The sequence below is a fragment of the Mastigoproctus giganteus genome, chromosome 9 (assembly GCF_048544385.1).
Source record: "Mastigoproctus giganteus isolate SK-2022 chromosome 9, ASM4854438v1, whole genome shotgun sequence".
In the NCBI taxonomy this organism is placed as follows: domain Eukaryota; kingdom Metazoa; phylum Arthropoda; class Arachnida; order Uropygi; family Thelyphonidae; genus Mastigoproctus; species Mastigoproctus giganteus.
In genome coordinates this window covers 145888594-146032772 of record NC_143583.1, presented here as the reverse complement: position 1 = coordinate 146032772, position 144179 = coordinate 145888594, and the positions used below count along the sequence as shown (strand labels likewise).

General features: G+C 38.4%; 1 protein-coding gene across 1 annotated transcript; it reads right to left on the bottom strand.

The window, feature by feature from the left end:
• Positions 1 to 36589: 36589 nt before the first annotated feature.
• On the bottom strand, positions 36590 to 143278 carry LOC150080800 (QRFP-like peptide receptor). Its single transcript, XM_090380607.1, has 7 exons — positions 143097 to 143278; positions 62507 to 62827; positions 61950 to 62071; positions 60850 to 60973; positions 60491 to 60696; positions 45446 to 45566; positions 36590 to 37292 (listed from the first exon to the last, which is right to left on the bottom strand). Exons 2-7 carry the CDS (start codon positions 62807 to 62809, stop codon positions 36960 to 36962), a joined length of 1209 nt encoding a protein of 402 aa, XP_090236733.1. The 5' UTR covers positions 62810 to 62827; positions 143097 to 143278; the 3' UTR covers positions 36590 to 36959.
• Between the last annotated feature and the right edge of the window lie 901 nt (positions 143279 to 144179).

Genomic DNA, 144179 nt, shown 5'->3' with positions numbered 1-144179 from the left:
GAAATTTGATTAAAAACTTGCAAAAACACCATAAGTAAAAAAATAGCGATGTCATTAAAAAGTTTCGAAATTTTTAAGTTGTTCAGCAGAACGAAAAACCCGGGGCCCTCACTGAAGCATATTCAACACCAATAATTTAAAAGCCTGTACATGCTATTAATACCGGACAATGAAGGTTACACTTTTCTCTATTATGTTGAAATATTGTAATGTGTCGCTGATTTCTTTCAGTACAACTCTACCGAAATAACTTTTATTAAAAAGGGTCTTTATTAAATTCCAGGGACGTCTTCAACAGCACGCATGCACTAAATGGAACCAGAGTAAATTTAATAAAGTTTCTCCATCGTTTGTATCATCTCTGGTAAAAAGAAATTTCTTTCTTCGCGATTCATCCGCCGAAGTGCAGTATCAGAATGGTGGAAGAAATAGAAAAAGGTTTTAGCATTGTAGGGATGGATATGCACCATCTGGATGATTAGGAATACTTTCCACAGGAAGACGACATCCATTAAAAGACATTAAAGTTTGTTCTTATTTACTACCTCATACGAAACAAAGAATCAAAAATCCTCGTACATTTTGTACTCAGTTCTTGAATAATGAGCCTAATGAAGGCTTAGGGAACCGAAAACATCACTTTAACTTCATCAACTTTTCTCCGAGTCTGCTCGATTATATAAGACATTTTATGTAGGCTTACGAAGAATATTGCGACAGAAGACCGGAAGTCAGTAATAACGGTCTCGTCCTTCCACGATCTTTCGGATTTCAGAGAAAAGTCTTTTGGAGTCTCTCTCTTACCATTATATTTTTTCTGTACAAACTTATTATAATATTCGGGCGATTCATATTTTTTTAAATCTCAGATTAATACCATAACTCTTACCTCCAGAGAGATTTTACATCAGTAGGAGCTACCAATTAACTAGAGAAAATGACAAGAGCCACATAAAAATTAACGTAACTTTGTAGGATAAAACGTTCACCAAATAAGTAAACATTTAGTTCTGAGTTGGACAAGTTCAGGTTCGTGATATTGTGAAAATAAATTGGTACATAATAGACTTGTAATGAAGTCCAACCAGATCAGAGAAAGGATCTCGGCTATCAGAGGTACGATCCGGAGAGACACAATTAAGCCAGCATTTTTCATCTTGCCTCAGCTTACTGATGCGCATTTTGCAAATTTTTACACAGGCATGGCAAACATCCATCTAATGCGAGGTTGAAGTATGCAGTATAGAAACTAGTACTTGGGGTACGACCAGAGTTGGCTGAGAGTAACGATATTACCAGAGGTAATTTGTTGTCTGCAAGGGATGAATTGTGATGAAAAGAATACTACGTTTGATGCCCAGGGAAAAGGATTGTATAAGGCGGTCGGAATGATGAACTTTCTGGGGAGGGATATACTGCATAGTGAGTCTTGGATAAAAGATATCTAAGATATTCTATTTGATTCTTTAGATAGCAACACAGTATTAAGATTTAAGACGCAATTCAAGAGTGCTATATCTGGTGATACTAATGTTATGACATTAAATAAGGCAAAAACCTTGTGTTTTTTTTTAACTTTTTGAGTAGGTAAATCCATTAATGAAGAGTGAGATGTTAATTCTTTCCTTCTTAGTAAAAGGTTGCTGCCATCTGATATTTGTATAATTTAGAGTCTGGCTGATTGTTGGTAACTTGTTGAAGCTCCCTATTCTCTTCAGTTGAGTCCAATTTATTTGAAATAAGCAACAGCTGTAGGGTCTAAGATAGAAAATTGAGAATAACTGACGAATGGTTAGAGATTCGCTGCAAATAGAGTGGAGAACCCCGCTTATTGGGCAGTCCAAGTAACGATGAGACAGCAAGAGTTATCTTGGAGATGTCTACATTGAAGTGTCAATATGCTGGAGTAGAATTGAAGAATATAAATAAACCCACAGTTGGATAGTGGTGTGAAACTCGAGTTCCGATAGAATTATCAGTTTGCAAGTTTAAACTGTCATTTGACATGTGATGGTGTTCACCGAAAATTTCATTATCAGTTTTAAGAATATCGCAAAGGTTTGTCAAAAGAAGACTCATTACGATTGATCAGATTTCAGAGAAAAATCTTTTGGAGTCTCTCTCTTACCATTATATTTTTTCAATATAATTGAAATCAATATAATTTTTTCAACAAATATAGAGAATGTCCACAATACAAAAAAAATTGGAAAAAAAAATTGTTTCTCTTTGTAGCAAAAGTACAAAGGAAATGACTTTTTATTGATTTTGATGTTAACAATGCATTTGGCTGAGGGAAACTCTTTCCCTCAGCCAAATGCCTAAGGCCATGAGGTGTTGGTGGTATGGTAGCTTAGTAAACTGGTGAGCCACACAAGATAACCTCCAAGGGTGTGGGAGTCCCACTTACGATTTTTAAGAGGGAGACTACAATTAGTGATTCTGATGGACATTGTACGCTGTTTCCTGTCATATCAACAGACAATGCAACGTATTTTGAGGTACCGGTAATTACTTTTGCTAATGCTCCCCTTTCATTATAAAGAATTGCTAAGTTTTCTTTTTTATGTGATTACCTTAAGGCAGGGATTCTCAAATAGTGTGCTCCCACACTTTTGGTGTGCCGTGAGCTTCAATTTATTTCAAGATTAGGAAAACTCCATTGAGTTCAGTGGCAACCACGAATACAGCGCCTTTCAACGTCTAGTGTGACAAAAGTTTAAGGATCAAACTGAGAATCAATCAGACTGATTTAAGAGTCGCTGGTAGAAAACTGTACACTATTTTATTTTACGTTCTTTTGTACGTATCTGCATATGTAGCAAAAGTTAAAAAAAAGAGGAAATTTTAAAATCTAATAATAAAGCTTCCAAGCTAAACCGAGAATTATATCACTGTGGAATTTGTGCACATTTTGGGCACTTTGCCAAATGTGTTAATTACGTTTTAAGAATTTCTTAGTATTTTCTTAACACTGAGTTCTGATATCTCTCTGAAATATGGCAATAAAGATTTAAAAGATATATCGTGTCCATTTACTGTTGGTGGCTTCAACAGGAAGCCATAATAATGATTTGTTTTTCCATAAAGTTTATCGTTTAATCCGCGATTTCAGAGAAGTGTTAAGTATGATTACTTTTCATAGTAATGGGACAGTAAAGAAGAAACGAGTTGGTGGCTGACACACACGCTAATTTCAGTTAATAAAATTGTAAAATAGGACAGAAAATAAAATACGTACTAATGAGTCCCTTTTCACGCAATCAGCGAACTACATTAGTGTTCCTAACTCCCTTTTTCGTCTCGTTCTTATTTTGTTTAGGATATCACACTAAAATACAGTAGCGTTACTGTTAAATACAGTTTAATCTTTATTTAAAAAACTTTTAAAGTTGGAGTTATGCTCAAGCGCACAAATTGCAGTGATTATTGAAATTGTCCTCTAAAACTTTCTGTTGTTCATCGTGGTTTGATTTCGATGTGACTTCTCGTCAGTTAGGCTACCTGTTGTCTCCTCTTCTTGTTTTCACTCTTCTGGAATTTTAACGAAGAGATTAAGTAATGTTCTTTCTTTCTTTCTTTCTTTCTCTACCATATTGAGTCTAGATATTGACGATGAACATCCATCCTAAGGAGTATCTGCCACTAATTATCCGCCGAATCCAACTCTTATTCTCGTTAGATAAAACTGCCATTTAAAGATACAGTTATGCTGCTTGTCTTACTATTATTTGATAATATTCAACTTTCTGTTTGGTTTGTTAGTTATGTCCGATCTGATAATATTCATCTTTCTATTTGATATTTTATGTCTGAGCGGCTGTTCTCTCTCTCTCTGTATTCATAAATTATAGCGATAATTTCGATATTAGAGGAATTGGAGCAGTGTTGCTGGAAAAAAAACGCAATTTCTTTTTAAAATATTATGACTTAGTACAAAGAAGTGACGACTTTCTTCCAGTAATTAGCATCTTTTTACAAGAATGACACCGAGATAAGATGTAAAACTTAAACTTCCTTTATAAATGTAATACGTTTAAATTAGTTATCAGCGTCTAAAAAAAGTTCCTGACTGAAAAAAAGAAACCTTCGAGGCATAATTACAAAACTGCACCGAGGGAAGTTAGGAGCATTTATTATCGTTTCGTATTATTATTCTTGTCTGTTGTTAGTTTTATTTTTTTAAAGCCACAAGGAGACGTTAGAAGATAATTCTCAATGGCAAATAAAAACATATCGCCTGTCTCACTTTATGCATATAATTAAGGTAGTTATTCTTATGTATTTTTGGTTGGATTTTTTATTGATTCTTCGCACTCAGTTTCGTCCATTTAATAACTTGACCAATCAACTTCTATATTTTTTTTTCCCTTGGAACTTGGGCATTAATTTTACCGATCCTGCCTACAAACCGTCTTTCATTACCTGTTAAGACTTTATAAAGCAAACGTAGGATCGCCAGCAGAAATGTCTCTGGTGGACAAAGTTATCAGAGATGCGTCTTACCATGAAAGAGTTATTATGGTAAAAATTGTTTCCCAAGCGCACGATAGACGTTCACTTCTTTTAGCTGTGTAATAGCCACTCGTCTATTTTCGTTGACCACCCCACGAGAAGTTCTTGACCTTAACGGAGCAGTTACCGTCTCAGTTTAAGATTTAATCCTAGCATTTAAACTATTTTCAGAAAGGAGATGCGCCTTACCCAAATACGGTAATGTATAGTAGTTGATACAACTAGCATATCTTTCAACTTGATACTAGTTGGGTATATAAGTTGTGGAAATAATCTAACCCACCCTGCATATATCTGTTTAGTACTGTGCGTAATGTCTTAGATTTCCTGTTTTTCAGGTGAAAAATCAGAATCCCAAAAGAAGCCTGTATTGCAGTTTGAGACTTAAAAGTATTAATCTGTATAGAAAATTTCAGTTTGTCAAATAAAGGAGTCGAGTAGGAGACTTCTCAGAGGAAAAATCCTGATCGATTATTGGCTTGACTGTATGAAGGCCGTGAATTATACATTTAATGTAATACATGCGTGTAACTACATATCCAAACAAGTTGCAACAAAAAATTCCTCTTCTGGAATCTAAATTTTATATCTGAAATACAGATCAGGTACTGCAGAACATGACACATGATTCCGTTCGGCCAGAGAAATTGGAAAAATATTACAAATTATGTTTTTGCATGAATTAGCAAATGGCAATAAGGGTCACCAAGAACGTCGTAAAATTAGAACCGGGTGAAGGGGATGTGAAACGAGAATGGGCAGACGAGTGTAATCTGAGACAAAAATAAGTCTCATACAGCATCTTATTCTTCTTCGCCTACTCATAAAAGAGCGCAAACTTAGAAAAGGTAAACACGGAAATAACAAAAGCTTTCGCCGAAATACTTTTAGACTAGTTGAGTTTGCTTTTCTCATGTCTTCGTCTGGCCATCCCGAGTGATTGCCCCTGCGAAGGATACTCCATTGGATGTACAAAATGCCATTAGTCCTTTAGAGATAAGAATAGTATCGCCTCCGGCATTTTTTCTGTACGTTGGCGGAAGTTAATCTTTAATTTTGGTTAATGTATGTAGGGTGGTAAATAAACTATTCTGATGAAACCCTCTGGAGACGCGGCAGAAATTTAATATGAAACACCTACACCTTGTTGGTGGACTTTACAACAACGATATGCGAGGACCTGTCTTAGGGTCGTGTAAATACCACAAAAGTTTTAATAGTTATAATATTTTAACTCGTTTAAAAATAAATAAATATATTTCGTACAAGGACGGCTAGGATCCAGTACGACTAAAATATGGTATTCGGAGAGAAAAAGTAGTGCGTCACGGTTTTAGAATACAATTCAGCCCAACATGCTGATAGCAACTTTAAAACAAACAAATGGATCATGTCCTCCATAACGATACTTTACTTCGATTTCTTTTGATATCTCGCAACCCAAATGGCTTGCATTGGTCACGATGTCAACCCATGATGATTGAGTACCTTAATGGCAGATTTCAACATCGGTCATTTAAAAAATAAAAAGTTACATACAATAAACATTTATGTTGCTTTGAAATCCGTTAAGAAAAGATGAAATATTGGTACTATCCAAGAAGAATTTAAATAAATAAAAAAAAACATCGGAACATCTTTCAGAAATTAAATAAAAAAAAAAAGGTTAGCTGCCAGCGTTTGAAATTTCGCCCGCTTAATGGCTTTTTAAACTGAAAAACAAAAGGCTAATAGACTCGTGGTGCGAATGCGATCATATTCGCAACATGATTCGATCGAAGTTTCGAAACCACACTTCTGAAAAAATGCTTAATGTTTTGTTTGAGAATACGGGCATCACGTTTTTTGGGCTACTAAATAAGTAGAAGGCCATGCTCCGTGGATAACTGATGACCTCCTAATTTCAGTTGACAAATAGTTTATTGTGGAGCAATCTCTCAATATTCCGGATTATCAGAAACATAAATTAACATTAACGGGAACAACTTACGTTCATTATTGGCGTGAAGATGATTATTGATAAGCTTTTAAAGGCTGAATTCGAACCAAGAGTTAAATCATAAAAAGCGAATTGCGCGCAACTTAAATCTTCAGATCAGATTTCTCGAGGAATTTGAGTACCGCTTGCAATAACCGAATAAAAAAGGGATCAAATCTCCTGATTAAAAAGAAAACAATTGACCAATATCCCATCAACACCGAAATTTTTTTAGTTGCTGTTTTCCTTCTTGGGTAAGCTTAACTTTTAGCTTGTTTTCTAGCGGCCAAATATTGACAGCAAAAGCACACCGTTCATCTTGATTCCGTTTCGTTTTTTCTAAGTTTCGTCTTAAGCTCACCGGGTCTGTTTCTTAATTGCTCGCAATCTGTCCGAAAAGGAGTATATTTTTATTTCATTTCCGATCTTTATAGTTTTCCGAGTTCTTTCATTCTCTGCAGTAACGCCCACTTTCATCCTATTGGAAGGGATTAGTAAATTGATTTCCTATACTTTTGTTATTAATGTGAAATATTTTCTTCAGATGATTTAAGATAAAGGAGGTCCTTAAAAACCGACTGGTCACAGTTTTTCGTTCGCCTGCGGTTAATTAAGAAGATAAACGTGACAAACTATTTCATTAAGAAACAACGTGGCATTAAGATCTGGTAATGAAAGTTACGGGGCTCACCACGGATGCCAGGTAAAATCCTTACGCCTCCACACTGTAGGGCTTTCAAAAGAACTGAATTGATTCAAATTTGTAATAAAAATAACTACTAATGTAGCCAGATGGCATGAGATACAGTCAGATATAGAACTCTAATAATGGTCATAATGCTGGGAATTCACCATGGATTCTTCTTAAGCAGCAGAAATGTATTCACTGGCAGTATCTTTGCGAACTGCCCGTAAATATAAGGTGGTGCTTGAATCTTCTCTCTCTCTCTCTCTCTCTCTCTCAGTAACAGTTCAATTTGTGGACTGTTCATCTATATTTCACAATTTTAAAATAAAAGAACGAGCATTCAAAAATAGAAATTAAAACCAGACAGATTAATAAGCCTATTTCCATCTGTATGTTAAATTTTTAACAAACAGGTGGAAATGGGTGAATATTAATGTTGTGGAATATTAATGCAGTTTTTAATTACGAGTTATATACCTTCTTGAGTTTCCAAAATCGATTGAGAGTTGTACTTTCACCGTTTACTTTTTTTGCTCGCATCGTTTCTTTCTTTCTCTAGCTCTAACACTTCTGTCCAATTATCAAAAAGTGTGGATGGGTCTCACTAGTCGCTTGATGTCTACTATCAGAAATGTAGGAGTCTAGTTAACAAAATCTATAAATTTTAGAATCTCGCTGTGTTCTCTGGAGTTTGATGTTTAATTTCTTAATGAAACGTGGCTACTCAATGAGATTCGGAAGTAGCTAGTTTTGACTACTGTTCTCAGAAGAGACAGAGCTCAAGGGAAGGTGGTGTCGCAATCGTTATTTCAAACCAGTATGTGATGATAATGCACATGGACTTCCACAATTTGAAAGAGATATTTTTATCTCATTTTTCGATCTCATTCAAGCGTTTCAGAAATTGTCAAAAGACTTCTCTGCTGGCGCAGATAAGATTCCGCTTATATTCTGGGAGCAATGTTTGTCCCAACTGAAATAGGCTACATAATGTTGCATATATGCACTCTTTCGGGTACCTACCCTACTCATTCCAAAATAGTTAATATTATTCCAATCACTAAAAGTAGCAACATTATAAAATATCCGCCGTTATTCATAGCCAACTGATGGGCTATTTTCACCACTTCATCTGTAGTGGTCAACATGACTTTATCGTGGGTCGCTCACCTACTACTAATTTTCTCACTACCTAGCAGCAGGTTTTAGATATCGTCGAAATAGGTGGATAAAAATGAGTGAAAAGTCAGTATAACTAGTATAGGGCAAGTACTAATTCAGTACTAGCCCTATACTAGTACTAATTCAGTACTAGCCCTATACTAGTACTAATTCAGTACTAGCCCTATACTAGTACTAATTCAGTACTAGCCCTATACTAGTACTAATCCTCTACTACCTGGTTGATTAAATATATTTCCTATTGCAAACACGATGATAACAATCGGACAGAAAATCTCAAGCGTTCTTTTGGTCTAAAAGAGTTCCACAAGAATCAGCTCTTGGGCCTTTTTTATTCACGATTTTTGTCAACTATCTGTCGCATTTTGTAGAGAGAGAAAGATGTTATCAAAATATTAATGTTCTCTGATGATGTGAAACTTTATTCTCCTATCAATAATCAAATCAATGAGAAATAGTCTTCAGGCTGCCATAAATTCTTTTGCTAATTGGGTTGTCTTAAATAGTCCTGACGTCAACCCTAAAGGTATTGTACCCAGGATCTAGAAGAGGTATGTTTTTTGGAAAACCAATACTACCTGAATAGCATTCCGGTTTCCAGAGTTGCTGATGCTAAAGATCTGAGAGTGACATTTACGTCAGGATACGATTTTGGTAAACATATCTGGAATATGTTGACCCAAGCAAAAAACAAATTGGCTTCATCAAACGTTAGACATACAGATTCAAAGGTCCTCGGTTCTCTGTGCTTCTCTTTAAAGCAATTGTCCTTCCCATATTGGAGTTTGCTGCCACAGATTCAAAGGTCCTCGGTTCTCCGTGCTTCTCTTTAAAGCAATTGTCCTTCCCATATTGGAGTTTGCTGCCCCGATATGGAACTCTCACCCTACAACTTGGATACAGCAAATAGAATCACTGAAAATGTAATTAATCCACTGCCTTTTAGACGCAATCCTATATTCTATCACCGAATCTTCTGTCCTAATCTCTGCTCCTACTTCAAATTGCAATCTCTGGAAGCACGGTGAACTGCCGAACTGTCCCTAAGCTGCTGTATCATATATTTTCTAGATCAAGAAAAAATATGATACAGCACCTTGTGTACCAAATCGCATATGCCATCTTAACTTTCATACACTGGCAGCAGCTATGAGACAGAAAATTACCTTACACATCAGTAGATCAAGATTACACATATCCAATAACTCCTTTTTCGAAATAACTATGGCACACTTATAAACTAGCATGACTTTGATCTTTCTTTGGACAGAAAAGTTTTTTACAGGACTATCTGGAACCGCTTATCTGGTTGATAGATTGCATTTTTGCGATGTTTCATATTACTTTTCCATGATATGTAAGTATATGAAAGCGATGAATATTGTATATTCTTTTCCAAGCCTTTGAATAATCTGATAAAACTATACTAAGTTGTATACATTACAGGCATGTGCCCACTTTAACTGGGCACTTGCCTTTAATGTATATTAGATGTATTAATAATAATAATACACAGTATTAGATCTTTGGATACTCGTAATAACTAGAATGTTGAAAGCGATCATACGTAAGACAATACTTCTTTGTATTATTTTTTTTTACATTGCATGACACGTTTAGAAACTGTAGAAGTTAAGTAAGGTAGTAAACTAAGATAAAAATTATATAAAAAGACTTATTCGAATCACGAGAGCTCAATTTCCTGAAATCATTACTGTGAAGCCCATCCTCAGATATCTCGGTAGTCCTTTTAAATTGGACTCTCCGATTCCATTATGATTTTGAGGAATGTGACATGTTCGTATATTAGGCTTCCAAGGCCGTACTCCGCGAATCGCGATGCAAGTGAGAAACTGCTTGTCGACTCGACACACTGAGTGTCTTTTGACAAGTTTAACATGTGGCGCCGAGCATAATAAGAAGGTTTTCCAATCGATATCGCTGATAATTTGGACGTATTCAGAGGATAAGAAACGAATAAGGTGGACCACTACAAGTGAAAGGGAACAAAACGAACACTAGACATGGGACGCTCTCACATTTCAAAGATGTCCCCGCAATAGAGAAAATTAGACATTTTCATATTAAGCTCCAATGACGTGAATTCATTATCAAGATAAAGATGCACGATTCCTTCTTATTACGCTTCTTTTATTTCTGGGTTTCCCTGACAAGTTGGATTTCCTGCTACAGGAAATCTAAAGTGGATGGCCAAATGTTATTTCTCACCGTCAAAATAAGCTGCATATTTAACAAAGAGAATCGAGAGGCAAACTTTGAAATCTCTTCCCCTCCAGCTCAAGAAAATGGCATTTCATTCAAGGCACATGAAAAATTGATCTTATTCCTGCTGTTCAACAAGACGCTCTTTGTCAAGCAACCGTGGCACGCTGATCGAAATATCTGCTAACAGGTTAATCCATTTTCCTGAGAATTTACGTAAACTCGAAAGTAACTCGATGAATTAAGTCAAAACTTAACCGAATTCATTATTAAAGGACTAAACTCACTCCTGCTGCGAAAGGGAAGTCGTCTCTCCTTGTGCATAATTTCATAATGACATCGACACACGAACATTAAATTTTGCTTCTTCAAGCTGGTAAAAGTTCAACCGAAATTATATTCTGTTTTTCAGCATCATTTGAATTGTACAATCATTTTGCCCTCGCAGTGCCTGAGTTAGTCGAGAGATGGGTTTCTTCCGGAAATTCTGGTCCAGCAAACAAACAAACAAACCGACTAGAGGATGTGCTTTTTAGCGATATAACACATCACAGGAGTATAGGCGTACTTGCTTGCTAGCTTTGTTACGGTGAAATGATCCCAAATACTATTTCGGACTCTTAAACAATTCTTTTTACGAAAACAAAGCACCGTTGTATCACTTGCCCATATTATCATTTGCCACTTTTTGTTATTATTATTTTTTTTCGTGGGAACTTAAATGATCTCAAAATGGAACTTTGAATCATTCGAATGTCTGCAATAGAGCCGGTGACATGTATTCTCGAGAATTACTTTTAGACCTAATTCAGTGATTAGGTCACTGAATTAGGTCTAAAATTAGATTTAGAATTGGGTCTAAAAATTAGATCATGCTGGGGTGGAGTACAGTGGACTTAGATACTTTGAAGGCAAAAAATGTCAGTAGTTAAATGTTCTTGAACCATTTTGTCCCTATTCAGTCGATTCTTGGACACGTTACGTATCTTCTTCGAGGCACCTTCTTTGATTGTTAGAAATATTTATCTTGTGGTGTTTGTCTTAAAGACGAGACAAGAGGTCGAGAACTGCTATTGAGTCCTGATAGCGTACATTATCTTCTTTGTTCTTTCATAAATTCACAAAGGCAAATAGCTTACATCGAAAATTAATCCTTTAAAGACAAAATAATGTATTCTTGTATTCATTAAATATTATAATAATTTAAACATTATAATAATAATACATTAATAAATTTATTAATGTATTCAATAGATTTTTTGAAAACTAGACGCTGATATACTGAATGGTACAACATTCCTCTACTCATTTGGAGAGTTCTGGATTTCATTTCTGTTTACGAATGGAGCAATTTCTAAAGACTTCTTCAATTGGGCTAAGTTAGCTGATCTTGGGCGAAGATAGTCAGCTTGCCCCGTGAAGGATTTTTCAAAGTTCTTTTTTATTTTATATATACAGCAACATGCAAATCACCCTGAGAACACTCCTCTAGAAAAATAAGATGCACGGAAGCTAAAGTCCCATTTTTAATAGCCACAACAGCGATTGTGTATTCACTTCAAGTATTGTAAGTACTCTCTCAAAGAAAACGTTTAAAAAAAAGATACCGCACGTATTTTAAATTGTTTTCGCTAAAAAAACAGAAAATAAAAAATCGATTAACACATCAGATTTGTATTGATGTTTATAGAGATTTTTTTTGAGAAAATTTCCTTCTCCAAAACAAGAGATGGCTGGTCGGTACTCTGAATGACTGATTTGAACTATCTAATGACATTCAATTGTGTACAGAAGAAATATCTCCGAATTCTGTCCAAATTAATATTTCATTCGCATCCGAAGAGCTCTCCAGGACCTTTTATTCTGAAAACAGTAAAAAAAGTCATTAAAATGTCCCTACGCTGTGCTCAAATCTTAAATTATGGATGTCTTAATGGAAACGTAAAATTATAAAGTACGCCATTAAACTGAATGGTGTTATCTCAAGAAACTCTACAAATAAGCTGCGAAATCGCCATTGTCTATTTAATTTAGGGACATAAATTGACGCTAAAATATTGAAAAATTAATCGTTATCCTGTAGAACTTGTTTTATTCATTCAGGCATAATAAAATTTACACATTTGCGATTATTTATGGACAGTTTTAGGAATTAATTCTTTAGCTTTGATTGAAAGATGCAATTGTTGGTATGTACAAATCTATGCTTTTACGAATTTTTATTGCACTTTGGAACTTTTTTTCCTTTGTCCAAACCATTTGATAAAAGTGGATTGTCTTGTCATTTCTCTCACAAAAAATTGGACAAACATTGGGAAGTTAGGAAAGCGCATTAATAACAGTTGGACTTAATTCCTTCTTTTTAAATTCTTCACCGTTCTTGCTCACATAGGTTCACTTCCTTCTAATAACTTATTCCTGTAGATGAAATATTGGGCTTCGTGGGTAGCACAGTTGGTAGGATCGCCGTCCTCCCCACACCGGGTGGAAAAGACCCGAGTTTGGATGACGTGAGGAATTTTTATGGGCTTTTTTCAAAACGTGGCTGAGTTAGTCGATCTCAGGTGAACGTAGCATGGTTTTTCGTCTTGCCATCAATGTTTCTTTTATTATTTTTCATTTTTCCAGGTGCTACAACGACACAGGGTTCTTACTGCCAGTGGTATACATGCGGCAAGTTGGAAACTTCTGGTATGTACAATGGTTAAGGAAGGCTTGGCAATAGAGTTGAATATTTATTTGGTTATATCTGATTACACTCAAACGAAAAATAATCTAATGCTTAGGAGGATGCTAAAGGGGATAAAAGAAATTCATCAAAGTACAATCGGCAGTGACACTTAACATTTTATATTTTTAACAATTTTATATTATAAATAACGAAAAAATAGTCAAGAAATAAAACAAAATGGTTTTGTACATTTACAGTAGAATGTGAGCATAAATCTGCTATTGTAAAAGAGAGCGTTGAATTTAATAGATGATGGTAACTAATATGATGATTAACAAGCTAGTGAATGAAAAGTAACCCTTGGTATAAAATAAATTTTCTGTGTATATTTTGGGACGGTCAGAGGAATTTACAAGATGAGCATGTGTACCGCGTGTTTTTGAACATGGTCCTGAGAGTATGCAATAATGGTTTCTCCATTTTTCACTCGTTTGGGTCCGATTTCCGTCTATAACTGGAGGACCTTCTAAAGACTTTCAAGGGAGTTTGGGGTAGGGTTCGGCCTCTGAGTTTCTGGGTTTTACGGCCCGTGATCACGCATATGATCTGAGTCGCTGTACGCCTAAAAAACAACCATTTTTCGAACATGCTGCTTGTGTAACTGTGTGCTTATCACATTGTCCCCACTGCTACGATCGTGCCTAGAGAAAAGAGACCAGGAGACCGAATCTGCAGCAAAAGCTGTAAAATTTCTCCGGTGAAAAGCACTACTTCAGAAAGCGAACAGATTAGAAGTACTATCTTTGAATCTCTGATGCAGCATAAGTATCTTCGACGAATCTTAGAAATAAGTATCTTAGAAGAATCCACGCTTTTACAGTTTCAGTAAGGTATGATATCAGAAGGAAGCGCAGAAGTTTACTTATTTGAGCAAGTTTAAAGATTTAAGAAAAGAGATGGAATAGAGGCATGAAATGCGTAATAGGAGTGATAAGTTCAAAACCTATTGGCATCTCATCAAGAGAGAATATGGACTCGATAAGCGATTTCCTTTATGCCTTGACCTGTGAGTCTGCAGAATTTACTCGTATATTGATTAATGCTTAGTCTTATTGTTATGTTGACCCACCCCCTAAAGGATCAAACAATCAGAAGGTGACGAATATTTTCTAAATAGTTTAATACCTGCAATTCATAAAATGTTCCGTTTTTTTAACATCGAAGAAGCGAAGTCATTAAAAGGATAAAATTGATTGTATTTCATTAAGCGGTGCTGCACTGATATTCACATTCAGTTGATCAACAGTTCGAGGATTCTTCCGTGGATGAAAGCAAGGTAATTTTCCCGCTATCAAATATTGATCGTTTCTGTTTCATTAAGGCAGCAACAGACATTGGGAAGGTTATCATTCTCTTAAAGAAATATCCTTTTCCAAATGTCATAGATATCGACTATTCGTGTTTCATTAAAGTAGCAACTGATATTGGCAAGGAGTTCCTATAGAAACTGTCGCTTACGTTTTATTAACGCCTGTGGCTGTGTTTGTGGTGTTTATTGAAGTGTCAGATAACATTTATTATTGCAGAATTTGCTGTACATGGTCGCAGTGCTGGTCAGGCTGAAATAATTTGCAGTCATCAGAAAAATGTAGGTTGAACAAAGTTTTAAAATTTTAGGTTTTAACAATGACACACTCAGATTGTTTACCGTGTCCTGTTTAAATAAATGATCGTCCTTTTACCGATAGTTCTGTTGCTGTGTTTAGAATTTTAAGTGCTAATCCCAGTATCAACCCATCGGGACTGTGCGAACACAATTATAAAGTTAATCCGTACACAGAGCCAAGTATTAATCGCTACGTCTCTCTGTAATTACGGGTGTCCAAGTTCGTTAAGACCTACTAATGAAACTGAATTCATGTGCCGCCATCCGAATTTATTTGTTGATCCCGAATATAATTATTAAAATAAATGGATGAACGCTTTTAAAGAGAGCCGAATTAGTTAAGTGGAATATGAATTAAAAGAAGCCGAATGGGCATTCTGTGCGATTCGAAATGGGGTCATTTAATTGAATTCGAAGTACGTACATTTTTCACTGAGAACAAAACGAGTTGGGACTTCCATTACTTGGATTCGATATCTATCTTGGGCCGAAGTTTAAATATATCTTGTAAAGACAAAGACTTTTTATAAGCTTTTCTTCGAGTTAGTCAAATACGACTGAGGGTTGCACAGTTTACCTCAGAAACATGGGCTTTTCATCCAGAACAAGGAAATAATGACCATTGTAGACGCACAATTTATTCCCTTCTGTTTTTTTGTATGTTCCCATTTCTGAATAATAAAACCATCTGTAGGAATTCTTAAAGAAGTATAGTGGGCAGTAGCCATTAAATTATAAATTGGTGTTTGTAACAAGAGCAGTAGCACGCTGGTATTTCGAAACCCAGTGACAGAACTGCTTTTAAAATATTGTAGTCCTGGAGGTGATATTGAAAGAGAAATTCTGTTCATAATCAGCAAAGACTATACACAATTCTGAATAATTAGTGTTATAAAGAGATCAGATTAAAACGAAGAAGAGGAATTTTTAGGGAGGGAGGTTTCGAGTTATACGGGGATTCATGCTTTCATTGCTAAATATTTGGCATTGAACAGCATAATGGTTTCAGTCAATTGTTAAAGTGTTAATTTTGTTTTCTATAAGGAAATAATCGTTATATAGTCCATCAGCAGTTTTCTTAGTTTTAACGGTCGCGAGGGAACTGCTTTGACTTTCCTGTAAGAACACGCCAGGCCATATCCTGTGGAAGCTGAAGAATTGATTAAATACCGCAGTAAGGAATTTCCATTTCGGAAAAGCCGAGATCGACTTCGACGTGTTGGGAAACTTTTAGCCCAAAATACACACGATGTCGCAAGCTTTTAACTAAACGTCAGTGTTTGATTGTGGAATCAATGGAGATCGCTTCCTCCCCGCATTACTGGAGTTATGGCAAACGCAATCTAATTTCCTGTTCCTCAGATATGAAGAAGACATTTTAGCAGGCTTAAGAAAGTTGAAGCTTTTTTTCTTAAATCTTGTAACCCGATTACAGAGATTTTTGCGGGCTTCTTTTGCCCAACGACACTGATCTCCGCTTCGAAAATGTGTTTGAAGGCTTTCACATCTTTCTTTATTTTTAGCTCAATCTCTCTCTTTTATCTTTTGTGCGTGCGCTCAGTATAAATATAGTCATAGCAAAAATTTCTGATTGCATGTTCTTTTGAATACGAGTATTTTTCAACCTCCTGTAACTTCTGTAATTTTTATCGATTATAATGTAGTTATTCATGATGATTTACGCAAGATATGTTTTCAGATTTTTTGTGCCTCAAACATTTCTTTACATATGATGCAAAACAGCGCGTTGAGAGAAACACAAATTCACCAAAGAAGTGAACAAATACTTCTTTTGACGAATTGGGTGTCCTACTAGACAGTATATTGGTTTCGACACTTGTCACTCGTTTAAATCCGTTGGAAAGTGGAGGAATTCTTAAAAGCCTCTTCAAACAGGGTTGTAATTAGCGAAGTCGGGGGAAGGGAGTAGAGAGCTTCCAACTACACTGAAGAGGAGTGTGTTTAGAAGCTTTACTATTAGGGATCTTGGAACCAAAGCTCTTCTATCTTAACAAAGCAGTCTTTGTTGTTGTTGTTGACGAATTTGCTTTCAGTAGTGAGACCTGTTATATGCTATTGTGAGGGATACTGTCTGTTCTATAGAATTTCATCACAAAATATGACAATTTTAACTTAAGAAGAGAGGAAAGAATCACAGAAGCAGCACCGGCTGAGAAAGAATTTCAGAGCAAAGGGATATATAAATATATATTTATTTATTATACTAGGCGTTCCCTGCCAAAAACTGGCATCCCCGCCATATCATACAGTACCGTATTTAGGGACATAGATACATAAATCCACTTATACATAAATACTATATTTAAAACACAGCTCCAGTTAGTCCAGTCCAGTAATGATGTCCAGGAACGACAACCCCATTAGTTAGAAAGCTCACTAAAAGGCCATCAGTCTACCTTCATCAACTTCTAATATATGCTATTCACCAAGTTCCATCTCTTCTGTTGAGTGTGCTGCGAAAAGTTTCAGCTTCGGCTATATTCTGATTTAGTGATCATACAAACTGCTGACGATAGGTGGACTTAATTTGGTTTATCTGGACTTGCTGCTAACAGTGTTTGCAGTCTGCCGACGTGTACCTCACGTGGAGAGTGCATCTTTCGTGGACCCATAACTTCTTTTACGCTTCATTGAATTAAGACAGCTAACGTTCCTGATAAACCAGATTAAGTCCACCCATCACCATCGGCAGTCCATCACGGATGTATGATCACTAAATGAGATCCAAACTCTTGGAAACACAACTCAACAGAGGAATTCTGTGTTTTCAACAACTCTGCTAGGTGAATAGCAGAAAATAGGAATTCAGAAAGGTAGAGCAGAGCAGACTCCCATCAGTAATCAGGAACAGTACCCACATCCTACATCTGACCTAAAAAAAAAAAATGGCCTCTCACAAAAAGAGAGAATTTCCTTTCACTGAGTCTTGGGGAAGACTAGGCGCCAAGACTTTCTCTAATTGATAAGACCCGGTTCAATTTACCACCAGCAACACTGAGGTATTAAGCTAGCAAACTAAAGATTATATAGACAGTGTTTATTATAAATCAGTGTGTGGGCAATCAAGGATTTGATGCAAGTTCTTTTGAACCACTCATCAAATAAATTTAATACATCTGACATACAATTTCGAAATAATTTTTATTTAAGTGTCAAAAGACGGGCACACGTGCTTGAAAGAAACCAGTTTATGATTTTCATTACCACCGTAGCTTCTCATACCGCATCAGCCCTGAATACAGAGGTTTAGAACATTGTCTTTAAACCGTTACTGTTCAATTGATGGTTCATCAACTCCCGCTCACTAACATGGGATAAATGGCTGTCACTACCGTTTTTATTGGCCGTTTGATTGGGATTGACATTTATTAACAAATAACGATGTCGAAGGCAGCAATTTCAACACGAAGTCAATGTGAGTGCAGTGTGAAGTGCTTCTGAAACTTATTAATCTGATTTTAATTTTGAGACTTCTTATGTGAAAGACACATCATTAACTCTTTTTTTCCCTTTGGTGTTCTATCGTTCATCTCTTTCCGCCTTTTTTCTTTCCTTTTTCTTTTTTTACATAGCCAGCTGTCGGTCTAGACCTGTAGCCTAATAACATCCGTCTATCTTCTTTCACAGGAGATACGATTTTTTTCTTACTACTTCTCTTCTTCACAGAGTTATCTTGTAACTGGTTTTTATCTTATTTAAACATCGGAAGAAGTTTGAAAATGTTCTTGTTAAAAAGTGATCTTTAAAAACTACGCAAATGAACGCCTCTAAGCTTCGGCTCCTTACCAGTATTCCTGCAGACGGGTGAGGAGGTGAGATCGTTTTTCGTGTCTCATAATTGATTGAAGGCAATTTTGTGTCGGGCGTATTTTGTTACCGGAGGCTTAAAACACGCGATCCAGAATCGTTGAACAAATGAAATTGGAGAATATCAACGTGCTCATCTAATTCTTTGTACACGACTAATACGAATGAACGTTTCTTTTCATTCCGAACGATTCGTCTTCTTGCAGAATAATCAGAAGCACTGACCTGCTGATTGAAACGATAAATTCATAAAAATTTGGAGATCGTATTGTGATTTCCACTACTGTACCTACAAAATAACTATTTTTATTCCTAGAACATATACACATAAAGCAAGCCCAAATTAGCAGGCCTCATTAATAAGGACATGCTTATTAATGAATCCTGACAATTGTAATTAATGCCCACTGTTCATCAAATACGCTACATTTTGCGAATTTAAACATTAACAGAATTTAATTAGTTCAATTTAACTCAAATGGAGCAATTGGAACTCGTTTATCTGCGATAAGAGTGGAAATCCTCCTTGGCATCGGTTCTATAAGGCACTCACAGATATCCGTGGGGCATTCGCCTAATTCTCTATGCAATGGAGATCATCTACTTCTCTATGCCGTTTTGTCAGTAACTGATGTTGTTTTGGATGAATATTTCCAAATAATTCTACGGGTTCTCGATTGCATTCAAATCCAGAGACTGTGAGGACAACGAAGGTGATGTTGCCCTCACAGTCATTCGGAGTATTATCATCATCATCACGATCTCTTCTCCTTATTGTTTTTCATCCCGAGACGGATGCTGTTACCAGGCGCCTAGGGTGGTTATTATGTCCAAATTATTATTACTGGTCGAGGAAGAACTCTCTGATTATGTTGCTCGGTTCAGAATCGTGGCTTTCTGGAGTTCCTTGTAGGTGTTCTCTAGGAAGCCTATTGCTGCCAATTTCTTATGTAGGTTCTTTGGCACAATGCCGGTGATTGACACGGCAATCGGGATGATCAGTACTTGTTCCATGTGCTGCATCTCTTTGACTTCCTGATCTTTTCCTCGTAGGTCTGTTAAAAGTTTCTGCTGTTGGGCACATCTGTGTAAAATAGCAGCAACTCTTTTCTTTCTTGTTAGTGGCGGTTAAATCCGGGATAATGTGTGGGTAGGGGTCTTTAGTATTGCCTGCGGTTCATACTTGTAATGCGGTATACTTTCTTTAATCAACTGATATTTATTTTTTCGCTAGCTTCTGTTGTTTTAGTAGCAGGGTTTAAGAAGCATCAGGGACTAAAGCCACATTGCTCTGTAATGCCATCTGTAAAATTGCATGTTTTCTGAGGTCGATTTTCTGTTTTTTCAATGAAAAATCAGAGTTTCCTAGAGAAAAAAAAAGTGGTGCGTGTTCCGAGCACGCGTGGTAGATGGTTTTATGTGAAACATCCTTTGCGTTTCTTTTAGGTATTTTGATTTGATTGATTACGAAATAAAAGAGCTTTTGTATTATAAATATTTTATCGATCATTCACAAATTTCCATAATTTCAGCTGGAAGACAAGATACAATGGATTTATGATAACTAAAATAAGAGACTTATTCTTGCGATTGCAACGTATCTAAGTGTCTCTCGAAAACAACGTCGATTGAGGTACCCGACCTTGTAGTTGAAACGATATACGCAGCTGTTACATTCCATTGGTAGGTGGGGCACCTGCCAATGAAATGTAACGAAATGCGAGACGAAAAAATAAATTGTTGACAAATATTTGTATTGTTGCAATTATACTACTCAAAAATTCTAAAAAGTCAGAACTCGAGATATCGGACGGTTCACACTTTTGAAACTTCAATGTTATATCATGCAGCTTATTGTAAATACAATGTGTGTTCATATATTTTTTAAACTCAATGTGTTTATATATAATTTGAATATTTATTATGTACACCCCTCTAGCCGAATCAGGCCGTTCCGGGGGTGCCCACTGATGTGGAAATAAAAAGACGTTAATAATAATAACCTGGACCGTTCAGAGATGCGTGTAGACGTGCTAGAGGTCCCAATGTGTGCCAGCTGAACACGTTACAGACCATTACCGACCGTCCATCTGACTGAACAGTTCCTTGTTGACATGATGGGTGCATAGGTTCGTGCGGTTTCCGCCAGATACACACCCTTCCATCCGTTCGAAATAATTGGAAATCGAACTCATCGGACCAGGAGACCCTTCTCCAATCATCCAAGGTCCGGTACCGATGTTCTTTCGCCCAGCTGAAGCGTAGAGTGTCGTAATGTTAGCAATGGGACTCTGGTCGGTCGGCGGCTCCCACAACTATTGCGGCTAATGATCTCCTGATGGTGTTGGTGGAGACGTTTCTGGCACCTCCTTCGTTGAAGTGCGGTGATTTGTGCAGCTGTCGCTATCCGGTTAGCTGAAACAGTGCGAGACAGTCGTCGATGGCCACGTTCATCCACCACCTTTCTCCACCCACAGCGCTGTCCACGATGAGATATTATTCGGGAAATGGCGTATTCCCGAAACACTCTCAGTACTGTCGAACGGGGATAGTGCAATTTCTGAACCACTTCCGCGATAGAGTGACCCATGCATCGGGCACCCATTATCATCCCTCTTTCAAAGTCTAACTCACGACGTTTGTCCATACTGACATCGAATTATCGTCTACGTGGATACGTGGATGCAGTGTACTTATATATCTGCCAAGCAGTGGGTTCGTCCACTAGCGAGAGGGGGTGACAGAGTCGCGTTGCCCAGGAACTAGGTATCCCATGAATTCTGTCCTTTCAGTGTACGTGTATAGTTGTAGTACTCCTCCTCGTGGCATGGACAGGTACTAGGAAGCAGTCTCCTAGTGATGATGGCTTCCCAGTAGCAAGGTTGCCAGAAACAACTAAAAAACTACATAAACAAAGCACTACACTCATTTCTGGCCATTTTACAGATCTGTGTATTTTCATAGTGTACATGGCGGAGTTTAAATTGTTTAAAAACCGTTCCACACAAGACAATCCACATGTCTAGATGATAAGACACCCTGACACAATCTCAGAGTCTCTGATTCAAAGAATCATCTGTCTTGTGTGGCTAAGGACAAAAATGGGGCTGTTCTTTACAAATTCGATGAAGAACAGACCGATCAAAGTTTCTGTAACAATGTACAAGTTCCTAACCAGGCATATAACCAAGAAGATAGTGCACCACTTGAAGAGCCAGAACATCATGACCGAGCTGCAGAAGGGATTTAAGCATATGGGCTAAGGATTCAAGGTGCAATTAACCATTGATGCGGCAGTTATGGAGCGAGCTTACAAGACTACGCGCAAAAAAATACCAGTTCATCAAAGAAAGTGTACCGTATTACAACCTCTGGCTGTAATAAAGACCTCCCTACGAGTTTTTCTGGGACTGCGCCATAATAACGGAAAAAATCATCTCGCATAATAGACCAGAATAGCTGTCATTTACAAGAAGGAAAATGGCTTCCTACTTGATGGACATAGCAGTGCCCAACACCAGCAACTTCTAGAAAACCTACGATGAAAAGATCAGCAAGAACACAGACCTTTGACAGGAAGTCAATGAAATGTGGCATATGGAACAAGTAATGACCAACCCGATCACAGCTCGAATGCTGTCTAAGACTTAAAGATCCTCCATAAGAATCCAGGTGCAATAGGCGCTCCCAGAGAACACTTACATTGAACTCCCAGAAAGCCACAATCCTGGACACCTGTTGGATAGTCAGAGACTTCCTCGACCAACGGTAATGATAATAATAGTAACCGGACACAACCACCACCACCACCACCTGGTACCAGTGTTCGTCACAGGGTGGAAAAATTCCCATAAGGAGAAAAAATATTAATAATAAAAAGAATGAAAATAAATCAAATGACAAAAGACTAAATAAATTTAAAATAAGGAGAAATAATATGAGCTCATTTTTCGACACCAAAGATTAGTAATAAATCCCTTCTGTAATTTGCCACCCATGAAATATTGAATTTCTCCAGGAAGCACAAGTGCTTCAGCTAGAAATATTATCACCATCAGATTGATTAAATTTCTTTAATTAAAACAACCCTCCGATACGTATTTTTTTTAAAATGAACATTTTGATTTCGGTTAAATCAAACTCTGGTGGCAAGAAGAATGCTAACAACTTCATTTTTATGGTAGTCGCATACAAAACTCCATTATCAGTGAGCCGTGCGTTTTCGTGCTTTAATAATTATGATATATACTATTACTTTAGTAGTATTATATGTTGAAAATGCATCGGGGGTGGGGGGAGAAGAAGAAGAAGAAGAAGAAGAGTTTGCACACTGACGTATCGTATTCAGTATTTAGAAACCAATAAAATCCTATCACAGCTATTTCTCCCAACTCATTCTGGAGATTTATAGAGCGAAAGAGCACGTGGTGTCATAAAACTTTCTTGGTTATGGTAAGGCTCGACACTATATACGACAGGGGGATATACTTAATGGAGTGCATGAAGCTATTCCACACTTCCCCTACAAATGAGCGAAAACAGCACCTTTAAGGGTGATGGATGCGAATTTGCGCACGCTCTTGCTGTTCTGATTGCAAATAACTGATTCGAAAGAATTATTTGGTTATGCACGTGCCTAACATTGAAACAACTTGAGGAAAGTCAACGGAAGCAGCGCATTTAGGAAAGATATTCTTAATTAATCTAATATCTTTTGTAATAAAAATCGAAGGAATAAATGTTTTGTATGAATCTTTACTCAGTGATCTTCGGTGGAAGCCAATCAACTTCAAAGACATCCCAATTACTAATAGATTATTAGACTGGTGGTTAGTTTGGTTCCAGAGAGAGAGAGAGAGAGAGAGAGAGAGAGAGAGCGCCTTGCCTTTGATGAGATGTTCCCGATATGTTTTCGAAATGACACGTCCTGAAGAAATCCAATCCACTTCCATCCGGCTATTAGAACCTTTTCTTCTAGACAGCTGTAAGCCTCTCAGCTTACAGTTGTCTCCTATTCGGTCTAGCGCCGACATCAAAGCATTGTGTGACGTGTAACGTGATAGTACTCAAGCGACAGAATAAGACTTGGTGTGATAAATAAGGTTTGTTTGTTTTTTTCCATCTGCTCTTGGCCATTAGATCTCACAAACGACTGGCAATGGAAAGTATGCTGTTTTCTGCAATTTCCTGGAGAGAGAGAGAGAGAGAGAGAGAGAGAGAGAGAGAGAGAGAGAGAGAGAGAGAGAGAGAGAGAGAGAGAGAGAGAGAGAGAGAGAGATGTTCACCAGAATAAGCATTAACTAGACCTGTTTACTGGTTCTTCTGTTCATATTGTTTTTCCTTTTTTTTTAGCAAGGGTTTGATCTTAAAGTCTTGAATAATATTTCGTGCTTCCTACTGTATTTAAAGTTATCGCCTTTCATTTTCTTTCTCATATCTGAAACTATCAAAAGTTAATGAAATTGCAGAAGAAAATTCCTTTTTTAGCTAATGATGGTTTATTTAATAAAATCACCGAGGAAATCAGTGGAATGCTGTAAAATTTCTTTCCCTATATCGAATGTGAAATCATCGTTAGACGAATCAGTTTATTTCGGATTAATCCTGGTACTTTGTGAGATCTCTTATCTGTATATGATTATTCGTTCACTCAAACATTCTGTTATACACAACAGAATGAGTTTTGTTTCTGTGTTTCTTTGACCCTTGGTTATATTTGAGAAGTGGTAGACGAATTGTAATAGAGCATTTGAAAGTGAATAGTAAAGATACGTGAAATGGCAAACGCTCTTTCATTTCCACGAGGTTCTCAGTTGTGGTCTATAATTTTATTTTCCATTCCTGTTATCAACAACTGTTGGGATAACCGGGTTTTTTATGCACAATTAAAACTTTCAAAAGACCTTAGCATATTTTCTCGAATTCTGAAGTTCTTTCTTTCGGTATCCTTAACCGCTCATATACAGATTCTGCAGTTATACAGCTTGCATAAAAATTTTTGTTATCCAGTGAGTTATTTGGCTAATCCGTTGGGCTATTATTGATGTAGTATCGTAATGCATTGTTCAACGCCATTTTCACTTCCATGATAGATAGTGACTTTGCTACTTGCAACCCATTTGATTTTGACCTAAAGAAAATTACTCGGGGGTTTTGTTTTTTGTTTTTTTCGATTGAGTTTCTTTATGGATTCGAATCCCGGAATCTTCCCCCATTCCGGATGCGCCCCCCTAACGAACTTATTTAAAGTCTTTCTAGTGGAACTGAGTTAGTTGGTCTCGGGCGTGGTGCAGTATTTTCTTTTTTTTTTCATAAATAAATAAGAAGACTTGCTTTAAACGCATATAATTCACTCACTGCAGTGTCTTCGTAAATTTCCTTGGCATTAGTATGGAAACTTTGTAGTACTGTTTAAAAAATAAAAGATTAAACCCTTGGAATCCAACGGAATAGTAATATTTTATATTATTATTTAATTTTATTTAATTGGGTGGTGCAGTAAAACCCTGTGTGGCTTCTTTGCACTACATGGGTCCTCCGTGACAATATAGTGACTTCACCACTTGTCACTCGTTTGGAGATTTGTGAGCTCGAATGCTGTCAATGACTGGAGGAATTTCCAAAGCTTTATTCAATCGGGGATGTAGTTAACCGATTTCAGACTTCGGAAGTGGGGGTGCCCCTGTGAGTTATTCCGGTTTTTTCAGCCGGTACACCATGCAAATGGCTCTTAAGCACACACACACTGGTGCAAACATAATACACAAAGGAGCAGTACAGTCTAAGTCGCTGATGCTCTTAAAAACCAGTAACAGCAGCATCACTAGATGGCCAATACTGGACTGCGCTATTCGTTATCATCGTGGACGAAGCGGCTTTTAGTAATCTCATACTCCTAGAAAGGTACATAAGTCCGAAACTCGGTTGGTTCACGTATTCTGTGTGAACAGGGGCATGAACCACTGTACTGTCAAGGAGGACAACAGGTACCTAGCAATCGTATATTGGCCTGCCAACGAAGTAAACATCCCTTTCATGCATGTTTTTGTCTACAACAACAACAACATGCATCTTAGTAGAACTTTGTCGATCTTTTTGGTCAACCACAAGACTACACCACCTCTTTACACAAGTTCCAGGTTATTACGCTGCGTTCCTTTTTTTCTTTTTCATCTCCCTAACTTGGGAAACGCTATAACTAGTACGTGAACTAGTATCAATTCCACGTAAAAGTTATATTTGTATAGAACTCTTGGACCTGGCATATTAGGACACGTCTCCCAAACACGACTGAAGGACCTTGTACTGAGTTGCGCAATTTACGTATCACGAAACAGAATTGCAGCGCGAATAAAGCAGTTTAGAACCCATCAAAAGGTTTGTACATCCGCGTGCTGTAATAAAATGTACACTTAGTAGTAGACTTTGGCCTTTATTGTATAAAGGACAGCGTTTATTACTTAAAAGATGGTGTCGCTCTTTTAGTTAAAAGAAAGAAAGCGGTAGCTACCGAAAGATACGTTGACGCACACATGACAAGAGCTAAAAATGGAATTCAGATCCAAACCATACACCGAAAATATAATGAAATTAGCTTATTTGCTAGCAAGTCTGCTTTGTTGTTCTCTTTTATAGCAATAAGAAATATAAATTTGAAATACTGACATTATTCAATGGAAAATTTTGTACGTAATTATTCTTCTCAAATTTTCGATTGAACATTTTCAGTTAAGCTGGAAAGAATAACGCGCTGTGTCCATTCAAAACGCAGTCCAGCACGAGCTAACACAATCAAATCCTTGCTTTTATTATCTGATACCAATTTTTCGTTTTGATTTACGAGGATTTTTTTTTTTTATTAAAACAAAAATTGATCGTTCACGAACTTATTGTTTATTTAAATTGTTTATTGAATATAAACTTATAGTTTATTTAATTATAAATATTCTTACTCAACAAAAGCAAAGTTGAGGAGTCATTGCCGCTTTTAAATATTGTTTACAGGTAGAACACGCCCGATGTTCATTTTATTCTGCCAGTGCACTGCGCACAAAACAAGGCCAGAGTGATTGGGATCTCCTGGAAGGGTGCATCGATACGCTTCGGTGCTAATGCTCAGTTACGGAAGAGTGAAAAGGCTCCGAACACCGGCTCACTCATTTGTCACAAAGCAACACAATCTCGGATACTGTACTCCGGGGACCTTTAATGGCACAGCGGAAAAAGAAAACAGAAAGTGCGAGTTAGACAAAATTGAAGATTTATAAACTATTTTTTGGGAGCTCTAAGAATTATAATTTTGATTCTCTTTCGAATACTGCTCCTATAATCACCGTTTATTCAAAAAATAATAATAAAATGGTGCATTCTTGAAAAAAAATGTATAAAACATTTAATGGTTTTTTCCTTTATCTGAAAATGCGTGGCTAAATTCATCCAGCAAGATGGCGTTGCACCGTACACTTCAATTTTATCCTTAAAATCGAAATGCGACTAATTTAAGATCAATTATGGCCTTGATTTTGAATGTAGAAAGAAACTTAAATGATTGATCGTTGTTGAAACAATTCCATTTGTAGATGCTAATTTACTTAAGATAGGCTGCTTCCAAGCGCGAGTCCCATCTACCAGATAGTTTTACTAAATAATCGTCGGAGCGAATTCAATTTTAATTTGCCATACTAGTTTTTGTCAGAAACTCATTCCGATTTAGAATTACAGCAGGCTGTTGTCACAGAAGAGGCAATTTTCCTGCTGCGTTGGACGAAACAATCCATCTTCGGATACTTCAGCGATCTTTAAGGAAGGGTTGGAGCCATCAGTCCTCCCTTCAGACAGACTGACTGACTGACTCGTAATGAGATGCAACGGAACTAATCGAGATCATGCTGCAAGTGTCAGCTATTTGTTCACGGATCCACCGTCAAAGCAGCCATTTATTGGTAATAGATCAGTAGACTTGACAACGTAATTATAACTCTTAGCTTTTTCACCACGTTACCTAGCAACGAGATGATCATATGTTGTGTTTGGTAATTGATGTTGTAAACTTTGTTTTCACAGCTGCTGGAAGGTCTCCAGCGATCGGAATTCCACTTAAGAGTATCTCAAATCATACGGCAGCCCGCCTACGTGGAATATTAACTCGATCACGAACGACTCCATGTTTAGTATTTTTGAATCACGAGAATTTTTTTCTTATGTTTTCTCCATTAAGAGGGCAGATTCGTTTAATCAGATTTAATGTACGAGTAGCAGTTTTAATTAATTCTTAATCTGGATTATAGGCAAGAAACGAACCGTCTCCTTTAATCACTTCAATATAACCACGGTTGGTAACTGTAACGGGCCATGCAAATGGAATAATGGAGGCACACCAGAAATAAGACAGGCTTCCTTAACAGGTCCAAGATGGCTAACGTTTCTAGTGAGATCGGCAGAAGGACACCATCATGAAAAACTGTTTCGAATATGTGGACTGCAGAGCTTGGTAACTATGCACCTTGGAGGGGGATCCCAGTGAAGTTTGCACCGTCTGTCACAGCATTGTGTCTCTAGAACCATTCAACCTATTGACTCGAAATTTTGCATGGGTTTGTACGTCATGTGGGCCAACATAACGCCATATTGATCGTTGTTGACAAAAATTTGTCTGAGAAATGGGAAGGGGGTAAAATGTGGGGGGACAAAAATGTTGTCGACAACCTGTGGCTTATTATACAGAGTTGGAAAGAGCTCAATGAGTAGGTTTAAAATATTTTTAAAAATATTGACGCCACCATTTTTAAAAACGGCAGCACCAGACAGGAAAATGTGAGTAATTTTCGTGTCCCTCCCTCTATTTCCGTGGCTAATGGAGCTAAAGATTTAAAAATCGCATGCGTTATTCGATACCTACCAAGGGAAAACTATTCCGATTGAAATCTATCATTTACTTTTTGTGTTGAAATTAAAAAAACAATTTTTATTGCACTTCGATATTTCTACTAAGTAACTCTCCTTTTGGTGGCAGAAAGGTTGCTAAATAGCTAGTTAATAATTCGATAAAGGCCATTTATAAATTTTGCGACGAGAAGTATTTTTAACAATTTTCAAAGCTGGAGGTGTCTCAGCAAGGAGGTCCTCAGAAAGTCACTATTGAGGCGGCGGTGGTGGGGAGACGCCTGAGCAGAGTCTTGCACGGCCCTCACCTGCCAGTCGCTTCCCCCCCAAGACTTAAATCACTTCTCCCACCCTTGTCATTCACAACAACTGGAAAGACTCAAATAGACAACGTTTTCGCTAGTTCCTCAGTTTTAGGCCAAGCCAGGGTACTAGAAACGTTTTTCAGTTACCATAAAGCTCTCTATTTGAGATATTACACTAACGACCATTCGTGACTATGGACTCTTCATCCTGAGTGCCCGGCACTCAGTAGTTGACCGATTTTTTTTATTATAGAGAGAGAGAGAGAGAGAGAGAGAGAGAGCAGTCTCTCTGGACAAATTGTTAAAGGAAGAAACGTATGATCAAGGGCGAATTGCTTGTTTTTCGGATTTACATTGTCTTCTTTGGAATAGCAGTGAGAGTTGAGAAATTAGCACGATTCACTGAAAATGGCTAAATTTAAACGTGTTTGTTTTTCAGATTTGAACGTCTTGGGGTTCTTCGAGCTGAAATAAAGGAGAAGCCCACGTTTTGGAGATCGATAGCAACGCTGAAGTTAAGCTGCCTGGAGTTTGCTGTCTTTGATAGCCGAGTCTTTTTTTTATTCCCAAATTAACGTAAAAATAAGCAAAAAGATGAATTACGAATGATCGATGTAGCTAAACGCAGCTTAAATCACATATATTTTTTACTTTTATTTTCTAACTGCGAGGTTTATTTGCTAATGGGGAGTAAATTACGCGCGTATATCCTTTCCATCACGTGTATCGCTTTGCATTTTAATGAAAAAGAATTACGTCACTCTTACTTTCTTGTACTAATCCTGAAAACGGAGAAGGTTGTTTCTAACTGTGTTGGTTCATTCATTAATTGACTTTATGATTCGTTTCTCTGTTATTTGAATCCCTCATCTGTTTTAAAACTTTGAAACTTTTTACTTTTTTTCTTATCCTTTTGCGCAAGATACTTCCCCCCCATAAAACACTGCTTTCGGTTGACTGTAAATGCTTAATTCTTTTAATTACGCTCTAATTACCTTCATTTATTTATCACTCGTGTTACGATAATTCTCGGTGAAATAAAAAGAACCGCACGCAGAAATACTCGGATGTGAGCATTCGGGTCTGTCATCGTACCAAAGGTGACTGATAACTTCCTGGTCACGCACTCGCTTGTTTTTCCACGAGGACCCAGAAATGTCGATTTTTATTTTCTTCCTAAAAGTGTCTTCCTCAAAGCGGAGGCGAAAAGTCCGCCTCGCAATTCCCCGCTGACTTAAGATAAATTCCTGACGATACTGTAAATATTGTAGGATATGTGTGTACACGTATGTGCGCGTGTTTGCTGTTGGAGCGTGTGTGTGTGTGTGTGTATCTGTGTGCGTGCGGTTCAGAAGTCGAAGATTGACGTAAAGAGAATCACTTGCAATGGTCCAAGAGGTTTATCCTCAACCCCCGTGTTTGATTTCTTGCGATTTCTCTCTCTCTCTCTCTCTCTCTCTCTCTCTCTCTCTCTCTCTCTCTCTCTCTCTCTCTCTCTCGCTTTGTTGCGTATTAGTTTGTAAAAGTTTGAAATGAGCTTTGAGCCTTTGGCTATCGGTCTCTCTCTCTGTAAGGAACAGGAACTTCGCGGACTTGTATACTTAGACTTCTATTTCATTACAGCGGTATATCGAATATGCGTACACAGCTGAAACGCTTTACTCGAATGTAAACACAGCGTAAACCGCATCACGAGCTATGGCAAACTTCCACAGCATCTTAATAGCAATGCGCCTTTTTCTGAAGCATTTCCTGTCTTGTCATGCGGTTTCTCTTTAGCAACCACAGCAAAGAAGAATGTTGGTCAGCTGAAATAATTAACCTCCCTGCGCCTTCTCTGATCCTCCCCGATACATTTTACCTCGTTCGTTACTTCTTTGAAGATAGGGCTGAGATATTCTTGGTGTAAACCCCGGATAGCGATAAAGGCCACGTTCAATGATGTGCAAATATGCGGGTGTAATTAAAAGACTGCATGCACTTTTGTTTCTCGGCAATAAAATGTTGCCGGGGGCGTGAATTCCGTGTGGGAGTAATGAGAACATCATCCACTTCCAGCTGAAATTTAACCACTTGTCCTCAGTCAGCTAGTGTGATCATCGCACCTCTGTTAGAATGTGTTCGTGAACTATCCTCGCTCCTTCCCCCGATTGGCCAACTGAAAACTGCGTCTCCTGTCATATTGTAAGATGTGTGGTTTTTGAACTACACCTTTGTCTCCAGAATTTCCAACGTAGACTGCAGCAAAAATAGGACTTTATAAAAAGCACTTTCCTTCCTAACGACGTCGCTTGGTTCACTTTTACAACTTCCTTTAGGGATCGGCAATTCTGACCTCGAGGGTTCATGTGTAATGACAAAATGGCATGGGAGGATTAAGTTGTTTTGAAACTACATTAGCGACTTTCTGAAATGTCTGCACTTTTAAACCTGTTCTTGCTTCCATTTACCTCTAGGCCCTCATGGGTAGCGCAGTTGGTAGAATCCCGATCCTTTCGCCAAAGGGTGGAAAAGACTCGAGTTTGAATCCCGTCAATACTCGAGGAATTTTTGTGGGTCTTTTTTATAATGCGGTTGAGTTAGTCTGCCTCAGGCAAGGGTAGTATGGCTTTTCCTTCCGGAAACTCGGATTTTTCGTCAAGGAGAGAACACGAAATTTACAGACGTACTATATGCACCGCAATATGGCCTAAATTGCTGATGCGCTTAAAAACCCTACACCAACCTACTTGGAAGTTGGTTAGTGTAGGGTTTTGGAATACTTCTGGTACAGTAATGTAGTAAAGGTCCACCTATTATTTAATATTAACAAGCTGCTATTTTTAATCTCTGGGATATCACTGAGTTACATAAAAAAAAAATCTTTATTTCGCAAACAAGATCCAATTCCATGCTGTCTTCCCCGTTTCCCATTTATTCCCTCAATTAAAAAAAAAAAGGTATTTTCCATGCCGAATATATATTATTTCGTTGTATTAATCAAAATCCACAGCTCTGTTAAATGATTTATCTACAAATGACACTAAGATATTCCACCATAAAAAAGCACAAAGGCTTTTTATTTCTTTGGGGGAAGACTGGCTCATGTTGTCGGACGGCGACCGCCGCCATCAGCAAATTTGAGTTATCGACTAATGGTCATTAGTTGCTAAGCGATTTAGATGGGCTCAAAATTATTGGGAACATTCCGCCAAAACCTGACCTGGCCCTGCATGATATGGCAACTGTGCAGCGCAAAACCAAGGATGCAACCCATCGGGCCAATCGAAGGCCCCATGCTTCATTCATCAGCATTCACGTTGCTTGAAAAATGTAATCCAACCATAGCAGTCTGCATTCAAGCAACCGCTCTTTGGCCAGAGCCCTGCAATTTAGATCCAATGGGACAGTAAGACACTCTGAGGAGAATCACCAGTGGAATAAAATTGTCGCTTTCAAATAGTGTAATTTTTCTTTCTTGCTATTAACGCCTAGAAGTGATAAACGAGGAAAAAGCCAGCTCTGTGAGTTTGAAGTTGAGAACCGTGATTGAATGTCGAGGAGCGTATTCGAACTGTTCTGGAAAGAAGTGGAATAACAAAATGAACCTCTGTGCGATAGTAAGTGGAATCAATTTTTAAGAAAGTGATCATTAATTCAATTACTTCCCTCTTTTGAATAGTCTAGGTGTTTAAGGGTTTTCTGGGGGAGGAGAACAGCACCCCTTGACGTACCGTTTCATTAAACTTTTACCACTCACTTCATTCTCTCTTATAATGCAATTAAGACACAGAGACTTTACTATTCAGTTAAAACTTTGTATTTCGAAGCTACCCATCTTACAAAGAGGAACTGATTATAAAAGATGAAATTCTTTAAAATATTATCAAGGTTGAAAAACATGTAATGAGGTCACCCATATCATACCAATTTTCCCATACCATTTTTTTTTAATCGTTTCACAACGTGTAAAACAATAAGAAAAATCTCACGATATAAAAATCCAACCTTAAGAAATAAATCGTAAAAAAATTCATAATACGTAAACGGCCAAGAAAACAAACTTTTGTTACAAACTACAATCGATAAAGTCTGACTGGTGAACAAAGCCTGGAAGAGAACTGAAAAAAAGCGAAAATATAAAAATGACAAGTTTAGCGACAAACTCCCATAAATGTCAACTCAACGACCCGAAAATGCCGTCAAGAGGGAAATAAATTTAACAGAGCGGACCGAAGCATTATAATTACTCAAAGGGAGGTATAATGATTGTACGTGTACTTCTATTTTGCACGCTCAAAATTCCAGACATCGGACTCTGGTATTCGATTTAAACAGCCATGTCGTTGAGCGCCAATTGGAGATCAGTTTTCATAGTAGCGCCAGATTTTTTAATAATATTCTTTCACATTTTCAGAGCGTGCTGAACACAGAGCAGCTGGATACGAAGTGTTGGACTTTGTCTGGTAAACCCAGTACGTGGGCTTCTCAAACTTGATAAATTTTAACGCTGTTTTATAATCAATTGCACAATACGAAGTTTTAGAGCAGAATCTTTAGAGTTTCAGCAAGTTAAACGGCAACAAGTCTATCTTTAATATTATAGGGATTTACTTTAAACCCTCAAGAAGCGAAATGCCCAAGTTTAAAATCGAGGAGAAAATAAAATTTCATTACAAAAGTGTTCTACAGTCTAAGGTGTGTTATTATTTGTTTATTTTATTAAATAACAGAATATTCGAAAATAAAGTATTACAACACGATGAGTGAGTATTATATTGTGAGGTATGTGCAGTGACGTGAAAATAATTACCTTTATATATTATTAGTTAATCGATTAATAACTAATTAATTGAAAACAAGATAATCGGTTATTTACTTTCCTTCCTATTAATCACAGAAAAAAGTAAACTATGAAATGCAACGCACTGTGCATATGGAGTAACCCGTCCACTGATTCATTTTCGTGCAATCTCTGTTGATTAGGATGAAAAACCTGATTTTGTAGCCTTTCTTATACACAAACTTGCAGTGGCAGTGAGGATGCCAATCAATCCGATCGTTTTGAAAATCTCCCGCGGACAGTGAACAGTGTTATTCTTCTGTAGCTCACTGCTAAAAGATATTTTTGGCCATTTTATTAATCAGAAAGCTTGGAGTTCTTGCCGAGAGTTTAAGCAGATAGATTGATTGTTCCATTCTACAAAGCAATGGTTAGGCCAAACGGTGTTGTCCCCAGATATAACTTGAAACCGTCTGGGAATTCGGTTGTCTATGCAGTGATTATAGACTTAACATTTAAGTAAACTAAATGCTTGGTTGCATTTTCTTTTTCTCAAGTGACTCAAATGAAATTACATAAAGTAAAGATAGGATAATTGTGGAATAAAAGTAAGACTTTCCTTTTAACCAAACAGTGATTAGTAAAGATAAAACAATCTCCCACCTACTTTTGCGTAGCTGAAAAGCTTTTTTGTAAATTAATAAACAAAAGGATTCCATAATTACTTAGATGAAGAGATAAAAGAGACAATTGAGAGACTCGTGAATGACAATAATTAGCATTTTTAAAGATCATTTTAATTACAGTACTAAGAATATTAATGTAACAGGGTAAAGTTCGATGTACATTCTTCTAATTCATATCTCGAGACAGATAAAGATTTTTTAATAATTGTAGTACGAAACAGTATCAGTAAGAGGATTAGGAATTCGTTTTAAACTCCGAATGTATTGTAACTTTTTACCTTAAATCATCCATATTTGCGTTCTCAGTATGTGATAATAGATTTAAATCCGTTTTTCCAAGGTAAGCGGGATGAGAAATGTTTCCAGAGACTGCAAATATTATACGGAAATTTTGTAATCAATCGATTTTCACAGAAAAAAAACTCCTCCCCTTTCCGACAGATATTTAAATTTATTGTAAAATTCTCCACCGCAAGGATTACAGTCAGCATCTTTGATCCAATCAATGCAGTATCGAGAACTGTTGTGCATTTCGCAACGGTGGGTAAGAAAGGTTAGAAAAAAAACATGATTTGTGCGATGATTCACTGCGTGCAGATACCTTTTCTTTAATGTGCTCTTCAGTCACACGAACACCCCATGCATACAACAATTCCCTCAAAAGTATCAGGAGTGAGCGTGAGAAGGAATATAAGGTATTCCATCTCACTAATTGGCGACTAATTCAATTTAATTAATTGGCGTCTGACTTCATTCAGAGTAATCTCCCACTTCCACATTGGTACACCGTTGCCAGCGTTTAGAGTGTCATCGAGCAGCTTCGAAAAGTGTTTTATGGAATACCCGTCACGTCTCTTCTAACAGGTTGAACGTCAACGTAGCGATGACCTTCGTTGCTCAAATGAGCTGCGGAAACAAAGCTCGATGGAGTCAAGTCTGGAGTGAATACTGAGAATGCAGTAAAAACTGATTTGTTTTTCTGTCACAAACTATTTCATGGGTACTCCTTCCTTTGCGCAGTGGAACATCATTTTGCAAGGCGAACTACGTTTTGGTACTCAGGACGCGACGCATGTTTATACATATCAAAACACTTTTGTAGAAAATGGATTTAACAGTTTGTCGATATAGTTTTCAGATGACACCTTTCTGTTCGAAAAATGCTGACTGCATTTTTCGAATGGAAACCAGGAGAGATACCCTAACGAGGGAACCGTCAAACGCTTGAGTCTCGCTTGCGCTGAGAAATGAAGGTGCACTGTATGCCCCTTTTTCATAGAAAATAAAAAGCAAAAGTTTGTCCGGTTAAGATAAAAGGCACAAATATGACAATCTCTTTTATATTTTGAGGCTATTACAAATTGATTCTGTGCTATACAACAAATAAGTATTAGTTCTACGAAGAATATAAAGACAGCCCTTGTTTGTAGTATGGTAGTATGAGAGACCAGGCACTAGAGGTGGGTTGGGACAACGGAAAGTTTTCTAGCGATCCCCCTGGTAAACATCAAAATCTATTGAATATATTATCTCGAAAACTTTAAACTTCGTATGTTTCTTTTAAATTTATGAAGAAATGCTGATGAAAAAAAGATTTATTACCGTTGTTTATGTTATAGGGTTTTTGGAGCGTTTACTGTTTTGGTCATAGCGTGATAATTCACATGATTTATGTGTCCTTAAACACCTGTGTGTGTGAGTAATGAAGTTGGAGGTTGAAATATGCTAGTATGAAGACTTGTCTTAATCAGCTTTCACTTGTTCTTGTCAATCCTTATGAGAAGCGCATGAAAGTATAGTTTTATTTATGTATATACTCCTCAGAGATAGAAATGAGGCTTAATATCCTCAGTCATCAATGCTGGGTATGTGATATGCACGCACAAACGGCAATAACTATCCTCTTCTCTCTCTCTCTCTCTCGCGTGCATGGAGGTTGAAAAATGATTTCCTATTAATGAATTCCGTTGAATTCGCATGAACGCAAAAAATATTTGAAACGTCTGAGTCAGTGTTGCATTCTTAATAGGGTTGCTTTGTATGCGCATGCCTGGTTAAGCAGCCGGGTTTGCGAGTTTCGCTCCAAGAGAGCGAGAAACTTTCACTAGTGTATGGCATGGAAATGGAAGAAAAACAACAGTGCAGCCTGTAAGTTATATTAAAGCATTCACAGAAACAAAGGATATATTTTACAGAAGTCCACCAATACTGATTACATTCGCGACCACCTTTTCTGTAGACATGTGCAGGTGTGGCACAACATAAGAAAACAGGGTGGTAGTGGTCCCGAATGCCACGTCATTTGTCGATTAAAAAACGACTCATTTCCCAAGGAGACTTCCTAGTTGTTGAAAGTCTCAATGGGATGTCTTGGGCTCTTAGAGATATGTGGGTAGACGATGTCCTCTGGAGCTACCACCCTACATCTTACGACACAAATACGCTTCAATACGATGCCATTAGTCATAGCCATGATACGTATTTTGACACATTATTTTTTGGCCAATTAACCCTCGTTCTTCAGTTCAGTGTTAGTGCGTGGCGAACGTATCAACTCCTGCTCCTTCGAAACATCAGGTTACAAATGTCGACCGGGCGTAGCTAATCGAAGTGGTTCGAGTGCGGCTTAGGGAAGTTTGTCCCTGGATTCGCTGCCTTCCCACGCACAGACAGGTTCTGAGTGCCGTGCGAAAGCTACTGCGGAAGTTTTGGGACATGAAGCCGTAGAGACAGGGGTTGATACAACTGTTGAAATACGACATCAAGTGGAAGGCCGTTCTCATGGGTTTCAAGTAGCCATAGTTGAGCTCGTGAAGATAGCCGAAGGCCGTGAGCACGTTCGTTATCAGGATCGGGGCCCAACAGCAGATGAACAGCAACACGACTGCCACCAGCATCTTGATCACCTGAAGAAAAAAAAAAAAAAAAAAAAGAAGAGATTAGTTCCACGAAACACACGCACGAAAACTGCAGCTTATTTCCTCAATGAAATTAATATTTATGGACTTTACTGAGCTCGTACCAGCGAATTCTATAAACTTATCGTCAATATATTCTTCGGAACACGAGGATTTCTCAATGTCTCGTGAGGGTTGCATGGTATTATTCCACGTGCCGTTGTCGTTTCTACAGTTTCATCTGAAGATCTAAAGGTTGTTAAATGTATTTTTATGGGTAATAGCTACGTGTAAAAACAGTTATAACAGCTAAATTACAGGATCCTACTAAATATAGGACATCTCTCCTTGTTAAAGAAAACTGTGCGCCTAAGAAATATGCAAATATTTTGGACCAAAAAGGTAATTGGTGGATAGTGCGTAATTCAGTTCAAGTGTGCGCGGAACAATTGTGCTGAGGGAAAGAGGTAATAGAGTTTCAGAAGGGAATTATTGGTGGATGCCATGAAGGGAAAACGGTGCTTTTACTGGGAATTAAACGTCATCAAAATTCTGAAGAAATGGAAGTTCAAAAGTGACAAAGAACCCAAAGAAACGACCAGATGGGCGTAAAATACTTGACTGGGGCTCGTAGCACCAATCGGAGTTTGGTGCTACGAGTGGCCATGGCTGACCTGCAAGTGTTTATACGGCACATATAGAGCTGCTGCAGGCCATGAATTTTCATGGAAGAGCTGCAGCCTTTGATGACACTGAACAACAAATTTTGCGCAATATCTTGTTACGGGTAAGTTTACTTTATAGATTTTGGGGTGCTAAACATGAAAATAGCGCTGAAAATGGCAGATTGGCTCTTGTTTTCGGAAAAAGTATTTTTTTTATATTTATATTTTTTATTTATATGACAGTAAGGTCAACGAACATACCTGTTCAAAACACGGGATCTTTTCGCCTTTCGCTTGTATTCAGCTTCGGGAGCATCCCTTTTCACCATCCAAAAATAATCGGCTAACATGGCGGCACTCCATTTGCTTTTGTGTCTTTGTACCATCGTGAGTGCAAGAAATGCATCTTCAATGACATGCTGTACCCCAGTTTTTCGTAAGAATTAAAGAGATCTTCCACAAGCTCCCTGTAGTTGTCAGCTTTAACATCTCCTAGAAAACCAGTCGGAATATTTCGAAAGATTTTCCACGATGATTTCTTGCTATCACTAAGAGCACATTCGAACTGTATGTCTTTGAAAAGTTGCCTTATTTGTGGACCAATGAAAACGCCTGTCTTAATCTTCTGTGTACTAAGCCTTGGGGATTTCTCTTGCAAGTATGTGAACGCAAGACCGTTCACTTCCAAAGCCTTCACGAAATTTTTCATGACCCCCACTTTGATGTGGAGTGGTGGAAGCAAAACTTTTTATTTGGAGCTACCAGAGGTTCAGATGCTACGTTCTGCATTCCAGGTGTTAATGATTTTTTATGAGGCCAACTCCTCTTCTCGTAGTGCATATCCTTGGCACGACCATCCCACTCGCAAAGAAAGCAACAATACTTTAGTGTAACCCTTTTGTAGTCCTAATAAAATGGGGATTACCTTTAAATCACAACATATCTGCCACTCATACTTCTGATAACGTACATCTAAGAGGGTGTTCTCCATGTTTGCGTATATTTCTTTTTTTGTAGATGGCATACGCAAGAGGTCCTGAAAGGCAGCACATTTCCATTGTGGAATAACACAGCCTTAAGGCTAATCTTATAAATAGTCGCCTTTCTTTGGGAACATGCCTCATGTTCATTGCTGTCATTAGGCCATCAGCATCCTTACGAACAGTAAGTGAGTTCACCTTCTGTTTGATAGAATTTATCATAGTCTTTATTTCGAGTACGAAATATTGTCACTTTAACAAAATGAAACTCTGCCTTATTCTTCGGCAGTTTGAGATCCCTAATGAGGTCATTAAGTTCACTATCTGTGATCTTATGTGGTTCAGAAGGATAAAGGCTTGGACAAAATGGTGGATCCCTGGACGTAGACGGGTTCTGTACTTCTTCGTGTATATCAAGTTGATATTCATCAGGTTCTTCATCAAAGTATACAGAAAAACGGTCGGGTAGTTCAAAAATATGTAGTACTTCACTGCGAGTCAGAGGACGAATTGTAGATGGTGTGTATATATATATATATATGTGTGTATACAGTATATATATATGTATGTATATATATATATATTTATTTATTATTATTATTTTTTTTTAATGAAAACCCCAAACACGAGAGGTATTAGAACCTATAGTACTTAGTACCGTGCTTGAGTTGGAGGTTGAGAAGATATTTATTGACATTAGACTTGAACTTCTGTAGAGTGTAATTTTCAGGAAATACGTATGAAGGAAGGTTGTTCCAGAAAACGGCGGTTGAATGAATAAACGAAGAAATGATGAAAAGTTGGTTCTGTGAGTTTGAAGTTGGACAGTAAATGGATGTTGGCTGGTGGCTGCACGTGTTCGGACTGTTTTGAAAAAGAGAGGAGGAATTATAGAAGCCAATTCAGAAGAACAGTGCCCATGGAAGTATCTGTAGAAAAGGCATGCAGCAGAAACAGTATGTTTATGAGACAGCGTGTGGAGAGACTTTGTTAGAAATGAATCATTAATTAACCTAACTGCCCTCTTCTGAATGGAATCAAGAAACCTGAGAGAGGTTTTGGGGCACCGTCCCAGATGTGGGAACAATATTCCATGGCAGGGCGGATTTGCGATTTATACAGAGTGAGCAGCTGTTTAGATGAAAAGTAACGCGAAGAGTGAAAGAGAAAACCAAGTTTTTTAGATGCAGAGGAAGCAATATTTGTAATGTGCTTGTGCCAAGAGAGATTAGAAGCCAGGATAATCCCCAAAAGAGATATTTCATCTTGCCTAGAAATCTGAGTTTCACCAAAGATAAGCATAGGAGCAGAAGAATCCTTTTTGTGAGATATAAAACAAGACTGAGTTTTAAAAGGATTGAAATCAACTAAGTTGTCTTTGCACACTGGAGAATTACCTGAAGATCGGCATTTAAAGAATTGGTAGGGGATATTCGAGAAGTTGAAGCTGATTGAGCAGGGCAAGGTTTTTCAAAATGGAAAGTGGAATGCAATGTGCTATCATCGGCAAAACTATGGATAGGATTTCCAGTCAATGGAAGAAAGGTCATTAATATACAAGAGGAAAAGAGTGGGGGAAAGAACTGAACCTTGGGGGCACCAACATTAGTGGAAAATTAGAAGACAGAGAGCCATCTACCATCACCCTCAGTGAGCGATCAGACAGAAAACTGGATAACCAATTACAAAAAACAGTTGGCAAACCATAAGATCGAAGCTTGTTTAGAAGACCTTTATGCCAAACACGATCGAAAGCCTTTGAAATGTCAAAAGCAATTACTTGTGTTTCCCCGAACCTTTCCATTGAATTAGTCCATAAATGGGTAACATAAGCCAGAATATTACCAGTGGATCGACACTGACGGAATAATTACTGGCGATCGTTGATCAGACGGAAGGTTTCTGGGTAGTTTAAGAGTAGGCGATTAATTGATTTCTCCATTACTTTAGAAAGAGTAGAAGTAATTGCAAAGGGAGGAATTTGTCACCCTTTTTAGGAACTGGCTGGATATGAGCAAATTTCCAAGCAGAAGGAAAAATACCTTTGGAATAAGTAAGTAAAAAATGTGGCAAAGAACAGGAATATGTTCAAGATTGGTCAAAATCCTTTTGACACCCTTTTGACGGAAGACCACAGGAGGCATCGAATGGAGCGTGTTGAGAATGGTAAGAGTTGTTTTATCAAGATCATTAATACATGAGTTAGAAAAAAATGGAATTCTAGCAGGTCAGCTTTTTCCTTAGCTGAAGTGACTACAGAACCATTTGGTTTTGACAGAAGTGGGAGCAGAGATGGGCAAAAGTATGGCCAATGGCTTTGGCAAGAGACCAGAATGCTCGGCTACCATTAGGGCAAGAAGCACGTTTTCTACTCTTAGCCTGTTCAAAATCTAGTTTGGATTGATTAATAACTGCTTTACAATTGTTGCCAGCTTTGGTGTAGGCAGAAAATGAAACTGAAGAATTGGAAACAAGCCAATTACGATATGCAACATTCTTCCCTTGAACAGCCTTAGCACATTTATTGGAAAACCAAGGTGGAATTAAGATTTTCATTCCTACAAGAATAATTTCAATGACACGATGTGAGCAAACATTGACATGAGAAGTTTTGAAACAATAATCCGACCAAGGAAAAGAAGAAAAGAAATCTCGCAGGTCATCCCATTTTGCATTCTTGTAATGCCAAACAATACGAGGTTGGGCCGACCGGGCTAGCCGTGTGGATAAAGTGCCTGCCTAGCAATCCAAAGGTTGCGGGTTCGAATCCCGCCTCGGGTTTAGATCAAAGTACTGCAAAAACCTTGGGAAGTGCATTATGGCCACAGAAGCCGATGCGCCAACAACTACAAAAAAAAAAAAAAAAAAAAAAAAAACAAGGTTGGGAACAGTCATGAGATAAAGGCTCCATTGGAGAAGAGACAATTACCAAGTTGTGATCTGAGGTGCCTAAAGGACCACTCGCTTCGACAGTGTACTTAGAAGGGTTGTTTGTGAGAAAAAGATCAAGCGTGTTGGCTGTCTGTTTAGGATTGTCAGTTATTCTTGTAGGTAAACGAACAATCTGTGCAAGGTCAATTGGTAATTGGAAAAGCCTTGGCATCTCGACCAGATGGGTTGGTGTGACTAGAAAACGGAAGCCAGCTGGAATTGTGAACATTAAAATCACCAAGGAAAATTACCTCACTGTTAGGAATGTTGGACTGGAGAAAGTCAAGTTGTAAAGAGAGGAAGTCAAAGAGCTCCAAGTGATTAATGGAGTTGGGAGAACGGTAGAGACAACCAATGAATTTGATACAATGATATAGAGAGATTTTAAGCCAGTGAAGATCGAAAAGAGGAGATTCCAAATTACCAAAGGTCTGATAAGGAATATCGGGAAGGAGATATGCACAAGTACCACCTTTGAGGCGAAAGGAATCATACAGCGAATAATTTGGGCATCTAAGATGAGCAGTAGTTGAATCAACCGATCACTGAGATTCTGTCAGAAAAAGTACATGGGGTTTGGCAGACTGCAAGTGTAGTCTGCGCAGTAGCACAGTGGTATCGTCACCGTCCTCCCCACACCGGGTGGAAAAGGCCTGGGTTCGAATCCCGTCGATGACGCGAGGAACTTTAATGGGCTTTTTTTACTCCGTGGCTGAGTTAATTGGTCTCAGGCGTAGATAGCAAGGTTTTTCTCCCCAGTAACTGGGGTTTTTTCGTCCAGCAAAACAGGCAAATCAGCCATAGAACATATGCAATTTACAGACATAAATACGAGTTAATGTATTTAATTACGGGCAACCCTAAAAATAATAATAATAATAGACTGCAAGTGGAAATGGACATCGTTAGGATTAGAATTGATATATTTGTGAAATTTAATTAGGAAGTTCTTGGGAGGTTTAGATCTGTTCGAAGATAAGCTTACTCTATTAGTTTTACAATTCATGGTGTATTCAACGGTAAGAAAAAGTGAGTGGGACATGCTGTATGAAGTAATGAAATTTTTGGATATGGCGTACACATGGTAAGAATATACCCAGATCCTTGGCATAACGTGGCCTCGAAAATTCCCCCCGCATATACACTACTCGGATTATACACTAGCTGATCCGGAAGCCTCCTAGAGATTTACCAATAGGTTCGGTCTGGTGTACTAACTAGCGGCCGGTCTGCGAACACCGTTTTAGAGCTGCACCCTCGAAATGTAAGGAAGATTGGATCTTGCCATGATGTTCATCATTTCCTCAAAAGCCATCAGTCATACTGCATGGTGGAAAAAATGGGGAAGGGTTGACCGGAACTTAGCTCTTGAAGTGGTGGAACATGGTATAAGCAAAGTAGTAGTATTGCACTCGTTGATGAGAGTCATCTACCACCTACTATTGCCTGGTAACAGAGGGGCGGCATCCTCCATGTGGTTTAGGCGCCACACCTCGACCCCTGCTTACGTTGGTTGACACCTGGGTGGTAACCCACAGTGTGCTTGTGTATTGAGGTTATACCCAGGATTACTAACATTCCCACCATCGTGAAGGTGCAAGCAGAGGATGTCCGGACAGATCGTCCGGACATCGCCGAAATTGGGTCCACTTGACTTGAATATCACCCCAATATCAATTCCATCAGCGTTTTAGACTCCCAGGTAGCAAGTACACATTGTCTGGCATATCTGAGAGAATGTCTATGACAACCTCAAGGACCAATTGGGGTAAGTCACTTTCCACTTTTTTCTTCATTTTCATCCCTTTTCTAATTGGAGGCACCATACAGAAGTAACAGCCTGCGACGTGATTTGGTGGCTCCCTTCATAACGTGGGCAATGTTATGAAGGGACATAACATGGCTTACAACGTCCCTTTCGATTCACCTACGCGTTCAGTTTTGATGAACAGGTAGTGCAGCATATGTTGTGTGGAGCTCAGTTCTTATCCTGGTCACCTACTTTAAACCCAAAGTACAAGAAGTAGGACTTTTTCATGGCTAGAGTTCAGGGATGCTTTCTTGAAGCTAACGTGACTTTTCCGCATATGTAACAGAAGTCATCCAGACTATTCACGCAGTTACGGGTATATTAATGTGACACGGCAGAAATACTGTGTGAAAAATAGGAATCTCACAGAGAACAACTGTTAATTGAGAACAAGTCACCCAGTACCATATTTGAGGATTACTGCAACAGAGTTGAAGACGCATTTGAGACGCCAACAACTTATCTTGAGATGCAGAGCGAGGCGAAAGTTGCCGATCACGTGATAAGAGCGCGTTAGTACTGAAACTGCGGCGTTGCATGCGTTTTGCCCAGACCCGTAGTTGATAATGCAGAGTAACTCGCCAATATGAGATCCCAACTGTAATTCAAAAACTAGAGCCAATAGACAAATTTTAATGTGATTTTCGTGTTCAGCGGTATTTTCGTTTTCACAACATTTTACGTGTTGACTAAAATAAAAATATATGCACAGCGCCGATTTTCATGATCGGTCCGATGTCGCGATGGTCACGCTACACGTTCACTCTGATAGGCATGTTTGGAGAATGTCTGTAGAATGCTTACTTCTTGAATGTGTTCCATGTCGTGCATCGTGGTAATATTATGGAAGGGGGAGCGCCCCTTATGCCTTCCAACACAACGTTGTATAAGACAAAGTAAAGATGATCTGAAGAGAATGGCATCAAATGGCTGGAAAGCGACCAATCGATCAACAGACTCGATCTTGTAACACAGAAAAGAGTGCGCATCTAACTATTATTTGTCACGATTTCCTTACTGGCTGAGCATTTCTATGCATTTATAGCAGAGTGATTCAAATGAAAACTGCAAAAGTTATGCAAAAACTTTTTAAGTTTCACAGTAAATGAGATAAATTTCAGTCCATCGTAGTCCTCATTACTTTTTATGCCCATCGTGAAGGACAAAACGAAGGAAGGTATTCCTAAAGAGAAGAATATATTTGGTTTGTCATCTATACACCGCTGTACCATCTATAAATCATCTATACGTTCTCTTCATTCCAGGAGGTGGCCTTTTTCGGTAGCCTCAAAAGGTGGCAATCCCTTGATGCGAAATCTAGCGAGTATGGACGATACCATAATGCTTCAAATTGATTAATTATCATGCACTCCGTAAAATGAGAGGCATGAGATTGGCTTTTGATGTTGGTTGAAATTTATTCACCGTCAGAACTCGCCTTTGACTTATACGAGTATATGTTTTGCTTTAGAACGTCAGTCTACGATAAACATATAAAAAAAAAACCTCAGCCTGCATCTTGGCCTACATGCATGTGACTGCAATGAATCCATCGTCTTTGACAGTATCTGTTTACGGATGAAGCCAGTGGATGGAGCTGAGCATTGGCAGTAAATTGGCAGAAGGAAACAGTGCACCACAAGGGTTTCATTAATTTCTGCATGTGCTTTAAATTATAGCGACTTCGCATTTTCATTTGAATCATCTAATTGAATCCACTCGTGTTATTCGTGAACAAGTTCGCATTAAACTTATTCGCTTCTGGCACAAACTGACCTGTTTCACAGTGGCATTGTCACTCTCCACTTTCTGAGCACAAATCTTGGACTTTGGAATGTTGTGAGTTGAGTGCTGGTTCTTGGGATGGGATTCCTTCAAGGCAATCTCTGTTCCAGGCCTGAAAAAATAGTTAATTTTGTTTAGCAAAAAATAATTTCTGAACAGGAACATACTTCATTCTTAAATTTTCAGACTTTGGGGCACATAATCGACTCGCATATATCGAATGATCTTATTGGGAGTTTTCACTTTTGTGATATAAGGACAAGATCAGAAACAGAGTTAAATAGCGAGGAAAAAATGAGTTAATCATTTCAGATAGGTTTGGAGTTAACTGAATAATTTGAATACGACTGACACAGGGAGAAGGTAATTGATATTACAATCCAAATACATTGAACAGTTTGTTACCATTGTATACAGCACGTGTGAAAATTATGTAACTTACGGTTTAAATTTATATTATAAGTAACTTTTCTGCGGTACATTATTAATTAAAATGTCATCTGAATTGATAAATATTACGTACTTTGTTATAATATTAAAGTATTTTTCTCTGAAGCAAACACTTTGATAATTTCTCTCTCCCTCCCACATTCCCCTACACCTTTTCACTATTTTATTTTACATACGCTTTATTTTAAAATGAGCCAAATAATTTACGTAGAGATTGAACAACAAGGCGTCCATAAAAGATACAGAGGAACGTCCATTTCAATGCAAACAAATGTAGATGGTGCTTCCCGTTCTAACAGAGGATCTCTTACTTCCCAAGCGTATAATTTAAGTGCTAAATCGTGATTAGCAGAGTTGAATATTTATCACATTTATCTATAAAACAGCAGTCGTTTCGAGAATGACCCTATTGCATCCATCGTTGTGCATTCTTCACGAAACGTTTGTGGATGGCTACTCATCCCTAGAAGGGACTGGTGGAAGCAACGCTATGCGTACAGTGATAATTGGACAAACGATTGTATTTATGTTTATTGGCAAAGGGCTACTAAGGCCTTATGTGCCTATTCGTGCATTGCCTGCGGAAGCAAGCCTTACAAACCAGTGTGTGTGTGCATGTCTAAAGCGTCAAGGCAACTACAGCTATGAGATACCAGTATATTCTGTATTTTCCATTTGTCTGTTTACTGGACGAAAAACACGAGTTCCAGGATAGTAAAACCATGTGACCGACTAACCTTGACAATTTGTAGAAAAAAAAGCCCATAAAAATTCCTCTCGTCATTGACCTGATTCAAATCCTGGCATTTTCCACCCAGTGGGGTGGAGGACAGTGATTATATCTACTGTGCTATTCGCGAGGGCGATAATTGTAAGTTACCAAACTTGTTGGTTGAATTTTGACAACTCTTGGGACAGTTTTCCCAATACAGTATGATCACCTATTTGAAGATCTTTATCAAATACGTGGTCTTCCTGGCTTTTTCATAAGACTCAATGATTTGAGGAATTTTTACGGACCTTTTTCACAACGTGGCTGAGTCGGTCGATCTCAGGATAACTAAGATTTCTCTCAAGCAAACTAAGATTTATCGACCACAGAACACACGCAATTAAGAGATATTATATGTATATATATATTATGTAATATGGCCTTAGTTGCTGATGCTCCTAAAGCTCTACTACAATAGCACAAAATGTTCCAGACAGAGATCTCTGGAAAGCTGAAGCTGCGAAATTTGCCTTATCTTCTATGACGTCTTCAAATTGACCGAACTCGTTTCATGGGTGAACCTCGAGTTCACCCAAGAAACGAGTTAGATAAGAAATCGAGAGGAACCTGTTTTCTTATCTAACATTAACGTGTGTCCAGCGAAATTTTTTTTAAGTTCCTTTGCCTTAAAATGAAGTAAATTTATGACATATTTGAAAAGTGGTGTAGTTCTTTCGGATTAAGATCATTGGAGAGCAGAAAGAAAATGGCGACAGACCAGCTTTGGGCCAATTAGATAATTACTGATTTTTTTTTTTTTTTTTTTTTTTTGAGAGCGTTTAATCGATCTTTGCGATGCTTGCAGATTTTTATCTTCCGGTCTGCTAAAGAAATGACGTAAATTAGTCTTCAGTTTTTTTGACAGTTTAAGAAAAAATCAATCGATTTTAACTTTGATCCCGTGAAATTATTTAAGAATTATTTAACAGCAGTCTCGGGTGGTGTTTCTGTTTCTTACGACATTCACACGATCGCTATATTACTGTTTTCAAATTGTATATTTGCCTCATTTGATGAAATTAAAGATTCTCATTCGCTCTCGGAGACAGCCGCGCATGATAAAGAGGAACAACCAACCACAGGATGCTCGCACATTTAGCAACAGACCGTTTTTTTTTTATTGTAGGTATGTGGATTCTAATGCTCAATTTGTTTTGGAACGAGCACGCAGCTCAGCATATCCCATTTGGAAAGGTCACGGTTGGAATCTCGTTGATGGTGTGGGGAACTTTCCAGGCCTATTTAGGCTGAGGCGGTTAGCCAGTCTCAGACTGTGGTGTATAGCTCGTAATCATCGTGTCATTTTATTTCCACAAACAAAAAGACCGATCTCAGAACACACATAATCTGTAAGGTGATGAGTGAAATCCTTATCAAGAGAAATATTTCGGTTTGCAGAAATGGCAGGCTATGAGATTATCAGGTTTAATATAACTAAAGCCAGAAATGTTGGCAAGTTAATGACTCCATTGCTTGAATTAATACATTATTATTAACTTCATAGATATATGTAAACGTATCACAGAAAGATACGAGAGGAGATTTAATTAAAAAAAGAGGAAACAAATCCAAAGAATGTGTCTATCCTATCCCCCACGAACACTTTACTACCGACTAAATCCCATTAGTGCGAATTATGCGATTCTCCAACTTATGCAGAGTCAAAGTTTATATACTCTTCCGTTGACTCTATGACAATTCTGCCCTCGTGAGTAGCACAGTTAATAGAACACCTTCTTCCCCCAACGGGTGGAAAAGACCCGAGTTAGAACTCCGTGCATGATTCGAGGAATTTATGTGCCATTTTTCACAACGTAGTTGAGTTAATCGGTCTCAGGCGAGAGTAGCACGGTTTTTTTCTCCAGGAAATCTGGTTTTTCGTCCAACAAATAAAAAATCGACCACAGAACACACAATTTACAGACATATCGACCATATATATATAGGGCGCAATATGGACTAGGTTCTAATACGTCTAATAAAGACCCCTAGCTATACCATTTCAGTTTGATGCTGCAGATTCTAACCAATGCTGAATCTCAAATCCCGTGCATAATCAATTTGTGCATAACTAGGCAGAAAGTTATTTTCCTCCATACAATCACTAATTATAAAAAATCGCCTTTCTCAAGGGACTTAGTGGTCCTTCCCGACAGAGGATAACAAATGTTGCTCATGTGACAGTCCTGCCACGGTATGGAATGGATGTCTTTAAAAGAGAGATGTATTGTTTGTATGCTACGATTGTTATGAATTTGTAATATCCCCCCTATTCTCTGTGACACCCGAAGACAAAAAAGGAACACGGTACAGTACAGATCTCGAGACAAAAAAAAAAAAAAGAAGATACATATCATAATTACCAGGCCATCTGGAGCAAAAGCAAATCCCAATGATCTGAAACTTGGTTTGGGAAGCGGAATCTCTATTTTGCCATGCCCATAAAAGCACATACAATGCTCTGTCGATGCGACAGGTGTACAACACGAATTATAATTATTAATTTATCTGGTTACATAGATTAGGGGTAAAAAGAAATTGTTAGCGAAAGCCAACTCTTTTCACTTTCTAGAGTCAACTTTAAAAAAAAAAAAAAAAATTGTGTGTGCCGAACAAGCATAGCGGAAGTTAAGTGAAACTTCTTTTGAAACTTTTACTATTTCAATGTTACAGTGATTTTATATTTTATAACTGTTTTACAAGTTTATTACAAAGTTTTTACAGATCTCTCCTTTGATCTGTAAAAACTTTGTTCTCCTTCAGATCTCTATTATTGCTAAATTACAGTTTGTATATTGTGCCTTTGAAATTGGAAATGTAGACATAATTTCTTATATTTAAAATCTAGAAGAATTTACAACATAAACATTTTGGTTAAGTATCAGCGCAACAAACATAATATCCAGCGCTTCAACTACGCTTAATTTTGTATACTCTTTCCACTGCATGAAAAACTTAGCAGCAACATTACATTTAAATCTGACCACAAAAGTATAGAACTGTAAACACCAATTTGCTGCGGGAATCCTCGCCCACCTTTGAAAAACACTAAAAAAATATCATCAATTAAATTCCTTCAGAAAGAAAAGTTTTTACAGCTCTTAAAATACTACCCATGGGATTCCCTTAAAAATATTTCTATACAGGACGCCACCTTTCTTCTTATAAAATGGCTGAATCAACTGAAAACAGAGTCGGCATCCAAACTTGTTAGAATATCTTCTCACTCCAAACCTTGGTTCAAATCCCACCTTAAACCATACTTTAAAAGTAAGCAAAAATACCACAAAAAGTGGAAGAAATACTGCACTTCATCAGCACACATGAAATATAAAAAGAGCAGAGCTTTATTTCAACTAAAAAAAAATTCAGTCATACAAAAATTGTTATGTCAACGCTAAAGCACAATAAAAGAGCACTTTCTACAAAAACAACAGCTACCTTACAGCATGAACTAGTTTTTGAATGGATAAGCTGCAATATGGAAACAAGCAATTCTGACATTTGCATTGAAGGTATACAAAACAGATTTAGAGAATTTAATTCCTATGAACAAGAAGACAGCGTGCAACGTTATATGTCTCCCGGTCAAGCCCTGCTAATTAACCAACTTGTGAACAAGAATACAGTTCAGCGTGCAGTTAACTAATTACGCCCTGATAGTAGTGCAGGCCCTGACTGCATCCTGGTTTTATTATTAGATTGTCCAGCGCAATACATCATTGATTCGTTAGTGCATATCATTTCCAGGTGCCTTTCCCAGCCATTCCTTCCAAGAGAATGGAAAACCTTCGGGATTAAGTTGATTCCTAAAAAAAGCTTGCAGAAATAACCATCCCGGCCATCAACCAATTGCTATTTCGTCAATACTAAACTTATTGAAAAAAATCATGCTCCCATATCTTCAACATGCAATCTTTGCTAATGTACCTCTCAATATGCATTTTGGTCCTAGAGGGCGCTCCACAACAACTAGCCTAGCTGACACCATTGTACGCATCCAAACTGCGTTTCAAGATAAGGCACAATGCGATGTATTTTACTTAGATATCCAAGGTGCTTTTGAAAACATAGATCTCAAAAAAGCTTTTGAAACACTAAAAAATCATTTTCTCGTTGACACAATGATTATTTCCTATCTTTAATACAGCCTAAATCGCAGACTTCTCCTCTTCCCCACTAGTACTGACAATATTCTCGTCACAACCTCAACAGGCATTCCTCAAGGAGCCGTTCTCTCCAGTACTATATTTTCAGCATCTCTTCAACCACTTCTACAAGAAAATCCAAATCTACTGGCATATGCCGATGATTTAAAGTTATTTATAATCTCCAAAGCCAGTGAGGATATTCGCAAAGTTATCAATGATGCGAATTCACAGATTTGTGAAATCATCAAGTACCTGAAAGATCTCAATCTGAATATAAATGCGAGCAAATCTGCTCAAATTACTTATTCCCTTCAGAAACAACCCAACCACAGAAATAAAACTTGCAGTTGTCTCAATCCCAAATGTTTACGCTCACAAAGACCTTGGAGTTGTTTTTGATAAAAATCTCTCCTTAAATGCCTCAAATGTTAATCAAGCCATTAATCATTCAAGACAGAAAAACAGTCATTAAGAAAGTTCAAAGATGCATCTTCCCCATTCTGTCCTATGCTTCCGAAATCTGGTATGGTGCTCCTCAAGTAACCGTCAAGAAATTCCTTGCCCTAGAATATTGGGTTCTTAGATGGCTCAATAGTAAGCTTCGTTTTCCCCATGCAATATCCAGGCAACAGCTTTATGAAAACTTAAAAACAAAACCTCTGCGACAGATGATCAACGAGTCTGGAGTGATGCTTCTTGCAAAGCTAATTACTTCTGCATGCAATTCACCAAACTTAGCCAATATAATAGCTGCCCCCAACAGGGAAAATTCAAGAACCCAACGATTCAAATCCAACCTCTCCAGGCTCAAAAAAAATGGACAGAATGTTCCCCAATGCATCCCTTCACCTTATAAATCATCACAACATTGATTGCAACAGGTTACCCAACTCTCCAGCCTACAGGAGTCAGATCTCAGATAAAATGAAGAGAAATAAAAACAGCAGCCTGCACCCAACCCAGTAACTGCAAATGAAAGCCAAATGTCCTGTTCTGCGAATTCTTTTTAAATTCATATTCCTAATCATTGTCAATGTTTATCTGCCCCTAACCATGCGCTGTGATGGGCTTGCTATACTTGCAATAAATGAATATTTATTTATTTATTTAATGTACGGTGTTTGGGTACCCTACATGATATATATGAAAAAAAGGTAATAATTTCCAAATTTCTATTGGTCCGATTTTAATGAAATTGGGGTGGGTCGACAAATCATTCTGAAAGGCCTAAATATAAAATTTCGTGAAAATTCGTTTTAGATGCAGACAGGGACGTACTTACTGAAAGCAATAACCATATTACGCTTACTGCTAACACGCCAACGAGAGAAATGTTCTATACACAGGTTAGGAATAACAATATTAAAATTTATGAAGGAAATTCACAAATCTAAACTAAATTCACGGAAACGTTGGTGGGGAGTTTACTAACAAGACAGTCCTCTGCTTGAGAACTCGTTGCAACCATTTCGGATATTTTTGTAAGTGAAAGGCCTCAATAACACTTTTAAGCAGGTCCAGATTTACACGTAGGCAATCGGCCTACAGCACCAGTTTTTGAAGGTATTAAAAAACTCACGCCTTTTTTACATTTGACTGTGCGGATTAGCCTGCTGTTTAATGATCTTAAAACATATATAATTTAAATCTGTGGTGTTAAACTGTGGTCGCGTCTTAGTTTAGTGCAAAACATACTTTGCATGAAAGGTACGAAACATTCTTGTAAATAAATAATACTACAAAAGTTGCTCGAAGCGCGAGATATATTTCATCTTGACGAAAATTCTTCTTGGGGGGGGAGGAGGCTTCAATACTTATAAATTCTCTCTGATGCACGTGTTTCTCACGTGCATCCCAAGGGACTTGTAACAAAAAAGAACGGATTTCTTGCGTTGTTACACCAACACATTTCTCTTACTCTCTGTCACTTGTACATTCTGATAATACACCGCTCGACAAAATTAGCAGAACAATGTTTTTTTGTGAACAGTGCCGCCGAAGGCAAATATTTGATATAATAGGCATCCTGACATGCAAATTCCGAGAATCAAATAGAAATAGATCTGCCATCTTACAGAGCCTGACGTTATAAAATAAATAAATAAATTTTCTGTTTTCATCCCGGGACAACCACACGGTCAGAGCAAATTATTCATGCCTATAAAAACACTACTTGCGACCAATCACTTCATTCCCATTTTTGGGGTCAGCAGTGGCACAGCCACATCTTCAGTACTCAGGTTGGAAAATGATCGTCCATTAGATGATTCTTTGAGAGACGGGCCGTTGGACGACTTGAAGCCGAGCAGTCGCAGGTGGTACGTTGGCTTAATGTGCCACGCAGTGTCGTCTCGGCAATATGGAAGCAGTTTCAGCAGACATGAATCATTAAAAGAAGAGCTGGCCAAGGTCGTCCGAGGGCCACATCAACCAGAACATACCGCTATCTGGCCTAATAGCAAAACAAAACCCTACGCTATTCTGTCTTCAACTGTCTTTTGAGATTGCTGCGGTCACAAGTAAAAGCATTTTAAACCGGACTATGTTGAGAAGGCTCAATTCAAGTGGACTCTACGTAAGGAAGCGAGTTGTTTGTATCCCATTAACCGAGGAGGCTAGGTTTAAAGGTCTTCAGGAACCATTTAAGGAGCTTGAAAATATCTTGGAACAATAGTTTCCTAATCTTGTATCAGCCCAGGATAGATTAGATACTTCTGGTAATGACCAAAATGGCCTTTCCGGCTTGTTGAATGATGATGCCACTCTTGATTTTGTTTTTACTGTTAAAAATAATTTGTTTGTTGTACTCAAAAGCGAAACTAAGGTTTCCTCCTCAATGATTGCAGAGGTGGGTAAAGCTTGGAACATTATGGATAGGTTGTTTGAATTAATTATTGAGAATGGCAAACTTAAAACAGAACTCAAATGCAAATCTTTACCTGCCCCTTCTTCTGCTGCCACATATGCTTCCGTGGCAGCTTCAGGTGTACGCATACAAAGTAATTTGGACGCGATCCCCTCTGGGATCCAATCAAAACACGTGATAATTGTGCGTACAGATGAGGATAGTTTGCATAAAGCTAGTGACGAAATAAAACAGGCAGTGACAAAAGATTTTAAACAAGACTTAAAGAAAATAAAAATTAAAGCCATAAGGAAAGTACGTGACAAAGGTATTGTGATTAAAACAGCTACAAGTAGTGATTTGGAAAAATTAAAGAACATGAGCTAAAGGTTGATCTTCCTAAAAAGTTACATCCAACATTAATAGTTTATAACGTAAATAAGGATGTAATGGATAATGAATTTCTTGAAGATCTTTAGGACAAAAATTTAAGTGAACAAGGTATTTTAGAGGATCACTTTAAGAAAATCTGTAAAAGTTAGATTTAAAATTAAGTCTAGAGTTAAGAAGAATTCACACTGGGTTGTTGAGATGCCTGCAAAAATCAGAAAGATTTTGTTAAATAGTGGAGGCCGAGTATACATTGGTTGGACTTCGCATGGGGGTCAAAGACTTTATAATTGCGTCCAGATGTTTTAATAGCCTTAACTACTTGCATTCGGCCCGCAATTGTTTGCAGAGTGATTTCACTTGCGGGCATTGTGGCAAATTGGGGCATCAAATTGATGATTTCCCTGATAGGGATTCCCCTGCTGCATGTCCAAATTGCAGGCAGCGGAAAAAGAGGGCAGATCATTCTTACCGCGACAACAGTTGTTCGGAGTTCCCAAGAGCACAGGAGTTGACAAAATCCCGAACAAACTACTTTTAATTCCATAAATAGGGATATCATGTTTGTGAATGTATAAATGTGTTTCAATTAAATTGTCAGCCGTCAATTTCGATCTCAAATGATCTGACCAAATTAATAAGTGAACATAATATTGATATCTTTGCCCTTCAAGAGGTTTATTCGTATAGAGGTATATTAAAGGATTTCCCACTTGCTTCGAAAGTTGTTCAATCTGATTCTGATATTTCTGGTGCTGGTGGTAGTGTGGCGGCCTTGGTTGTGACTGAACCCCGCCTAATAGTCACTGAAAGGCCGAGTGCTTAGGACTTTGTTCTAAGCACTCGGCCTGCGCATGTATTGAGGGTGCTTTTGGAGAGTGATCACCAGAAAATAGAACCATTTCTGAGATGCCAAAGGTGAATTGTTGGCGGAGTTTATTATCACCAAAAACCTTACTTTTTGGAATACAATTGGCCATTCCCCAACCTTCAACTCAATCAATGGACAGTCTTTTATAGACTTGACTGTTACAAATTTAACGTTTGGGCAAAATATCAGGCGCTGGCAGGTCCGTCCTGAGTGGTCTGCTAGTGATCATTGTTCAATAACTTTTCAGGTTGTTACATGTTTGAATTGTTCTGCCGTGAGTATTCTTTTGATTTTCTGTGCTATAGGACCCGGAGTGCTGATTGGTCGGCGTTTGATGCCGGACTTCCGGATTGAAATAATTGGACGGTTGCCGGCCTCATTACAGGTTCACGAATTAATCAAAAATGTCTGTGATGCGTCGTTTAAGAAGAAACAGAGGAGGAAGAATCATGTACCTTGGTGGTGTGAGGAATTGACAAACTTAAGAAAAGACTTATGTGTTGCAAGGAGAAACTTCCAGTGAGCTAAAAGGAGAAATTGTTCCCAGAGATGAGGTAGAACGTCTGAATGATATCTATAGAATGGCAAGACGTTTTTACTTCAACTAGATATATAGAAATAAAAAAATCTTCATGGGAACAATTAGCTGAACAAACTCTGCAGGAGCCTTGGGCTTATAAGATTGCTGTTGATAAATTACATCCTGGTGAAATTTTCTCAATCATAATGGTTAATGACTGTAAGACTTTGTCATGGACTGAGTCCATGAATGTGATCCTGGACGAGATTATTTGTGAAGATGTTACCATTCCAGAAAATTCGGAACAGTTTAAGATGAAAATGGATCACCTTATATACGAGGGTCTTGTGGAAGAAGAGGAATTTTTTAATCAGGAAATTGGCAAGGTTGTTGCTTCTTTGAAGGACAATAAATGTCCGAGTCTGGACCTTCTTGAGGTGGTGGTAATAAAGAGAGTTTGGTCTGTCGTTCCAAAATTAAATTTTAATCTGTTAAATTACTGCTTGATTGACGGTCTGTTCCCCAACCCTTGGAAACAGGCGAATCTCAAAATTTTGTTGAAAAACCTCCGATTTTACCATCTTATCGCTCCATAGCGTTGTTGCATGTTTTGGGAAAAGTTTTGGAGAAACTAATAGTTTATAGATTCATGAATTATTATACTGACAAAAACTTACAAGCAGCTAATCAATTTGGGTTCTGCAAAGGAAGATCAACTGTTGACGCTATTGGGCCAGTCATTGATTCTTTATTGACTGAGTCATTGATGGACTTCAAAGGGGCCTTTGATATCATGTGGTGGCAAAGTGTCCTGTCGAGGTTCCGAGAGGCCGGGGTCTTTGTGCCCATTTATTGTTTAATCTCTAGTTATTTCGAGATGTGCCGCCAAATCGTCAGCATGTGCTGACGATTTAGCGGTTTTAATTTATAGAGAGTCACGGCCTCAATTAGAACAACGTGCAAACAATGTTTTACAGGATTTGGACAACGGGTGTGTGTTCATAAGTTAAAAATGTCAATTGATAAAACAAAGCTTCTTAAGGGAAATTTAAATTTAAATAGGCCTCCTACCTTAAAATTGAATAAACAAACCATTAAATTAGTCAGGAATTATAAGTATCTTGGTATTATCATGGACGATCGGTTCGGCTTCATTTCATGTCCGGTATCTTGTTCAAAAAATTTAAAGTACTGACTGGAAAGATCATGAGAATCACTAAGAATGTATGGGGTATAAAACCTGTCACTTTAAAGTTGTATTAAAAATGTCTTCTTATCCATTATTTGCTATGCTGCTGGCGCTTGGGGTTTCCGGATAAATAATAACTCAGAAAATATCTTACTCAGGCTCAGCGCTTTTTTATTCTGATCATAACTAGGAACTGCAGAACTGTGTCTAGCTCTACAGGTACTTGAATGGAAGGCGTCCTATTCAGTCTGAGGTCATTTCTCATTATTTACAGTATTTTCGTAGGAAGGCTATTCCTGCAAGGTTAGGAGAGTATGCTATAGATTTGGATATGCCTGTCAAGGAAGATAATGAAAGAATTAGGAGAAAACATATAAATAGTTGGCAGTCTTCTTTGATGGCTGCTGATTTAGGTAGAGCGACATTTAAATTTTTTCCAAATGTGTCAGAGTTTCCTAAGCAAAAAGGTGTCCTGATTTCTACTTTCAGGGCATGGCAATCTGAACTCCAAACTGTTTGCTTTGGGGTTTGCTGCCTCGCCGCTTTGTATGTGTGGTGTCCCAGAAACAATAGAACATTTAGTTTTTAATTGTAACTTGTACGTAGATCTAAGACAGGTCCTGAATTACAAGTCCTGACTGATGTTTACCTGGCCGATGAATTACCTCGTTTGGAGGAGACAAAGGAAAATTATGTGGTCTTCTCTAGTTTTGCAGATAAGGTGTTTAAAAGATGTAAAAGACCTTTGGGTAGAAATCACTAGAGTTTATTAATTTAGTGTGGTTTTCGTTTTCACCTTGTTCTGGAATGGGTAAGAGTTTGCTTTTCCTAACTGATCTTTTGAAGCTCTGTTCCTTGTTGAACAGGCTGGAATTAGGTTATTGTACTTAGGCTTAAAGATAGACATAATAAACTGACAGTTTTGTTAATGGTTTTTATTTGGTTTGAAGACAAAGTATGCGTGAACATATTTGGGTTGCCTTGATATAGGTCAACTGATTAGGACTGGGAAATATTGGAATGAATGAATTTCATCCGTACAATTTGTGGTTACTTGAAGTTCTCGAATTGACTATATTATAACACAGCTGTCTGGTTGTTCTTAGGAAGTTACCATGTAAGCGTAGAGTTAACTTTGTATGGTAATTTGCCAATGTAGTTAGTACAGTTATGATGCTGTTGTGTCGAGGAGTTTAATGGCAAGGGAACTGTGTTGGTAGTATGTGTTAAGTTGGCGGTAGAGACCAAGGTTACATGACGGTTCTACATCCAAATGCAAAAGCGTAATTTTATTGTATATAGTTATCCTTTAATTGAAGTTAAAATGTAAATGAGTGCAAATTTCAATTAATTGGTATATAGCCATACAAAAGAAGTGTTTTTTGCTAAGCTCCCTGATTGAGATGAGCTATTTAACTTTGACGTATAAGTATAATGGGTATGATGCTGTTGTGTAAATGTGTTTAATGGTAAGGGAATTGTGTTGGTAGTGTAGTGGTCTGTGTTATGTTGGATCTAGACCAAGATTACATGATGGTTCTACTTCCAAATGTAAAAGAGTAATTTCATTGTATATAATTATTCTTTAATTGAAGTTAAGATGTAAATGAGTGCAAAATTTTAATTATTTTGTATATAACCATACAAAAGATGCATTTTTTTTGGCTTACCTCTAATTCAAATGAGCTGCTTAACTCTCTATATAAGTATAATGGGTAGAAATTGCTGTTTTAGCTCCATGATAGTGTTGGCCATTCCAGTGTGGTTCGTATCTGGTTGGAAAGATGTTTATTTGAATTTGCTCTGGTCTGACCTCTGTTTTGTTGTGGCAATGATTGGTTTGCCTTTTAGTTATAAGATAACTAAAAGACAAACTTTGGGGTGATTTCCAGAGACTAAACTGGTAGACAGGAGGTTTGTCTACCAGTCACTCTTTTTTTTTTTTTTTTTCGGGGATGTCTCCTTCTTCCCCCACTGTCAGTCCTCTTTCCTTCCCCTCCCTTTCCCATACTTCTCTATTTCCCTTTCTCCACTCATTCAATCTTTGAGATTTCAAGTTATCTTGACATCTTAATAAGAGTCTCCACTTGGTTGTAGAACCTGGCTGCCTCCATGTGGCTTGGGATGGGAGTCAGGAATGCCAGGCCAAGTGCCTTCAGAAGCTACAGCGGCGTATAGGGTGAACCCTGGAGGCCGGAACAAAGTACAAAAAAAAAAAAAATAAATAAATAAAAAATAAAAAAATAAAATAAATAAAATCCCATTAACCACAAATCACCGTAGAGCTCGTCGAAACTGGTGCCATGGACATGTGATTTCGAGCCCTCACAAATGGCGTACAATTCTGTTTTCTAATGAGTCCTGGTTTAGTCTACAAACAGATCCTAAACGTTATTTCATCTGGAGAGAACGAGGAATGCGGTACCATCCCTCCAACATCAGAGAAAAGGACACGTACGGTGGAGGCGGTGTTCTCGTGTGGGGCGGAGTAATGATCAAAGGCTGCGCTCTTCTTCATATTTTTGACAAGAGTACCGTAATTGCGCAAAGGTACCGAGAACAGATCTTCGAATTCTATGTGTGACTTTTTAAGGGTGAGGTTGGCCCAGATTTTCTTTTCATGCATAGAAACGCCACTGAACGTAGAGCTCAAGTGGCGGCGGAATATATTCAGCCACTACTTGAGCCCTACGCGCTTTTCAAGATATCCAACGGTTGCCTTGGCCAGCACGATTAATAGACTTAAATCAGAACATGTGTAGGAGACGCCCTTGAACATCGCATTGCACTCCGGCAGCCATCCCCTCGGCCACTTAGTTAGCTAAGATCTGCGATGGTGAAAGAATGGGATTTGTTGCCACAGAATCTTATAGACACCATATAAGATTCTGTCATGCTTGTTTAGCCGTTGGAGGGGATCATACGCCGTTGTAATGTCATGTTATCATATTTTTGAGCATCTTGTATTGACTTCTGTAATGTGACCTTTTTGGTCATTCTTATGCAACCCCTATAAATGTCCCTTATACCTCTCCGAAGCGTCTCGCTGTCTCCTCATTCCATCGTTATTCTATAGTACACCACCATATCAAAGCTTGTTCCTCTTCATCGCAAGCTGCACGAGTTAAACCTAGTTTTCTACGCGTTCTGCTAATTTTGTCGAGCAGTGTACTAAAGGACAGTATACAGCAGAATATCTCAGATATTAGACACAGCAATCAATATATCCGATAGTAGCAAAGTTATGAGTTACTGAAAAGTGAACGTTTGGATAACTAATTTTTTTTTTCTGTATTCAAATAAGAAAACTGAAAAGCAACCCTAACTAGAGAAGAATGAGAAGTGGAAATAAACATGAGAAGAAATTAAATGAAATCAGTATTGTGGTATGTTAACTTGAGAAGAAAAAAAAACATCGTTTTTGCTACTTATGGGTTAAAATATGTTAACTATTTACATTGTTATTATTATTTGGCTAGATAAGACAGAATCTGATAATAGAGGTTCGTCAGTTCCTCTGGATAGCCATGACTCTAGATACGACATGTTTGTATTTTCGTTTATTACCACACAAAAATTGATTTGTACTTATTGGACTCCGCGAGACCATGCTCACCGTTTTTTGGAGATTTCTATTTTATTGGAAAGTTTGGATTTATCGACCTGTACATATGTAATTTGAATGGAAAGAGACACGAGTAAAACTCCGATAAAGATACACAAAAGTTAAGACAAGAAAAAGGCCGTACCTTCTGTTATTTTTCTATAATTATTAGACGACGACAGAGCAGGTGATGCTATTTTTATGATATTTGAATTAAATATTTTCCCACTGAAATCGCACTTACATTTCTCCCGATGTCATGCTGGCCCGTTCCTTGACTACAATCCATAGCTGGTGACAAATGCGAGTGTAGGTGTAAGCCATCACAATAGAGGGCGCTATCAGTACTAGCACTAGCATATAAACTTCGTAGACCTTCCACAGAACTGGTCGAAACCAGTTTCTGACGCACCAGTAACCGGTGTACTTCACCCCGACTTCTAAGTGGATCTGAAAGAGAAGTCAACGATCGTTCATTCCTTGATTATTTCTACACTCACTTATTTTTATGGTTTCTTTTGCCACACTATTGCTTTTCACGATGCTTGTCACCATTAGGTGTTACACACACATGCACATAGTACAAAAGCAGATGCTATTTACCTGGGTAAATACAATGGGTACAGAGGCTACGAGGGAAGCACTCCAGATGGTGATAATCACCCTTCGAGCTTGGCTTACGGTGCACAAATAACGGGATTTTACAGGATGAATGATGGCATAATATCTGTAAAAAAAGGAAAAAACGCATATGCAAATTATAGAAGTATTGCTAAATTCAAGAATATCTACTAAAATTTGGGTTTAGAATGAAAAGTATTCAATAGATGGTGTTAAAGATCTAACTAATACACGGTGGAAATGATTTAGGAGTTAACGCCCCCATTTTCTGCCCTGTTCACCCTTCTATTTAAACAGCTGTGAAAGCTTAAAAAATGCTATTACACGAAGCAAGTCTAGGTAGCCACTTCGGACGTTAATTACCGAAAAGAACGAAGAAAAGGAATTTCCTGTTCATTGTGCACTTTGGCTAAAGTTACCATCTCATTAGAAGCTTGAATGCTTGTCGTTGAACAGAGTACTTGTTTAGTACTTTGGCAAACACTCTCGCTTGCACTCAAGATGCTTTTCACGTTTCGGTAACGCTTTTAATATAAAAGTTAAACAGTAAATGGTCTCCCACCCCTTCCACAATAACGATTTCCAAGAGGCTTCATTTTTGTAACCAATAGCAAACTTCCCATATAATTCTACGCGGACAACTTATTTGTTAAAATTTAAATAATGATCAAATCAGGGTACACTCTCAGCTACGCATTCGATATTATTTTCAATATGGATAACATTTCCAAGAAGTGGAACTTGAAAAGTGGGGTTTAAAGGAAGCTGGTTCAAAATTTCCAAAAGGGTTTTTATGGCTTGATCATTTGGAAGAATCGTGAATTTTAATGAGGGATTTTTAAAAATTTGCCTGTCAAGGCGTTCTTCTTGAAAACCCCTGAACTTGGTTTTAAAATTCCAGACAAAAATAGATTTAAATTACTCAATATTTAGTTAAAATATTGATTTTTCTTGGTTTCTGAAGAAATCATTTAATAGATGACGTTAAAGATCTAACTAATACACGGTGGATTTGTCTGCATCGAAATTATCACTGAAAAATATTTAAAAGAATAACTTAAACATCAAATAAATAACTTCACCTTTCGACGCTCATAGAGGTCAATGTCAGAACAGAGCATATGGTCGACACATTCTGGACGTAATAAACAAACTTGCAGCAAAATTCACCCAGGGTCCACGTGAAAGAAAAGAGCTCTGCGAACTGAGATACGAAAAAAGCAAAACTATTATGACAGAAGATACACATTTTAATTTGAAACTTAAATATAAGAATACTCAATAAGAAATAAAGTATATAGATATATATATATATTATAATATAAATATTAATATACATGTATTAATATTTAATACTTCTCGTTCGATATACCATTATATGGATCCATTTTAATATGTTAAGATATGATCCACGTGGTTCAAAGTTCACTGCAATACAATAGCAAAGAAAAAAAAAAGGCTCAGGGTCATTCAACTCTAACTCCACAATGGAGTATATGGGACTAGCGAATAACCTTGAGCAGCCATTTATTTTTCTCTTTATTATAGAACCCTTGTGAAGCATTTAGTCGATGTAATGCGTGGGTATTAAGAAGGTATAGAGAAATAAGTAAACATTATTGAAAAGCCCAACACTTACCTTCACTGGTACACATATCAAAATAACCAGGAGATCCGCAGAAGCCAGACTGGCGAGGAAAATGTTACTTATCGTGTGCATGTGTCGATAACTGATAACTGTATAGATTATGAGTGTGTTCCCTAGCAATCCAATGATCAGGGTGACGCCATAGATGACTGTGGTTGGAATCAAATCTTCCAAGAAGAAAGTATTAATGGCTTCATCTAAATCGTACTCGTATATGGGAGTCGAATTATTACTGTTCAAGTCTGCGCTAGTGGAGTTATCCACGGAAGACTCGTTGAAAATGGCGTTCTTCATCTTAGAGATTTGGAACAGCTGGAACAGGAAAAAAAAAAACATGGTATGGTTCGAACAAGATATTGCTTTTGATTAGCAAACTATGGTTTCATAATTTCTATGATAGGTAATTTGCTAGCAGAAACTGTCCACCGAATAGAAAAGTGAAAATTCAAAATAGTCCTGAAACCTTTTAAAATTTCAAATGGTGAACAATTTTCTGTTTGATTTTTCCATTAATATTCGGCAAAGAAGCAATTTTTGAAGACTTTAAATAAGTACACATTACAATTACTGAATACAATAAATAATGCCGAAAAAAAAAGTGTTTTTAAGCACATAACTTAATTTTTCAATTTTGGTTTCATCGGCTATTTGATTTTGAAATTTCCATGTCGCTTGTCCCAATTCAAATTATTTGAAATATTGAAGCTTTGTGCAGTATAATTTATAATTTATTTAATTGTCAGTTAAAGTGCTTTGCTTTGCACGTGTTTCAATAATCAGAATTATGTGCAGGTTTATAGTTATTACTTTCATAGCTCTGAATTACACAGGTAAATACTGATCAAGCCTGAAAAATAAATGTATTAAAAAAAGTAAACTGGAAGCGAAGTATTTAGTACATCACATTTTATTATGGTGTTTGACAATATGTATGTTGATCTTCTTTGGGGGACAACGCTGCATGTTTTGCCATTTGAAGGCAAGATCCGAAAAGGTTTTTATATTACCAATTCTACAGTAGCTAGCGTAAACTTGGTCATGAAAAATTCACGGGCTTTGCAGGCTAAGGACAACAACTTTGAAAGTCTTGTCCTCTGCGTGGTTGATGCCCGTGGTGAAACAGAGAACTGGACTCTTAAATTCAAATAGAAAACCACAGAGAATGATTGTAATGAGTGGAATGAATTCATTCTGACCTGCAGCATGGCCACTCACGAATGGAACTGTGAGTGGCCATTCAATGGTCTAGCGTAGTTCTCATTTTAACTTGAATCGAATTCGTTTTCCAGATGCAAGAGAATAGAAGCATCCTCTTGGGTTCTGTTGCAGACACTGAATTACCACCCTGATTTTTAAGATGTTTGCAGTGTAGATTTACCTTCGCACCCTAATAATATTAACAGCAAGATCTACCGAAATAATTATTCCCTGTGCATTTTGGCAGGAAATCAAGTAAAGCATCCTCTATCCTTGGTGTCTAAAGCCAGACATTATGGCCAATTTGTAATGAGGTTTCTTTTTCTAGGATTGAGTTAGGGCTGCGGAAGATTGCTCGGTCTACCCAACGAATTCATTGCTTACACCAGATCGGTGCATGCAAACGAACTGGTATTGAAAAATATTCAGAATTATGTGCATAATGTAATTATTCAGTTTCTAACTGTAAATCTGGTTAAAATTCTCGTGTTTTACTAATAAAGGCCACCGTACAGGGTGGTTATTTTACTTACCGACTGGTGTCGCCCAATAGAGCGCTCACATTATGACGTTGTGCATCGATTTTATGTCACAGAATGATGTATTCCCAGGAGGCATCGAAATGTTATAAATATTCGTGTATTTTTCTTTTTTTCATTTTGCCCCAGATTCGAAATTGAAGGCTGTCTTTATACATGTTTAACTTACATTAAATTGAGGCTGAAAATGCCTAACTAATAATTTAATGGATAACCTAATTAATATATCGTTCACGATTTAATTTTTGCATTACATTTTGGGAAAGTTTATCGTGATAAGATGTATTGAAGATAACATTGTTCTCGAAGTCAAAATTTATAAGGTATTAAAATTTCGAAAGTTAAAGCAACTCGAAAAAGAATTCGTAGGAGACTTTTTTTCAAATTATAAAATAAGTAGAATCATCACTTTTTATTCCCAAAAAGGTTGTTGTTCATAAGAAAAACTTGCATAACCAGAACTAGCAACATTTCTCAACGAACTTAATAGATAATAATTATGAATAGTACTTGATATGTACGTATTAAATTCACTGTTCTCTAAGAAACTGAAAATGCTTCGGAAAATAATTATTTTTTTCTTTGATTTGTGATAGAACTATTGGACATTTGTGCAATTATTTGGAGATTGAATCGATTCAGAAAGCTGTAATTTTGTTTATCTGGCAATCCATTGCAATTGTAATAGTAAAGGGGAAATTATTTAATTAAAACTGTTTTAAACTCGCAAGCAGCATCTTTATTCCTTCTTTCATTTGAAGCAGGCACAGGAAGTTTTACGACCTGTGATAATTTCACCGATGGTTCAGAAACTGTTACAATGAGCTATTAAAGCTAGTTATATAAACTTTAATGACCACATTTAATTCAGAACGACTATGGTTTCTATAATGATATCTTACTCGCTGAATATAACTCAAAGACGAAATACACGAGTTTCAATTGACTGTGATTCTGTTCCACTGCCAAATACGGTCCTGTTTTTGCATTCTTTCTGTCTTGTAAACTCCAATGATCAGGTGTGGCAATCCCGGAGTATAATCAGAAAATGTGTTGTTTTTATTTTAAATATTGAGAAGAGAAATTTCTCGAGGAGGCGCTTTGTTTATTCCTCCTCTCTGGATAGTAGAAAAAGAGAGTGGGACGTGCACCTTGTAAGCCTGGATGCTACTACAAGTGTGTGTTTATCTATTGAATATTTCAACAGAAATACGAGCCCACTGAAGTGGAATTGGAGGGGGCTTGGCGATTATTAAAAAAATATTACAATCACCGTGCATTGGATATAACACGGTGTGTGCTGCTTGCATTGAGTTATCGTGCAATACATTGGTCGAGGTAACGAGGTAGAAGAGTGACAATTTATTATTATTATTATTTTATTTATTGATTTTTTTTTTTCGGAAAGGCCAGTGATACGTGTTTCGAAACTATACCTCGTTGTTTGGTCTCTGGGTCAAATTGATGAACCCAAGTTTCACACATTGGTGACTCGCGAGAAAAAGTCCTCAGAATTTCGTCTGAGTTTAGTCTAGTCTACTTTTCAGTCCTCTGCTGGCATATTTCACGTTCCATTTGGGGCCTCTGGTAGAAATGGTGATAATCTTACTAAGAAGGCATAAAACTTGATACACGACCCAATTGAGATTTGTATTAATTACCCATAAATTTTAAAGCAAATCGCTTAATTCCTTAAAGGTGGAATACGAGTTTTCTGAATGCCTGGTGTAATTAGAGCGTCATCTCTCACGCACACGTTTCAACCAGTCCACGAATGATGACTTTTTCTGCCCTTTTCTGTAATGCTAACGCCGCTACAGACCACTACAAGAGAATATTTAACGAGTGGACTTTCCTTCTTATTGCCAATGTCAGCAAAATGGGATACGTATTCTAACTTCAGCTAAACTCTCGACTGTAGGGATGAGTAGTCTGAAAAGATTACGTCTCTCGAAGCGGCATTTTGCCGACCGGCCAGTAGAATTGATGTGACAGACAGAGCAGCACGAGAAGTAGTCTCATCACCTTCTCTCAGCCCTGTTGTCATATTAACGACTCTCCTGGGCCCCCACAGATCATCATTCTGCCTCGCAGATTCATTGGTTATCCGCTGCGCAGGCAGTTGAAATGGAATAGTTCATAACTTGTTCTGTATCTCTGCTCTGGAGCTTACATTAACATTAAGAAAATGGATGACGTCCGTCATCCAAGGGGGAAAAAACGTCTTGTTTTGGATGACCTTATGGTTTGTTGCTTTTTTTCGTTTCTTTACCTCTGAACGTTTCTTTTATTGATTACCGCACACCATAAAAAAAGAAAGAAAAACGTGTGCTTTGAGTCGACAGTGTGTGCGTTTCTACGAAGTCATCAACGACTTCGTAGAAACACACACACATATCTCCCTCCTGTAAGTATAACTAAGTCTATGTAAATTAATTCGTGTCTAGTGACACGACAGAAAAATGATAATGAACATCAGGTTTCTTAATATTTTTGTAAGGTGGTGTAAGCTCCTTTATATTCTCGGAATTAATGAAATCAATTAATGACCGGGTTGATTTTTTTCTTGCACCAACAAAATGTGGCTTGTAATTATTAATAAATGGTGTGTTTCCATCGTATTGATCTGTATGCATCAGATGCCCCATGGTTATTGCATGTCCTGGACTGAACATGCGGTGGCGGTTGCTAATAATCGGATCATCAATTCCAGCAGTGGTCTCTCAGACTATAAGCGAACATACGTTAATACTGGATTTACTGTTGATACGAGGCTACAGATAACGATTGTTTATGGAGTTGGGAATTGCCGTAAGAATAATGGGAAACTGGACGGAAAAGAACACCTTTTTATATTTAAAATTTTTCTCCAGAACACCGAAAATAGTGTGGGTACCAAAAGTCAGTTGAGTAATCAAGAAGAAATTAAAATGCTTTTAATTCAAAAAGAAATTAGCATTAGCAGAGACATATAAGGCTCAATATAGCCAAAGCTGCTCTTGCGCCATTAAACCCCAAACAACAACAACAACAGAGACATGATGCAATAAAACAAGCTTATACAGCATTAGCTAAAAGTAAAAAAAAAAACAAAACAAAAAAACTTCCCATTTCACCCATCTATTCGCTTCAAAAGTTGGATCACTTCTTCCTTGAATTTATTGAAGCTGTAAACTTGAACAACGACAGATGGAAGTTGTTTGTTCCAGCAATCAACCACCCGCTGGCTAAAGGCAAATTTCCACACATTTTTCTTTATATTCTCAACATCTGTTCTTCAACTGTCTTTCCTCAATTTGAATTTATGCCCCCTCAGGTTTGTAAACTGAGCAAGAGGAAGAATCCCATTAGCATTGAGCCTGCTCAACCCATTCAAGGCCTTATACAACTCAATCAGATCACCTCGCAGGTGCCTAGTCTCCAGACGCTGCAATTTTCAGAACTTAAGCCTTTCTTGGTAAGAGGATAACTTCGTTCCCCTCACCAATCTTGTTGCCCTTCTCTCTACTCGTTCTAGCAAATCGACATCCTTCCTAAAATGAGGCCTCCAGACCTGTATGCAGTACTCAAGGTGTGGCACGACCATTGCCTTATACAAAGGGATAATCACCTCCTTATGGCAGCTAAAAATTTCTGTATATCATTAACATGGCTCCATGGCCTGTTCTGGCAACCTGTCTGCACTGCTCAGAAAACTTCGTATCTGACTGCACAATTATCCCCAGGTCTTTTTCATTCTCTCTCTACCACCCTGAGTGTATTACCACACAGTTGATACATTTCAAATTAGTAAAGTTATTAGTTAATAAGTGAGAACTGATACAAGTAGGATGTTACGTTTGTAGAGTTTGATTGGTTAGCACTTAGTTTTAGTTGAGAAAATCAAAGTACTTAGATATGTGCGCAAATAGCCGAACAAAATTAATAACCCAGAACTCGATTTCTCTCCATCGCGATTCTACGTTTCGGGTCAGTGTTTATAATTCGGGTTTTGAAAACGACGCATTAAAGAACTCCAGAAACAGAAATTGAAAGTCACGTCAGGCAAACCAGGACATAGCATTGCATCACCGTATGCAATCTACCGTTCCAGAAAATGATTATTGAGACAATCACGCAATGGAAATCCAATACAAAGTGTGAACGTTTGGTTCATCACGTTGAATTCGACTTTCCCCTAAACATGAGGGGTGGTTTTGTAGGTGAACAGGAAGTCTGTCCTCATCTACCTATCTTGGTAATAGTGCCTATTATCACTTATTTGGAAAGACTTGGGGAGGCATTAGGGTTCCTCCGTAAGTCAAATCATCAAAATCTGACCCTGAACACACACACACACACACACACACACACACACACACACACACACACACACACACACACACACACACACACACAGATGCATTTTTATTTAAAGTAATCACCACCTGATTTAATGCATTCATTTCACCCTTAAAATTTTTGAAAAAAGTCATTGAAGGCGCCCAAAGAGATGTTCGGTTGTTAATTTTTCTTTATATTCTCAACATCCTGAAATCTCTTTCCTTTGAGTGTAGTTTTCTTAAATAATTCCGCTGGTGCTAGATCGGAAGAGTAGACTGGGTGGATGGACGGTTAATGGATAATGCCATGTTTCATCAGAAAGTGTGGAGCGGGGAAGGAAGCATTGTCAGGCAACGAGAACCAGCTGCCTTTCTTTTGAAATTGCGGCCTCACCTGGGAAATGCATTTCAATAGTCTTTGAAGCATCTGTACCCAGAACGCTGCATTGACTCTTCCATTCAGGTAAACATTTCTTATGAATCGCACCCTGTTTCTCGATAAAATATAATCATCATTGTCTTGATCCCGGACTTCTCTAAACGAAACTTTCTGCGCCTTGGTGATGGTTTTGAAGTCCACTGCATGCTCTGACGCTTCGGCTCTGGGTCTTACTTAAATACCCAACATTTCAGTTCCCCAGTGACAATACAATCGATCCCCTGTTGGTACCACAGTTAGTAGAATCACTGTCCTCCCCACACCTGGTGGAAAAAGACCCGAGTTCGAATTCAGTCGATGATGCGATAATTTAGCCGGACGATTTCGTTAAGGGAAGCTGACCTTGTGACTATTTTTCTTTTATTATGCAAAGTTTTTCAAAAATCATGTAGTAAGAACGTGGGTAGTTATAATTACGCGCTCGGCAGTATTCATTTGAACGAAGAAGAGGCTGCAACAAGTAGGTTTGTGAGTAGTTAACAAAGAGAAGTTGGAGAAATCTTAAATACATTACTAGCGATGATTACTTTCCGCTCTTTTCCAGAGTACAAATCGTATAATCACCAAGGATTCAACCACTATAATGTAACCAGAATGGATCGTATTAAACGTGGATGATGAAATTAGCTGAATAGAGTAGAAGAATACTAATGGAAGTCTACTTAGAATACCATCACCATTAATCTTGAGGTTTAATTACTGCACTCAGCATTCGGCACAGAATCTTAATGCATCTGAGAGAGAGAGAGAGAGAGAGAGAGAGAGAGAGAGAGAGAGAGAGAGAGAGAGAGATGTATTATTGATTGCATTATAGATGCAATTAAGAGAACAGTGACATGCGTTATAAATGTACGTCCAAGTTCCTTCCATCCTAGATAGGAGATGATGATGGTGTATTGGCGACATTGATCTGTGTGGGAAATAACGGAAATGAACACATCTAAAATGGGTGTAAGTTAAGAGATAATTATTCGCATTGGGAGGTTCGCAATGAATTTCGTAAATGCATTGCCGTTACCATCTGCACAGATGATTAAGGAAATGGCATTTATGGATTAAAAATATAAGCGACGTGCGAGATTCAGATTAAATTTACTTTGAATAACGCGCTATGGGCGGCCACTGGTTCAATTATTTCAGCAAAGTTCTTTTGGAGAAATTGGGCTTAAAAATTAAAGAGAAATTGCGGAGGTCTGTTCGCGTTGTCTACTATGGCTGTGTGGATAATCTGGCAGCAGACATTTGCGCTGTCGTTAGTAGTGCCTGGCCCTTGCCGGTGGCAAGTGGATATAACCTCGTTCTTCCGCAGAACACTATAAGAGAAGGGAGTACCAGAATGGGCTTGTAGCCGAGAAGACTATTCAATGTCAAGCAGTATTGCTGGAAATAAGTGCGTTGAAGAAATATCTAACTTGAGCAACAAAGCCGGAAAGCTTAAAAGACTGCGAAGTTTTACCTGAAATAAAACACAGGTAGCTGCATCTGGCCATCGGTGTTTTTTAAAACAAACAAAAACACGTTTCCTGGAAGAGTTGTTTCTCTCTTTACAACCTTTTCGTGTTATTAGGATGTATTGTTGAGAGGGGAGTGGATTACTCGAGTCACCTTTAGCTCGTCGTGATAACGGGTGCAATTTATTAACCGAATTTTATGGTGCGATTCGCTGCTGGTAACAATGACGCTGCAACCCGCGCATCAGATAATATCTTGGACATTGAATGGAACCTTTAAGAGAGGATAAATGGAACAATTGACGATCTCTGTGTTTTGCGTGAGTGGAGCATTGTCTGGACAGCGAGTGATGAATACGCCAAGGCTACACGTGCCGTGTCCGACTGCACCGACAGAAAGTGCCGCGGAGCAGTCATTGTCAAATTTTAGACTGAGCACGAACTCGTGCGCAACTGACAGCACGCGACAACGAAATGCACGTATGGACGAAGGATCGTTATCAGTGAGGACGACTTCAAAGGTTGTTATCGAAACTTGAAGGGTTTCTTTGCGAACACCTAATTTTTCAGACGTCACCATCAGTCAAGGAAACGCAACTTCTCCATGTGTCCTTAAGATACTTTCAATTTCTGCGCTCCTTCTTTCTGTCTTCTTCATTCTGAAGAACTGTCTCTAAGTGCAGAAACCTATATTTTTCTAGGCCATTTTATTATTTTTTTTCAAATTATCGGTCTGCAAACCTTTCTTCAAATACTGCACTTAATGCGAACTACTTGAACCATGGTTGGTGTTCAGCTATTATTGCGATTGAAAATTAATACCCTTCGAAATTAATAGTTACGAACCATTTTATGCTGCTCAGCTTGCGGTTTTTTGCTATGGCAAAGAGCATCTCTCGGATTTTTTTTGTTTGTTTTTGCCTTGACAACTTTTGCATGGATTCCCTTCATTTCTCTTTGGATTTCGACTTATATTCGAATTGACAGAAGGAAGGAGCTGATATAAAAGCATATTGGAAGGGCATTTTTCCGAGTATGAAAACTGAGGAAAATTCCCATAAGCGTCCATCCCCTCCCTGCTACGATTAAAAGCCCCCTTCGAAAGGGCCGTGTCTTATTGGAAACTTTCCTTGGCCGAAAAGAGGAGACCTTGGACAGTGGCATAGCAGAAGACCAAGAGATCCTCACGAAATCATCTGAGGGGAAAATTTAAGCGAAGCCCATTATATTTCTATTCTGACACCATTACTTTCAACAGTTGATGTTTTATGTTCCATAATATTACGAAACTATTTTGGGACTTCTATAGATAAATTAGAATGGCAGGGGTTTCTGCTATATCGCTGGTTCCAATATGCGTTATGACATTTTACTTTACATAACTGACCTTCGAGTTAAAAAGGGCACGTGCGTTCTTAGAGCGTGCATCACATTCATCAGGCACGCAGATACGCCCGTTGATATAGGTCAATGCATCGCTATTTTTCGGATGAGTTTTGCTTTTAACTCACTTGATAACCATACGTTTTTCATTTATATTATTTTTTATTTCTGAAATGGCCCTTTAGATTGAAAAAGAATTTCTTAATTCTTTCAAATTTCTTAAATTTAAAGAAGTTAAGAAAAATTATATTGAGAATTCAAATTAATTTAACGTTTAAGAAATTTTAAATATATATATATATATATTGGTAAATTTCTTAAATAGTTCTTACATTAGAGTAGTAAAGCTGTCCAATAGCATATTCCAAGACATCATAATCGCAACAACAACAAACAAGCCCACTTACAAAATAAAATAAAAATACAATTTTCAGCATTGATACAAGCTTATGATACTTTTTATAAGCCACACTTGCTTTTATAACCATTCTGCATCTCTTTGAACTGAATGCACAAAGTTTAGAAGCAACTCATCAGCAATATGGCTAAAAGAAGTCAAATGGGTTTATGAAAAAGGGCCTTGCTCTACGAGATCTGTACGGAGTCACTGTACAAAAGGCATTCATTAGAAAACAGGCCTTGTGCGTCGGGTTGCATATCATCCAAGTTTCCTGCTACGACCGACTAACTGGTTAAAATAAATAAATGATATATACATAAGATAAAACAGAGATAAAATAAGATAAAAGTTGTTCCTTCCACAATTTTTAGTCTTCTAACGCCATGACTTAAAGTGTCCACATCATGATTTTGAAACGTTATTCAACAATGGCTTTCAGACACTGGGTGGATTCTTCGTTAAGCTGTTCCCTTACTGAGCATTACTCTGATTCATAGCAATGTGAATCAGAGCAGGACTTTGTAATGGGACTTCACCCAATCTTGATCAATGCACAGTGAATCACCAACCCTTTGCCAATGCAGTCTCATTTTGCGTTGCAAATCTGCCACAAGTGGCAGTAAGGTCAAATCTGTCGCAATTCAATTTCTTTTCATTACAGTTCTAGGATACTTATCTACTTTTGTTACTAGCTTTTTAAAGATGGGAAGAATTCTCTTTTTGTTAGAAATAAAAAGCGATGCAGTCTCTGTCACTCCTTGAAGATGGTTTCTTTGGTCGCCCACTTCTTATTCTGTCTGGATCTAAACCAGCTTCATCATAGCTTTTCAGTATCTCGTCACAGAAGAAAGCCCACATGACACGTTGGCAGCAATTTGACGTGAGGAATAACTTTTTTTTTTTCAAACGTATTATTTCGAAACTTTTATTATAAAGGAAAAAATGAAGACTCTGATATTATTACTGAATACAAGGCACTCTATAACTTCTTAACTTTTTTCTCCTTGTCAACAAGTGCCTAAGTATGTTAGTTTACAATGTATAAGTAAATCAAATTTTTGATCTACTTTTCTGACATTCATCCTGGCATCTGATTGGTTGAAAGTAGTTCTTCCCTTTATTGGTTGCCAGAAGAGTTTGTTCAATCCGTTAACAAGTTTGTATTTCTTGATGCATAGTTTTTGTATTATATCTGAATCCCTTTATATAATATCTAATATCCCTTTAGAATATTAAATATCCTAAAGGATATTAATTATCCTAAAGAAATATTAAATCTGAATATTAAGTTCCGAAATATTCAATATCCTTTTAGGTTATTAATGTATTATTAGGATAATAATATTAGCGTTTTGTATCGAAGCTGTAACATAAATTTGCAAACTGAGTTCTATGGAAACTTGTTGGGGTTCCACGAGATTTTTAAATGAGATCATTTTACAATGTTTGTTATGTTCGTTTTGCTTTTAAAAGTCTGGAAAGAGGGGGTTTTTGAGATGATTTTAAGAAATTAAAGGATCTTAGATTCAAAAAACTTCCAAGAGCAGTATTTTTCAAAGGGTGCTGTTTCACTGAATCTCTTTAAATTTTTGTCACGGATTTTTTTTTTTTTATTAATTTGAATACACGCATCACTATTTTAAATTTATATTTATTGTTAATTATTACTATTTTTAAAGATATTAGGGATCTGCTGAAGATTTAGATCTGCAAATGTATTCTGTATTATTGAAAAGCGCTGGTTGTGGCACAAATTGCAAACTTGATTCTAGTGAAAACAGCAAGAGGATAGGAATGCGGTAAAAGAATGAAGGACAAAATTAAAACTGCGCAGCATTCACTGGGAGATTCACAGGTCAACACGACACAGCATATTTAACCTCTTCTCACAATGCTTGGGAATTAACTCTGGTGGGGGTGGAGTACCAAGGCAGAAAGGTAGTGGTGGAAGTCATGAAAGTTCTATAAAATATATTTGCCCACGTCTGGTCCAATGGTACGTGCACTGTACAATTTAAAGATCTCTTCAGAAACATGATGGGTCTATTGGATGTAGGAGAATTGCTTAGATAGTCCTCAGCTGTATGTGATTATTGCACTTGTGCAATCAAAGGGCTGAAGGACCCAACGAGAATTCTCCAATACTATGATGACTCTTCTCCTGAGTGTGTAATACCTGGACTATGACATTCGAATCATGTTCATTGTGTCATGTTATTTTCTCCTCATGCTATCTACTGTCTGAAAAATTGCGCTGGTCGTGGACAGAGTGATTCTTCGGGCCACAATACGCTTTCCATTTGCACGTCATTTGCGATGTTCCTGCCAAAAAGAAAAGTCAAGTTGTCGGTCATCTAGATCTAGTTTGGAGATTCGATCTGTAGAAGGTACGTTGTTTATTCGCATTCTTCTGGGTGGGGGGGAGAGGGGCACCAATGATCATCCCCTCTTTCTCCACTTGTATATGAAAGAGTGAAAAGGGTAGTGGAGTCATTTTCATATTTAACGGCATGACTGCATGTAGGTGTTATTACTATCGTAAAATTTGAAAGTTTCAACAATATTTTTTCACCCCTCCTCAGGGACTTGCAATCACAACAGCTGCTGAACTTAATTTAGAAAGATTTTTAGTTCCCACCGAAATGTCTGTGAGAACGCTGCTCACTACCTATATCACTACTTATATCCAGTATACTAGTAATTTTTCTATAATCCTAAAGATGTCGCTTTCTTTACAATTTTGTGTAAAAGCGTGTGGACATCGTATGAAGTTCTGGTGCATGTTGATGAACTGCATCGTGGCAAACAAGCCTGATCTTACGTACCGAACATATGAGGCGGTCCTCGAGTTCTGTTCTGCGGTCGGAAAGTTTCGTTCTCCGTCAACATTGTAAGGAGAGGAGGAAGCAGTTTCAAGATTTTATGACCGTGGAAGATAAAACATTCCAGTAACGTTGCTTGTTTGCCTCGGGCTGCATCCATTCACGCCAGAGTAAGGTGTCGCAACGTCATTATTTCCTCGCTGTTTTGCCAATTTTTCGGAATCGTTTTTCTCTTCCAGTAATTCTGGTCGCATTCTCATCTTCTTCTAAACACTTATTCTCATTCAGCTGCTTCTGTTCTTTGGTATTTCCTTATCGGTTTTTCATTTCATTGAGTTATTTGGCGCGAATAATTTTTTTCCCCACTGTTTCATCAACTTCTTTCTCGGCACGCACCTGTGAGTGGCAGGGACCGCCTTAGGAAAGGCATCCGGAATAATGATTCTATGGTTGAATAGTTCGAAGTCTTCATAAAAAGAAACGAGAAAGAACCCTTAAAGATTGCTATTTTTAGCAAATAGCTGCTCGCTATTTATTTTAAACTTTATTTAAAATATAAATGCATACATGTATTTGTAAATAAAAATGAACTTGAAATAAATGGTCTAAAAAGAGATGCTTCCCACTAAAGTAATAGACTAACCCATTGCAACAAAGTGCGTTTGTCGTTTGAAGGGAATTCCAATGAATTTGTTTCTTCACATCTCAATGAGAATCAGTTATTTTAGCTTATCGTAAATAAACTGTTCTTTTCACTGAGACACGGCAACCAGGTCAGATTTACGATCAAATCACGAATACGTTAATCGTATTTAGCCGTCACACGAGCTTGAACCCCGGTCCATTCGGCCACATGAATCCCTTCAAAGTTTGCATTTTTCACCTTGTTGTATCCACAGATTTAAATCGTCACTGGGTTGTTAGGGGCTACACCGACTGGATGGGTGGCAACCCACCGATGAGAAGGAAATAACTGTCGAAATACCCACCCGTATGGTGACATTTCATTGCCAACAAGTGGAAATTATATTTCTAAAATTTTTTCCTGCTTTGTTGGATGATAGCAGGGAAACTCGCTATGGTATTTTCTCCTACAGGTAATCCCACAATAATGCTAATAGACATCCACGATTAAGATAAATTTTCTAAGAAAAATTGTTTTATTTTAGCGTATTAATAAATTATTTATAATACTCGCTAGTTTGTTTATTTTCATTTAAGTATGTTATTATTAACAGTGCACTGGTCAAGAACGAGGATACAGAAGTACACGCGCTTTGAGTGACCTCTTCACTGCCAAATAGGGTAATGTTCTTGTATTCTGTCTATTTATGAAATCCCCGGTGTCCGTTTAAGAATATAAACAGTAAAGTTGTTTTTTTTTTTAAATTTTTCTTAGACTATACATCCTCTAGGCTGTGCCAATAATTTTCTTTCTCCCAAAGATCGCTTGCCAACATATCCCATCATTGTGACCTCTCTGGTGAAGTTACTAAACTATGCCAGTAAATGGAACAGTGCAAATGCCAGACGCTGTTGAAAAACTGAAGTTTTCACCTAAGTATTGATCGGGGCGAATTTGCTGAAGTTTAGGAGAACTGACGTTATGTATAATGCTGTAGATGCACGATATCTCCATTAGCTGGACTTAAGACCCCTCTCTCTTTCATGCAACCACACATACACACACAGTCTAGCAACAGATACCAAAAAGATTGCGCTCAGTGGAGATTTTACTGAAGAACGACCTTCATAATGGAAGTGCTAATATCCTGTTATCGTTTATCGCAACTTGTAAATTGCCATTAGCACTACAACTGCAGTCTTGGTGGTAAGCAGATGGCTCAGAAGTATGTACGGTAAGGGGGGGGATAAGGAGGACAGGCAAACTGCAGGTCACGTCTCAGTGTTATCCGTATAACTTGTTCTATTTCCCTCCCCCACAATCTTGCAATTTAAACACAAAACTAGATGACAAATGAGCTCCAACGTTCTGTACCCGTGTTAGATCTGTTTCAATTTTCCAATGCGGACAATGGGCAACGTGGACCAGTCCAAAGATGTCTACTGGAAAACTTGGCGTTCGGTTATGAATCGCTGGCTATTTAAACCTTCTAGAGTAAAGCATTGGACTGTTGCCCACTAGCGATCCGCAAGTCTGTTCGAAAGGCTCGACAGTTCACACATAAACTGAACTATGAACAGGAGGGCAACCGATTAATGGAATTTTTCAATGAGGTTAAGCTTTATCGACTGAATACATCGAATTTGCTCACCGGATGAAAGAGCAGACTTATCGTGAACAGCGACTGCTCTGAAACACACACAAGCACGCACAAGGTGTAAAACTCTTCACAGAACCTTTATGTGCATGAGACATAAATATGAATAATTACAAAGGTTTCTGTGAATTTAATTTTCCAAGGAAAAATGTACTATAAAGCTTGATATGAGTATGATAAAATGGACTAAAAGCATTCTTCCTATACGATTTAATATATTCTTCCATAGTTTTCAGATTTGCATGATCTGATTTTTCAAAATTAAAAGCTTATAATACTGTAGTAATTTTTCGTTTATTGTAATATAAGAGTCCATCAGTATTTATAGCATACATCCACTTAATGTCTTGGAAGTCATGGGTCTCCAATATCAAGTTTTTCTCCAGATATTTTCGTTGGGTGAAGTTTGTAGTAATATTTGGTCAGTGGATGATCGAAGCATTAAAGTGAGTGTGGTGCTTGCTTTCTTTCTTTTATTTTTTCCAATTATTCCCCACGTCATACTTTCCTGTCAATCCCACAGGACTAGTAAGTGCGCGCGTGTGTGTAGCCACTCCAATTTCATGGTACGTTGGAGTCATAAGTTTTCAATTAGCAATTTAATTTTCCATTTTCCGAGAAATGCTGCCTGTTCTAAATTCATGCTGCTTGGCTCGAAGTTTCATTGAAATGAAAGCGGAATCAATTTGCTTGGATCAACAATCGCTTCCCCCTCGACCTGTGGGAGATATTAATTAAGGTTTTTAAATGAAAATAATTTTATTTCCGATGTTCATTAAACATTTCCCATATTTGCAAACTCAGGTGTTGTCATATCTGAGTTTGCAAATATGGGCTAAGTTTGCATTATGAGCTAAACGCAGTTGCGCAATAAAGCAGATCTATTTGCATGGTTCTGCACGTACGCGAATAACCTAAAAATAAATGACAAATAGAATATAACGAATAACTTTTATACTCCTCCACATGATTATTTGTCAAACAGCTGTAACATTTATACGGTGTAAGAAAATATAAATATTATTCAGTGTATTGCTGTCGTTATCCATGTTCTTCTCAAAATATTATAAACAAATACCATTAGGCAGTTTCAAATAATTGCCCAGTTTTAAGATAAATACGAGTGCAGTCTTTCCAGTCTTTATAGCATGGAATTTCGGGTAATTCTACGAGTAGATTTCGTGTAGTTCATTGAAAGAGAAACAACTGAACAGAGAAGAGAAGATTGCCAAAACAAGTCCACATTTCCAGCTACCATAACTTCGTTAGCCTTTCTTTAAATCGACAACTTATTAACAAAGCAATAATTTAGCTAAATATGAATTCTAAACACAATTTTCGATTCGTAAAATTATTAATTTTAACCTTTTTATCGTTCGTCTTTAATTTAGACTTCTGACGTAAGCGTATCAGAGCGTCTCTGAAGAAGTTCAATAAAGAAATTCTTGAGTCAAGTCCCTTTATGGTGCTGCGCATTATTTCAAAAATGCAGCGTGGATTATAACGATGTCGTAACTAATGCGCACGGATAAGAACTACAGGAGCGTGTCATGTTTATGGCCTCTGTGACTGTCCATTTATTCATCTCCACCCACCTTCTCCGAGGTAAAAACTAACGGTCGCTCTTCTGAAGTGAGAGATGTTTGTCACCAGGCAACGAAGAAGTGGGCACACCAAGGTGTCATCCGATATTCTGTTCGAAGAATAAATTACTAGGGTAGCCTAGGAAACCAAACACTTCTGCATTTAGACGGGACAACAAGTAAGTTTATCTACCTCTAATTAACGTTGTTGCCACAGTTAATTATCCAAGTATTTCCTTCTCACGCTCTTCTCCACTGCTGCTTTTGATAGCGGCTGAATCCAGCTGGTGGCTGTGCCCTGTTTGAAACATTTCAGTTGCGTGTACGTGTTGGACCTCCAGTAGTAATCTTCCTTAAGCGAAATTTTACTTTTTTTATATAGTTCATTTTTGAAAATGAACTAAGCATCGATTTTGAACTATTCAGCCATTTTTTGTTTGCTGACGTCATGCAAATCGCACGGGAAGTTTCATATAAATAAATCGCGCGATCGATACGTTTCTTGGGATGGAACGATTTCTAGGCTACATCGTTTATCTCGGTGTGTACTAACTGGAGGAAATATTACCACAGTGACATCATAGTAATATCTGTATTTAATTGGATAAAAGCGAATCCAAAAAAGTCATACTTCAAATAACCATTGCGCGTCGAAATTGAATTCATTCAGCAGATTTTCATCAAAGAGCTAGTTGTGCATTGTAGTGTATAAAACTAAGACGAAATTCCTACAATTTTATCCTCTTGAGAGAACCCAATATGTAAATCTACATATATTGCAGCGTGCGTATTTTTTTTACTTCATAATCGATCTCTTTTTTTTTTTTACCGTCTTCCTTTCTCTCTACTTCATCTACCTTTCTTTCTCCTTCCATTTCTCCACTGAGTGACTCGCAGATGCATCTAATAAAACCTGCAATTTATGTATCCACGGCTGTTCGAGTGATCAATACGTAGTTTCCAGAATCCACTCGAAGAAATGGGTGAATCTCAGTCACAAAATGTAGACCATAGGGAGCGTACTTCCAATGAAGCGAGAATTCTTCAAGGTGTACGCCTCCTATCGTAGGGTGCACAAAAGTATAAGCTCTAAACAAAGACACAAAATTCGTATTCTATACTAATACGCCCATTCTTCTGTTCCATAGCTGCTGCCTGCTACAAGTTTGCATTTCTATCAGTCAATAGCTACCGTCGATCAATAAATAATATCGCTTTCCTGATCAGCTCGGTAGCTTGAAATTCATACGTCTCTTCTTGCTTCTATAATCTGACTTCTGACAACGAGGCTGTCTTCTGTGAAAGGGCTCGATGCAGTAACAGATGAAATCCATTCGCTTCGTCTTTTACATAATCTTAAAAGTTTCCGCGCGTGTGCTGTTTACTCTGATACCAAATGATCGGTAGTGCTGCATATTTTATTCGCCCACTAATGAGATGTTTATTTTCTCCAAAACTCGTCTTTACAAATTAACCCAACAAGGCTTCATAAGAAAAAAAATATATATTTTTTAAGTAGCTGAGCTCGAAGGCATTGGGAATAATTAAGCTCATTGACCAATGTTTTCATTTTTAATTACCCATCCGGTAACTCTGTGGCAGTGAGACTACTGTGCAAATGATCGAGCACATCGCAGTGTCCTAATAAGATGCTAGTGGATGAAGATCCCCTCATGGCGCTTGTCATTAATTTTTATCATCGTGTTGGCATCCCTCCCCAAATGATGTTTGCTCTAGTCCCAAAAGGTTTCGGCAATGCCAGTTGCACCTACAATTAAAAGCACACCCGAATTCAGATATTTACAATTAAAGAGCTCCATCTCCGGAGGCATCTCCTACCCTTTCTACTCGTAGTTGGCGTCCGCGTCTTGACTAGGCAATTGCTACCAACAGAATCACAGAGAAGTTAAGAGTGATCGCTAGTATTCGCAGCGTAGAGTTTTTCATCCAGTAAATGTAGTTCCAACCACATTTATTCGTACTAGAGTGTGATTCTGTGCTCTGAAATATTCACTTATTTTCATATTAATGACGCTTCATATTAATACGTTCAAGCCTGATGTCTAGAGGATGTTAACTTAAATATATTAGGAATACATAATTAGACAGAATTATTCAGATAAGAGAGCCGGAGTTGACTCGTTTTATATTACATATAACTGCTGTTAAGAGAGCAAATTAAAAGCGGGGTAAGTGGTACTGGCAGCACGAACAGAGATAAATTCGTATATTAGCAGAACTTCTGAATTTTGGGAAGAATATATAGCATCTTTTTCATGGTTTAGGTGATTTCATACAGTCAAATTGAAATGCTGCATAAATATGTGGAGAATCAGGTTTCAACCTCCCTTTCACTTTTAACTTGCACGTTAAAACTAAATAACGATTTCAAAGCTTAGAAGTCCTTAAGTGATCTTTAATGCAAATATCGAGCATATTCTCAAAATTATGAAACTTGTTGATTTAGCTGGCCAGAAATAACTCTTTAATGCCGCATACAATTAATACGATGGACTACGTCTTTCGGACATCGATCACATCCAAACTCTGAATCAGTTTGTCATATGGGAAAAATCTCTTTTAAAAAAGAGTGTATGGAGGTGTTGAAACTTGATATAAAGTATTTAACTAAGCAGCACTACATAAGTTATGAACTGAAACAAATATACTCTCCAATTTGTTTCTCAACTCAGAAAGAGAGAATAAATAAAAAATGGTTGCTGAGGGTTGTTCAAAAATGTTTGCGACAAAAATCTTGTGGACAGAGCCGTGTTTATGATCGTTGTCCTTCTGTGATGTGGAAGGACATCGATTATTAGGTGGTCTTGAGAGATTTGGACAGCGCTGTACTTCGGAAACTTGGTTTTTCATCCAGCAAAAAACAAATCGATGGTAGAATGTAAACAGTTTACAGACATAATACACTGACTCCCATAGATTTCTTTGGCGGAGGAAAAAAAACTTAATTCAAGCCTTATTTGTCAGGTTAGTTTGAACGGTCTTAATCTTTTTAATATGCGAATTAGTCATACCATGATTTGGTTTTATTTTTTTAATTAGATAAGTTGTGCCTTGGTAAAAGAGCTTAATTTCGGTACTGCTCATAATTAAATCTTATGTAAGCGCGTGTGAACTGTCGGGATTCTCAGGTATTACGCTGGATTACATCAATGCGCGCCAGTCATTCAAACAAGAAGCTGAATTCAGAAAACCACCAGTGCACGATGTGTAATGGGAAAAATTAGCAATGATTGGGATTTCATTTATGCCCTGCTGGGATTTCGATTTATGCAGTGGGAAAAACAACAGGCGAACATTAATAGATTAAAAAAATGAATGCAAACTAATTAAGGCAGCGTAAAGCAATTCCATAATCTCGTTTCTTGAGTCATCACAAAAAGAACGGAAAAAAGTATGATTAAAGACCACGTAAACAATTAACGATGTGTTCTTACAGCTGTTTAGATGCCCTGAGCTAAGACTTGTTGAATATTTCATTGATCGCGATGGTATGCGGATCATTCAGAAGTAATTACTTTTTTATCACGATATTAAACTAGAGGAGAGCTGTAAAGAATATTCTGAATAATACTGATGACAGTGATCGGTATAATGTTTCTATTCGTTGTTTCAGGAAATAATCGTAAGAGGGCTGCAACGACAGCAGAAAATGGCAAAGTTCACGTTGAATTCGAGTCAGTGGGAGATGCGCGTTTTCCAGAAAGCACGATTCAAGAGTTGTTTTTTCTTAAACAAAACAGTGTTGGAGGAGAGTCCGGGTTCCACATAATTCAGTGTTCTGAATGGCCATGCATATTCGGGGATGAAAATTATGTGGAACTCGGAATCTCTTGAGGTCCTCGTGGGTATAATCATTCCCATACCGGATGGAAAAGATCTGAGTTCGAATCCCATCGATGACGCGAGGAATTTTTGTGGGCCTTTTTCACAACATGGCTAAGTTAGTCGGTCTCAGGCGTAGTAGCGTGGTTATTCCTCTTGAAACTTGGGTTTTTCGTCATGCACACAGCGAATCGACCACAGAACACATGCAATTTACAGACATATTATAGATACATTATAGAACGGCCTCCGTAGCCGAGTGGGCAGGAGCGGGAGTGCAGTAGCACGCTCTTTGAGTAGACCGGGGTTCAAGCCCCTGACTGCTGAATACGGTCGGTCTGCCAACCCGCACTGGACCAGCGTGGCAGATTATGGTCCATTTCCCTCAGCATGAAATGTTCAGGAGGCTTCCACCCTGCAGTGGGTTAGTGGGTTGATAATGGCTGCACTTTATTTATTTATTTTTATAGATACATGGCTCAACATGGCCTATGTTGCTGATGCGCCTAAACCCAACAGCAGAATCTCTTGTTATAAGTGAGAGATGATGTTGTGGGTTTTAGTAGCATCAGCGACTAAGGCCATATTGCTACTGTCTGTAAATTGAGAGTGTTCTGTGGTCGATTTTATGTTTGCTGGACGAAAAACCTCAGTTTCCCGGAGATAAAACCGTGCTACTCTTCCTGAGATCGACTAATTCAGCCATGTTGTGAAAAAGGCCCATAAATTTTACTCGCGTCATCAACGGAATTCGAACTCAAATCTTTTCCACCGGGTGTGGGGAAAGACCGGAGTTCGATTCTACCTGACGGCGATTCTACCAATTGTGCTACCCACGTAGCAGATGCGTACAGTACTGAAATTTCTTATTGGTTTTGTTCAAATGCATGCTACGTGCCTGCAGGACAGTTTCTACGGATGCCCTACAAGTAATAGATGGGACATTGCCGTTATATCTTCATCTTATATTTAGATCGTTCGGTTATCATCTCAAGAGCGCATTGCTAATAGAATTTGCTGGTATTACTTCACACTCTTTAAATGATATAAAGCAGGAAAAACGTCGCATCTGTTCGGAACTGTTAACATCTGGCAAGATCGTTGGACCACGTCAGTCAAGGGTAGAATCACATACAAGTTTATCGATAATGTACTCTTTGCTTCTGGCGCCTCCGTAGCCAGGTGGGCAGAAGCAGCAGTGCGTAGCACACGCTTCTTGATTAGACGGGGGTTCGAGCCCATGATCACCAAATACGGAGGATGCGGAAAGGTCAAGGGAATGACCACCGCATATCCCCGGAGCAATATGGCTTTAGTTGCTAATGCTCCTAAAAACCAAACAACAACTGTTTGCTTCTGATCAACGAATTTCATCTTGGTTCTCTCCTAATATCTACACGTCTTTTCTCATCACTGGGCACGGTTCCATCACATCGAAACTTATTTAGTTCGGTTTAGAAAATAATGACACTTGCCTTTGTCAGCAGCGAGAAGACTGGGCGCACGTTGTCTTCCACTGCCCTTATTATTGTGACTTTAGAAATTCCCTACTGGAAAAAATTCCACAGTTCTTGCCTGACAATGTAAACGTTTTGATTGAAACCATCTCCAATTTCAACAGTTTTCTGTTGACGTTTTCAACAGAAGAAAGCAGTTACGGACAACTTCCACGACGAGTTCCAACGACGCATCATTGTCAATGGATGCTTTCTTCTCGCATCCCGCTTGCCTTTCAGGATTATTCTTAGTAGTACTGCAATTCATGAAGCCTTCAGTGACTTATTTCTTTCTTTCTTTCTTTCTTTTTATTTTCTATAGTTTAGGCAACTCTGCTGGCACCGACCGATTTAGTACTGCCTTCGGTGGGTGCGGGATCTGACCCTTTTTTTTTTTTTTTTTTGGGCAATTAAATTAATACAGGCCCACCTCCTCGTGTTGAGAATGGTTACCGCTTTGCTGCTGCTACCCGGTGGAGTTGAACTCTGTTCCAGCTGCTGCTGCTACACTAAATAGCCACATGAACACGCATTCATGTGTTTCTTTAAAGTCTTTGAGTGTTTTATTGTTATTTATGGATTTGTATGAGATGGTCTATAATCTGGAGTTTCCCTGCAGAACCGGATGATTCTATAAGAAAAGTTTGTATATTTGTGTATATGTTAATAAAATAAAACGAAAATGAAAAAATGCGTTCAGATGCAGGCAGTTAAAAAAGACAACTTGACTCCCGTTTAAATTAAGAACATTCTCCTCGAGACACAATTTCATTTTCACAAAATTCTAAAGTGATGTGCTCACATTCTTCGCGAGCAATTCGTTCTAATGGTAAGAGCCAATAAGGATTACCGTGCACTAGTTTTGGATCGTTTCATTAAAATAATTCGCCGAGTCACTCTTCTGTTTCGAGGAGAAGGGGGCTGGTTCCTGTTCTCTTCAAATGCATTTAAATTGTTTCTAACATGTATTCAAGCGATCTCGTAAGTGCGTATCTATCTGCTCAAGCCGATTATTTTGATAAATATTAAAATAAATTTTCATCCTAACTTCTGATTTTCTTTAAATTGATTCACTCCTGGAATAAATTATCTTACTTCTTATCCCTAAAATTTTAATCTTTTGTCGATTGACTGTCTTAAACTGAACACATTTTTTCCCTTTTCATTTCTGTTTCTCCTTCACTTTCCTTCTATGAATTCCTTTCCAACTAGGTTACGTAAATATCAGTAGCAGAGCTATCGTACATTCTCTTCTTTCTCTCTTCAGTTGTACGTCTTCCTATACTATTCATACTCGGACGTGGTCAATTGTTACCTCCACCCACGTTGTAGTGGTTCAACAAGGAGAAGAGACCGTTGTTTACCAAGCTCTTTAAACGTCCGGGATTGCATTATAATACAGCAGCCGGTGCTATTGTCTTCGCACAAGAAATTCTACAGAACCACTTATTCTCGCTCTGGAATCAATTACTCTCTTTTCCGGTGTACTGGCTGAAAATATCTAATCGAAAACATGGTGGATTCAGTGTGACATTATTCGATGTCCCGAAGGAATTTCTAATTTCTTTTTTAAATTAAACAGGCACCCAAAATCCCAGAAGAACATCGAGAAACCGGATGAGAAGTAGTAAAATACTCCAGCAAGGAAGCTTGTTTGGAACATTGTTTTAAGAAAAGCCGTAGAAGCTACAGAAAGGGATAATTCGTTTTTAGCGACCAGGATTTGGATTGACAGGAATCAAGTACTGTCGTTCGTTCTCTGCACATGGGATAAGGAATAGGTCAGTATTATCGTAACAAAGGTTAATGATTTCTAGAAATCGGACAAAACCCTGATAGTGCTTTATGTATTGCAGATCTTTGATTCAAAAGTTCTCTCGTCCCAGCAAGAAATATTTCTCAATTTCGGCAGTGGGGGATAGGGGTATGAATGACAGTTCAAGATCTATATATTTTTATAATGTTTGTCTAAATTAACAATATAACTTACTTATAGAACGTTATAAACACAACTTTGCGAATTAGTTATGTTCTCTTTTAACAAGTATAAATCGGTGTTATTTCCCTCACCATCAACCAACAACGCCATTTGCAGATATCATGCAAAAAAAAAAGCTGAGAAAATCTCTAACATGAATTGATTTTGGAAAAAAATAATTTCATTTTAGAGATCATTGGTGTTGGCTAAAGAATTTGAATTGAGTATATTCTGATGTTAGAAGTGGCAAAAATATAGTTAAAGATGACCAATTGTGCCATTATTACTCGAAGCCATCCTACTAAATGAATTTTAAGAGTAAGAGGTAAAACATTCTGTGATGGCCTGAATCCCTGTTTGTAGCACAGTGGAAGAATCTGGTTACCGCCATCCCTCCCAAGAAAGACATTCAAGAGTGTGCTGTCATTAAGGTGATTGCCACTGTTTTCTGGGATTGTTCTGCCATTCGTCTCATTCATTTTCAAATGCCTGGAGACGCTACTTCTTGTTGTCGTGTAAATTGAGTCCCAAAGAACTTTGGGACTCAATTCACACGACAATAGACCATTAAAGATTCCCGATGGGAGTTTGAGTGTATATATATATTTTTTGGTCCATTTAACAAACAGCTTGGCTTCAAATGTTTTCGTGACGATGGGGGAACTGTAAATGATGTACGAGAATGATTTCAGCGATCACTGACGTCTTCTTACACAGGAGGTTTCCAGAATTTGATAGAGGTGGAACAAGAGTATATATTTTTCAGCATAATCACTTTTTGGTGATGATTCTGAAAAATTGTTTAGTTCAGTTTCTTCTTCTTTACTTTGTGAATTACTTGTTGCTGACTTTAACTTATATTAACTAATTCATGTTTGATTTATAACAGTGATCTGTACTCAGATAATTTAGAATGCCATCAGCATCTCTTAAATTGCTCATAAAATTTCTAATACGTAAATTCTTCATTAATTCCTTTCTTCTGCTTCATTTTTTATTTGTTTAAAACGTTTTGAAGTTATTTAAAACCAACTTATAAATAGAATCGCACAAAAAAAGCCTGTCAGAAAACGAAACGGAATAAGTAAAAGTATACACGTTATACAAACACATATAAAACTCAAGTTAAAAGCTCTGACGGTTACACGAACCTGCAAACAGCGATCAGATGGGTTTGCACGCAACATGGCGCCTTTCATATCTTTATATCGCTTAACGAAATCTTCATAATGACAAAAGCCAGTCACTGTGAACTGATATTTAAACAGAGAATAATCCTCAACAGCCTAAGCGAACGTATGCAGAACAATGGAGGAGTGTGTGTTCAGTGTCAAGAGCAATAAACCTCTTTCAGAGAGAGTTGACCAAACTGACCACGAAATTTCCGGTAATAAAATAACAAATGATTAATAAGTTAGCGAACGAATTTAATTAGGTTAATAACCACAACAAATGCAGAGATCATATAAAGATACACAAAACCCAGCTGCATCGTGGCATCTGCAGAAAATTAAAGGCTTGATATGGTGGAGAGTAATCATTCTATCTTATGCTGTAACAATTCTTGGCTGTGCATTGGGTAATGCTGTTGTGCTTCATTGGCTTTACTGCTGGATGGCTCAAATAAGACGAGTCTTTCTTTGCTATTCATAAAACTGAATGTTTAATAGTTATGTTTGTCTCTCTCTCTCTCTTCAGATCGGGTTACTGAGGTTGTAACAATTATTAAAATTACTCGCTAATTAAAAATTAAATCTTTAGAAGGCTCACCTTATTTCGTAAGATCTAGATTCTTTTCTTGGTCAACCCGTAATTTGTAGCTTGTTGCCAATTCCTTCTGGTCTTCTTTGCTAGTGATGTATGGAGAACAATCGATCCTGAAAAGATTTATTAGTTGTAGCGCTGAAGCCAGGGAAGTTCATCGAGTGCAGACCTGTTGCGATGGCTTCTTAATAATTGATAGTTTCGTGCATCGTCTCTGGCTGGTATTAGGATAATGATTTGGCTGATATCAGGTGTGTGTCGACTGTTTTTTCGTGTTTTGCTATCAGAATAATGTTAACTGAATTGGAAGCATTTTTCTCCTTGCTTTCTATACGAACGCCGTTGATTAAAGCTTCAAGTTTGTTTCAAGAATGGCCTCATATACTTGGAAATCAATTGGCTTATTTAGTTCGAATATTGACAGTGAGTGCTATAGAGAGAAGGAGTTAGGACAACTTGTCAGCGTTATGAGCAGATTTTTGTCTTTCATTATCCTTTGTTGGTATGAGACTAGACTGATGCGATTATTTTCTTCCTGTACTGTTGGCTTAGATATTCTAGTTTGACTTTGAGACACTAAAGATTTTTGTCACCATCGTAAGAAATTACATTTGATACGGTTTTTTTTTTTTTTTTTTTTTACTCCGTGGCTGAGCTAGTCAATTTAAGGCGTGGGTAGTAAGTTTTTTTTCACCACTGGAAACTCCTGTTTTTTTCTTTCAGCAAAACAGGCAAATCGACCAGAGAATACACCTAGTTTCGGTAGATGGATTCATCCTAATATATTTTTTTGAGCTGTAGTTTTTTTCTTTTGGAATTAGGAACTTGCATTTTGGCGAAGACATTATGATCATCTTTACTGTGGAAATACGGGTGCAGAATTAACTTCTTGGTTATGTGCACGGAGAGATTTATCCACTTTTCTGATGGTGGATTTAAAACCGGCCATATAACTGGATAGTTTTGTAGGGTACATTATCTCGGAGAATCTTTTGTTAAGTTGCTTTGTCTGTTGAATATGGATAAAGTAATTGTGGGAGAGATTCCACACTTAAGGGGTGGGATGTTATATTAGCCAGCTCAAAAGTAATTCTCTTTTGAGAATTACGTTGAGAATGTTGCATTTCTAACGCAAATTCATGAAATTTTCTTTTTTTTTAATGTGAATGTTATTATTTAAAAAATATATTCATTAAAATATTGGAATAATTTTTACGCGTACATTTCTTCACATTATAGGCGAGACAGCCGGTCTTGTGAGGGGAGAGAGAGAGAGAGAGAGCCATTCTCATATCACAGAAATTATCAAATAGACCACATTCATTAAGCTTCTTATATCTTAAAGGAAACCTTAACATTTTCAAGCCTCCGACTGTTAAACTTTTTGGTCGTTCTCTCTCTCTCTCCACGTTCGACTCACATAAATTTTTTGTGTATTATTCTAGATCGTAAGTTAAACTTCCAGAAACATATCTTGCACCTTCATGATAAAATAGCCAAGTATGCATGTATGCTTGTCCGTCTTTCGCATCAACGGTTGCCTACCTCTGGACCTTCAAATCGCTTATCGAGGTTTTTTCTATTACCTTAGACATGCCATTCTAGTTGAATTTTTAGACTTAACTGTTAATATTCACTGCGAACCTAAAACCGAAAACACTTGTTACTGGAACCACCTAGTTCAACTCTGGCAAGATCGGTGGTCTTCTTCCAAAGGAATGGTCACAAGAAAGTTTATTCCATCTGTGTCCTTTGCCTTACAAAAGTCTATTCTAAATGGTTCAGCCCGAGTCTCCGCACTCTTTTTCTTCTAACTGGCCATGGTTCCCTTTGTGCTAAACTTGCTATGTTTTAACCAGTCTGTTTAATCTATCTGAAGACAGGCAGCATGTTCTTCTCACCTCTCCATATTACTTGGATCTTCGTCAGTCTGCTGTGTGTCAATCATTTTCTCCAGGCAATCAGTCGTCTCTCTTGGACTCCAAAGAAAAATTTCATCTTCTGCAAGACTTTGCGCATAAAGCCTTTGCTAAACGTGGACAACTCAATCAGTAGTGCCCCAATTTCAGGAACTACTCCTATTCCAGCTCTACCTCCAGTCCAGACCAGCACTCCATCGTTGCCATCTCGTGATACCACCACTATCATCCCTACCACCATTTTTTTAGCTCGAGTACCATCGTTACCACCACCTTCGACTTGGACAGTTAATAATCAAACTTCTACGACGCCGAATGATATTACTGTGTCTTCTTGACTTCTATCTCCTGCTGGCCTCAGACTGGTCCTGAGGCGGGATCATCTGCTGGCACCACCTTGCACTGGTGCGGGATTTTTATTCATTTTATTTACTTATTTTTATCTTGAATGTTTCTGATTATTTTTTTTTCAAAAATTAATTTTTACTTAATTTTTTTATTTCTTTAACTTTTAATTCTTTTTATTTGTATACTTTTAATTCTTTTTATTTGTATACTTTTAATTCTTTTTCTTTTTATACTTTTTATTAATCTACTGTTTTATTTTGTTTTATTTTCTCATATTTTAAACGGTTTGGACATTCAATACGTGACATTCGAGGTTTCCTGCGGTTCGCGCTCAGTTATGTCCCGCCTCCTCGCGGCGTAGACGGGTATCAGGACGCACCTCCCTGGTGCTTGTTGCTTCCTGATAGCAAAGCGACCAGAAACAATTAAGGAATATAACAAATATATACACGGCACAAACATAGATTACACACATTTCTGGAATTTCTGCAGAGTTTTGTAACATCACAGTGTACCATGGCGGATTTGAACTAACGTTTGGGAGCCGCCTTGCATAAGATACTACACATGTCTAGTTCTTTAAAATCGGACGAATAGAAATTTGGCACTCAAAAGTTTTAACAATTAGAGAGCTTCACTTCGTTTTTTTTAATGCAGTTTTAAACTGCTCGAGTCCGTGAACTAGAAAAGCAAAATATCAAACCAATTTCCTACCAACAGGCGCTGTCAATGTCATAAATAATATCGGATCCAACATTGGGTATCCGTATCTAAACAAAGTTGAACAGATAACTGGTTTTCTCCGACAATAAACCATTTAAAGTTGAATAATAACAATAAAAATAACGTGGAGTTTTTTTAAAAATTGAGTATTCATCTCACCTAATGCCTTCCACACAGTATATTCGTAACACAAATCCGGCAATTATTTTTTCATACATTACCCATGTACTGTATATTACATCTGAACTGCTGAACGTTGTTGAAGTGCACTATTTAGAATTCGGACAAAAGAATTCCAGTATCTGGACTTAATTGAGTTTATTCCTCGTTCGGGGTTATAGTGGACATAGTGTTATTGGTATGCGGTTCCCGTGGTTCCCCACAAATCCGCGTTAAGTGCTCTGTTAACATAGCAAAGCCAGTCAGTGTGGGTTATGTGTGAGTAGTGTGTTGTTTGACTGTCCTCTTCGTTACTGGGAAGCGCGATCATCAGGAAAGAGCCCCCCAGCATCCGTCCACTGGCACGAGGAGCCGGACCAGGGAGTAAAAGACATCTGACGGGCCGTCCACGCTCCTGCAGGAGCGAGAGTGGGGAGGGCCAAGGAAAGAGCAGAGAAGAGACAGGAAAGTGGAAGACAGGGAAGATAATAAATAATAAATTTTCTGTTTATACTCCGGGACGACCAAATGATCAGAGGAGTTCACAAAATAGACAGAATACAAGAAACAGCACCGTATTCAGTAGTCACGGGCTTGAACCCCGGTCACTCAAGGCACGTGTACTTATGCACCCGCGCGCCTGACCACTAGGCTACGGCGACGCTAGCAGGGGATGACAGAGCGTAGGTATCCCCCCCAGGCGAAAAGGAGCAGGAAGAGTGCTAGGTGCAGTTGTGGGAGTCCTGGAGAAGGACTGTGGGTAGGAAGAAGAGAATAGGTAAAGTTCAAATTAAATAGTCCAGGATCGTCACAATGGAGAATCACGGAGCGGCGTCGACAGGGCTGGCCGCAGTTTGCAGTTTCATGTCTGGAAGTTTCCGGTGCTGGGTATCAGTTGCTGTGTGCAGGAGGTTATCCAGGAGTAGTGTTCGGGAGTTGCAGGTGATGCCAGCGACGACGAAAGACCTCGTTGGCATAACTGGTCAGTGCACGGAAGGCATCGTTAGATTCCAATAACTTGGTTTCTGGCCGAAGTGATGTAGTGTGGAGGTCTAGGAGTAGTTGGATTCTTAGATCTAAGTATACGTTGCATGAGTGCATCACGTGATCCCAGTCTTCACGTTCTCCGTAGGTACAGAGGGCATCCTCGACTAGGCCGAACTCTAGAAGGCGTCTCTTGAAGGACCCGTGGCCAGTTAATAGGAAGGAAGCATAGACGTTAGGGAAGAACCAAGTGGAACGTTGTTTGTTGATGTAGGTTACCTCAGGAAGGAAAAGTTTAGTAGTTGCACCAGTTGTGGAGTTATTCCAGCGGGTTTGCCATAAGTTTATCAATTCTAGCCACACACGTTTATGTTCCTGTTTGATGTCGGTATCGGTACGGGTTTGAATAGTGAGGAATTCAGCTTCCTTATTCTTCTTGATGGCATGAGAGAGTCCGATAAAGCGACGTGGAAGTCCAAGGGGAGGCGGCCTGTTAGTATCTGTAGGGCGGCAGTTGATGTCGTTCTACATGCGCGGGTCATTTGTAGTAGCATAAGTCGTTGAATTTTACGTTGGGCATGCACTAAAGTCATTCGGTGGTACCAAACTGCAGCTCCATATGTGACAATTGGTATAAATACTGCTGAGTATAAGAGGCGTTGAGCTGGTCCATTAAGACCCCAGTCCTTGCGGGTAAAGCGTGCTAACATATTGATGCAGTTTTTTATCTTTTCTTTGATAGCTTGGATATGGGGGATAAAAGTTCTCCTGTCGTCCAAAATTACTCCTAGGTACTTCACCGATCGGTAGTTTTTCAGTGGGCGGCCATTAAAACGTATGGTAGGAGGTCTGGAGAAGTCTAGTTTGCCTTTTAATAGGAGGGTTTTGCTCTTCTCAGTGGAGACTGAGAGTTTATTTTCCGTGGCCCATACGGACAGAGCAGAGAGAACAACCGTAGCCTGGGTTTCTATGGTGGCGCGGGTAGGGCCCTCGATGATGATAACCATGTCGTCGGCGTAAGAAAGCTGAGTAGTGTGTGGGTAGTCCCTCAGGAGCCAGTCGTCGAGTATCATATTCCAGACAGCTGGCCCCAGGATGGAGCCCTGGGGACAGCCTCGGGTTAGACGTCGGGTGATGCAGTGATATTTTGTTTTGATGCTGACCTTGCGGTTAGAGGCAGTGGTAGAAATTCCAGGTACAGTTAGACTCTGGCCCTCTGAAGAACGCCCGGCCACCACACTGTGTCAAAGGCTCCTTTGAAGTCAATGAAGATTGCCAGTACATAAGTTGCATCCGACTGTTTTGCAACTTTGAGGGTTTTAGATAGAGCATAAATTGTGGAGCACCCTTGTTTGAATCCAAATTGAAGCGAGGATGCCAAACCACTGGCTTCATATCGGGGTTGGTAGCGGGAGAGCAGCAGTCTCTCAAAAACCTTGCCGAGAATGGGAAGCAGCGCAATCGGGCGATATGCCTTGGAGGTACCTGTGGGATCCTTAGGTAAGAGCCTCAGGTTATGGAGATGGAACTCTTCAGGCTTTTACCACCTTTCAGGCTTTTACCTTCTCCTTTTACTGAGTTAGCATTGGTTAATTAATCACGCTAATTATACATATTTAGCCTAATTGGACAGGCTTCATTCAGACAAAAATTATTCAAAAAAATTTTTAACGGTACCGGAGCTTCTCTTCTTTCTGTATAGTATAACGGCGTTTACAGGCCGAAGGACCATGAATACTCAAAAGGCGAAACCCTGCTCCCTCCACTTGAGACCGGATAACTAAGGACTCGACTGAAGAATTGTAGAAATTCCAGTTGCCATTGAGAATCGAATTGGAAATCATTGCTTGAACTGACTGCAACAGGATTGAAAACGCGTGCTCACTGTTTAGAATATCTTATGTATTCATCATTAAGAGTAATGTTCACTGCTAGAAATGAGGACTCTCTTATCCAAGTCTAATCGTCAATTCTGTGCAAAATTAAAGTGCCATTTGAGCATATTTTGAAAGAGAGAGAGAGAGAGAGAGAGAGAGAGAGAGGGGGGCAACTTATACTTAAATTTGTTTTAAAACAACGAAAAGAATCATAAATAATTCCGTTTGTGTTCTGGATCCAAGCCAGACTAGTTTAGAAGTTTGTTGTAAAGCATTTAATTAATTAGCTGATATCACGTAAGTAATCAAGGCATAAAGTATGCCACTTTATATTCTTTCGAATATCCTCTAAGGCATTAACCATTTTCAGTTGGGCTTCCGCTCATAAAAGTTGCAGAGATCGCCTCTAGCAGGTAAACACTCCGTGCATATCTCAAGTAATACACTCTGAGCTACCGAGCTGGTTTTTTAGATTCCATTAAAAAGGAAATGTTAATCGTTAGTTCCATCGTAAGAATTTTAGCAGAAGCAATTAAATTCGCAATAATTTCCCCGAAGTTTGCCAAACAACTTTAATTAATAATTCAAATCAAAATAAGTAAATTATTTTACTTTATATGATCAGAATTGTTTGTTTGTTTTTTTTTTCATAATGCCTTTTTAATGGTACCAAACATGAAAGTTTATTCTACTCTATTAGCGTGGATAGATAAAAAGTTAGGAAGTTGGCAGAAACTTGTTGACATTGGTCTTAATTTCTGCGGTTTGAAGGAAAATCGGGAGTTGAAGAGAAGAAAAGTTTAGTATTAGTGATTATGAAAGAAATGAGCCCCACCACCACCTTCTCGTGGTGGTGGGGCTTGCGTGTCTCAATGATCTAAAGAGTTATGCTGGTGGTAGCTTGCTACTGGTAGGGCCTCACAAGCCAGAAATGTTTGTAGCTAGAGACCTGACGAAAAAATATACCCTGGTCCTCCAGGTTGGGGTTGATGCGCCAGCTCCCCATTATTCATCATAAAACATCATTTCAATGCTAAAAGACCTAACAGAGAAAAAATTGGACAAATAGGAATCGAACTGGCAAACAGAAAAGGATTCTGAATTTTGGCTGCTAGAATGTACAATGAATTAGCACAAAACAATTTGAAATTTTATTGGAATTGGAAAAATATAAATTGGATGTGGCGGTCTTAACTGAAACGAAGAAAGAGAGAGAGAGGTGAAGAAATGACTGGAGAATATATTTTCCTGTCATTTCTTCACCTTGGTGGTTGTACTTATCCACAAGAATCTCAGAAAGTTTATTGAAAAATGGAGTTTTGTTGATGAACGAATCATGACCCTTGAAATTAAAATATAGAAGAGAAATTACTATTATTGGGGTATATGCTCCTAATAATGAGTCTACTACAGATATTAAAGAAGATTTCTGGGACAACCTGAGAGAAGTAATAGAAGCAATTACACATTGCAGAGAGATAGTCATAATGGGGGATTTGAACTCCAGAGTGGAACAAGCTGCGAATAATGAAGTGGTGGGAAGACATGGAGAAAATGTAAAGAATGATAACGTAGAGAGACTGATAGAATTTGTTCCCAGTATAAGCTGAGGATTAGTAACACCTTCTTCCCATAGAGACATTCATAAGTTCACATAGTTCCAAGAAACAAAAGGACTAAAATCAATAATTGATTATGTGATCACTAAACAGCAAAGCACAATTTTTATCTGTGATGTTAGGTCCCAGAGAGGAGCAAATTGTGGCTCTGATCACTTTTTGGTGAAGGCTATGTTGTCATTCCCATGGATGTGACAAAAAAAAGGAAGAAAGACCTTGAGAGGAGTGAAAAGTTTGATACCGAAAGATTCAATGTGGACTCACTAAGAGATGGAGCACTAGGGTCTTGTATCAACGAAGATTAGACCAAGAATTAGATGAAATCTATGGGTAAAGTGTAAAAGATATATATGAATACCTAAAGGAAACAGTGAAGAAAATTGCTGGAGAGGCAATAGGAAAATCTCAAAAGATGAAACAAAATGATTGGCTGAACATGGAAATTAAGGAATTAATAAAGGAGAAAAAGGAAGCATACCAAAGAAGGCTAAGCTCAAAAAGTGAAGTTCACAGAAAAATATATAAATAAAAAAAAAATAAGGAAGTGAAAAAAGAAATCATCAAGGCAAAGAACGAGTCCTGGGATACAGTATGCGCCGAGGTGAACAGCAAACTACAAGATCTGCAAAGGCGTGGATAGTATTGAAAAGTTGAAGAAAACCTCATAAGCAAAATTCTAGACTGGAAATGATAGATTGGAGGAATGGGTCAATTATTATGCACAGGTATTGCATGAAGGAAGAGAGGAATTTAGAGAAACCAAAACAGAGACAGTTGTCATAGAAAAAGGATTGAACGTCCAAATTAAGGAAGTGGAAGTGAAAATAAAAATGGCAAAAAATGGAAAAGCACCAGGCCCAGGTGGGATTAACATGGAACTGCTTAAATATGTAGGTCGAAAAGTTATAAATCTACTAACTCGATTGTTCAACAAATTATTTCATGGCGAAGAAATACCAGATGAGATGACAATCGGATACATTACATCGATTTTAAAGAAAGGTGACAGAAGAAGATGCTTCAACTATAGAGGAATCTGTGTTATGAGCTCTATTGCTAAACTATTTGGAAAAGTGATAAAATCAAAACTGGAACAAGAAATTGATATTCTGAGTAACTTGTGTGGCTTTTCGACTGGACGCTCGGGTATAGACTATTTATTCACTGTTAAGCAAATTCTGGAAAAATGTCAGGCTACAAACCAAGATGTAGGTATGCTGTTCATAGACTTAGAGAAAGCGTATGATAATGTGCCAAGAAATCTTCTGTGGAAGGCTAAGAAAAAATGTCAATAAGCAAGACATTAATTAAAATAATTAGAAGAATCTAAAAAAACAATACATGCTGTATAAAAATTGTATGAAAAAGACAGAGTACATGAATCGAAGTGAGGAGGTTCTGGATTTTGATGGAATACAGGTGAAAACTGTACAGCAATTTAAATACCTAAGGTAGAAAAGTCATAGGAATGCTTAATTATGTGATATGGAATAAAATATTATTAATAAAACAAAACATCAAATATATAATGCAATATTACAAAGTGTTTTATTATATGGATGTGAGACTTGGACCTTAACTGAAAGACAAAAAAATAAACTACTGGCCGTTGAGATGGATTTTTGGCAAAGATAGGCAAGAAAGTCTAGGACTGAAAAAGTTAGAAATGAGGTGATAAGGAATACAATGAATGTCCAAAAAAACCATCATTAATAAAATAGAGGAGAAAAGATTGGAGTGCTTTGGCCATGTGAAGAGAATGGAGGATAACAGATTGCCCAGAGGAGCCATGGAATGGATGCCATGGAGAAGAAAAAAGAGAGGAAGATGGATAGAAGGACGTGGATAGAAGGTGTGAGAGCAGCCATGAATAGAAGAGGACTGGTGGATGGAGATTGGGAAGATAGAAGAAAATAGTTAGCAGAAAGATGAAACTTCCTGCTCAGAACGATCTTGGTTGATTGGTTGTTGTGTTTTAGGAGCAACAGCTACTTAGCTCATACTGCGCCATATATAATTTGTCCGTAAATTGTGTGTATTCTGTCGTCGACTTGCTGTTTACTGGACCAAAAAACCTGAGTTTCCGGGAGGAAAACCCATGCTACCTTCGCCTAAGACCGACTAACTCAGCCACACTTGTAAAAGCCTCATAAAAATTCATAGCGTCACTGACGCGTTTAGAACTCAAATGTTTTCCACCCAGTGTGGGGAAGACAGTGATTACACAAACTGCGTTACGCACGAGAGTGAGAACGATCATAAATTTTTAGGTGAAAGAAAAGAAGACCGGAATTCCCAGGGAGAAACTTTTCTGTAACTGCACGAAATATTTGATTCTTATGAACCAATAAGAATCAAATTATGAAGTCTATGTATTATAAATTATAATTTCTTAGGAAGAGTCTCTCGTGAATTTCCGCTACAACACTGCCTTGAATCCCCAATCGCTAGCATTAAGTACAGCTGAGTCTGATGCATGTAAAATCTTTCCAGTATGGTTACGCACATAATGAGCTTCACTTCCTGTATAATGGCTGCTCTACTATCCGAGTTAGGCTCTGTTTTCAATATTCTTTGGCACACCGCAATGATCTTGGCTTTTCTCTGTCACTTTAACGTACTGTTCGTTCCCCTTACCAGATACCAAGACCATTAACGTTTTTGTTCGTTGGTCCTAATGTTCGAGCATTCCACATTAAAAATGTTATGAGACAGCCTACCACGGAGAGTTTTACAGATGAATATTTACTCCAACAAGCTGAAATTCACTAAGTCATGTAATGTGCATACCCAGGCATACTGTAATCGTGCAAACAGGAATGTGTAAAAAGCTGGAGAGCCCGGCAAAAATGCCATAAACGTAAAACGACTCTTAGTGACCATTAAAGCTATGAGATTGTTGTGAAATTCTAATTTCGGCGTGTCAGAAATCTCATTAATCACGGAGAAGGGACGATAATAACTTCCTGTTTGAAATAGTTTGGATATACCGAATGAAAGCGGAAAATAAAAATTTCCACGTTCTACTAGTTGTGCCGGAACTCTCTCATTATTGAATTCTTCTCAGGTCCTAAAATCCTTCCAATGTGAAGCCGGTGGAAGCGATGCACTTTTTTCGATCAGACTTCGCCCTTGAGTACCACTCGCTACCAGAAACGCGCGTATCTTGTTAAAAATGAGGTTTCAGATTGCGAGGATGCGGTCCGTTATTTGGCTAAGGAAACAAAGCAGTCTACCCCCAGAGACGAATTAGTAGAGGGTCAAAGCTGTTTGACATACCTTGAGACAAGTTCGAAAATTTAAAGCTTCAATATGCCCAAGTAAGCCCACTGCACGTTCTTCCGAGAAGCCAGCCCTTAATTACTTCTTACGCAAAGGTTGATAATGAGTTCGCTCCATAAATAACCTCTTTTGGGATGTTTAGTCTATGGGGAACAATAAACCTGGATGCTCTCATTTTTCCTGAAGTTGTCAATATTGTCGAAAAATGCGATCCTGACTTCCGGGGATTAATTCGAGGATCAATAGATGTTACCTACGGATAAGTTTTCTCTTCCAGATGCCGAGAAATCCAATCAAATGCCACCAAAATTAACTGATGGTTAAGTGCTTCAACCAATACCTTTCGCGAAATATATTTTCATGACAAGGAACGCAGGGACACTCAAACTGTTTACTGTTTGAAATTAAACCTTATAATTTACTTCCAGCGAATTTCGACCCAGATAGTATAAGTGTGATAAGATTTGTCACCGCGGATTCCTAATTCTACTCGAATGAGCAGATGAGGTCTTCACGTATTGGGAATCCTGGGTTGTATACTAGTATTTATAGCATCGTATTGTTTCTAGTGCACACCATCATCTTATCTTTCCATATGGCTACCATTTTGGTAAAACTCCTTTTCTACTGAAGATCAGCGTTGTGTTTCAGATGAAATAATCTGACATCCATTTAGGCCTAAACCTTGAACAATATTTCTTAGTTGGTATGTAAAACCTAGTAGCTTCCAAGATAAGTTCTTTGAATGCTTCCCATTTTGAATTTACTGTTGGTAACATCATCAGTTGGTCCCACTATATAGAATTTAAATTAAATAAATAAATAAATAAATCTTTATTGTGAAGTAGAATTACAGCACAATATCCCATCACGGCGACGAGCGCCAGGGGTTCACATATAGATAACATAAGTACAAATTCAAATGGCTACAAAATATAGCGAACACATACAAAAGGCTACAAAATACAGATTAAAAATGCAAAAAGAAATACAAATACATCATAGAAACAAGGAGCTGAACACAAATAAAGAAAAACAAATACAACTTGGCAGTGATTCAGGTTTCAAGAGCTTTGATAAAGTTGTGTATGTCCTTCTTTTTACTTATTATGGTGTCGATGTCGGCGTCCACACGGTTGAGGGCAGCGAGCATCTGCTTGGGCAGAAATCTTTCGGTGAGTACAAGCCTGTTGTGGTGAGCCACAAGTGCTGGTACCGACCTTAGGCTTGGCTGTGGAATCCTCCAAGAGCAAGCATTCCAAATATTTGGAGATGATATTTGGCCTGAGATGAGTTTGGCTGTGAAGACCAGCCTCTTTTCAACGATCAGGAACTTCAACCTCGGGATGTCGAGTGCTTGTGCCATCATGGTAGTTGTGGTAGCGGGAGGTAGCCGAAGCTTGTTATTCGCCCATTTCAGCAGACCACTGTCTCAGACCACCGTAGTCACCTTTCCGAAAGCAATAACCCTTCCCTTGACCCCTAATGGTAGTTACCTCTTTGAGTAAATCCCACTTCAGCACACTGTGATCACTGCCACCTAGTGGTTCCTTTATCTGCAGATTCTTAATGCATGAAGAATCACTGCTGATAATCAGATCAAGAGTGTTACTCCCTCTAGTTGCCTCCCGAACATGCTGATGTAGAAAACAATCATCCAATAAATCCACAAAAGCCTTGCTAGTGTGTGAGTGACCAACCCACAAATTTCAGTCAATATCTGGGAAATTAAAATCTCCCATTATAAGACTCTCTGATTTACTGGCCCACTCTATTTCCCTGTACAGTTTCTTATTATACTCATCAGAGTCATTAGGCCTATAGCACACTCCTACTCTCAATTTTGATCTCCCAATGCTTACGTCACACCAAACTGACTCGACACTGCACTGTCCAGCGATGTCCACTGGCTTCACTTCCTTGGATTTTATGTGTTTCTTAACTAATAGCATGACCCCATCCTCCTTTCCAATCCTATCTATCCTTTCTGTAGACGTTGTACTCCCCAAATTGCATTTCTGCATCCCTTATATCTGTGTGACACCACGTCTCTGATATCCCAACAATATCTGCCTTTGATGTTTTGAGCAATACCTCAAATTCATCAAATTTATTTACTAAACTCCTAGAATTGGTGTACACGCAAGTATACCTGCACCTGTTTCTGTTCTTAGCTACCCTAACACAACCCATGTGTTTACTTGTACCGCAATGGCTCCCAGCAGTCTCTGAAATACCATGCATCTTGTTTTTCAGGCTTCTGCTCATTCTAATAGAAGCAGTGCAAGAATCTCTTTCACCTCTGCCAGTGGCTACTGTCAATCTATTGTTCTTTGTCTCCCCCCAAGCTAGCAGTTTTCCGACCCACCTAACACTGCCTCGATAGCATCAGCAAATATTCTTGCGCCCTTTCTATTTAAGTGTATCCCATCCCTGTAGAAGCAGTCTCTCCTGTTAACAAGTACAGATCAGGCTGAAAAAAATTCTACCCCTTAAGCCTTGCACAATCTTTCCAGGGCCGAATTGATCGACAAGGCTCTCATCATATACTCCCTCCTATCGTGTCTGGGCAGAATTGCAGACACTTTCAAATTCAACCCTAATTCCGGCTTTTGTTCAACAGTGACCTGTACAGTGATCAGACAGGCAACGTTTTCCTAATCTTCTACTGCCCAGTGTCGGCGTCTCTGAACCCATTTTAACCGTACCTTCTTGATTTTTGCTGACAGGAGTGGAACTTGGTTCGGTCATCGGCTGCAATACCCCATCCTTGACAAGGTATGATTATTCATGCATTATGAAGTTCCTCATTTGGCTAGGGCTATTCTGTTGTAAAATTTGTTCTTTGACTGACTGTAGCCTGTGCGATGAAAACGGGAATAAAGATTGATTAAAAAAGATCTTTTCTAAAAATGACTTTAATGTCGTAGGACATTATACTTAAAATAAGTATAATGTTAAAGTTGGTAAAAAGTACTTTAAGAAAATTTATTTTATTCTGAACATGAGGGGTTCATATTTGTAATCTTTCTGATAATACATTCAAGGAATTTACAATAGTAGGCAGCAGATACTTTACTCCTCTCTTCTCCCAAAGGAGTTATCAGCTGCACCGTAGAAGAGATACGTTGGCCATGCCTTGCTGAGGAATCCAGCCCATCCCAAATTGTTCCAAGGGATTCAGATTCATGACTGCGTGACAGTCAGGCCAAATCTACATCATCATAACTACTTAAAAGGTGCCTACATACAGAACCATGGCATCCGCGGTGCAACAAATGTCCAACCATAAAGCTAAAGAGTTATAACTCGTTTTCTTTCTTTAATATTTTCCATTGCATTTACAAGAATAATAACTCTGCACCTAGGGTGCAAACTCGGCTAGTTGCGATGCTCCCTGCAAGCCTGGCTTTGTAGCCCAGGACGTACAAGCGGAATTCATTTCCGGCGTAAGACATCGCCGCGATATCCTACCTTGGAAAAATACTACAACGAGGTACAGTAACTAACGCCTCAGTCCAAACCATCCCACAACGTGGCGCATTCTCCAGACGTTACTGCTGAGACGATGTATTCCGTTTCCCTGACATTCTCCAAACCTGTGTTACGTAAACGATAAGTGGAGCTGGACTCACCCCACATTCCCAGCAATATTTGCCATTTGTTGTTTTCCTTGGGCATGAGGACCAAAGCTGCGCCCCTGCGTACTGCCCCGTTTGGTTTCAATATTTCCAGCTACATTGTTTGCAAAAATAGTTGATGGAACGACAGAGGTCTTCACAGGTATCACCAACCTCACAAGTCGCACAATGGTTCATTTTCGATTTTTTTTTTACACTGTGATTGAGTTCGCCAGACCTGAGCAATGGTGCACGGTTTTTCTCTACCAGATTGGAGTTTTCGTCGAGGAAGACAGGAAAAATTACCACAGAATATAAGAAAATTTACGACCCAATACATTGACCCCTGATAGCCTTAGCTATTTTGGTACTAAAAAAATAAACTATCAAGAATTATCTTCTTCTTCGGTCTCCTCAAGCTTTAGGGCTACTGAATATATCCACAGTGTTATTCCATTCTAATCTATCTTCGCCAGTCTTGAGGGTCATTCCAGTTATTCTACTGATCTAATCAGTTCATCTTGTGGGGTCTCCCTCTTCTTTTTCCTGTTCTACAGGTGCTCAACTGGATTGAAATCTGGTGGCTGGGGAAGCTGCCGCAGTAGGATGAATTCCCGTATGTAAATAGTTGGTTCATTATACTCTGAATTTCTTATTTTGTCCATCCAAGATACTCTTAGCATCCTTATGCAACATCACATCTTGATATTTTCAGTATAAAGAATCACCCTTGCCATAATTTTTCTTGGCCAACCGAATCACTGTCGTTTTTTCCCCCTCACTCAGTGGATATAGTCACCGTTCTCCCACCGTGCACGGAAAAGAATGAGTTCGAATCCGTCAATGACACGGGACACTGTTTTGGGCATATTACACAACCTAGCTGCATTAGTCGGTCTCAGTTGAGCGGCTGCATGGTTTTATCTCCCTGGAACTGGGGTTTTGGTCTAGAAAACGGGCAAATCAAGCACAGAATACACGCAACTAGAAGGCGCAAAATTTAGAGACATAGATTTAGTTGCTTTGACGTGTAACACGCATATACCTGATCTAACAGTCCTTCCATCTTTTCAGATCGATTATCTTTGAGAGATTCAAAGTTGCAGTAAAAATATATAAACAAAAATCTTTTTTGAAAAGTTGGTTGCCGACCGATGAATTATTTTTAGAACTTTCCGTCTGTTTATTGAGTGTGACGTAAACTAGCCGAGACGGTTTCCTTTTATAACAGCAAACCATTGGGCCGAATGCGTCGATTACATCTAGTCCTGACAACTTTGTGCGTGCATGCGTGTCAAGTCCTAAGCAGAAGGACAAAAGTCTACGAGCACGTTTTTCTGTAAATTTGTACCGTTGACATTCCTATTACTTACTGTCAAAGAACATCTTTTGAAGAAAAAAAAAGTCACGTTTCATAAGTTTTCCTAATAATTTAAAAATGATGGATAGTAAAGGTATTGGAACAAATCCCCAGAGGCATTTTACGCGTTGTTCGTAGGGACAATAATTATCTCAAAGGACAATAATTCTACGTCCTTTGTGGCATACTTGCCCTAGTTGAGTTCACTTATTTGTCGTTCATTTTTTGGGACATTTTGTTTACAGCCGCACCTTACCTCTACGTATATGGTCTGGAAATGTTGAAGAGATTATATTGAACCAATATGCTGCGTGTTTATTGTACAAGTGTGTATTCACGAGCTGATTTGCATGTTTTACAGGCCGAAGAAACCTGAAAAACTCTGAATAACTCCAGGAGGAAAAACCAGATCAGTTGATTGCCGACATGATGGAAGAGGTCTTTAAAAATTACTGCAGTTTCAGACGGGATTCTAACTCACACCAATCCAAACGAGTGATAAGTATCGAAAACATTCAAGTCATTGAAGACTCGTCAGCTGGAACATCGGCGTTGCTGCCAGTATACCGTTTGTAGATAACTGGGCATAACCATGGTGGGTTCGCTTCTTAGGGAGTGAAAATCTGCAGTTTTGAGGGGGTGGGGAATGCCTCTCAATCCACCTGAGTTCTTTTATTATGTTCATTTTCAATAAAATCCAAAAGCTCTTTCCGAGTGGACTAGGAAAGTCCGCCCAGGATTTTTTCTAAGAGCTTTAATTAGCCATTTTCTCATTTCAATAAACATTTATTCTAATTAACGGTTTTCGATTTCCCCTCCATTTTCACTCAATCCTTCTATTTTATTAATCGAAGTTTTTGTCCCAATTTGCAATCGTTCACTTTTGTATTCAAACTGTCTGTGTTTGCCATTACGGCTATCACACTGATTACAGCTGCCGTCCATCCACACAGTACTCAAGAAAAGTCCGAGTTCGGATGCCACGTGTAGTATTGGGTTTTAGGAGCATTGGCAACTCCATTTTGCTCCGTGTATATTGTCCGTAAATTCCGTGTGGTCTGAGGTCGATTTTCTGTTTTCTGGACGAAAAATCCGAGTTTCCGGGAGAAAAAAACCATGCTACCATCGCGTGAGACAAACTAACTCAGCCACGTTGTAAAAAAGACCCATAAAAATTCCTCCTGTCATCGAACTCAGGTCTTTTTCATCCTGTGTGGGGAGGACGGCGATCCTACCAACTGTGCTACCCACGAGGGCGGGATGCCAAGTAGACGGGAGGAACTTTTACGGGCATTTTTCACACTACAGTTGATTTAGTAGACGAGAAGTCGTGTAATCTGGCGCAGGAAACTCGCTTTTTATTCATTTAAACAGACAAAGTGATCACAGGCAATTACCAGACAATGCACTAGAATAATCTTCCCAGTCCCCATCCTGAATGAAAGGCAGCTAGCAAGTATCAGTATCGAAATGATAGAATAATGCAAGGAAACAAAAGTTATTGTATGTCATTTTGTGTCCAAAGAAATTGCCGGTATCAAGAAGAAATTGAAGGTTTTTAAAAGGAGACATCTATTTTCCTTCGATGTCACTTTAGTCCACTTTAGTGGAGGCAACTCAAATTAAAAATAAGGATACAAAGAAGGGGAAACAAAATTAGTTGTGGACGCAGAGCTGTTCTTACACAAGTTTCGTAAGTTATAAAGTCGGGGAACTTTATGATGGAGGCACATTTTCTCTTTCCAGAATATGCAAAGAGGAGGACATATATTGAAATTAAGGATGGATAATTGCAGACTACATAGAAGACAATTTGCCTTGGTCAAAATTATCCAACTGTTGGAAGTTGGTACAAGTTCTATCTAGCTTTGCAGAATCAAAGAGCTTATGTAGATTTAAAGAGGGATTGTATATGCAAGAAGTTGGTAAAAGGATAAAACTAGGAAGATGCTTTATTTATTCGATTTTGACGCACATGCAACATAAGTTGCTTCCTTGCGTTCTGCCATTTTAATACCGCTAATGAGAACCGCATATCGGAGTGTAACACAATCCTGACGTTCTTTTCTTATTTAATAGTATTGCTCCCCGCCCCCGTGAAGTATATAATTTAACTTGGTGGTTACTGTGACCCAAACTTCAACTGATTAAAATCAGCCGAGAGCCAGACACCGCAATTTCAAAAACGGCATCTCTGGTTTCAGTAAACAAAAAAAAAAAGTTATGAGAATGATTAAAGGCTGCTGTACACGCGTTTCAGTTTACTGTGATTCTAGCCAGCGTGACTGGTTAATGTAGTGCTGTTGCCATGTTCGTTCTCTCTCTCTCTCTCTCTCTCTCTCTCTCTCTCTCATTGATAATGTTATATTAGTGCCATTATACATATAAACTAATGGGTGACATGGAAGCCTATGACAGATATAAGCTGGTCTGTAACCAAGTCACAAAGGAAGTTAGGCAGGCAAAGGCAGATTACAAGAAATCTTTGGCAGAGGATGAAAAGAAAAAACAATAAAGAGTTCTTTACTTATGTAAACTCTAGAAGGAAGGGGCTGAATCAGATTGGTCCACTTGACATCGATGGTTCAACTGTTGATGATCCTGCTCAGGTTGCTAACAAACTAAATGAATATTTTGCATCTACATTCACCCATGAGGAGTTATTCAGGGAGGGGAATGCCATAGATAAATTAAATTCTGGCAGTGAACTAGATGATTTTGTAATAACTGAGGGGAAAGTGGAGAAAAAAATGTTGAAGATAAACATAAGAAAGGCACCCGGGGTGGACGGGATATATCCAGTTATATTAAAGGAGGCAGCAAAGGAAGTAAACAAACCCTTAGCTATAATTATGAGAGCTTCTTTGGACTCAGGGAAGGTACCCATGGACTGGAGATGTGCAAATGTGACCCCAATTCACAAAGGAGGATCAAAGGGCAACACAAGTAATTATAGACCTGTTAGTTTAACTTCTGTTCCCGGAAAATTAAAGGAGGCACTGGTTAAAGAAGCACTGCAGGATCATCTAGACAAGACTTCAGTTATAGCTCGGACACAGCATGGTTTTGTTAAGGGAAGGTCCAATTTGATTGGATACTATGATGCAGTCACAAAAGAACTGGATGCAGGGAATAACTTTGATATTATATACTTGGATCTTAGAAAGGCTTTTGATACTGTTGCACATGGAAGACTGCTACACAAATTGGAGCTGTGTGACATTGGAGGCAAATTGCTGCTGTGGATAAAGGGGTGGTTGAGGGGGAGAAGACAGAGAGAGGTAATCAATGGACACTGCTCATCGTGGACTAATGTTATTAGTGGAGTCCCTCGGGGTTCAGTGTTGGTCCATTGTTGTTTTCTGTTTTTATAAATAATATTGATGATGGTATATCATGCTTAATGTCCAAGTTTGCAGACGATACAAAGGTTGGCAGGGTTGTTAAGGACACTGCTGACGCTATGCTGCTGCAACAGAATCTAGAAAATTTGAGCAGATGGGCTGAGATGTGGCAAATGACGTTTAACATTGACAAATGTAAAGTACTACATATGCGAAGCAACAACCCCAGAGTGACGTATCAACTCTGTGGTACTACACTGACAGTAGTAGAGAATGAAAAGGACCCGGGGGTAATTGTGCAGCAGATATGAAGTTTTCTGAGCAGTGCAGACGGTCTGCAAGAGTAGCTCATGGTGTATTGTCAATGATATACAAGAATTTTTCTAGCAGAGATAAGGAGGTGATTATCCCCTTACATAAGGCAATGGTCAGGCCACACCTAGAGTACTGTATACAGGTCTGGAGGCCTCATTTTAAGAAGGAGCTGCTGGAACGAGTACAGAGAAGGGCAACAAGATTAGTGAATGGAACAAAGGGTTGCTCTTATGAACTTATGAAGAAAGGCTTAAAATTTGTAAATTACAGTGTCTGGAGACTTAGGCACCTGCGAGGTGATCTGATTGAGGTGTATAAAGCCTTTAATGGCTTGAGCATGCTCAATGCTGATGGAATTCTCCCTCTTGCTCAGAGTAATCACCTGAGAGGGCATAAATTCAAATTGAGGAAAGACAAATGTAGGATAGATGTGCGGAACTTTGCCTTTAGCCAGCGGGTGGTTGGTTGATGGAACAGAATTCCATCCTTTGTTGTGGTAGTTGATAGCCTAAATAAATTTAAGGCTGAGCTGGACAGGTATTTCAAACGAACGGAGGGGTGATATGGGAGCGTGTTTTTTTTTTTTTTTTGGCTGATGCTGCATAAGCTTGCTTTCTTGCATCATATGCCTCTACTAATGCTAATGATGAATGGTAGTTCCTGGCAAGATGAGTCCATGGGTTCATCTTGCCAGGTGTCACAATACAGGCTGGTGGCGGCGTTGTGGGGAACGTTTTCGTAGTGCCCTCAAGCAATATTCGGATGCCAAATGTTTTCTGAAATTGTTTTCGATTAAGTGCAGCCCTCTAATGTATCCCTCTGCAAATGAGTTCCAGCAATAGGATAATTCGCCATGTCACAAGGTAGAACTGCGTGGAACCCGTTCCAGAAAGTGAATCAGCTTACTGTGATGGCCTCTCCCAGCCACCAGACTCAATCCAGTTGAGAATGGAAGAAGCGGAATGAGCTGTTTAGAGTACAAAATTTGCAACAACAGTAAGAAGCAATTAGGTCAACACCAACCGAATCGCCGCGGCACGCTTTCATTACCTCGTTCAGTTAAATGGGACCAACTCGCTATTAGGTCGGGGTGCCTAATAAAATGGCAACTCAGCGTAAAATATGCATGTCTTCTGTTGTTATGAAATTATCTACTACAAACTTAGAGTAAATTTGCGAACCATTTTGTAAACGATGCATTATTTAGTTGATGGCTACCTTTTAGCTTAAAAGTATTTGGCCCTAATACGCTTATTTCTTCAATAGTTTTTTAACTCTTCTTATTTTCATAATCAAATGAAAATAAGAGTGGGAAGAACGAAAAATCCTCGTTTCCTTTTACAATAATATCCAACCTCTTTTTCCCCCCAGTAATATTATTATGGACCGAATAGGCGGTCATGTAAACCGAAATTATTCGTGCTCGTATCCATTGATAGAAATTATAATTTCTCTGTCATTTGTAAAACGCAATTGCTTAATTTTACAGCCTTCATCTTTCATAGTTTACAGCGGATTGTGGCGCCTACCCCACGGCAGTTCGAATAAGCCGAGCGTTACTCAGGAATGCTCTGAAACGTGTCCTCAGAATGATTACTTTATTCAGTTGTAACATCTGGTTCACTTTCATTGTAAGATAATAACAATAGCTGCCACAAAGCGCATACCGATGGGATGGAACTTCTGGGATACGCTGGAAATTACTTTCCGCTTGTGAGATGCATTAAACTTGGGTTTCATTTAAAAGATGAATGAACGGAGGAGAAACACCCAAAAAATACGTATTCTTTTCATAATAAAATAATGAGGAATTTCTGAATAAGTTTTTAATTTTTATATATGTAAATCGAGACGTGTTTGAAGTACGTTATTTAAAACTAACCTATGAATTGCAACACTTTTCATTCAAAGCAACTAAGGCTATTGAGGTGTCAGCGTATTCTGTCTGTAAAATGTCTCATCTGTGGTGGGTTTGCCTGTTATGCTGGATGAAAAAACAAAAATATACGAGTACATTCATGTACAAAAGTTACACGAATGTACTCGTATAAGATATATGTGTATGTAAACTTAGAAAGGTGGACATATAAATTTTTAGCTCCTCTTTCAAGAGTTTTTGCATACAAAATCCGGCAACATAAATTTCTAACCTCGCCTTTTGAAAACAATTGGTATTTTTCACTTGGAAGAAGACTATGTAAAAGAAATCTGATACGGATTCTTTTTCAGGATTGTATAACAAAACGAAAATGCCACCTGGATGATGGTCAGCGATGGAGAGCCGTTGTAAGATTGGAGATGGGCCAATGTGGAAGTAACGATGAACTCCAATATGTCCGAAGGTTATGGAAACAATTCAATAAGATAATAATAATTGCTGTCACCAAGCAGCAGCTATTATTTATCATAAATATCCACGGACGACAACGGCTGAAAGATGACAAATATCTGGTTGTATAAGCAAATACTGCAGAAAATATCTACACGTCGACTTGCATTGGAGCTCTCTTCAGCTGCAGATCTTACTGTACCAATGTATACATGACAACGATGACAATTAATATCTCAACATTTCCAAAACAATGGCTTTAATTAATGGCGTCCTCTTTTGTTAAAAACATTGATTATGTTATGAAAATTACATTTCGAAGAAAATTGTAATATTAATTGATTCCATTTCCAGCTTTGGAGAGATAAAACGATTATTCACATTAGTTGACTTCTTGCAGATTACCTTTTTGTTAAGTGCAATTTTTTTGTTCATTTAATGTGAATAAATAATGGAAGTGGAGCTGCCTTTCATTAACTTTATGGTGCTGTCTTTTATTTATGACAAGAGCCTCTGAATGCTAACAAATACGAATGTCTTATGGGTGATTTCATTGTGCCCTTAATTGAGTGCAGAAAGTCAGAGAGGAAATCACGAACTCATCATGGCGAACAAAATATTTAAATCAACTGGATGATCGTTGTTTATATCAGAATGTTAAAGAAAGTACCAGAGGAAGAATATTCTCGACTTGAACATCGTGCCTGAACCAGATGACATCATAGGGCTGACAGTACAGGAACTATTAACAGGGAGTGATCACGGAGCTCTAAGTTGGACGATGATGAGACAGGTAGCAGAAGAAGAAGAATTATGGCAGCTTAAAGTGCTTCACAGCCTCTGTCAATTGGGGAGGCAGTACACAGAGAGGGAATACTAGAATTATGCTATAATTAAAGCTACAGTCACAGACGCCTTGAATGCGTGATAATACATTAAGAAAATACAGCATGGGGTTGTTATTGTTATTTTAGAGTTTTAGGCGCATCAGCAACTTAGGCCATATTGCGCCGTATATAATATGTCTGTAAATTGCGTGTGTTCTGAGGTTGGTTTATTGACAAAAATCAGAGTTTACCGAAGAAAAAATCATGCTACTATCATCCGAGACCGACTAACTCGGCCACGTTGGTGGCCGAGTTAATCGGTCTCGGATGAGGATAGCATGTTTTCCATCCGGTGGCATAATACTATTTGAGGTCAAGCGCCACTGGTAGTTTTCCAATCTACGCTTCCGGTGTAGGGAGGATGGAGATTCTACTATCTGTGCTATCCACGAAGGCTACAGCCTGAGGAAAATTCCGAGTTGGATGAAAAATGAATAGCTAGTTTTTATGGGTTAGAAAAAGATGGCATTGAAAGATTACAAATAATACTACCAGATTGACTTAAATTGATTGTAATAGTATCACCAAAAAGGTTAGGCTAGCAAAGGCAGATTATGAGAAATCTCTGGCTGAGTGAGAGAGAGAGAGAGAGAGAGAGAGAGAGAGAGAGAGAGAGAGAGAGAGAGAGAGAGAGAGCAAAGAACGGGGACAAAACGTTTTGCACTTATGTAAATGGTGAGAAGAGAAGAATCAGTCCTGATATTGCTGAGGCCTGTGAAATACGGCGCTGTTTCTCGTATACTCTGTGTCTATAAATTTATTTATTATTATTACTGTTTTATTTTATTTTATTTTTATATTTATATTTCTTTTGGCTGGTTCAAGCAAAGGTGTCGGGCTTCCTTGCACCATTTGACTAATACTAATTTATATCATCGCAGATTTTCTAAGCTCAGTTTAATGCTTTTATGCCATTTGAGAAAGAATATTTATTGTATTTTACATGCTTCTGTACTGTAACTACATTCCTACCTTACTGTGATTTAGCTATAAGACTTCGTTCATATTGCCAACTCAAGGAGATTCCTCAGCCTAGCCAAAATTGTTTGAAATTTCTGTTAGTGTGATTAGCTGGTCGGTGTGCTTGTTAGCAGGCTAATGCTACAGCCATACCCGATTTCCCTCATTAATAAAGGAATAAGTCAGCATGCAGGAAGCCCGCTACTGAAGAGATCTCTTTGATGTCAAGAAACCGGTCGGGTGATTTCAAAGAGTGAAGTTAAATACCAGACAGTCTAATAAGAGAAAGATCCAAAGCGGCCCTGCGCTTCTGTTCCTTTCGCTTGCCTTAAAAACAAACTTAAAAGTGGAGTGCTGTTTGTACGGGCTATTGATTATGTGTACCACAGTGGGCAATATTTATAAGACGATTCTATTTGAATGAAGTACTTAAAGCATCTTTCTGGAAAAAAATTATCCCTCTGTGTTGGTTCTTTCATTTTTATGGTTAGGCTAATCAATGAAGCTGGGGTTTCTTATGTACCTTGGAAAAGACTGCATGGAGAATTCAATTATATAAATTTATACAAACACGCCACATTAAACATTAAAAATACTCCAGTATCAGAATACTGGCTACACCACTGCCATTTCCTCTGCTCTTTTTGAAAGGTCTGGATTCGAATTTGGTCCCTGGATTAGAGCGAATTCTGCTTTCGATGGTTACCCACAGGAACCTTTAAAAGACTTTTCAAGTAGTGGAATAGTTAGTCAATCTCGGTGGGGGCAGGGATATTTCCTTGAAAACAACAGCTCTCATATCGCACCTGTAATCGATAAAATGCACCTGTAATATCACACCTGTAATCGAATAAATGAAATCGCCTTGCTACAGCCCAGATTGAAAAGAGGCGTTTATGAATTCTAACTTCGCCGACGGGATTCGCCCATACTTCTCCAAATGATTGACTAGTGATGACACTGTCATAGTTTCTATTCACTCAATAGATACTAAGTTTGAAATCAAGTAATACACTTAATCACGAAATATTTTCATACTGAATAGCATTCAATACATTTTCAAAAGGGTTCTGTTTATGAATTTGAGCAACGCTTCTTTATGAATTTGAATATGCTAATCCTGAATAGGACCTTAGTTTTTTGCATAGCATCGATTCTATGCAAAAAATAAGGCTATCAATCAATGATTGTCCATAAATGAAAGAAAAGGAAATATGTAATAATACTATTTCAATATTCGCTATAAATAAAAATAAGCTAAAGAGATCACAACATAAAAAAAAAGTCGAAACCTTTCTCTGGTTAATCAAAAAAAAAAAAAAAAAAATCCTTAAAATATATATTTGAACGACTTTGTTTTTTGGGGTCAGTGGGATCATCCAGAATCAAGAGCCAGATATGTTTGCCCATCATAGCTTCATCTCACTTTTCTTAGTACTTCTTTCTCCATTGGCTGTATATCCCCATGCTTCTCACTAACATCGCCCAGATTTGGTCTACAAATCCAGGTGAAAGTGTAAGTAATAGAGCTTGAGCGACATTTTGCATCCCATTTTTCCGTAATTTTCAATCCACCTGTCAAGTGGTCCTTTGTAATTTTTTACTCTTATTCTTATCAAGAAAGTCATTGACTACAAGGCGAAACTGCTGCTAAGCATCGGTCATTTTGTCTTCTAGTTCTTGCGAGCCAACATCTGTTTGACTTGTACACCAGTAAATACGCTACCTTTCACTTTTGCATCAGACAATTTTGAAACAATGATTGTACCTGCTTGAAGGTGTCACCTGAAGGATTCAATGCTTTAAAAACTTGTCAGTCTACTTCCAGCTTGATATGGAGTGGTAGAAGCAAGACTTTGTTTCTTGGAACAAAATGATTGTTTACTTGACTGTGTGCGCAGTCTATAACTCAAATCTGGTAGATCATTCTCTTCTCCTTCTACTACTACTATGCTGTTGTCCCAGAGGCAAAGAAAGCAAGGGAACTTATAAAAACCACCTTTCAAGAAAAGAACCCTAGCATCTTAAAGTGCAGATATCCTCTGGCATTATTTGATGTTCTCTAATACAAGCTTCTAATTTCCGTAGTATTATAAGCATAGCCCTCAAGAGGATTCAATGAGTGTATATATTCTCATTGTGAAGCAACACTACTTTTATTTGAAATATCTACGAAAGACACCACTCTTGCATTATGACCAATACCAATTTCTTCATAAAGACATTGAAATCAAAACAATAGCTCAGGGATTCCTCAACACTGTAGAGACTTGTATCGGTGGCATGTCTGTTTTTGTACGTGGAAAACTTGCAGATGGGAATCCAATCCAGTACATTTCGCTCTTTTAAACGAGATGTCAGAAGCTCTGCATTGGGTTTAATTCTTGCTGATTAGGAAATGTGGCACTTTACTTGAACATGCCTCCGGGAGGTAATCCCGATTGTCTTGTTCACCAAATTCGTCAACCAATTTTGAAGACTTCTGTGGAAGAGTTGAGAACTGTTAGGTTTTCAATGTGTATGGCACCGGAGCAACAGAGGATGTTACATTGGGATTCACTACAGCTTTTCCTTCTGAAGACTCTTTAAACGTTCGTTTATACACCATACAATTACCACAACAGAAATGTGACGTTCGCAACTTTTCTTGATCACCCATAGGCAGAATAAGCTTCATAGGTATTGAAAATTTGCGCCATCAATGATTCTATACCCACCTACTTCGGACTTGTAATATCCACAAATATAGCAAAACGAGTGTTGAGAAAACTTGCACCTTTCTTTGGTGGCCATAACCGCAAACAAATAGAGGAAATATTATTATAGGAACAGTACAGGCTCTAATACCAATGACTCTGTTCGATAATTTAATTTTGTATTCTGTTTTATTCCCTAAGAAAGTATTGGCACTTTCTTTGGCACTCTACATATTGTATATAGTAGCATAGGATGAAAATCAATTTATTGTAAATTATACGTAAATTTCATAACTGACAGAAAACTTTGCCTCGCTCGTTAGGTAGTTAATTATAAAATGTTAGACAGTTTCTGAAAGAATAAAGATAACTATCAGAGAAAGTGAATGTTTCATTGATTACTACACTGAAGATACATAAACAAATACATTTGTTTATATATCTGAGCCCTCGTGGGTAGCACAGTTGGTAGGATCGCCGTCCTCCTCAGGCGGGTGGAAAAGTTTCGAGTTCTGTCGATGACGAGAGGAATTTTTATGGGCCTCTTTCTTCCACAATGTGGTTGAGTTAGTCTGTCTCAGGTAGAATAGTTTTTTCTCCCGGAAACTCGGGTTTTTCGTTCAGCAAACAGAATCGACCTCAGAACACATGCAATTTACAGACATTATACACGAAGTAATATGGCCTTAGTGCCAATGCTCCTAAATCCCTACTACTGCAACACACTATTTAATATATTCTAATAAATTAATTTTTATGCTATACTACTATGTACAGCATCGTAACTAAGACTATTAAAAAAAAATTGAAAATTATTTAAATTATATTAACTGAAAAGTACATTAATGAAATCAAGTTAATCAACCTTTTATACTTTGGACGATACACGAAGTATAAAACTAAGAATTCTGAGAAATTATTACCGTTTTAGAGAAATCACTTTGTGGACGACCTAATTCGCTAAAGACAAATGTCAAAGAGAGATTAATGATACCTGTATCTCACGGGGTGGATCTTCTCATGGTATTTTAGCAACAGCCTCGTCAGCCTTTGCTATTCAAAGAGGTTTTTGAATTGACTCCATTCTGCATGTAAATTACCTGGACTGACGTGGTCAAGGTTTCACAAAGTTAATCATTTGTACGGCTTCATACAGCACAGTTCTTAGATATGGTTGGTATATTTTAGCTGTCAGTGTTTGTCTGTTAGTGCTTTGTGGTGTCAAATTTCAGGTTCGCTTCACAGTTCCTTCATCTTCCCGACCATAGCTTGAGCACCATCAATACATATTTCAACACATTTCACTACATAATTTCATGCTTTCTGATAAAATTGTTGAAGCAGTTGAATATTTCTTCTCCAGTGGTATTGCTTAGCAGAGATTCACATAAGAGCAGGTCCTCTTCAATAGCATTATCAGGAAGTCCTGAAACGTCGGTGGACTTATCTCTCTGAAATGAATAGTTACTGCAAAGTTTCAGTCAGCAAATTGCTCTTTTTCTCTGTAATCGGAAAGACCTTTAATACGACAAGCAACAGAATTATTTGATAATTGAATCGCATCAATTTTTTAGAAGACTGCTCGTTCAACATGCACGTTACAGTATCTTTCACGCAAGGCTTGATAAGCGTTTCTCCAATAGCATGCGCTTCTCCGGTAAGTGCTCTGTGGTAGGTTACTCGATAAGATGCTTCTGCGCTTTCATTGTCTGTACTTTGGACAGCTCACTACTACAGTACTAAGATTTTTGGGAACAAAAGGCTGCCATTGTTCATCCTCATTTCGAAGTGTCACAATATTTTACTCGTTTATATCGACCACAGTTGAACTACTAGAACTTACTTTTCATTGAATAGTTCTTTCTTTCGGCCAAAAATCCATAGTCATTTATTTTAATAACAATATTTGGAAATATTAATGTTTATCAAAAAATATTTATACAAGAGAAGCTAGTTTGGTTATGCCTTCTGCTTACTAGCTTACCGCACTACTGAAGAATAAGATTCGATCTTGTAATTGCGAAGACATCCCCCATCACCCGCAAAAATGTGTACCCTTGCACGAACGCGTCAACGGAAGGCTGGAAGATGCGCGAGTTTGAACGTGTTGAGTGAATATGTCACATTCACTGCGTCATCTGTCAATAACTGAAAAAATAATGTTAATTATACTCCTATAAAAAGTGCTGCAGGTTTCAAATATGCAAAATTGAAATTGCAAAAAAAAAAAACACCCGATTTTTATTAATTACCATTTTTTCGCAGAACAAAATTTGGGAAACGCTGCACTAAGTTCATCCGTTCTTCCTAATAGCCATTCCTTTTAGAGAGCAGTTCTTAAGCTCGTTGTCCTCACGTTGTAATCATCTGTGCAGAATGGCATCAATCACGGACTAGGACTGCGTGGCTTTTTTTTTTTTTCCTTTCGCAGACATAGTCGGCTTTTCTTTTTGTCCACTAAGCAAAAATCCATCGTAGAATAGATTCAGTGTGCAGACTCGATATATTCACGCTCCATGGTTTTCATTTCCTCTACGTACATTCTCAGTAACCCAATCCAACGCAATTCAACCTAATATCTGGACCAGCAAATGAATTATATATTCATGAACTACGGTACATCTGTTTACCCAGTGGCATACCCACGACAAAAATGGACAGGCCTTGGAGACAGAAAAAAAGTGTTGACTGATTTCTGAACTGCTTCCACGTGACCTTTAACAAGCTTACCAAACAAACCGTTGCCACTGCGTTTGTGCTAAATGTATTTTACGGTAAGTTTAGCTGTTTTCGGACGAAAAGCACATTTTTCAAGGACTTTTTAGCATTAGCTTTTATTAGAGTAGAGGCACATGAGAGTAGGGGCACTTTTATTAGAGTAGAAGCACATTTAGTAGAGGCACATGATGCAAGAAAGCAAGCTTATACAGCATCAGCCGAAAAAAAAAAACCTTCTCATTTCACTGATCCATTCATTACAAATGTTTCTCTAGTTCTGCCTTGAATTTATTGAAGCTGTAAATTTCCACAACAACAACAGATGGAATTTTGTTCTAGTAATCAACTACCCACTGGCTAGAGGCAAACTTCCACACATCTATTCTAAAACTGTTTTTCTCAGTTTGAATCTATGCCCCCTCAGGTTTGTAATCTGAGCAAGAGGAAGGATCCCATCAGCACTGAGCCTGCTCAATCTATTCAAGGCCTTATACACATCAATCAGATTGCCTGACAGGTGTCTAGACTCCAGAAGCTGCAATTTGCAGAACTTAAGCCTTTCTTCATAAGAGCACCCCTTTGTTCCCTTCACCAGTCTTGTTGCTCTTCTCTGTACTCGTTCTAGCAACTCTACATCCTACCTAAAATGAGATTTCCAGACCTGTATGCAGTACTCAAGGTGTGGTCTGACCATTGCCATATACAAGGGGATAATCACCTCCTTATCTCTGCTCGAAAAATTCCTGTATATCATTGATAAGACACCATGAGCTACTCTGGCAACCTGTCTGCATTGCTCAGAAAACTTCATATCTGACTGCACAATTTACCTCCAGGTCTCTTTCATTCTCCACTATCCTGAGTGTAACACCACATAGTTGGTACATTTCTCTGGGGTTACTGATACCCATATGCAGTACCTTGCACCCTTTCTATTTAAGTGTACTCCATCCCTGTAGAAGCAGTCTTCCCTGTTAACAAGCACAGATCACCCTGAAAAAAAATTCTACCCCATGCACAATCTCTCCAAGGCGGAATTGATTGACAAGGCTCTCATGATATGCTCCCTCCTATCGTGCCTGGGCAGGATTGCAGACACTTTCAAATTTAACCCGAATTCTCGCTTTTTTTTAGCATTGACCTCTACTTGCTTAGTAAATCTGCAGATTTCTTACACTTAATGTCATTAGTACCAACGATATCACTTTTTTTTTGCCCTTAAAAGATGATATCTGCTCTACAACGTCATCAACTTTTGCCTCTGGCAGACATACCCTGGTCCTATTCCACCTATCCTTTTTGCACAATATATTTCCCATTTCCCTGACAATTCAGTCAATAATTAGCTCCTGTAGGACCAGCGCATTCTGCCCTGAAGATTGCCGTTGTGATGCCTGGTGCATAAGAGTGCGCTCTGGTGTTCAGTTGAGCAGCTGAGAACTTGATGGGTCCCACATTTTAATTCCTTCGACGGCATCCACCCGACTCTTCAAACTCTCATAGACCCCCATCAGAACGCTGAGTTTGAGCCTAATTCCTTCACATTCTCTGCACTTAGCACACAAAGGCATCCTCCATGACTAGACCATGTCCTGTTCGAGTGAGATCCGCAAACATGTCGCATTTTGCACATTTTTTAGACTGTGATGCGTTGGGGAATTGTTCTGGTCTGGGGCATGATTTCCGTTTAAATACAATTTAGTTAACAATAAAAATTAAAAAGGATTTATAAATTTAATTAATTAATTACCAATACTATTCTAAACTAACGAATTCCTACTACAGTTCTACGTATTACGCTGTCTGGTTTTACGTTATGTCTTTCGCTGTCAAGTTCGAGATATACGTAATGCTATTCCGTATCGATACTACACAATGGCGGAAAGTTTCCAACTTATTAATCTTGTTTCGGAATAGTAGCACACAATTGCATAAACTCCTGACAAACTGGCTTATGTTATAAAATAATCACTGTAGTTTTTTTAAAACTGTTATAAAATTTCTTACAAGTTTTATGGCTCTCAGATGAAATCCCTGACGTAATTGCATAGTATTCAAAGAAAGGGAAAACTCACGTAAATAACAGTGCATATACAAGCACTTTATTTCTTTTTCATTTTTTATGGCTTCTTGTTTCGTGCATTCTGATTGTAAAGAAAGAGATGCAGCCCGGACTCCAGTTGCAACGGGGAACCAAAATTTACTTAATTACAATTTATTTTATATATTGGGGCAATCTGGAGTAAGTGGCTAAAATAGGGAGGATCAACGGGGAGCCAGTATCCCACGCTGTCCCTCCCTAGTTCAGCCACTGATGAACTTACCTTCATAAACATGAATCGCAAATGTTAACATTCACCTCCGCTTACGAGTAGAGTAAATATAGTATCCACTACACTGCAGTTTATTCCTTTTTACATTCCTTTATTCGTATATTTATTCATTTTATATTTTCCGGTATCCTGTTTATTTTGTTTGAATTTAATTTTTAAGCATGTTATTGGCGGGTCAGAGAATATGAAGCCGGATTGCTATTGACTTAGTAATAAATTGCTGACCAACTCGGAATGCAGATTCCATACGTTATGAAGGGAATCAAGATGGACTTAAACCTCTGTATAAGTCCATCTTCCTTCCCTTTATAACGTATGGATCTCCGGTCTGGTTTCGCAGGACAACTCTCTACAATAACCAACGTAAACTGGGAACCATCCAGCTCACCATCCTTCTTACGATTACTAGGACCTGCTGCACGGTCAGTGCCTTGGCCCTTCAGGTTCTTGCGGGCATCCTTCCGCTCGATGTGGAGGTTATTCGCCGGGGCCTCCACTACTATCTCTCAAGGGGCATATTAGCAACTATCCTCGGACATTCCTTCAATAACCTGAAGGAAATCAAACAGGAAAAGAAACAAATTGCCATCCTGCTACTATTATTCTATTCTATTTTGTTTTTGGAGCATCGGCGACTAAGGCCATATTGCTCCGTGTATACTGTGTGGGTGTAAATTGCGTGTTCTGTGGTCGATTTGCTGTTTGCCTGACGAAAAACCCGAGTTTCCGGGAGAAAAAACCACGCTGTCCTCGTCTGAGACCGACTAACTCAGTCACTTTGTGAAAAAGGCCCATAAAAATTCCTCACGTCATCGATGGGACTCGAACTTAGGTCGTTTCCACACGGTGTGGGGGAGGACGTGATTCTGCCAACTGTGTTACCCACGAGGGCACACTTTACTACTTCAGACCTGGCAGGATAGGTGGACTGCCACGGACAAGGGCCTCATCACTAAGAAATTTATATCTGATGTAAATGCTGTATTTCCCAAGTCTCCAAATTCGTTTTCTCCGAGGCTGTACCCACCTAACTCATTACCGGACACGGATCAATAAATCACAAACTAACACCCGTAGTAATCATAGACCACCTCTACTGTCCACGTGGTGAAATAGAAGATTGGAACCATATGGTATATACCTGTCAACGTTATGAGGACCGCTACAGCATCCTGTTTACACGTATACAAGACATTCCTAAAGGAAATGAACACTTATACGTCATAGAAGAAAACGACTACGAGTTTACCAAGTGTACGCGCGCACTCTTCACCAGGCGGAACACCCTTTTGCCAATGGCAACTTATACGAAGCTGTCTTGCCGCGTCTTATCCATCTTCCTCTACAGGGACCCCCCTTTCGCCTGATGGAGCTTATTGCTCCATTGACCACCTTAAGGATGCCTTTTCCCATATCCTCCATATTTCTAGCTATACCCTCCCCTCAGCAAAAATTTCATAACCTCCTGTAATTCTTCTGTTATGCACTCCTTTTATTTGTGTGAACTACGTAAATTGAAATATTCAATAAGTGAGACTGCGCTGCATGGGTGCCTTTGTTGCTTCCAATACACGAACCAATAAGTTGAAAAGTATGGAAATCGTTTGGAAAACAAAACAAAATAAAATAAAAACGAGTACAATAACCGGCGTTCACTCCACCTAAGTGTACGAATTGCTGCTACTTCGAAAGCACTTTGAAGGCACTAACAGAAATAAATAAAAATAATTTTTGTTTATGTTCCAGGTCAGATACACACTGCCTGAGCTGTTTATAGCTCTGGCCAACAGTGGAACTTGTATTCAGTGCATCATCTTGGCACTGAATACGTGTTACATTGACGCTGACACGAGAAATTCGATTGGATGGCTTAAGAGCACCTTTAGAGACGATTATTAGCTATTAACTTGTTTACTGCACAGTGGAAGCGAATCGAGTCAACGTATAAAGTTGAAACTGCGCACCAATTTCTTGCGATTGAAAATATAAAATTCAATGATTTGCATTATTGTACATCACGAAATGTGAAATACGTTAGGTTACCAAACTAACATATTGAGTGAACAACATCGAGTGGCTTTTTGAATATTAAAAATACTGTACTTATCGTGAAATTAAAAAAAAAAAAAAGAGCAAAAACTAACGAATTTCATGCTGGAACAGAGCAATTTCTTTTCTGCGCATCCATCATATTGCCATTCCTTCAATCAACGCAAGACAACAAACATAATATCTAGCAGTTCAGCTATAATGCTGCTGCTGCTGCTGTTGTTATTATAAAGTTTTAGGACCAACAGAAACTTAGGCTATATTGCGCAGATATCGATGTCTGTTTGCTGGATGAAAAACCCGATTTTCTGGGAGATAAAACCGTGCTACCTGAACAAAAAACTCGGCCACGTTGCGAAAAAAGGCCCACAAAGAGTTCTCTCGTCAACGACGGGATTCGAACTCAGGTGTTTTCTACCCGGTAAGGGCAGGATGATGAGTATTTCGACTGTGCTACCCACGACTGTGCTACCCACAGTTACAATTTCCGGTATATGGACAGCCTGCGTAATATGTTTGAAATAATAATAATAATTTGCAGCTTTCTTATTGGTTTGACTCTAACGAAATTTGGGGTGACTCGACAAATAATTCTAAAAGAACTAAATATAGAATTTTATGAAAATCCATCCATAGCCGTCGAGTTATTACACGCAGAAGGATGGGAGGGACTTAGCGAGGACATTGGCTGCTTTAAGATGTGAAGACTAATATAGAATGACTATGAATTTTGAAATTCATTTATAAAGACAAATAAATTCCCCCCAAAAAATTCTGCCACTGATAACTAAGTTTTGTGACGTTACTTTGTCTTTGCTTAATTACCGTTTAAATTAGTTCACGTTTAGTGGGGTTTCCCCAGCCATTTTATTCTTTGATCTAAACAAAAGCAATTAAGCTTAGTTAACTTTATCCTCAGAGAAACTTTTAAGTTATTTCGCAAAAGGTAACTAAATTCTTCAGTTATTATTATATTTTTTAAATCTTACGTCACACAAGGAAGTTCAGGAAAAAAGCCTTATGAACCAGCGCTGTAGACATAATTACCCACTGTATATACGAGTATATATAATCTTTATCGTATACAATATATACTTCACAACAGCAATGCCAGGGGTTTTACATTGGCTGGTGGATAAAAGGCCTTGGGGAAGGGGGCCCACATCGAGATTCGGGTTCATCCCCAGAGCCAACTTTGCAAAGCCGAACTGTCCTTTCCAATACATGTCAGATTTTTCAATTGGATTCAGTCTGAAAAATTAGGCAGTCAGGGTAGATGTTGGATATCTTCTCTATTTTACATAAATTATATACAGCGAATAAATGAGGCTTTTGCCACAAACTTCGAGGGGTGAGGCAAGATTTAAAAAATAATAATAACTGAAGGAACTTAGTTACCTTTCGCGAAATAACTTAAAAGTTGTTCCGAAGAAAACGTTAACTGAACTTAGTTACTTTTGTTTAGTTTAGATTAAAGAGTAAAACGATGTAGAAAACAACTGATTCCAGTGGCGGAATTGGGCCAAATCCTCTTTTAACTCGTACTACTGACTTCAGCACTGCAGTCACCTAAGACAGGTCTTAGGTGACGATTACGACCTACACATACAGAAAGCTAACTACAGTGTGCTTCATTTTGTCGAAGAAAAACCATTACAACATGCTCATCCGGAAATTTCTTATACGTAGCCTCTTTAATCCCTTAATCTTTACTACATTCTCAAACTTCTGTGCGTTTTCAGAGATAAGCCAACTAAATCTTGTTGTTGAAACGGAAAAAAATAAAATAAATGCATGGTGATCTACACTCTAACAACTCTCTAGTGTCCTTAAAAAGCAGTAGTTTCATTCTACCTGCAATGAAACCATGCCACAAAAATTTAATTACTCCTAGGCATCCAGGACAGTAGTTAAAAGAACAAAGGTAAAGTCCCTTCTGTTCGAACCGCTAATCTCTTTCCAGGCAAGCTGGTCCTCACACAATGGCTTGAATACATTGCAAAATTATAAGCTGGAAAATTCCAGGACAAATGAAGTCATCAACACTTTATGTTCAGTACAGAAAGGCAATGTTGTGTCCTCAATTTATACTCGGGTGCATGAACCGTTCAACTGATCCTTTTGCACGTCTACTCTTAAAGTTTAAAGAACCATTTTTTGACTCTACAATAGAATAATTATGAACTCATCCCAGTTCTAAAAACGGATGCACCGAACTGAGAAACCCAAGTTTTAACCCTATTGCCAACGCCCTATTTCAATTAAGCTCTTTGAAAAAGTGTTGCGTCCCACTTTCACCAAGCAATTCATAAAACAGTAGCGCCGTCGAGTCTCCTACTGGCTTAGACATTGTTTTCCTCTTATCAGTCCTTTTTTGGTTTCCCATCGCATTCTACAAAGAAGAATTTTTAGAAGTACCTGAAATAAAAACTGCAATTGCGTACTTAAGTACAGAAGCCTCGACGCAATTAACATCCTTATAGTCCTGTTGTTATCATACAAGAGGAAGCCTTCACCACTTCTTGAGATCCCTCCTCAATGCTAGAACAACCTATCTCAAATATCTTACCAGACTACCTCAAGTGTACCCCAAGGTGGGGAAGGAGTGCTGTACCCACTTCTTGAGATCCCTCCTCAATGCTAGAACAACCTATCTCAAATATCTTACCAGACTACCTCAAGTGTACCCCAAGGTGGGGAAGGAGTGCTGTACAGGTTTTAATTTATCCGCATACGCATCTAAATTATTGAGAGCCGGGAGGATATTTTAAGCTACGTAGATGACAAAAATTTTCACTCAAACATTGCAACGCGACTAAAGACTGCTCAGAAATCAACAAGATTAAGAATATTCGTTATATGTCTAAATCAGTGTTTATGTGACGCAATCATCCAGGTCAGCATTAATAGTCTTGTTCCTTAGTCTGGCTCAGATTAATTTTGCCACAGATGGAATACAAAATCTAAAATACCAACTTCTTTACAGATGTCAGCGCTGCATTTTAAAAGCGGTTTAATATCACATCCAATTCCTGCATCTCAGGATGGAACATCACCAGTAATATGCTAATCAACATCTTCACGTCAGCAATTTTCAAATATCTTTAAATTATATCTACCAGCACAATGCTTCCAACTATTCTGGCAAATTTGTTCTTTTTCTCCCCTATCTCAGTCCAGAATCTCCAGGATAACGAATATTTAATGCTTAGGTGGATGATATGCAACTCTAAATGTCAAGATTCAAGAGAGAAGGTCACTGTAATAAAGATGCTCATTGGCAGTATCAACGTTTATATTGCCTAGGATATTAATACCATTGAATGATTTCTCCCCAGACATCTGAAAACTGCACCGTATTGACCTGCTCTTTGTTATCCACATGCTTCAACAACGAAAACGATGCCACAATCGATTTGGAGGCAAACAACAAATAGTAGGCAAGGGTCTTGACTTTCTTCTGTATCCTGAGCACACATTGTATATTTTTTAATTATCATAATGGAGACAAAAGCTTGATTGGTTTAAATAGATCTGATTGCATTGATGTCAGTAGAGAGAAATGGCCACAGAAAAATTGAATAATTGATCCTTGAACAGCTGCAGGGATAACATTTTATAGAAGCAACTTTTTTTTCCTGTTTTGACTACTGTATGTGAAGCAGTAAACTTTTTGCGAGCCAAACAACTTTAGTAATAAAAAATGCGTTTTCCAACTTGCTACAGGAGCTCTAAAGTAATCGAAAATACTTAAAACTAATGAATACATTTAGGACTGTTCTTTTTATTGGCTGAATTGCTTGGGATAAATAAAGTTTGATTGTGTTGTGCATGTTACAGTCATGTCATCGTGAGTTTGAGATTCCTAAGCCAGTGTCATGAAGAAAACACTGCCACGAAAAAGAAAAGAACTGTAATTAATTTCAAGAAAAAGATGCAGCCGAAATACAGATAAGAAGTTTAAAAAAAGCACTTCCCCATTTCATGCATAAAAATATAATCTAAAGGCGTGTGAGAGCAAAACAAGGAAAAAAATAGAACATCACCAATTTATCAGTAATGTGTTTTCTCGGTCCTAACAGCAACCGATTAAAAGAAGAATCATAAGAGAAACCAAACGTGGAAAAAGAGAAAGGGATGATGGAGCATTAATTGAAACACTGATTCGGGCCTTTACAAATATTTTAAGAATGGCTCAATCGCTGAAGAGAGCTGTGATGCTCGTAGGAGATGTTCCTGAGAAGGAAGTACACCCTTCTAAGAACTTTAAGACAAATCTGGAATTCGTGAAGCATTTTTTTTTTAAATATAAGCCGATGTAACACTGGTTCAAAGGTAGAATACTCACCTGCTACGCGAGTAGTCCGGATTCGAACCTATACAAATTAATAGTTACTTTTCATGGGCCGGCCGTGGATTTTCCAGCGGTTTACGGATTACCATGCTCATTACTACGTACACCACCCGAGGACTCCGGACAAAGTACCATGTACGATCATCTGTAAACGCACAAGAGTTTTCAAATCACGCAAACGTTTGCATCGTTCTCAAGCAGATCCAAGAAGTTTTTTTTGAAAGTTTTGTGACCATGGATAAGGCTTTCAGCCAGAGACAAAGGAGAAGCCCAAACAGTGGAAACAAAGTTCTTTCGCCCTCCAAAGAAAGCTAAGCGGAAATTCTTTCTTCTGGCAAGGCGATGGCACAGGGTGTTTTTTTTTTTTTTTTTTTTTTGTTTGTTTTTTTGGGAACCGGATGGAGTGTGTCTAGTGGGTAACCTTCAGAAAAGCCAGAGTCATGAGGACTTCTTGCAGCTTGCGATAAAGCGGGACAAAATTTGGAATGATGGTGTACATACAATAACGATGAAATTAAGAGATAGCGAGAAACTTTTAATTTCTTATTTATACTCTGGCACGACCAGGTGAGTGGAGTTTACAATAAATCAATCACTACAAATGTTAATCGTATTTAGCAGTGACGGGCTTGAATGCCGGTCCACTCAAAGAGCGTGTGCTACTACACTCGCGCTACAGGCCACTCGGCTACGTCAGACTTCCCTATCTATTCAGGTATAAGGGACATTTATAGAGGATGGTTGTATAAGAATTACCAAAGAGGTCGCATTACAGAAGTCGATACAATATGCTCGAAAATAGAGTCAAATGACATTAGCACAGCGTATGATCCCCTCCAGAGGTTAAAAAGGCCGACAGCCGTGAAAAAAGCTCGCCGTTAGAGTGTCTATAAGATTTTGTTGCAACAAATCCCATTCTTCCACAAGCGCTGACCTTAGCTTACCAAGCGACTGAGGAGTGGGCTGTGGGCGTGCAATGTGACGCCCAAGGGCTTCCCACACATGTTCGATCGGATTTAAGTCTGGTGATTGTGCTAGCAACGGCAATCGTTGGATATCTCCAGTTTCAAGATATCAATTTTCATTGGATCGTTGGATATCTTGAGTTTCATTAGATGTCTTCAATTTCAACGTATCAGTATTATTTGAAATTATATTCAAGATATCATTTCAAGTATTAGGATATAATATGTTTACAAGAGCCTTTGTGCGTCATGGTAATATTGGTTGTAAAGTTGCAGGAATGCCTCTGCCTGCGAGAATTGTACAATCTAGTAGTGATTCTCCAAAATCAGCTATAATATATGCAATGCTGAATTAACCGTTACGACGATGACAACTTTTTGCACACAAAATAACACGTGTGTTCTGATCACGTTGGGTGGTTTCTCGTTTTATCTAATGTCGTTATTGCCCTCCTTCGCAAGATATACTTAAAACTCTAAATTACATTGAATTATTTTATGAATGTTATTGGTGAATCAAATCTGTTAATATCTGTGGACGTCAATGCAAAGTCCTTGCTTTGGCACAGCGAGACTGCAGATAGTAGACGGAGATTTCTTGAGGAAATCATATACTGTAGAGTATGTAGGGCAATTTCAACAAACGCCTTACAGGTGAGATTTAACCCCTGGGTTTGCAAATAGCATACAAAAGATTTATATATCGCTTAAAGAAAGGTAGGGTAGTGAATAGAGTATAGGAATAATCTCTAATAATTAATAGTACTAACATTGAGAAGAAAAGGATTTTAAATGGATTGTATAATACATGGCAATGCAGGTGGAATGGTAGTATAACTGGATCTGTGACCAGATGTTCAATACTTATTATTGAAAAACAAAATAATGTAGTTCTATCCATCAATGAAACGTCATTTATATTAACGGGTCATGGTTCTCTAGAAGCTGAACTATTTCAATTAGGTTTAGTGGATGATAATTCCTGTATTTGTGGAGCTTACAAAGACTGGAAACATGTATTATTTGAATGGACCCTGTATAATGAACAAAGATTGAAATTATTGTGATTTAAATATTTTAGTCTCTGACAGTATTAAATTCGGTGCTTTCCAGCACTTTTGTTTTATTGTATTTAATAAGAGAAGGCAATTAATGCAAAATGCTCAGTGATGACTATACTCTTGACTTCCCCCTCCCTGAGTTTGGAATTTTATTTATTTATTTTATTTTTTACGTTTTTTTGGAGGTACTCAGGATTGGGCATCCTGTGTACGGGACAGCTGGCATCCATTGATACACCACACCCACCAGTGGATCCGATATATCGCGTCACTTGATATTTCAAGTTATTCCTCCACCACTTGTGCTCTGTGATTTCTATTGGATACTCGGAATTCGCGTGCCAGGATGCCTACTATATCAAATATTCGCCTGCGACTAAAGAGAGAGAGAGGAGTAATTTTTATACGAGATGGGTTAAGTGGGTAATCAATTCGGCGTTTATTTGTCACCTGAATTAAATGTAACGTAGGAGTAGTGGCTAAATGAGGAATGCGAAGGACAGGCAGTGACAAATATGTAGATTTGATAACGAGAATTCAGGCGAGATACAGTGAAAGAGATGGGATTCGAGAAGAGATGGAGAATCAATAATGCAGTTTTATATCGTAAAACGAAAAGTGTCTCATGGAGTTGTCGTCTAGAGCAGGCAGGAGGGGGCTATTCTGAAACGGTGGAAAAGTTATTTATAGCTTCGTCGGCGAAAGACAAGATAATTTCGAAAGCGTAAGATTTGATGAATTTGAACTGAATTCGCTCTTCCTTGAGAAAGGTATTGCCGTTTTGAGAGACTAGATGACATTAGAAATAAAAACCTAAAAGTATAAGCTGCTTGTAGAGGAGCATTACGACGTGAAGCCGTGAAGAGCGTACTACCATGGAATAATGACACTTAAAAGCCAAACTCGATGGTAATTCATTAAATGCTGATAGCCAGACTGAATTCTTGACATTCTCTTGCATACTCCAAAGCACGTACTAATATATATTTTTATTTATTATACTAGGAGTTCCCTACCAAAACCTGGTATCCTCTCCACATTATACAGTACCATACTTAAGATATGTGAATCCACTTATACAATACATAAATATCTAAATACACATAAATCGATATATTTAGTACATGGATCCACTTAGTCCAGTCCAGTAGGTAATATAGTCAATGATATTCCAATGAATCGCCAAGACGCCCAGGAACTACTATCCTATTAGATAGGAAGCTCACTAAAACGCTATCACTCCATCAATTATTAAAAAAAGGGAACATTGATAAAGTCCAGGCTGAAAGAAGAAGCCACTAGAAAGAATAAATACGTAGGAACATCTTAAATAAATTTGATGAATCTGAAGTACTAAGTCATCAAATGCAGACATTGTAGACGCAGTGGAGCCATGGTGTCAATCAGACATAAGTGATGCTGAATTTGAATATGTAGAATTCAAGGACAGGCAGGGTGGAGGGGTTATGCTTTAGTTAAGAAAATATTAAATCTAAGGCAGTATATCCAGTCGATATGGGTGGCCAGTGAAATATTGAGTCAGTTTGTTGTGACACTGGGAAAGCAAAAAGAACGCAGGAGCGTGTTAGAGGCCTAACGACTATGATGAGTAAACCAAACAGCTGTAGAGAGAAATAAAATGGGCCACTAAATTAGAATGCCTTATTTTCTTCAGATGAAAGAGGATTAATTGTTTGCAAAGGATCTTCGCCTATTCATGAATGGCTTCTTCAGAAGAAAAGGCTCATCGTAAATTATGATTCTCCTCCAGTAATGAAACTACAAATTCTGGACCCCACTTTGCTCTTTAATAACCAATTAACGATTCGTGATCATTCTCCCTCCCCCCTTAGCGGTTTCGGGCTGGGCAATATGGTAATTTCTCCCCAGTCTTCATTATTTAATTTACGGAAAGAGCTGCACAATACCCGAACGCGTAGATTGGGAACTAAGTTTCGGAACGCAGTGCTAAATGTTTCTTAATTTATTTTATAGTTTGTAACGTTAGAACCGTGAAGATTGATTAGGGAACAACTTAAAAGAACAGAGTTGGTACTGATTTATGTGGAAGGTTGACAAAAAGCCTGCAATGATTAATCACCATGACAGAATGATAGACGGTTAAGGAAGGCGGCAGACGAACTAAAAGTGATCGAAGTTCTCTTTGACGTCGGGAACAGTTAGGATGTGCAAAGTGGTGCAATTTCCACGGCCTTAAAGTTCCCATTAGTAGCTTATTCGTTGGCAAATTTGGTATAATCAACACAGACTACGTTTTAATTTTTAAGAAGCAAATGTTGTTAATAAATCCCAAGTGTAATTACATTCGCAACAAATACTGGTTCAACAAGAACACCTTATTAAGATCGGTGGAAACAGATTAGATGAGAAAGAAACGTTAGATTTTATCTGCAATGGCCGTCTTGCAAGTTCTCCCTTAAAGGATATCGAAGGCAACATATTCAAGAGGGGATGAAATGTGATAAAAAGTGTCAGCATTTAATTAATTGTGCTAAAGGTCGCGTTGAATGGTACAACTTATTTTCCGCTGTAATAATGCATCTGCCTTGGGGGTAATCGCGTTTAAGAAACATCGTAGAAAGATTCTCTATAGAAAGATAATCTCTGGCTGCCGAGCTGGGGTGAATTTCACAGGTAGCCTACTTGGTTTTCCTGGTAATCTCCTTTGGGATTTTCTATGTACGTGAGATTGTCAATTCTTGATTAGTTTTTCCTAAGTCCTCTCTGCGCAATATTTATTCAGGGCTTTCGATGTATTTTTACTGCGGAATTACTCCACGCTGGATTAGTTGTGTGTGATGGATTATTTTTGGAGAATTAATTATATTTTATTTTTTCTGTTGTTTGTTTAAAAAGCGTTTTCCCGTTCATGTAATTTCAACACAAGTTGTTATTAACTCCTACGACACCATCTTTGAAATACTGGAAGTTGTTTTGGGTGGAAAAGGAGCATTATCAATTAGACAGAGAGCGATTCAACCAATTCAACCATTTTCCACCTTTGGGACCAAAAACTTATTTAAGAAGTCATTCATAAACATAACAAAGATGGTTCGAATTAAGTTTAATATGTTTAGAGGAAGCCTGAATTTCCTTTGCCGAATTCCCTATGAAGAAAGAAATTCGATGACAGTTGGATTGCATATTTTGTTTAATAGTGAAGTTACAAGGAATTCATTCCTCCGACTCATCTTTTCTCTTTCGCTTTAACCGATCAAATTCGAGCTTTAAATTTATAATACGTAAAGAATTGAGGTGTTTGAAATAAAAGAGCCACGATAAACCGATGCCTCCTGTGCTTTATTTACCTTAGAATTTATGCCTATTATAAAGAACCAACCGCAGTCCCTAATACCATGGAGCCCATATCATTCACAAAATTCAGGGCCAACCTATATTCGGTGCCATATTCTAAAACTTTTCGAGAAAGCTATGCTTAATCACTTCCTCAACCACTGTTCTGGCAGACCAGTTATTGTTGGGAGGTGAACCTTCACCAACCTGCTCGAAACATGCAATGAACAATGGAAACCAGACGAATCTCGTCTCCCTTGACAAGTCCCATACAATAAGTTGTGAACCATTGACCTCAAAATCCTCCAAAATCATTTTCACATGAATTCTCTATTTGTTTTCAATTTATTACTAACAGGAAATTTCCGATTATAATATAAAAGAGTGTTGATAATGTCCTCCTTTCTCTTCGCTGGCACCTTCAAACCTCTTCATATCTCTGCACTGCGGACCTCATTTTCTATGCAAATGACCTCAAAATGCCCACCTACTCCAAGGATTCTACCAGTGCACCTAAGATAGCTTCAGATACCGCACTGCAGATCGCGGCTTTAGCTAAATTCGACAACACTATTGGATTAATCCTGAACCCATCAAAGACAACACAAAGAAAAAGTCGAAGAATAACATAACGCCCAGCCTAGAGGGATACAACATCAAAATATTCTTGGGGATAGTTTGGGATGACCATGGTTTTTTTGTCCAGTAAACAGAAATTCGACCTCAGAACACACAATTTACAGACAGTACACACGGAGCAATATGGCAGTAATCGCTGATGCTCCTAAAACCCAACTACAACAACGGCTGTACGTTTTAGTGATTAGTTTTAATATTCTGAAGCTTGCTGGTGATTTCTCATTGCGCAGTATCTACGAGGGGTTTCCGAAAAGTAAGGTAACACATTTTTTTCTTAATAATGGTGAAAGGGAATGAGATGAAACGCGGTGGACAGATAATGTTCAAAAAGACCGCCAGTGCAGTGTTGCAGTACTGTCGCCTCACAGCAGATTCCAGTTGCAAACTGGCGGCTACCGTGCAAGTGTGGTCCAAATGAGGTGTTCGTGAAGTTATTCGCTTTTTGCAAGCAAAGGGGTCTTCACCAAGTGACATTCACTGTGAACTGGTTACCGTGTATGGCGAAAAGGTGATGACAAAGAAACAGGTGTGTTTTTGGTGCAATGAATTTAAAGCGTGGCGTGTTGACATTCAAGATCGACATCGGGCGGGCAGGCCTTCATCGAGCAAGACAGAAGACAACATTTCGCGCAGGGCATCGTTCTTGAAAACAGGCGAGTGAAATTGCACAAATAGTGAACGTAAGTCGACTATTCACAAAATTATTCACGATGTCCTTGGCTTTCAAAAGGTGTGCTGCCGCTGGGTGCCCCGACAATTGTCAGAGCAGGACAAAGCAAAACGCATAGGGATGTGTCTGGAAAACCTGTTGGGATACAGTAACGAAGGAGAAGATTTTCTCGCTCGCATAGTCACAGCAGACGAAACGTGGGTTCATCACTTTATCCCGGAGAGCAAACAAGACTCCATGACCTGAAAACATCCACAATCTCTTGTGCGCAAAAAATTCAAAACTGTTCCCACTATCCGAAAAGTCATGGCCACATTGTTCTGGGATCGCCAAGGTTGGTGGATTTCTTGCCGAAAGGAGGAACAATCAATGCACAGCTTTACTATGCAACGTTGGAAAAACTGAAAGACAACATTGGACGCAAACGACCAGGACTCCTGACAAGCGGTGTGATTTTGTTGCAAGACAACACAGCTCCGCACACTGCCCATACCACTCGTGAGTAGTTGCGCCTTAAGCGTTGGGAAACTCTGTCACATCCCCCCCATACAGTCCAGACTTAGCGCCTTCAGACTTCCATTTGTTCGGCCCTCTGAAAAAACACCTTTCAGGAAAACATTTCACCACGGATGAGAAAGTTCATCAGGAGGTGCGATGTTGGTTACTGCGTGTGGGCATGGACTTCTTCAGTACTGGTATTGATAAACTGATCCATCGTTGGGCCAAGTGCATCAATAAAACTGAAGACTTTGTGGAGAAGTAGCGCATGTTCACTTATTTCTTGGTGTGTAATTTCAATTTCGTATTATTAAACACCATCGAGAGGAAAAACGTGTTACCTTACTTTTCGGAAAGCCCTCGTATTATGTTCTGCATTCGATTTACCTGTTTGCTGGAGATAAAACCAGAGTTTCCGGGTTTTTCCTCTCGCTCTCGTGGTTCTTTCTTCCGGGATCGAAATATCATGCAACCCTTCTAAAACCGACAAAACCAGCTACGTTGTTTAGGAAAAAAACCATAAAAATTCCTCACATCATTTACGGAATTCGAACCGTACCTTTTCCACATGGTTTCAGGAAGGCAGTGCTCACGTGCACTGTGCTTCTACCCGCGAGGACTTTGAGATACAGAGAGAATGCATACAAGACCATTGTGGCATTTATGAGACTAATTAGATGATGGTCCGACTATGTTAGGGGAAGTCGGCTTCTTTTTTTTTTTTAGCTTAGTCAGAAGTCGATATTGGCTTCTTGAATGCAAACATCCACGGTTTTGATGCAGATGTTACTCTGAATTTCTGTTTTTGAGATTGCAAAAGGATTTCCAGGTCTGGCATTTAGGCCATGTCATCTGTTTGCGCGCAGTATTCCAGTGCTAGGAATTAGTCTGACCTTTTTGTGGTGCACCAGACCATATTACTGAGTCATGGGTCAAGATAGGATAGACACAAGAGATGATATGGTTCAAGATGATTTTCTTATTACTGTATATGCTGATATTCTGAATCATCCGAATTCTTCTGGCTGTGTAGAAACAGCCAATAGAAGCAAAAGGTAATCCTTAAAGATAATGCCCAAGTCCATGCGTGTGGTAACTTTCGGTACGCCCTTATCTTGAATGAATATATTCATTTGTTGAGAGTGCTTCTGTTGAGAGAATGTCAGACGAGCTGATTTCACAACATTTATACGCAATTTATCGCTGATGATGCTCCAAATGATGCTAAACATGCTGATGGTGAAATGATACTAAGGCAAAAGGCGTTCCCCTTTTTGGAGCTCGTTTCTAAAACTTAAAATATGACCGTGGGTGATCGCATTGCTGCTTGTTCGGTGTACATTCATATTTTCATGAATCTTTCCTTCCCGTTTAATGGAAACCATAAATATCGACAGAGGCCTCTGTTGTCATTTAAAAGAAATGGAAAATCTTCCTTCGGTACATCTCGTGGCCTCTAACTTTGAATAGATCATTCCCAGCATTGTACTTAGAAAGTTATCAAAAGGAGGTGAGAGACAGGTGATCACTTGAAGTCAAAGAAAGCGAGGCGGCAGCTGCCTTGCCGATATCTTCTCAACTCGCTTTTATATTTTCTCTTCCTTCTATTCAGTGCTTCGTACATGACGAAACAAATTATGACAACGCTCTTGTCGCCTAATCTTACTTATTGCTAATTATATTTTATTAGAAATGCAGTTATATAATTAATAAGCAATAAGTGTACGGCAGCAATTGGAGATGCTCAGATAATTTGAGAATGTACCGAAATGTGATTTAATTAATGTTTCATTGCTTGAGGTCCTTTTGAAGATACGCGATCATTGCGAAATTTCAAAAGAGGTTTTGGGTCCCCGTTGTCGTGGGACAGACTGGGCTTAATTATTCCACGCTCTTGCTGCGCTGCCCCCTCGAGTCTACCTTCCCCTTTGTAAAGATATTGCTGGCGGTCGAATGGCGTACGTTGATGACAGTTGTGATGCCAAGCAATCTTCGGACCGGGATAATTCTTTCCAAATTACGATCCCGGTGAAGGAAATTTAAAACTTTTCATCGAATTTTATTGATTTCCTTGTCGAAGTTGTGGGTAATTAGCAGTTCACATTTCCGGTAATTGAATCTTCTCCGATGCACACAGCCCGACTCGAATAAACACCACAAAGAAATGAACTTGAAGACCGCATTTGTTTAATCTATAAAGATGTTTAATCTTCCTTTCTTCGGCTTAATCGGCTTCTTTTAATGCGGTCTGTTACTTTTAAAGATGTTTAACTGTGAACACCCCCCTTCCATTCCCTTTATTCTCCACTTCCTCATTATTTAGCTCTGCTTATATTTATTCTTCCTCCCCTACTTCTGATTTCTTTTACTTTGATTATTAAGAGTTTAGAATCACGAGAAAGGCTTCACACGGTAAAATGATAAAGATGTAGTTACCTTCTTACTATAATCCTCCATCTCAATAATGAAATTCGGTTGATGCTGCAGTCCTGGAGTTTTAGCCTGAAAATATCTTTTTCTTTTTGGCTCAATGATAGGATGTCACATTGGATCCAGAAATATACCCCATAATTTGGTTTTGTTGAAGAATAGTACAATACTGAGGTTAAGTTATATTCATCGTAATCATTTCAAATTGCACATTTTGGGGCCATTTCAGCAGTTCTTTGGGTAACTGATACACTCTCCATTTAGGACAGCGTTCGATCAATTTCGTATGTTTTTACTAAGAGGTACCGCGGCTGCTTCGTTATGATTAAAACAAAAACAAGTTAAAATATTTAAAGTTAACTGTAAATATTTGCAAGTTCACTTTACTTTCTTAATTTCTCTAGCAGTAGAAGTAGTGTTGGAATTAAGTAAGACTCGTCAGTATTTACTAAAGAACAGCCGTATTTAATATTTAATTTGAATGTTAAACAAATGACTCGCTTAACTTTGTTTATCATGAAGATTTTGTGCCAATATTCCACTTTATCCATGACAACGCTTCCCTTAATCAGATAATTTTTTTTTATTAATTCAGATAAAAAATACACCGTCACAGACACTAATTACTGCCCCCTTGCAAAGATTCGGAATCGAAATCGCAATTTAGAGAGAGGATAAGCCGATGTCTCAAGGCTCATTTGCTTAGTGGTAACAAAAACCATCCTCCTTAACTTTCTTCGGACTTGTGACAATAAATTTCTTTGCAGCTCTGTATTGTATGATCTTCCTCATACAGGGTGGAAAAGATATGAGTCCGAGTCCCTTCGATGAGGAATATTTATGGGCCTTTTTCATAACGTGGCTGAATTAGCTGCTCTCAGATGAGAGTACTATGGTTTTTCTCCCGGAAACTTGGGGTTTTTCGTCCAGGAAAACAGAAAATCGACCTCAGAACCCACGCAATTTACAGACAGTATACACGGAGCAATGTGGCCTTAGTCTCTGATGCACCTGAAAACCTACTAAAAGAATATAAACCCTAAGCCCTTTCGAAAATCTTCTGGGAGGAAGAGCCCAGAATTTGTCGTTCTTACTGGTGGAATAACAAACAGAATCTCTTCTATTATTCCCATCATAGAACGAAAGATATGAGGTCAAATGGTGAGCTTTCGACGCTGCTTATAAAATTGACCCGCATCTCAATCTTTGTACATGATTGCAGTGGATCTCCATCTTGTATACGTTATGGGGTCAACTGGCAACATAGCACATACGCTCAACATTGTCGGCGAATCTTACTTAAGGAAATAAAGCTACAAAAGTTTTATTTATTTGTTATTTTTATTTTCATTATCTGTAATTAACTGCGACTTCAGGGATTTTCATTTTGACTCATCCTCACGATCCTGAAAGTACATCCTGTTAAAGCCGGACAAAATCGCTTTGAAGTTTTAATCTTTGCTGAGCATTTAGAAAGTTAAGGTGCCGAAGTGTGGATCAGACGTTTATAATCAACGTTTTCAATAAGATGGACCGGTTCGAGATGGGATAAGAAATTCTCGTAACGTTCTTTGAAAGGTGAGTGCGAGATAAGTTTCTCCACCCACTTCCTTCTACGCGGCATCTCGACATAAACGATATTAAGACAGTTTCTCCCGCTGACTTCTCGTGTTGGCTTGATCTTCGTCAGGGCTTACTTAGCTGACAGCTCTTTCGGTCCGTTAAGATGAGAACAGACGGGTACACGAGGCTGCGGTATTACCACACTGACACCACGTGACGTAATGCGATCGACTAAAAAGTTATAACATCACTTCCATTGTTTGCGTTGACAGCGCGAGCAGGGATGGCAGCCTTGTCGCGGATGTCTTCGCAAATCTTCTTGCGCGAGATGTGCATTATTTCCGGAGTCAAACATGTCCGCTCTGATAAGAATTCAGTTCACACGAAGGTGATGGAAGCAAATTAGTGACGACCGAATGAAGGCATTACCGAAGTAGTGGCGATGCGACACTCGGCCATTAGGTCTAAGTGGAAGCTGCAGGACCAGGAGTGGCTATTAAAGATTACGCCGGTTGCGAAAGTTTTAGGTGGATTCACTAAATGGTGACATGCTGAGGAGGGTTACGCTTGCTCAGAAATGTCTATAAAATTCTTGTCTAGATTGTAAAGAGAAACATTCTTCGTTCGCTCATTCATTGCTGTTCCTTGGGGCAGTCATCTGTTTCTTTGACAATCCCTCTTTTCCTAATTATGATGGTATTATACGGATCCGAGTGCTGAAACCATTCTTCCTATTAGTGAAGATGTAAACTTGGCAATACGAAGCATCAAAAGATTAGTGTGGAAAAGACCTCTCCAGGAAATCAGAGAGGAGAATATTGCAATGAAAGGTAGGAGCATCCTGGAGGCGGTATTATAAGACAGATTTCTTCTTGTTCAGTTGGATTTTTCAGATTAAAGACAACTCAGACCGTGAAGCTTGATTGCTTTGTATGCTAGGTCAGTTTGAACGCTACGAATTTAGGCGATCGCTTAAAGCAGAAAAAAAAGTGAGAGCAATGAGTGGAGGGACGGGCAAAGACATCGCATGAATTATTCAGGAAACTACATTAAGTAAACGGCAAGTTTCAGTTTCATACATTCGTTCGTCAATGTCTCAAGAAAGACTTCGGCTGTCCGCCTTTTTAGAATAGACGAAATTGCGCAAAACATCGGCGGGAAGAACCCTGTTTCTGAATTTGAGAAGCTCGAGATCCAGATTGTAGGGTTGAAATTTTCTTTTAGAGCTTATCACGTTAAAAAGTGTTGACTAACGAGGGCATAAAATCAATCAATAATTTATTTTAATTTCAAAACCAATTTTAAGTTTAGAAATGCAGGATTTTTATTCATAATATTAAAATTTTAAAAAGTTGATTTTGGGAAAACCCAAGAACCCAAATGCCTATTCGCCGGTTTGTGTCATGTAGGCTGCGCATTATGTCTATAAAATAAATGCATTCTTATTGGTTTATCTATTTGTGATGTGCAAAAAGAGGAACCAATTTTGGTAAAAATCGTACTTCACCCGAGATCAGCTAAATTAGCTCCCTTGAAAAGGCCTCACTAAGGATGTCGTCAATGGAATTCTGGTAGCCTTTTTGCCAAAAAAAAAAAAAAAAAGGTGGAGAAGAAAAAATTCTGGCGATTTCCTTGCACAACGTAATCCGTTTCAACTTACCTTTTCTAAACATTCATTAACCGCTCTAACCATCATACGACACAGAGGAGGTCAAACCCAACCATTTCCACTTAGTCGGCACAGAAATACAGACTCTGTCCCATTATCTTTACAAACAGAACCGGCTGATTGATGTACATCATTTGTCCTCTGTAGCAGTACAACAGTTTCGACACTTGTCATTCGTTTGGAGAGGTGTGGGTTTGGATCTCGCCCATGGCTGGAGGAATTTCTAAAGTCCTCTTCAATCGAGGCTACTGTAGAACCCGGAATAACTCCCTCTACCGATCTCAGGCAGAGGGAGTAGAGTTTTCCCAATGAGCTATTCCAGGTTTTATATTGCGCAACATAAAATCGCTCTTGAATACACATTTCTACAGAACAATACTCGGGCAAGAATTGTATGGTTTCGGACTCCCAGAAACTCGAATTTTTCACCCAACAGAACAAGCAAAACGAGCATTTTATACGACATCTTACCAACTCCTCGTGGTCTCATCGCATTATACGATCGCGAAAACAGAAGTGCCCACTTTTCCCTGAGATGGCAGAATAAGCCAGGGAGCAAGCTCGTGAGAAATAAATACATCTTAACACTACCAGAACAGTAAGAATGCAAGCACTCTATAACGATAGGAAACACTTTCTCAATAATAATAATTTTCTGCATTATTATTACGAATAGCAAATTAACGATTTGCTATTCGTATTTGATATTCATTATAAGGATTCCCTCCATGATGGAAATCATCCGTGAGGAGTTGACATCAACCCGTCATGGAGGGTACTTGCATCCTTTGCGAGACCAACTTCGTCTGAGTGAAGATTTTAGACTTTCAGAATTTGGCCCAAATTGGGTAATTTAATTTGCAGATCCTCAATGGAAAAATTCTCTGTGATTGATATATTAATGCATTCATTCATTTGGAGATAATTGGACGTAAAGGTGGAAGGAACATTATGAGTAACGTAAATTGATAGCACGATAATGTTGAATTCCTTGACAGCTAGCAGGTAACGGCAGCAACCAAGAGGAACACCACTTTAGCCGACTGATCTGAAATTCGGTTTTGCTAATAAAAAAAGAAAGGCAGTAGACGGTCTTCAGTACTGCCTCATTATGTTGCCAAATGAATGAACCAGCTGAAGCATCACAACAACATTGCAAGTAGATCTCCAAAGAAGCAACAAGTAGGCAAAAAGGGCAGGGAGCCCAAAGTTTTATTTATTGCCCATGACAAGTTAGATAAAGAACGTTTATTTTGAAAATAAAAGAATAAGTAAGTAAATGAATTTTCTGTTTATACTCCTGGACGGTCATGTGGGGTCAGAGGATTTTACGAAATAGAGAGAACCCGCTTTGATCGTTCGGCCACATAAGGAAAACTTTCTCAATACGTTGAGCAATAACAACACTTGGACAAAACAACACGTGGAATGCCATTTTGAAAATTGTGAACTATTTCGTGAAAGAACTGTCCCTGCTCAAAGGAGAAAACCAATTGTCTTAACCCTTAAACGTATGCCAGATATTCGAGACCGAATATCTGGCAGAGTCAACTAAAATCATTGCAGATCCGATTTGGTACACCGTATGAATCTCATTAATGATGGCTTCGCAGGTAGTGCAAGCTTACGGTGTTGCTATTCTATGTCATACCGTTCAGCAAAAGAGTGGGGTCAATTATCATCCCATCAGGAAGGAAGGAATTTTAATGGATTTGTTTCACACTACAGTCGAATTTCAGATTCGAGATTCGTGCGAATGTTGCATAGTTTTTCCATCTCACAAAACCGTCGACCCAACCTTATAATACTCAGAGTTTACAGATACGATATACCGCCCCCTCATGGTCTTGGACTACTTGGAGAACGCTAAACAACCCGGTTCGTTCAATCTTTGTCAAAGAGGAGGACGCATATTAAAACTTTTTGTCCACTTTTTTGAAAGAACACGTTTCTGGCAGTTTCACATAACGTTCCGGAGCGACTTGCATAAGACCACGTCTACATGTTGAAAGAACCGGATCAGCTTCTTTCAACATGTGCGGTTAAGGCAAAGTTGTAATGACCTGTCGCAGAAGATGTTGTTATTTGTTTTTTTTAGGAGCATTAGCAACTAGGGCCATATTGCTCCAGGATATGCGGTGGTCATTCCCTGACCTTTCCGCATCCTCCATATTTGGTGGTGACGGGCTCGAACCCCGGTCTAATCAAGAAGCGTGTGCTACGCACTGCTGCTCCTTCCCACCTGGCTACCTCGCAGAAGATTTGGAGATGTTAGACATTTACACAATGGTGAAGAAGCTTAATTTCAACTGCCTCGTTCCATTAACATGTTCAGAAGGTTAATCCAAATCACATAGGTATGGAGCGACGACAGCCCACTTGCATTCTATGAGAAGCACTCCAAATTCTTTTAAAATAAGTGACCGGTATTCCAGTCACTACTTCTCTTTGAAATCTCGCTGAATTCTGAAATTCTTTTCGATCTACTGGTTGACAAAGTGACAGAAAGGTTATTTCCAGAAAGATGGCGTAACACGTTATTCTTGGGTGTTGCAATGGCAGAGATTTCTTCGGCCTTTGGCGATCGTGCTATTCAAAAGACTGGTGACCTACGAGATTTCCTGATACGAGTTCGGCAGTTTATTTCCCACGGGGTTATTTCAAGAAACGTGCTTTTTGAAAGTAATCCTTCTCCTGAGGAGAACATCTCCATCGCTATCGAAAGCATTCCGAGTGAGACTTTGTTTTCGAACAACTGCATCACCGAATGACTGGATGTTCGAACCTTGGCGGATATTTTAAAATATCTGCTGTCGCTTACTTTCCCCTTGTACAAGTCTCAAACAACATTTCCCACTTTCACAGCATGTTCAGTGACTCGCGTGTTGTACGCAATTAATAAAGGTTTGTCTTTTCTGTCTTGTTTGTTTTTTTTTTTGATCGCCTTGTACCTCTGATAACACTGTCCCAAGGACAGCAAAAGATGGGCTGCCCTGAAATTAATCCGCCAAAATGAATCGCAAATATCAAATGCCACTGACGGGTCAATATTTTCTAGAAAAACGACCTTCTGTCTCAAGTACTCTGTGATCTTGACACACCACTCTGGAACTATATTCCCAGGGGATTTCTCAATCAAAATCACTCGAGATTACCTTGGCAGCTTTGCGTAAAAGCATGCAGTTAGTTGTGACAGTTCTTCTTCTTGTTAAAGATACGCCACATTCTATCCTTAGTTGTATTCACTGCCATTTGTCTGTTAAGGTACTAAAAGCAATCTTAATTAAAAATTTACTTTATCAGAAGATGAAGAATAAAAATGCCTTCAGTTATACCCTAACACAGTGCAACGAGCTCCTTAACTGAGAGCATCCAGTAAATCTTGATATGAAGTGCAGCGGTTTCACCCCTTGTCACCCCGAACCTTGTCGAAGACTGGAAGAATTCTGAACAGCCTCTTCAGTTGGGGCTGCAATCAATCAATCTGAGGCGATGGAGTAGCATTCCCTCACAACTTATTCCTGGTTTTTCAACCTACAACATGAAAATCGCCTGCTGAAAACACAATTGTAGATGTGAAATACACAGCACAGATCCCATACTGTACCACATGAACCAAAGTGTCCAATGTGCCAAGGAACCTACAACCAACCAGCTCTTTAAATATCTTTCTTTTACTTAGCTCTTCTATTTTTTTTCTTTTGCACGGTGTTCAATAACGACCATACTAATCTTCGACAATCATCGGGTACACGGAAAAGAATTCATGTCCACATAAATAAGGAAAAGCTGAAGCAAGAAGTTTTCTCAGCTTGACCCTTGATTACGTGACCAGCTGTAGTTTGAGTAAAAGCTAATTAGCAGTTAATTACTAATCAAATACAGGCGATTTAAGGTTGCTTTTAAATATTTAAGGTCAGTGCTCGATATTGGAAAGAACTTTTCTGTAATTTAATTTATTTTCTAGACTTTAAAAATCGGAACTTTGTGGTCACTGATTAGAAATATAAAATGAATGTTGCTGTTGTAAGGTTTTTGGCGCATCAGCAACTTAGACTATATTCTGCGTATCTCACGTCTATAAATTGTATGTTCTCAGCAGTGTGAAGAAGTCCATAAAAATTCCTCTCGTCACTAACGGGATTCGAACCCGGGTGACAGAAAAATGTCATTGATTCTTAAATGTACGTTTGAAAGTAATGTTCAATCATGAAAAAGACGCGTTAGGTTGGTCATGAAGTGTTGGACAGCAACCTGTTCTGTCTGTATAAATGCGTTCCTTATGTCAGATGAATATCTCTGTAACGTAGTGCAGAAGTAAGAAACTGTTTAGAAGATAGTCGAGATGGAGTGAGAGGTTGCTCAGAACCACCTGTAAAGTACATGGAACGCTTACCTGGTCTCTAGAGGAGTTCGTCCAGGATGTTTACGATGTCCCTCCCTCGTAAAGCGAGCTCTAAGACGGGATGAGTTCTGTCATTGCTAAAAGGAAGCCGGATATCCCTGACCCTTCCGCACACTACTATTGACGAACGAGTCGACAGGATTTAGCGGCCAACTTCTGCTCCCATCTGACGGGACATCTGCACGATTGTGAGCGCGTGGAAATACCGCGACAGTGCTCACTCGAGAAACGCAAAGGAACGTGGGAAGCATCGGTGGCTCCGCTGTAGCCCTGAACAGATCACGATGACAGACCCGCATCGGTCAGACGTCAGAAACACCGCTGGCCTCGGACACGAACAGGTGACCACCACATTCCCCCGCTGCTTTGTTTCGGGTTTATGTTTCCGCACTCAAAGTTACTCCCACTTTCTTGTAATCTCTTTGGTTGCCTGAAGTTGGGGCACTTTTTACTCTTTCTCTCATTGATCACCCTCTCATTTCTATTTTTCCTTGTCTTAGGAGCTACCTCATACACTCTTTCTTTTTCACTCGTATACGTCATCTTTGCTTTTCTTTTTTTTTTTCTGTACTACAGTATCATTCTGTCTTTCTTTTCATCGTAAGTCACAACTGCGATCTCTCTCTCTTTCTATTTTATTCGCTAAATTCGTTCTTTTTATTTCTAGAGTTGTCTTGTTGGCATTTGCTTCGCTTCTCACTGTCCTTCTTTCTTATTGAGGTGTCTTTATCTAGCTGGACTTTTTTTCTGTCCGATCATTCTCACCTCTTCCCCCAGACCCCCAGTCAGCTGTGACTGATCATCTCTGATATAATAAAGAAGAAATAAAATAAAAAAAATAAACTACTGTTCGATAACGAAAGAGATACTTTAGGTAGGTAATGAAGTGTTGTGTCTGTATAAATGAAAGTTATTAGCATCTGTGTTCCTCATAAAATAAATACTCGTTAAAATCACTATATTGTCTAATAACAGAACCACATAAAAGTAATATCGCTAAAATAGAATAAGATGCAAGCAGTGCATTCTCTAGAATTAAACGTTGTCTTTCTTTATAACTATTCCTGCTTGTAG

Coding starts and splice junctions, on each gene's coding strand:
- LOC150080800 (XM_090380607.1), bottom strand. CDS start 62,809: ATGAAGAACGCCATTTTCAACGAGTCTTCCGTGGATAACTCCACTAGC. Junction 62,072..62,506: donor TGATATGTGTACCAGTGAAG/GTAAGTGTTGGG, acceptor TTCGTATCTCAG/TTCGCAGAGCTCTTTTCTTT. Junction 37,293..45,445: donor ACAATGCCACTGTGAAACAG/GTCAGTTTGTGC, acceptor TTTTTTCTTCAG/GTGATCAAGATGCTGGTGGC.